The sequence below is a fragment of the Triplophysa rosa genome, linkage group LG7, assembly GCF_024868665.1.
Source record: "Triplophysa rosa linkage group LG7, Trosa_1v2, whole genome shotgun sequence".
In the NCBI taxonomy this organism is placed as follows: Eukaryota; Metazoa; Chordata; class Actinopteri; order Cypriniformes; family Nemacheilidae; genus Triplophysa; species Triplophysa rosa.
Window position 1 is genome coordinate 15,951,027 of NC_079896.1, and position 133,107 is coordinate 16,084,133.

At 44.9% G+C, this 133,107-nt stretch overlaps 1 protein-coding gene across 1 annotated transcript; it reads left to right on the plus strand.

The window, feature by feature from the left end:
• Positions 1–21,564: 21,564 nt before the first annotated feature.
• LOC130556371 (uncharacterized) lies at positions 21,565–108,267 on the plus strand. The gene is made up of 5 exons (XM_057337303.1): positions 21,565–21,809; positions 98,649–98,686; positions 103,304–103,704; positions 103,783–104,184; positions 107,307–108,267. The coding sequence occupies exons 3-4, from the start codon at positions 103,399–103,401 to the stop codon at positions 104,167–104,169; spliced, it is 693 nt and encodes a 230-aa protein (XP_057193286.1). The 5' UTR covers positions 21,565–21,809; positions 98,649–98,686; positions 103,304–103,398; the 3' UTR covers positions 104,170–104,184; positions 107,307–108,267.
• The last annotated feature ends 24,840 nt before the right edge of the window (positions 108,268–133,107 follow it).

Genomic DNA, 133,107 nt, shown 5'->3' on the forward strand with positions numbered 1-133,107 from the left:
AGGCAGCTGATTGGGCAGATAGCTGGTCAACTGATCAAAAAATAGGCACATGCATTTTACTATGGCACAGTAATATAGTATTAATTTTACTATAGTTACTAATAGTTTTACTGTTGATTTCCTCTTTTCCTGATCATTTGGAATGAACAACAACATGTAAATAAGTTCAAAAATCAATTCAATATCTACTATTTCCTGAATATTACTGATGAACTGATCAGAAAGTAGGCTACTGTTCACATGCGTTTTACTACTATAAAGTATAGTAATATAGTAATAATTTAGTACTTTCTCCTGTTTTATAGTTGGTTTCCTCTTTCCTGATCATTTGGAATAAGGATCAAAGAGTAAAAAAAACATGCAAATAAGTCAAACATCAATTCAATTTCTACTATTTCCTGAATATTATGAAATTCAAGTTGTCCGCCCCTGATGACGTCATAATTTGCAAATTAGATGAGTATATTTACACCCCCATCACTGAAAAAAAGGATTCTTGAGGGTTAGTAAATATTACCCATGCAAATCAGTTAAATTTGACTTACATATATTAGGTAGCAAAGTAAACTATATGCAAACTTACTGAATCTACTCAATAAAACTGAGGCAACAATTTCCATTGAATTAGATTGAGTAGATTTTATTCTACGTTTTTAAGTAAAGAGTACCTTCATTTATCAGATATGAGTCATGACACACTGAAAGAAATGAGATAAAGTCTACCTAATATTTCTCAATATTAATTACTTATATAAATTGAGTAATATTAGTTTATATAATTGTCAACTGTTCATCTACTTTTTATGAATGATAAATATTGAATGATTAAACACTAAATATGACTTATGCAGAGAAGCTTGAATTACCTAAAAATGGTGAGAAACAGATGTTTTCTTTTTGAATGTATATAGTAAAGTGTAATTTATTTCTGTGATGCAAGTATGAATTTTCAACATCATTACTCCAGTCTTCAGTGTCTTGAGCAACAAAATTGTCACTTGGATCATGTGACACTGATTTTTGGCGTAATGATGTTGAAAATTCAGTTTACAATAAAGTACGGTTTACAATATATTCATATAATGAGAGAAATGAAAAAGTCTAAACCCTTTGAATGGTAGTGTAAATTATAGTTATGATTGCTTGTTCCTCCCACTTAAATGATACTATTGCATAGGTAGTTTGTTCCATAGAGAGCTTTCCAGTTCTTCAAATTATGATGACAAATTTACTAAGGGACCTAGAAAAAACCTGATGGCTATTAAACCAGATAATTCCAAAAGAAGATAAATCACAAGCTCTGGACTTTTGGTAGTATCCAGGATTTCAGAGTCCATTAAAGGAGCCAGAGCTTTTTCAGATTTAGTTAAGCATTCCCATAACACATCTTGTAACCTTGTTCTTCATAAATGAAATAGTAAAAAGTGAACATGCTCATCTTTTGCTTAAAATAATATTATGAACAGCAGCAGTGCTAATCTTTCTCCTTTTGCTTTCCTGTTTCAATCTGTCAGGGTTTACACTTTAAGATTACGGCAGCTCCAGATTGGATATAGCATCACTTGTGAAGACTTCAGATGATGGCAACTATAGATGGACATACAAAACTTCCAAATATGTAGTAGCTGATAGCCTCATGGGCAGTGCTCCGACACATGGCGTGGTTGTGCTCTGGGCGACCCGAGTTCGATTCGGCTCGTGGTACTTTCCTGACCCCACCCCCTTCTCTCTCCCACTTCGCTTCCTGTCCTCTCTCATAATATACTGTACAAATAAAGGCAAAAAACCTGCCAAATATTGTAATCACTGCCTGATTACACTGCCTATGAAAGTGTAAGTTTGCTGATTGTCAATCCACTTTGTATTGTTACAATAATGGCCGTATATGTAAATGGTCAATGTTTACCCTTATTTTTTTAGTTACTTACTGAGATATTCCCATTTACTTGTCCACCAAAAAATTGCTGGATATGGGTTGAAAATCTGCAAACTTAACCTCTAATAATATTGCCTGTTTAACTGAACATTACTTTAAACACATGACCTTGTATTGTCTTAGAGCTATTGTGATATGAACGTCACTTTGTTGTTTCTCAGTGAGTCACAGCCACCTCTGGCTGATTAAAGGATATATTTTTTTATTGTAACATTGAAACATGCATTTTTAAGCTGCTTTGAAATTATATGCATTGTTAAGCTCTATACCCTTAGAACAGCTATCCTGGGTTTTACTGTAACACTGCAACCATGTAATCATATATATATATTTTTTTCAAATCAAGGTTTTAAAAATGGTTCTGATGATTTTGAAACCATGGTGAAAGTCTGTGTAGGTTTTCTATATGTTGTAGTAATGTCATAGTTATTGTGGTTTTGCTACAACAATCAATCATTGTAGTAGATTTTGTATGGTCTTACTGCAAATGCTGTAAAAAACATCTTCCACAACTTCCACATGGGTACACATACTATATTTGTGTGTTGGTCTGATAAATGTAATGCATTTGTGTATTTAATCTGTTAAAATATAAAATTTTCAGTTGTTATTGAACAGTGTTTTTTGTGTTGAATGACATTTTGGTTAGCGTGATTTAACGATTATAAACCGCGGACCGACCGTGGGCCGCCAGCAAACATGAATGATAAACCAGTGGCTTAGCAGCGGACCACCGGCGGAAATATGGTGGCTGCCACCGGTGGACCGCTGGAAAAACGATGAGCAAAAAGCCGGTGTCCCGCAGGTGGTTCCCGCCGGTGGACTGACAACTTTGCCACCGGTGGCCCGCCAGCCTTATGTTAGCTGGGAAGTTTATATTAATAATACTTTAATTAAATAAAAAGTGCGTGCATGTGTGTGCATATACATGTTTGTATGCCGTGTTTTTTTCATAGCAAAACAAACGTACGTCTCTGTAGACAGTTTTTACAATCTGCATGACTCGATGCCAAAACTTGCTTTTTATAACCATCCTATGTCAAACGTAGATAAAAATAATTGTTTGGGACTCCCCCTCGCTTTGTTTTCTTTGTACGAAACTTTTAGGTAAGTCATAAACGTTTGTGGAAATCGTATCTTAGATATTTGGTGGCGCTTTCGGGATTTAGGACCCAGGGGAAGCATCAGGACTCCAACCGCTGCAGCGCCACTCAGTTAAAGGCACCGGAATTCAAATGACGAGTGTGTTCATTTTATGTCGTTACATTTATTACCTTTATCATACGTTTAAAGCAAATAGCAGAAAATACATTATTTTGGCGTTCATTGACCACAAAACAGGAGGGGGCTTGCCTCAGTGGCCTTTTCGTTTTCGAGACTTGCAGCAATGGCCTTCATTGACAAGCTTACAATATATTTATCTATCTTTTAGAGATTATATGCTAAGGAAATCTTCAGAAGTGGGAGCCTGAAGCCTTAACTGACAAATTTGCAGGTAAGAGATTAATGTCTGAAACTTCCTGTTAGTACAGTCGTGTGAAAAAGGACCAACAATGTTTCATTTTTTATATTTAAACAAATACGTAATGAAAAGTGTACATAATAATAAATTAATATAATCTATCATATGACACATGAAATGAACACCGTGTACTAATTTTTACAATTAAAGTCAATAGGAAAAGTGTGACCCCTACAGGTCATCAGGCTAAGATGTAAAGACCTATGAATTTATGGTATCAACATGTGCTTGTACTTTTTTCCACATGACTGTACATCATTTTTGACAATGCCGTTTTAATGATGAATAATTATCGTAATAATAAAAATAATAATGTGTATGTGTGTATATGTACAAAAGAGAATATCTGTTTATAGGTTGGAACAAACATCATTCAGTATCAGGAGCAATGGAAGACTTTCATGTTCTGCAGCTTGGGGATAAAACCGGTTCCTCTTAAGTCTTCGTTATTGACTTGACACGTCTTCACCACAAAATTTCAAATGCTATTAGATTATTAATGATAATCATAAAACTATAATTTACCTTATTAGTAAGTTTATTTATTTTTATTTAGCCTTGTTGTGCAAGCTCTGTCGAGCTTGTGCAGAGGCAGCAGCTTTTCCCAGAGGGGAACTGGAATCCCCTGGTTGGGCCTGGGTTCTCCTGAGGCTTTTTTTCTTGATTAGAGTTTTGGGTTCCTCGACATCGTTTGCATACAGTTTTTTTTTTGCACTATTTGCCTGGCCGGGGGGGCTGCTTTAGAATTAGAATTAAAGTTTTACTTAATAAAAATTGCATATAGGAATTTATAGTCTGTTATATTTGACCTGTGCTTCTCTCTCCTTTATCTTAAACATGTGCTCTCACTGTGTGTGCAAGTCTGTGTGTCTGTGTGTGTGTGTACTTGTCTGTGTACGTGTGTGTGTGTGTGTGTGTGTGTGTGTGTGTGTGTGTGTGTGTGTGTGTGTGTGTGTGTGTGTGTGTGTGTGTGTGTGTGTGGTGTGTGTGTGTGTGTGCGCGTGGTTGTGTGGTGACTTGTGTGTGTGTGTGCGCATCCGTGTGTGTGTATGTGTCTATGTCTATGTGTGTTAGTACGTGTGCATATTGTGTGTGTGGAGTGTTTTGTATGTGGGTATGTCTGTCTTCTGTGTTTTCACCTTTTTCTTGTTTTTACAGGTACAACTTTAATTGTTTTGCTTATAGTCAATATGTCTCATGTACAGCTGCTTTGTAACAATGAAAATTGTAAAAAGCGCTATATAAATAAAGTTGAGTTGAGTTGAGTATAAGCTAGACTAGCCTCTGTTCTGTTTATTTATTTGATTCTTGTAAATTGATACTTAACTGCTAGTAACATTATGATCAAAGGAAGTACATTAATAAAACAACTGCAACCAATCTTATTGTATTGTAAATAAAGAATTCTGTTGTCTCCCACTCAACATGGTTTACAACAGAACCTGGACCTGCTAGAACAATACTGTCAGACCTGGGCCCTGACAGGTAACCTCAGTAAAACTAAAATGATCAACTATCAAAACACACATTTACATTAAGCACAAACCCCATAACACACACATCACACTACAATTACCTGGGTTTAAAAATCACATCCACAGGAAACTTTAATCCCGCAGTGAATGAACTGAGAGATAAAGATTGCAAGGCCTTCTATGCCATCAAATGGCAATGTCCTATAGAAATCCCAATTAGAATTTGGCTGAAAATATTACAATCAGTAATTGAACTGATTGCTCTCTATGCCAGCGAAGTGTGTGGTCCACTGACAAATCCAAATCAAGATTTTACTAAATGGGAAAAACATCCAATTGAGAGCCTGCATACAGAACTCTGTTAAAATATCTTACAAATGCACCGGCACACAACAAACAATGCATGCAGGGCAGAATTAGGCAAATATCCACTGATCATAAAGATAGAAAAAAGGGCAATCAAATTCTGGAAACATCTCAAACACAGTGACCCTCACTCATATCGTTCTAAAGCCCTGAAACACCACGAGATGAGCAAAGAAATGAATCCTCTCTGTCAGCTGGTCCAGAGATTCAGTCCTGATGTTTCAGTCCTAACATCTACTGATGCTCAAAACCCAACAATACTGACAAAATCACACTCAACACAATTACAACACAAATGAAACAAAACTATATCACTCATTGAGAAACCCAAACAAAACAACAAAGTAAAATGCAATATTATTTGGCCCTTAAAAGAGAATACAGTATCGCAGACTATCTGTACACAGTGACAGTTAAAAAAACTAAGAGCCACGTTGACAAGATACAGACTCAGTGGACATAAACTCACTATAGAGACGGGCAGACACAGACAAACATTGCTACTACAGGACCAGAGACCAGTGTCCACACTGTGATCTCAACAACATTGAGATGGAACTCCACTTCCTAACAGAATGCACAAAATACATGGATATACGGACAATGTTTTATGGAAAAATCAAGTCCATACACCAGAAGTTTGAAAGTCTGTCAAACGATGAGAAACTGGCATATCTGTTAGGAGAACACATGGACTGCTGTGTGTTAGCTGCACGATATGTGTCTGCCTGTCACAACACAAGAGAAAACAATCAATCTGCCCTGACCTGATGTTTCCAATATATGTTCATAACATTATATTATTATATCTCTTTATTCGGGTACTTACATGTATATTTTGATTTTGAAAATCTTTGTTTAAACTATACTCTATTTCTGTTATTATATATTTACATATATTATAAACCACTTTAAGTTGCACTACATACATAAACACTTTATTATTTTATAATTATCTTTCTTTTATTCTACATATTTGCACTATTTGTACGCAGCCCCGCTGCAAATGCTTTGGCAATACGAATGTACATTTTGTCATGCCAATAAAGCACCCTTAAATTGAAAATTTAAATTGAGATAGAGAGAAAGAGATTTGATTTTACATAGCTCTTTATTACAAATGGCCAAAGAAACAAATTCACAAAAAATAAATCACATGGGGTGTCGATTTTATTGTTTAAAAACTTCTTATAAAAAACCACAACACAAGCTTTGTACAAAAAAATTTCCAGTAACTGAAAAGAAATCCAAACACAAAGATTTGCCAGCTTTTAAAAAACATCCCATACAATCATCTAGTTTGGGAGATAAAAACATATTTGGAAAAGAGTCCTCAACATTAGGAGCCTTTACTCCTCTACAAAAATCTGCTAATGCTTGCCTCTCTTCAGTTAATAAAGCAGACCTCCACTTTGTCAGTATTTGAACAACTTTACGGGTCGAACATATTCCGAGATGAGAAGCACCTTGCTCAGTGTTCATAAAATTAGGTCCAGCCACCTTTAGCAAATGACTTAAAGTAATGGTCTTAGATTTGCAAAGCAGATTATTCAGTCCAGGAAAAGTGTGGTCACCAACAGAAATGTCCAAACGGGCTCCATGTATTATAGGTTCGTTTAACAACCAGAAGAGAGAGTTCATAGATGGTGCCCTTTGATGATTAAAAAGACTCCAGACTCTAAAAAGGTTGTGATAAAAAATTGGTACGTTGGCAAAGTCCAATTTTAGGGGGTCCATCAAAAAGAGAGCTTTGTCCAACTGAAGACCTCCCATCCTCCGTAAAATAGCACATGCAGTAGCTGTCATGACAGAACCACAGAGACCCAAGTGCAGGGGGAAAAACAGAGTCTTTATTAGTCACTGACGAAGGCAGAGAAATATACAGGTACAGGTCGCGAGCGTTTCCCTTCGGAGAAGCAGAGAGACAGCACGGAGAGTCGAGGATGGGCTGCCGGTGCTGAGAGATGGGCGGTAGCGCCTGGTGGCCTCACTCGACTCGGAGTCCGCGTTGACTGAGGGGTGAAAAGCTGCGCCTGGAGAAGTAGTTGGTGAGTTCTCCCAAGAAGACAACTTACTGCGATGACCACTGACCGGAGCGCTGATGCTAGCTGCTGGAGGAGACAGAGCAGAAGGAGAAGCGAGGAGAGCAAGGAAGCTAAGCATATATTCCAAGAAGCAAGACAAGACTAGACTATGGTGGAGTCTCTCAGGTGAGAAAACACTAAACAAGAAATAACTTCAACAGGAGAGCCGCAGCATCCCCTGGGGCAGTCTGGGCAGAAAAACTACAACAAACAGACACTGGACAACAAACACAGAGGGAATTATAAAGAGAACATAACGAGGAGATCATAATCAGGTGTGGAGTAATTAAGGAAACGATGATGTCTAATGAGTGAAGTGCCAACAGGCGTGTGAACACGGAGTGGAAAAACACCAGTGCAGGGGAAGTCATATGGAAACACGAGGGTGGGGCGAATGACGCAGACACAAGCACGAGGCCAGCCGAAGCTCGGTGACAGCCATGTGCTCGACAAAAAACAAAACAAACCCCCTGCCAGATGATGACCCGACCCAACCAGACCGTAACAGTAGCGTTCCAGCTGAAATCAGTCGGTCCCAACAGAATTCTTTGTATGAATTGCAGCCGAAAAGCCGCTGTTCTGCTTTACAGGTTTACTAGCCCCTGTCCTGCTTCTTCTTTTGACAAAAACAAAACACTCTGAGTGGCCCAGTGTAATTTATCCCCCAAAAAATCGACCAATAAAGCTTGAACTTCTGTTAACAATTTTGGAGGTGGATCAATACAGGCTAGTTTATGCCAGAGAGATGAAGCAGCTACATTATTAATAATTAAAATACGCACCCTATAAGACATATTTGGGGCTAACCACTTCCATTTAGCTAAACAATCTTTAAGTTTTTCAACAACTCTATCCCAGTTTTTTGTACCGTGATCTCATTTCCTAAAAAAATAAGATAAATATTTATTATCCTAAATATATCCTAAATATTTAAAACCTTCTGTATTCCAACATAAACCTTCAGGAAATCTTAACTTCCCACTCACCCACTTTTCACACACTAAAGCTCCACTTTTGTTCCAATTCACTTTAGCGGCGGATAAGACTTTAAAATCCTCAATTAATTTTAATAAAATCTCTATATCGCTTTGATTATTGACCATTACAATCACGTCATCAGCATAATCTGATAAATGGACGTTATGGACGTTTTGTGCACCATTACATTTTTTTCTTATCTGCTGCAATAGAGGTTCTATTGCTATCGAATAGAGCATTCCAGACAAAGAACACCCTTGTCTGACACCTCTACCAGCTTTGAAAGGAGTGCATAAGCCACCGTTCACTTTCAGCAGACTCTCAACATCAGTTTACAGCACTTTGATCTTACTCACAAACTCTTGGCAAAAGCCAAATGCTTCTAGAGTTTCCCACAGGTAATTATGTTCAACCTGATCAAATGCTTTCTCTTGATCTAGAGAAATCAGAGCACAATCCAAATTAAATAACTTGGAAACATCAATAAAATCTTGCAATAAAGAAATATGATCAAAAATAGACCTACCAAGTATGCAATAGCTCTGGTCCGGGTGAATGACTTGTTCCATTACCTCTGTTAGTCTGTTTGCCAATGTTTTGGAGAGCAGCTTGTAGTCTGTACACAGAAGGGACACAGGGCGCCAGTTTTTGATGTCAGTCAAGTCTCATTTTTTGGGAGGAGTGTAAGAATTGCTCTACGGCAGCCGCCCTTCGGCAAATCTTTCAATAAGCAATGCGAGCAGATCCTCCCCCAACACTGACCAGAACGACTTATAAAAGTCTACTGGGAGACCATCGATGCCTGGAGCCTTCCCCGACTCCATACCATTCAGGGCATTGTGCAACTCATACAGGCTCAAAGCCTTGCATAGTTTCTTAGATTTTTTCCAAAATAAAAGAAAAATTTAGTTGGAGCATCCATTTGGTCAATATTTTGAAAACGGGACCGAACCAAAGCTCCTTGCGCCTTACCCCCACAAGGTCACCAAGTTGAGTCTTTTTCAATGACAGAGCTTTCAAACAACCATTCTCCCCAGTTAATTCAACTAACTCCTGAAGCTTTACTATTGTTTCCTCCAAGGTTTTCATATCTCTTGACATATGTATAGTGATATTTTGAGTGTGCTGTTGACAAAGCTGCTTAATTTGTACTTTTCAAAAATCCCACCACTGTCTCAAAGATTGGAAAGAATTCTTTGTGGCTTTAAATGTTTTCCAAAAAAATTAAAAGTGTCTTCAAAATTCTTATCACACAACAGGGAGGTATTAAAATGCTAATAGGCACTCTTTGGTTTGATGGAATTCAAAACAAAAGAACAACACACCATACTGTGATCAGAGAAAACTACAGGAACAATAAAACACTTACTAAAAATACCACATTGATGTTTAAAAGTATAAAACCTGTCTAATCTTTCTAAATACAAAACATTGTCATGAGCATGAGACCAGGTATATTGCCTTTGATTGCCATTAAATGCCTCCATATACCACTCAGTTCATGTGTTTTAATAACTTGGATAAGTCTCTTACGGGAGGGTTCATGGGGCTCATATTATTTTATCCAGATTTTGTTCTGTACAATTAAAGTCTCCTCCTAGAAATAAAAACTCTTCACTACTACAATTTTGCAAAATTTAATTAAGGTTATTCAAAAACAACATTCTTTCAGCTCCTGAAGTATGAACATAGACAAAGACACGATTTTAAATTAAAACTTTAACCATTGAAATTCTACCTTTTATAATTTCATCAACGTCATAAGAAACTGGTGTGAAACTTTTTGAAAATAAAACAGCAACTCCTCCACTTACAGAGGTATTATGACTTAGCACAGAGATGCCACCCCATTATCTTGTCCACTCAACAGCTTTATTTAAATCATTATGAGTTTCCTGAAGAAAAATAACATCAATTTTTTTCTGTCTGAACACCTCATATAATAATGCTCTTTCCCTTTCTGTCGGTCTCTCGATGTTGTGTCATGCAGATTGTAAAAACTGTCTACAGAGACGTACGTTTGTTTAGTTCTGATGAGCCTGAGACCTCTCACGACTGCTGCAGTGGACAGCACGTGTTGTGGCAAGAGGACACAACGTCTCGTTCCCTCCATCAGGGCACCGAGGTTACAAACGTAACCGAGACGTTCCCTTTCTGTCGGTCTCTCGACGTTGTGTCGAACCGACAGATGGGGTTCCAATGGAAAACGCCATAACACGGTGCCCTGTCACAATCTCAACGAAGCGACGGTGACTGGCCTGGGCGTGTCAGCCGTGAACGCTAACGCGAAATTGTAACCTACCGGTGGGTAGGTAGAGGGTCCCAGAGCTTTCTAGAAAGGTGGGAAGGCCCCTACCTTCGGCCTCACAGGCGGCGGCCTTGTTTCTCTAACAGCGAGAAGCCGCCCGGAACCGTAAGGCCACTGGGTAAGCGCTACTTCCTCAAGTGGGGGATGCGCTACAGAGACCACTTCCTACCGCAGGGAGGAGACTAGTGGAGATACCAACATGGTCTCACCGATGGGGGAGAACTCATGGGAAGAAAGTGCGGACTGAAGGAGTTAACCGCGAGGTGGAGGTCCACCTAAGGAGGTCATGGGTTACCAAGGTGGGAACCAGCATGAGGATACATCAGACGGAACCGCCCTGCTGGGGGGTTGCAACGTCTGGTAGCACTAGGTCCGGTTAGAGCTATGTTGCGAATAACTCAGGTGATACCCGGCCTAAGGGGCAGGGCTGCTCTGCCCAGCCCGCCCACAGGAGGTGCTTGCTAGTGATGGATGGAGTGCCTGTTCTTCACCCAGTGGGGGAAGAAGGGAGGCTAGTAGTACGCTGACCCCCTAGGGTCAGGTACTGTCATAGGCGTACACCCTACCGGTCGCCGGTCTTGCCTGATGCCCGCAAGACTCGCTGACCGGTTTTACGCGAAGGCTGTAGGACCTCGCGAAGGTGATGGGTGTAGCCCAACCCGCAGCTCTGCAGATGTCTGCCAGAGAGGCGCCTCGAGCCAGTGCCCACGAGGAGGCTGTACTCCGTGTGGAGAGAGCTCTCACCCAGTGGGCGTAGGCGAACTAGGACAGGTACGCCATAGTGACGGCGTCCATGATCCAATGCGCCAATCTCTGTTTGAGACAGCCCTCCCTGCTGATCTCCAAAACAGACAAAGAGCTGCTCAGAGCTACTGCGGCTCTGCGTGCGGTCCAAGCAGAGGCGCAATGCGCGTACTGGACACAACACGGATGGGGTTGGGTCTTCCTCCCCGGTGGGGAGCGCCTGTAAGTTCACCACCTGGTGTCTCGGGGGAGTGGTGGGAACTTTGGGCACGTAGCCGGGCCGGGGTCTCAGGATAGCGTGAGAATAACCGGGCCCGAGTTCTAGGCAATCTGTGGACACGGAGAATGCTTGTAGGTCCGCTACCCTCTTGAGCGTCCTCCCGAGAGCCGTCTTCATCGTGAAGTGAGAAAGAGCGGCATCTCCGAGGGGCTCCAGGACCGCATCAAGGTCGTAAGAGGGTACGGAGCGCGGGTGATGTCCTTCCCGCGCCCCTAGGAACCAAATGATCAGGTTGTGCTGTCCTAGAGACTACCAGCAACTGGGTCGTGATGAGCGGCAACAGCGGCTACATACACGTTCAGTGTGGAAGGGGAGAGATTATTCTCGAGTCTCTGGAAGGACCGCATCCACTTGATCAAGCAACTCCGAGGGTCTTCTCTCGAGAAGAGCACCAGGATGAGAAGAGGCACCACTAGGCGTATCGTCACCTAGTGGCCAGGGCCCTAGCCTGAGTAGTGGTCTAAACCGCCGCAGGGGTTAGGCCACTCAGGATCTTCTCGCTCCGTCCAGGGACCAGACATGGAGGTTCCAGAGGTCTAGCCCGTGATGCCATAACGTGCCCTTCCCCTGGGAAAGCAGGTCCTTCGTCAGGGGAATCGGCCAGGGGGGAGCTGTCGTCAAGAGCATTAGCTCCGAGAACCAAGTCCGGTTGGGCCAGTATGGTGCAACTAGTACACTTGATGCTCCTCTTCCCTGACCTTGCACAGGGTCTGTGCAGTGAGGCTCACTGGGGGAAGACGTACTTCCGCTTGTTCCACGGCCAGCTGTGCGCTAGAGCCTCCGTGCTGAGGCAGGGATTTCCTTAGCGGCAATGGGTGGTGTCCAGGGAGGCGAAGCGGTCTACCTGAGCCCGCCCTGACTGTCCCAAATGAGCTGGCTACGCGGGGGTGGAGTCGCCACTCTCCGCGAGGCATAACTGACGAGAGAGCACATCGGCTGTCTGGTTCAGGTCACCTGGGATATGTGTGGCCCTGCGGACTCCACAGGAGGAGGCGTCGGGCGAGTCATGTTAGCTGCCATAAGCGAACGCTACCCTGGCGGTTAAAAACGTTACGGCAATTGTGCAGTCCGACCTGACCAGCACGCGCTCGTTCTGCACAAGAGGTTGTAACCCCTTCAGTGCGGGTAGCACATCCAACAACTCTACGCAATTGAATGCCTGCGCAGGCGGGGGCCCGTCCATCTCCCTTTCACTGCGTGCCCGTTGCACATGGCACCCCAACCCTGCAGGGAGGCGTCTGTCGACCCTGACGCGTCTCGCCTGCCCGAGAGGGACCCCCGTTTGTATAAAAGGTCATTGAAGACCAAGGGGTTAGGGTGCGTCGGCAGAAAAGCGTAATCACCATCCGCCTGCTGCCGGTGTGCCACGCTCTCCAGGGAACTCGACTCTGTAGCCAGTGTTGGAGCGGTCTCATGTGCATCAACCTGAGGGGTATCACCACCATCGAGGATGCCATGTACCCAGGAGCCTCCTCCTGCTGACTGCTTGAAAAATTCCAGGCAGTACAACACTGACTGAGCGCAATCGCGCTGAATGGAGACAGAGTTGTGTTCCATACCAAAAAAGAGTATGCTCAAAATGAGTGTGTCAAATGAGCCAGTTGTAGAGATAGTTTAGTACCCGCACACCTCTCTCCCTGAGGGGAGTGAGGGCGGCTTCCACGATCTTCGTGAAGACTCGTGGGGACAGGGACAGACCGAAGGGGAGGACTCTGTACTAATATGCCTGACCCTCGAAAGCGAACCGTAGGAACTGGCGATGACGAGGGAGAAGAGACATGAGAGTAAGCGTCCTTCAGGTCGATTGCCATGAATCCATCTTGACATCTGACAGATGCCAGGATGCGCTTCTGCGTAAGCATCCTAAACGGCAGCTTGAGTAGGTGCCTGTTCAGGGTACGCAGATCTAGCGACCCCCGCTCTTTTGGGGACGATGAAGTACGGGCTGTAAAACCCGTTGAACATCTCGGCTAGAGGGACGAGCACGATCGCTTCCTCACCAGATGGGTGGCGACCTCGGCCCGAAGCACGGGGCATCCTTGCCTCTGCTGAGGTTAAGAGGATGCCCCGAAACTTGGGCGGGCGTCCGGGGAGTGGATCGCGTAGCCGAGACGGACCGTATTCCGTAGTCACCGTGACGGTTTGGGAAGCTCTTGACAGGCTCCTAGGGACCGACAGGGAGGCTAGGGGTACGTTCTGCTTCATCGACCTCCCGGGGGTGGTTCGATGGCTGGCAGTACGGATCCCTCGCCGTGGGGGGGAACCCCCGGGGAGGAGATCGGCTCTGCAGTTTTACCTCTCTGGCGAAGATGTAGCACAACGCACCATCGAATGAGAGTGCTTGGGCTGATGATTATCCTCGACATTGGGTCTCGCCGCAACGTCGAGTTGCCGAACACCGTCGTGCAGAGGGTGAGAGCGGCTGTGATAATACCCAGACGATATGTGGCACAAAGCACCGTCGATTGAGAGTGCTTAGGCTGCTGATTATCCTCGACATTGGGTCTCGCCGTGACGCAACGTCGAGTTGCCGAACACCGTCGTGTAGAGGGTGAGAGCGGCTGTGATAAACGCCCAGAGAGGGAGAAAACTTTTAGAAAGGTATTCTCGAACTCCCTGGGGTCTTCCCATGAGGGCCGCATTGGCTTTCGCCGCGGCTGCTGATGGGGTGGTGGTCTCCTCTTCGATGTCTCGAAGAGGACCAGGGCTGCTGGGAAGCAGACGGTGCACGGGATCTCGGCGGCCAGAGGGCGGTCGAGTCGCGGCTGGGGAGGACATACGTGATATCCTCTGTCTGCTCCCTAACTGTCGAACTCGACAGTATCACCAAACAGCCCCCCCTTGCGAGATGGGTGCATCGAGAAAGCGGACTTTCTCAGAGTTACTCACCTGTGCAAGGTTCAGCCAGAGGTGTCTCTCCTGGACCATAAGTGTGGACATCGCCCGACCCAGGGCCCGCGCGATCACCTTGTTCGCCCGAGAGCGAGGTCGGTGAAGCCGCGGAGTTCCTGCATAAGCGCTGGGTCGGTCTTACCCTCGTGGAGCTCTCTCCGCGCATTGGCCTGCAGGAAGGCCATAGCATGGAGAGAGGGGACAGCTTGGCCCGCAGCAGAGTAAGCTCTCGACACCTCAGATGCCGAAAAGCCTACGTGCTTTGGACGGGAGTTTAGGTCGACCCCCGGGGGACATCGACGTATCCTCTAGCTGCCCCACCATCGAGGGAAGAAAGGGTGATGGAACTAGTTGACGTGTACGCGCCGAAGGGGGCGTTCCAGGTCGTACTAGGTTCCTCATGCACTTCCGGGGGAACACGGCACTGGGGGCGAGTGCGGCTTGGAGCCGCTCTCAAGCCCGATGTACCGTGTATCCAGCCGCGAGCGTTGGGAGAGGCAGTGCGGTGCACTGCAACCCAATGCCGGCGGCCCGGGAAAGCATGGCTGACATTTCGACATCCGCTTCTTCCTGATCTCGACCCCCCGAGGGAGGGAGCTTCAAGGAATCGTCGGAGTCTGATGCCAGTAAGTCACCCTCCGATGCTGCAACAGACATCTCATCATCACGTACCGTGTCCGATACGTGGTTGAGGAACAAGACGGTGGGACCGTCTCATGGGGAACGGTCAGACGAGCGAGACGAGGTGCGAACGGTCCGCGAGCCAGTGGCTGACGGATTAGCGCTCACAGTAATCCTCATATCACCCTCGCTGCTCGCCGTAGCGGGCGGCAGGGCCGTAGTCCTGCCGTCACGGAACGGGAAGCAGACAAGGTGGTGGCTGAGTCCCGTGGGAACACAACCACCCGTGACGCAACGTCTGAATCGTCAGCCGCCCGCAGTGCGGGCAGGACGTATCCACAATATCTGCCCCAGCGTACTGGAAGCAGATATCGTGTCCGTCCCCCTCCTCGATGAGTGTGTTGCACCCAAGAGAACAGCGGGACATGCCACGCTGGAGAAATTTGCTCTTTTAGAGAAAAAACTCGAACACTTCTGGAACCGCCGAGACGCCCAGGGGAAGTCGCTGCAGGAAGGGACAGTCCGCTGCACCACGTCGTAGAGCCGGCAGTCTTGTAGCGAAGTCTGTTGATCACGAGCGAAGGCTCCGAAGAACAAAAGGTGAATGAATGAGGCATGCCGTCTCCCTTTTATACCCGGATATCCGGGGGCGGAGTCCGGCATGCAAATTTCATTCGCCAATTTTCATTGGCCTTTTCTAGAGAAGTCGGAAGCGATTGGTTCTCAAGGACGAACCCCATCTGTCGGTTCGACACAACGTCTCGTTCCCTCCATCAGGGAACCGAGGTTACAAACGTAACCGAGACGTTTTCTCATGTCTCTTGCACTGTTTATGTTTAACGATGCAATGCTGACTTCACCCATAAAAAATAGGAAAGGAAACAAAAAGAACAAAGCTGCGAGCTTCATTAATTTAGCTTTGTTTTTCAGCACCATCACTCATTCCAGTATTAAGTTTACTCACTATTTTTTTCAAGCAGTAAACTTCCTTATTGGTAAGCAATCCTTCAGTCATCAAAACCCCTGTTTTTTCAACGAATTGTTTGAGGTCAGAAAAGTATTAATTTACTCTTACCCCTCTTTTGTTTTTAGTTGCTTTGAGAAACAGTTTAATGTCTTCCAAATAATAACTGCGAATCGACCCTTCACACTGCGAAAGGGAGACGCTAGAATCCAATCCACTGTCACTTTCTATATCACTGTGACCTTCGCATTCAACAGTGTTCATTTTCTTTACAAATTTTAAGTCACATGTATTAACACTGTTATTTCGCTTGCGAGGTCCTTTGAACAGTGTACACAGTAAAATCGCCAGTGTTAAAAAATGTAAAATTAACACTCACAGTGTACAGTGGCTTGCAAAAGTATTAATCCCCCTTCATTTTATTCACATTTTGTTATGCTGCTGCCTTATCTTAAACTACTTTAAATGATTATTTTTTTACATTAATCTACACTTCATGCACAATAATGACAAAAAACTGATTTTTGACAGCTTTGCAAATTTATTAAAAATAAAAAAACATAAATAAGTACATTGCATAAGTATTCATACCCTCAACTCAGAAAATGGTTATAGCGCCTTTACAGACTCAAATCTTTTTGGGTATGATGTGAAAAGCTTTACACATCTGCATTTGGCAATCTTCTGTCATTCTTCTCATCAGATCCTTTCAAACTCTGTCAGGTTGGATGGAGAACATCAGTAGACAGACATTTTCAGGTTTCTACAGAGATGTTCAGTTGGGTTCAAGCACTAGCTGGGCCACTCAAGGACATAGACAGAGTTGTCCATAAGCCACTCTTGCATTGTTTTAGTTGTGTGCTTAGGATCATTGTCATGTTGTAGAATGAACCTTCTGCCCTGTCCGAGGTTCTGAATGTTCTGGGCTAGGTTTTCATGATCATTATCTTCGTATTTTGTGTACAGTCCCTGAAGCTGAAAAACACCCCCACATCATGATGCTGTTTCCACTACACTTTACTGTTAAGATTTTATTGTACAGGTGTTGAGCAGTGTTTGTTTTTCTCCAGACATGATGCATGAATCTGAGATTCATCAGACCAGAATATCTTGTTTCTGACAGTTTGAAAGATTCGTTGAAGTACGTTTTTGCATATTTCAAGTTTCCATGTGTCTTCACTGAGCAAATGCTTGAGTCTGGCCACTAAGCCATAAAGCCCAGATTGGTGGAGTGTTGCAGTGATGTTTGTCATTCTGTAAGTTTCTCCCATCTCCATATATGATCATGGAGCTCAACCAGAGTAATAATCAGCTTCTTGGTCACCGCTCTAACCAAGACCCTTCTCCATCGATGGCTCAGTTTGGACAGGAGGTCAGCTCAAGTAAGAGATCTGGTGGTTCCAAACCTCTTTCATTGAGGATAAATGGAGGCTACATGCTTCTGTGAACCTTCAATACAGCAGATTTTTTTCAGAAGTCTTCCCCAGATCTGTGCCTTGATACAATCCTACAAGCAGTTCTTTTGACCTCATGTCTTGGTTTTTACTTTGATATGCATTTTCAGCTGTTGCACCCTTTATAGAGAGGTATGTGCCACTCCAAATCATACTTATTCAATTGAATTTGGCACAGGTTATCTCCACTCGAAGTGTTTAAACATCAACAAGCAAAACTAATGCTTCTGAGCTAAATTTCAAGTGTCCCAGAAAAGGGTATGTATACTTATGCAATGTACCTATTTTTGTTTTTTATTTTTAATAAATTTGCAAAGCTGTCAAAAATAAGTTTTTTGTTTTGTCATTATTGAGCATGGAGTGTAGATTAATGTAAAAATAATAATCATTTAAAGTAGTTTAAGATAAGGCAGCAGCATAACAAAATGTGAATAAAATGAAGGGGGATGAATACTTTTGCAAGCCACTGTATATATAATCCACACTCTCAAAGTGTGGATTATATATATACTGTGAGAGTTCATTTGACCTTTTTTAACATTGGTGATTTTGCTGTGTACTCTCTGCCTCTGTATCGATGCCAACATTCTCACACACCATATCCATTACATGCTGCTCGTATCCCTCAATATTGTCCGAATTAGAGACTGTCAGACCTTCCAGGACAATTTTGTCTTCACCAGACTTGTGTACTCTGCATTATTAACAGATTCCCCCCTCCACGATCATCTATGACTGAACTGTTTGCGGCTCAGACTCAGCCGGTTCTGCCACGATCGTCTCTAACTCTTGACTCGGCTCGGTCCACCGCGGGCCGCACCGTCTCGGGTCGACCGTCTGTGTCATTTGTGTTTTGTGCAGCTATTGATACTTCTTTTTTTTCGGGACAATCTCGGATGAAATGTCCCACTTTACTGCACCCAAAACACTTCATTTTCCCCGTTGCCGCATAGACAACATAATCAAAATCATCAATCCGGTATTTAAACGTGAGGTCCAAATCAACGTCATCTTTTACAATTATGTGATTGTAGTGGGACGAACAGCATGGGTTGTCTATTAACTAGTTCCTGCACTTGTCGTAGGGTTCGTCCAATCACACATCCCCCCGGAATGTATAATAGGGGAACGTTTGGGTATTCTTGTGTGCCTGCGTATCACTGTGCACCTTGTCCGAAGGTCGTCCCTTCCGGGCGTAAAGTCCCGCTTCCGTACAGGTTGGTTGCTGTGAGTAGAGAGCTCATTTTAATGCGTGTTTGTGTCTAATGTGTTATTTTTATTATCATATGATCTTGTTACGACAGTAGCTGGCTTGCGGCTGCGTAACTTATCGATCTATGTGTTAGCTGGTCCGTTACAAAGCATTTCTGATCGGCGTTGTTTCAGCTCATTGCTGCTTATTAGTGCCGTGGGATATGCGGCCGTGACTCCAATAAGGTATGTGGTAGCAGTGCAGTCTGTATTGCTAGCACTTGCCTTGTTTTAACGTTCTCCTCCTTCCGTCTTGTGCTATGGCGTGGTGATGCCGTATGTGTGTCACTGCTTTGCTAAAAGTAGCTGCTGTAGCGCTAACGAGATGAAGGAGCATTTGTCGTTGTAACCATAACCTGTGGGGCAACATTTCCAACGCTGCTGCTTACAGGAAACCTTTCCCAACGCTGCGGTTTACATGCAACCTTTCTGACGCTGCTGCTTACAGGAAACCTTTCCCAATGCTGCTGTTTACATGCAATATTTCCCAACGCTGTTGCTTATATGCAAAGTTTCCCGACACCGATGCTTATGTGCTGCTGCTGCTGTTTTTGGCTCCTGTTTTGTTTTGATTGTTTCTGTGTAACTTGTTTGTTTATTATTGATTTGTTCTGTGATGTGTCTGATCCAGCTTCCTGTGGAGCTTATTTAGAAGACTTTAGGCCATTTCTTTGGCCTACTGAGAAGCTGTTAATTTCTCCCTTTGCTGCAAACCAGTGGAGAGTTTTGTTATTTTGCTTATTTACGTTGTTCATTCCTAATTTAGTAATGTTTTTTTTCAGTGTGGTGTGACCTGTGCACTTGGTGATGTAATAAGTGTGACTTGGAAGCTCAGGCTCTGTTGCTAGCATACCTGTCCCTGGTAATCTTTGCTTCTTCCTTGTGTGTGAATGCGAGTGTGCATTATGTGCCCAAGTTGTCCATGCATTGATGTGATGTTTCAAAGAGACTTTTATTGATTGTATATAATAAAGTTTTGTATTTTTGATATCCACGTCTTGTGCCCCTCCTTTCCCATTTCCCTGGTAACAGGGTGGCGTAGTCCGCTACAATTTTCTCTTAAAATCTTTTCCCCATACCGCCCTGTCACATAAGCAAACCGTCTAAATTAAAAAACGTGTTTTAACAATGGAGATGTACTTCCAATGGGGATTTTTTTTTTAATCTGAGAAACCAACTTGCCGTACCGGGAAAGAGACCGTAGTGATAACAACTGGTCGCTAATGAACGGAGGAACATTAGACCGAGTCACTTTTTTAGACTGCATTAAAAGAGAGAACAGGTACAAACAAATTGTCAAAAACAATTCATCACTCATTAGCTTTCTCCACGGTATTTAAAAAGATCACCACAGCATTATTAATTTTTGAAGCTGACAGAATACTTCCATGCCCAACAGCTTCCCCTATAGCAAGACAACAATCCTCTACACACTCACTGCGGACGACACCTCCACTGCATGACGCCACGTGCGTGTATTTAACACCCGCGAATCCGCGGAGCCATCATGCTTCCTCAACAGGTAGCACACAGCCTGGAGCACACACTCACCAAGATTAACTTTAAATGAAAACAAACAAAATAAATATTCAAGAAGGAGAGAAAAATAGCTTAAAACACGCTTAATAATGGCTCAACAAACTCGCACTAACAAAGACACTCAGACTCACCGTACACTCTCCACACACACACACTCCACAAACGCCCACACATGCGCGCGCGCGAGAGAGAGAGAGATGAAAGGATTAGACAAAACAATTTAGCACAGACACACAGTTCTCTTACATTTAGTAACTGATGTTTAGATTAAATTTGTAGAATTATATGAAGAACAGATGATTGAAATAAATTATAAACTCTAAAGACTGCAACTTTTCTCTTTGTAACATCTTGTTCGGTTTGATTTTAATCATAATGTAACATTATTGAAAAACTGACTTTTCAGTACAAAAAAAAGATAAACTTTGACAAAGTAATTTTTATAGATATACTTGTGATTTCATAATGTGTATGAATGATATGAATCCAATCCATAAATTAATCCAAATGAAAAATCTTTCGGTATAATAGCACAGGAAATGCAGAAATCCACTGGTAAAAGTGATGATTTTTTACTTTTTAACAAAGCATTTTCCAAAAGATGGGCAAAAATCTTACACTAAACCATGTCAAATAATCCACGTTATCCCCATGAATGTTGGGTCTTTTATAAATTGAATTTTACATAAAAAACTGTTTTTATATAAAAACCTATTTAAACTATCAAAAATCCTCCAAAAACTGCAAAAATGTGGAGTAAAAACATTTATACAGTTATTATTATAACAGACTAAAATTAAGTTTGTTTAAAAAAACACAATTTTGTTATAAAATTACATTTTGCTGCCTGGGGTCTATAGAGACACCAAAGACCATGTGTACACCACAAACGAAGACAACATAAGGGTTGTCGCAGATTTTATACCCCCAAATAATCCCTTATATGTATAAATTTATTCTACCATTATGTATTTGAGTTATTCTGCATTCACGGACGGTGGGAGAGGTTCTGCTTGCTCACATGTTTATAATCAAATCAGGCTGTAAGAGAACGGGCACATTGTCCCTACATATGTTTATAACCAAATTAGGCTGTGACAGAATGGCCCTTTTGTTCCAATGATAATACATACTAGTGGCATGTGCGTGAGAAGGCGTGTATTTAAGATGGCTGAAGGGAGAGAAGTCGGTTGCTTCGCGAACCAACTTGGCTTTGTTTGTCTCTGACAATAAAGTCTATCTTTTGGCATCAAAACCTGAGACTGAAGAATGTTTATTACACACAAAGTGGGGAGAACCCACAACAATTGGCATCACGAACAGGATAAGAAGAGGGAGCAGAAGACCACGGCGGGCTTGCTCGACGAACAACACAAATCAGTGGCCACGTAAACGGTAAGCAGTTTTTGCTCACATAATTAGTTGTGTTGTTTGCCACTGTTTGCCCATGGATGTGATGATGCCGGATTCTCACTCATCAGCCACGCCCTCTACATTGTCACTCCCTCACAGACTGTCGCACTCCCCGATTACTGATCATACGCACCTGCACCTCATTCACGGACTCTTTATACTGTATACCCTGCCCTATGTTCAGTTAGTTGTCGAGTGTTGTTGTTGTTAGTCCAACTTTGTTCCTCATACCTTGTAACGGCGGGCCAGAGAGTTTAAGCCAACGTACCCGGAATGGAACAGATGGCCATAGCCGAGGAAGAAAGACACGAGTCCATCGGTTAAACATCCCGCACACTTTTATAGTGGTGTAGAAACGGGGAAGGAAACCCTCCAGTTCCGTCACAAAGGAAAAGGTACACACATTAGTCAGCAGTAGAGCGACCATCACACCTGTTCACCTCTCAGCGTACAAGCCCAACTCTCCGCGTGCTAACGCAGGAGCCGCATGCATACACAGCAAGACTTCATCTTAAAGGTACATACACATTAGACATAGGTGGCCGTTACAACCTGTTTGATAGTTCCGCTTATGATATACTCGATACCCGATTTGGATTACCCGTTTTTGTGTGTTTTTATGTGCTTTGGATTTTGCCTGTTTTTGTTCACCTGTCTTCAGTTTTTTCACCTTGGATTGTTCATTAAACCCTGTTCACTGGTACTCTAGTGTGTTCTCCTGCTTGGACCAAAAGCGTGACAGAGGACACATAAAGCTCCTCTGAAAAGAACTATATGTACAAAAAGTTGTTGGTGTTGAGGAGAATAGTGAATTCAGATTGTAATATTTATTTAAGTGTAGAGTTTAAGTCCTGATAAGTCCTATAGGCCAAAGTCCTACGAGAGTTAGGCATTAAATCCTGCAAGGGTTGCCTTTCATTGTGTCGAGGAAGTATGGAGACAGATCAGTCTCAATAATAATACATTTACGAAACACAATTCCTAAATTCACAGCACAATTCACATTCACAAAATCAGATTCATAAATTCAAAACACAATTCATAAATTCACAAACATTTTCCCCAAATGCTCACACAAATATATATAATATATATTATTTGCCTGTATTAAATAAATAATAAGAACAACACCCACCACAACTGAAACTTGAGACTGCATGACTACAGGAAAATCTCTTGCTTAGACTTTTCTATCAGCTCCTATTAAGGAGAGAGAACAATGTGTCAGAGGTTTAAGTTGTGTGGCACAGTTTAAATTCATCAATGTATCCAAGTTTATTGTTAGTATAGTTAACTGCAGTTAGAACATATACATCTAAGTAGCTATTATTTACCAATACACATTAACTAAAGCTTACTACTACTGGATGTGAGAGATGAACTAATATGTTAAAAATACAATAAATGCAGTCATTTCAGCAACAAATGTGGTCAAAAAATACTTAAATAAATGTGCTTTGGTGCTGAAATTCAATATTTGAAACTATCTATCACCACAAGTCATATTCCACGCCATTTCCCATCTTTCATTAACATATCAAAGCTTTAAATATGCTTTGTCTTGCGAATGGCGATGACATCCTGAAGAGGTAAAACATTGCCAGCATTTAAAATATAACAGCAGATGATCCAACGCCCCCGAGCTCCAACTACAATATTTAAAATTACTCTTATTTTATCGCTCAGGCATACGTGTCAACATCTGTTTAAATGTTTTATTACGTGAACCGCAAGAGCAAAGTTTGTGGCGACTGTATTTTAAAGGCTCTGGTAACTGCAACAGTCTTCTTAAAACACCAGTTCAAACATGTTCACCTTCAATTCAACACCGCCAGCTCAGTAACAAAAACAAGCTTTATGAATATTTTATGAGATCTAGAGTGGCATCAGGTATAAAAAGTAAACTTTACTTACTTGTTGAGTGTGGTCTTGCGTCCCTCTCTGTTTTTGAACCAATGCAGGCACACTGCACAGTAATGTGCAACGTTGAGCTTCTCGAGTCACTTCAGTAAGGATTGGTGGATCAAAAGCTCAACGCGATTGGCTGAACAGGCCATCCTTAAAAAAAGTTACACTTGAATCTCACCTTGGAAGGACAGTCTCAAAAATACCACACACAAATTCAAAGCAATCCACACACTTGTGACGATTTGCAAATGCAGATTCACCAATCCATAAATACATGTAACAACATTCACAAATGTTTACTGGAAAGTAATTCAAGAACATGATTTATACATATTTGTGAAAACATTCTGAATTTATTTCTGCAATATATATTTATGTGAGCATTTGGGGAAAATGTTTGTGAATTTATGAATTGTGTTTTGAATTTACGAATCTGATTTTGTGAATGTGAATTGTGCTGTGAATTTATGAATTTCGTTTTGTAAATGTATTATTATGGAGACTGATCTGTCTCCATAAGGAAGTGTGTCAGTGAAGACAGACCGCGGACTTGACAGGTTACTCATTGTGTTGAGGAATAGGGTGACCACCCGTCCCGCTTTGCGTTTTACCACAGCATTTTCACCCCTTGTCCCGCACGTCGCATATTGAGAAAATATCCCGCAATTTCATCAGTCTGTTGGTTTTAGTTTTCACATTAGGAAACATGTTCTTTAACCCGAAACGCACATGAGACGCTTGTTTGCGCCATTGTTTATTTAACTGTTTATTTAACTATTTAACAGCGCTGTGTCAAAAGCAGCAACCCGGTGCAAACCAGTGTCCAACGAGCTCATTCAAACGCGATTTTTTTAAAGCCTTTTATCCAATGTATGAGAAGGCATTGATTTCAGTCATCAAGAGGCTGCGACGTCTATCAGTAGACGAGGTGGCAATCCTCCCATGTCAACTTGTCGAATAAATAGTCACTAAAACATCGTAAACTGTGTGGATTTGAAACGTTATTTTTTCTTTTTTTCTGTTTAGCCTATAGGGTGTGGTTAGCGTATTACAATAAAAAATATTTGCAAATCATGAAATGTATTCATTAACAATAATACATTTTAAAAGATAAACTTTTTTTTATTTGTTTATTCTTCATTCAAAGTGTACAACATGATAACTCCGCATCTGATCTGTGCTCAAAATTTAAAAAGACAGTGATCCTTAAATTGAAATCGCCATTACAATTGTTTTATGTTATATAACATTTTATCTATGCCTTAATTATGTTGTAGTTGGTATGGATTAAATAAATTATTTTTATAAACTAAACAAATATTTAAAATGTTTTCATTCTGTTATTATTTCACAGTTTCGCGCTACCTTTCAATGGTGTCCCACACAAATGGATTATCTATCCAACATTTGGTTTGGTGGGTGGTCGTCACCCAAGTTGTGGAAGTGTATCAATGAAAATAGAAAGCAAGGTTGCTCAGAAGAGTAGAGAAATTCATTATGTTGAGGAAATGTATCAATTAATATTAACTTGTGTATTTAAATTGTATTTGATTTGTTTTGTATGAGAGCTGTGTACGGTCTTTGTGGGCACATCTGAAGTTATGTGTAAGAAGTAAAATAAACTCCATATCTTGTGAGCAATGGGTGCGTATCGGTCCTAGTCACTTAAGTGTGGCTGACAGAAGGGCCGTAGTAAAAGAGTGTATGCACCCTGAAAAAAAGGGATAAGGTATTTATGTGAAAATGAGCCCCATATGAACAAAGGAATATTATCATTATAGGTTATTGTAGCTGAAAGTAGGTTTCTGTGGTGGAGTATGTATCTACATCTAAAATTGTATAATTAAACTAAATTATTGGGAAAAGGATGATTTTTTGAAAATGATGATGGTTGAGAAAGCTTAACTTTACTAAAAATAAAAAGTGGCAAGTGGTTAATATTGTTATTTGACAGTTTGGATATAAAAGAGCTCAAACGTAAATCTCCTTTCAAGAACAATTACAGAATCTGTGGGGGAAGGATGATTTTTTTGAAAAGGATGATGGTTGAGATAGCTTAACTTTACCTAAAAGGAAAAGTGGCAAGTGGTTAATATTGTTGTTTACTATTTGGTAGATTAGAAGAGCTGGGAACATAAGAGCAATGAACTGTAAAGTGTTTGTGGTGAAAAGGAGAGAGTGAGAAAAAAAATAAAAGCAATAACTATTTAAAAAACTAAGGTTCCCTTTCTGTCGGTCTCTCGACGTTGTGTCGAACCGACAGATGGGGTTCGTCCCTGAGAACCAATCATTTCCGACTACTTAGAAAAGGCCAATGAAAATTGGCAAATTAAATTTGCATGCCGGACTCCGCCCCGGAAATCCGGGTATAAAAGGGAGACGGCGTGCATCATTCATTCACCTTTTGTTCTTCGGAGCCTTCGGTTATGAAGATTTTCTCTTGCTACTTAGGAAAAGCTTCACATTGCCGGTTCTACAACGTGGTGCAGCGGACTGTCCCTTCCTGCAGCGACTTCCCCTGGGCGTCTCGGCGGTTCCAGAGGTGTTCGAGTTGCAGACGGTGACTCACCGTCTGCATTCTAAAAGAGCTAATTTCTCCAGCGCGGCATGTCCCGCTGTTCTCGTGGGTGCGGTGTCCTCATCATGGAAGGGGACAAGCATGATGTCTGTGTCAGGTGTTTGGGGGTCCAACACGCTGAGGCAGCCTTCGTGGACTCATCTTGCCCGCACTGCGGGCAGATGGTCATAGAGACGTTGCGGTCACGGGTGGCTGTTTTCTCCCGAGAACCAGCCACCACCTCGCAGGCTTCCCGGGCTGTGACGAGGATGGCTAAGGCCATTCCGTCCGCCAAGGCAAGCGGCGAGGGTGATATGGGGGTTTCTGCGAGCGCTAATCCGTCAGCCAAGTGCTCGCGGACCGCTCGCACCCCGTCTCGCTCGCCTCACCGTTCCCTAGCAGGCGGTGCCACACCGTCAGCGTCCTCCTTCACGTATTCGGACACGATGCGTGATGATGATGAGATGTCTATCGCAGATTTGGAGAGCGAATTGCTGGCATCCGATCCCGACGACTTTCTGCAGCTCCCCCCCAAGGGGGACGAGCTCAGGAGGAAGCGGATGTCGAGATGTCGGCCGTGCTTTCCCGGGCCGCCGTGTGCATTGGGTTAGAGTGCACTCCGGTGCCTCTCCCCCAGCGCTCACGGTTGGATACGTGGTTCTTGGGCTCTGAGCGCGACTCCAAGCCGCGCCCAACCCCGGTTCCGTTTTTCACGGAAGTGCATGAGGAACTGATGAAGACGTGGAACGCCCCTTTCTCGGCGCGTACATGTCAAACCGGTTCCGTTGCTCTCTCTTCCTGGAGAGGTCGACCAAAACTCCCGTCCAAGGCGTGTAGGACTTCGGCATTGCTGGTGTCGAAGGCCTACACTGCCGCGGGCCAAGCTGCCTCCTCTCTCCACGCCATGGCCATCCTGCAGGTCCACCAGGCCAAAGCGTTGAAAGAGATCCACGAGGGTAAGACCGACCCGGGGTTAATGCAGGAACTCCGCACCGCCACCGACCTCGCTCTAAGGGTGACCAAGGTGACCGCGCAGGCCCTGGGTCGGGCGATGTCCACCATGGTGGTCCAGGAGAGGCACCTCTGGCTCAACCTTGTGCAGATGAGCTACGCAGAGAAAGTCCGCTTTCTTGACGCGCCCATTGCGCAGGGTGGGCTGTTTGTTGACACTGTCGAGGACTTCGCTCAGCAGTTCTTGACAGTGAAGAAGCAGACGGAGGCGATTAGCCACATCCTACCTCGCCGGGACTCGGCCGCCCACAGGCCTTCGAGATCCCGTGCGGCCTCTGCTCCCCAGCAGCCCCGGTCCTCTTCGAAGCCAGCTCCGGTTCCAGCGCTCCCTACCCAGGCGGCACCCCGGAAAAGGGCGTCGAAGGGGAGACCACCACCCCATCAGCAACCTTCGAGGAATAAGCGACCCTGACGGGAAGACCCCAGGGAGGTTAACACCATCGGGCCCGATCCCAGCCATATCGTCGCTGGACGGTCAATCCGGGACGGTTCCTGCCCGGTTCCAACATCAGCTAGGCTGATACGGGGGCCTAGCACCCACTTTTTCACAAAAAGAGTTTCCAATCTCCCTGGGTGTTCTTCACAGTCGCTCTCACCCTCTGTCAGATGGTGTTCGGCCACTCGACGTTGCGTCTTGGCAAGGCGCAACATCGAATGTATTTTGCAGCCCTCAGCACTCTCAAATCGACTGTGCGTGGAGCTGCATCGCCAGGCAGGCAAACCAGCAGAGCCAGTCTTCTTCCCGGGGGCCCCCCGGCGAGAGACCCGCACTGCCAGCCATCGAACCACCCCCCGGGGGGTCGATGAAGCAGATCGTTCCCCTAGTCCCCCTGTCGCGGTCCCTGGGAGCTTGGCTCGAGCTTCCCACACCATCACGGTGGCTGAGGAGAACGATTCGTCTTGGCTAAGCGATCCAGTTCGCCAGAAATCCGCCCAAGTTTCGGGGCATCCTCGCCACCTTGGTCAGAGGCCGGGATTCTCCCGTACTACGGGGCGAGGTCGCCACCCTTCTGGCGAAGGGTGCGATCGAGTCCCGTGGCTAACCCCGTGGTCTTCCATGACCTTCCTTCGGGCAGGGGTACCCCTAGGGCAGGTTACGAGGCATGTCGTGGTGACAACGGACGCCTCCCTGCAGGGTTGGGGTGCAGTGTGCAAACGGGCACGCAGTGTCAGGGCTTTGGACGTGCCCCCGCCTGCGCTGGCATATCAATTGCCTAGAGTTGTGGACCGTGCTACTCGCACTGAAGAGGCTGCAGCCTCTCGTGCAGGGCAAGCACGTGCTGGTCCAGTCGGACAGCACTACTGCAGTAGCGTATATCAATCGTCAGGGTGGCGTTCGCTCACTGCAGTTAACACGACTCGCCCGACGCTTCCTCCGGTGGAGTCAGCTGGTGACCCGCTCCCTGCGTGCCACGTATATCCCAGGCGACCTGAACCAGACAGCCGATGTGCTCTCTCGTCAGTCTACGCCTCGCGGAGAGTGGCGACTCCACCCCCACGCAGTTCAGCTCATTTGGGTGCAGTTCGGGCAGGCCCAGGTAGACCTGTTCGCCTCCCTCGAAACCACCCATTGCCCGCTTTGGTACTCTCTGACCGAGGGACCCCTCAGCACAGATGCCCTAGCGCACAGCTGGCCGAGGGACAAGCAGAAGTACGCCTTCCCCCCAGTGAGCCTCATTGCACAGACTCTGTGCAAGGTCAGAGAAGAGGAGCAGCAAGTGTTACTCGTTGCGCCACACTGGCCCAACCGGACTTGGTTCTCGGAGCTAATGCTCTTGACTACAGCTCCCCCCTGGCCGATTCCCCTGACGAAGGACCTGCTTTCCCAGGGTAAGGGCACGTTATGGCATCCCAGGCCAGACCTCTGGAACCTCCATGTCTGGCCTCTGGATGGGACGAGGAGAACCTGAGTCGTCTGCCCCCAGCGGTGGTAGCTACCATTTCTCAGGCTAGGGCACCTGCCACTAGGCGACTGTATGCCTACAAGTGGCGCCTCTTCTCGACCTGGTGTGCTTCTCGAGGAGAAGACCCATGGAGTTGTGCGATCGGGTCCGTGCTGTCCTTCCTACAAGAGAGACTCGAGACTAAACTCTCCCCCTCCACACTGAAGGTGTATGTAGCCGCCATTACTGCTCATCACAACTGAGTTGCTGGGAAGTCTCTAGGGCAGCACGACCTGGTCATTAGGTTCCTAAAGGGCGCGAGGAGGGGTACCCACCTCGTCCGCGCTCCATACCCTCTTGGGACCTGTATGTAGCCCTGACAGGTCTCACCAGGCCCCCCTTCGAGCCCCTAGGGGATGCCTCTTTTCCTCATCTCACGATGAAGACGGTTCTCCTTGTGGCGCTCGCCTCCATCAAGAGGGTAGGGGATCTACAGGCTTTCTCCGTGTCCCCTGACTGCATAGAATTCGGACCCAGGGATTCTCACGTTATCCTGAGACCTCGGCCCGGCTACGTGCCCAAGGTTCCCACCGCTCCCTTTCGGGACCAGGTGGTGAACTTACAGGCGCTCCCCACTGGGGAGGAAGACCCAACCCCATCCGTGTTGTGTCCAGTACGCGCGCTGCGCCTCTACTTAGACCGCAAACAGAGCTTCAGGAGCTCGGATCAGCTCTTTGTCTGTTTCGGAGGTCAGCAGCAGGGGAGAGCTGTCTCCAAGCAGAGGTTGGCCCACTGGACTGTGGACGCTGTCAAGGCAGCTTACCAATCCCTAAATTGCCCATGCCCCCTAGGAGTGAGGTCCCACTCCACCCGGGGTGTAGCCTCCTCTTGGGCTCTGGCACGGGCGGCCTCTCTCGCAGACATTTGCAGAGCTGCGGGTTGGGCTACACCCAACACCTTCGCGAGGTTTTACAACCTCCGCGTAGAGCCGGTGTCAGCCCACGTCCTGCATGGCCACATGTAGGACCGGCAACTGGTAGGGTGTACACCTTTTCGGTTCTTTTCCCCCTCTCTCGAGTGAGTCAGTATACCGATTCAGCCTCCCTTCTTTCCCCACTGGGCGAAGAACAGGCACTCTATCCATCACTAAGCAAGCACCTTCTGGGGCGGGCTGGGCAGAGCAGCCCTGCCCCTTAGGCTGGGTATCTCCAGAGTTATTCGCAACATAGCTCTAACCGGACCTAGTGCTACCAGACGTTGCAACCCCCCAGTAGGGCGGTTCCGTCTGATGTATCTTTATGCTGGTTCCCACTTTGGTAACCCATGACCTCCCCAGGTGGACCTCCACCTCGCGGTTTTCTCTTCAACCACTCTTTCTTCCCATGAGTTCTCCCCCATCGGAGAGACCATGTTGGTATCTCCACTAGACTCTTCCCTGCGTTAAGAAGTGGTCTCTGTAGCGCATCCCCCACTTGAGGAAGTAGCGCTTACCCAGTGGCCTTACGGTTCCGGGCGGCTTCTCGCTGTTAGAGAAACAAGGCCGCCGCCTGTGAGGCTGAAGGTAGGGGCCTTCCCACCTTTCAAGAAAGCTCTGGGACCCCCTACCTACCCACTGGTAGGTTACAATTTTGCGTTAGCTTTCACGGCTGACACGCCCAGGCCAGTCACCGTCGCTTCGTTGAGATTGTGACAGGGCACTGTGTTATGTCGTTTTCCATTGGAACCCCATCTGTCGGTTCGACACAACGTCGAGAGACCGACAGAAAGGGAACTTCTCGGTTACGTTTGTAACCTCGGTTCCCTGATGGAGGGAACGAGACGTTGTGTCCTCTTACCACAACACGTGCTGTCCTCTGCAGCAGCCGTGAGAGGTCTTAGGCTCCTCAGAACTAAGGTGAATGAATGATGCACGCCGTCTCCCTTTTATACCCGGATTTCCGGGGCGGAGTCCGGCATGCAAATTTCATTTGCCAATTTTCATTGGCCTTTTCTAAGTAGTCGGAAACGATTGGGTCTCAGGGACGAACCCCATCTGTTGGTTCGACACAACGTCTCGTTCCCTCCATCAGGGAACCGAGGTTACAAACGTAACCGAGACGTTTGTTGTAATAAAAAATCATGGTGGCCACGCCTGTTGAAATATTAGAATTAAAGTATCCACTGTATAAAGAGCTTAGATAAGCTTTCAAAAAATGGCAAGAGCGAACAAAAGCATGATGGCAAAATGTCCTTGTAATACAGTTCAAAGTAGGGAAGGAAGGAGGCGGGAACCGGCGAACATTTAACAACTTTAATCAAATAAACAAACAATATAACAGAATTACTTATACAGAAGTAAAAGGGCCGACAGCCACCTCACGGTAGACTGCCGGCCACACAAACATAAATAAAACTTAACACATGTCCGGGCCCGGTCCTCTCTCATCAGCAGTCCTGTTGCTCGTCCTCTTATGCTCCCGATCTTCTCCGTGAGACATGCGGACCGGTGTGTGCACAGCTGATTCCCACTATCACTCACGCCACCGGCTCTGCCTCGTTGCCTCACGGCTCTCGTCCCGCCTTCCTCGTTACAGTCCTTAAGAGGGAACGTTTGATGTAATGCTGTGTGAGGAGATGGAAACATTGGTGGAAAAAATATAAATCTAAAGATATGATTAAAAAACAAAAAAGAGAAGAAAAATAGAAAGAAAACAAGAAGTGTTAACACTATTCAAAAAATAAGGAGAGAACTTACTGCAAAACATGCTAGAAAAATTCTGAAGGAGGCAGACAGAGAGACAAATAAAAAGAAAAATGTGTTTGCAGACCCCCCTCCTTATGTGACCTCTGAAGGTACATTTACATAATTGTAGAAGTTTCTGGAGACATTCAGATGGAAGGAAATGTGAAATTAAGAGATCAAAGACAGATGGTGCCAGATGTAAGACGAAAAAGCAGACAGGAAGGATAGAATAGGAAATGGAAGTAAAAGCAAAAGTTATAGGAGACAGAAAAGTTTGTGGATAAAACAGATAAATTATTAAGAAAAAGCAGACTACTAGAAGGCAGAGAGGTAGAAAGGGCGGAGGAGTCATCATTTGATGAAGTAAGGTGGTCACAGGAAACAGTAAATAACCTTTACGAAGGTCGTGGAAGCCGCCCTCCTTCCCAACGGGGACTGTGCGGGTACTAACTATCTCGACGACTGGCTCAAGTTTGGGCACACTCTCGAGATCTGTGGTGTACACACAGGGACCTGGTGCTCTGGCACCTAGATCGGTGGGGCTACAGGTCAACTGAGAAAAGAGCAAGCTCTCCCCGGTGCAGAGCATCCTCTTTCTCAGTATGGAACTCGACTCTGTCCTCACGAGCGGCCCCGCTCACCCCCAGGGGGGGGCGCGAGGACTAGCGCGCCCGGTCAGTGTTGAACTGCCTGAGATCAGACAGTCAGCGGTCCCCCTGTAACAAGAGGCTCCTGGGATTCATGGCATCCTCGGAGGGGGTGGCCCCCCCTCGGGTCGATGCATATACGACCGCTCCAACACTGGCGGCAGAGTCAAGTTCCTTGGAGAGCGTGGCACACCGGCAGCAGGCGTTGGTCACACGCTTTTCTGCCGACACACCCTAACCCCCTGGTCTCCATGACCTTCTTGCGGACAGGGGTCCCCTTTGGGATGCCTCCCTTCAAGGTTGGGGTGCCGTGTGCAACGGGCAAGCAGTGTCGGGGCGGTGGACGGGCCCCCGCCTAGAGTTGTTGCTTGTGCTACTTGCATTGAGGGACTACCTCTCATGCAGGGAAGCAAGTGCTGGTCCGGTCGGACAGCACAGCTGCTGTGGCGTATTCTTTCACTCACAGCAGCTAACATGACTCGCCCGACGCCTCCTCCTCTGGAGTCAGCAGGTGATCAGCTCCATGCGAGCCACACACATCCCAGGCGTCCTGAACCAGACAGCCGATGTGCTCTCTCGTCAGTTGACGCCTCGCGGAGAGTGGCGACTCCCTCCCTGCGCAGCCGGCTCATTTGGGGTCAGTTTGGCCAGGCACAGGTGGTCCTGTTGCCTCCCCGGACTCCTCCCATTGTCCGCTTTGGTACTCCCTGTCCGAGGTACCCTCGGCACGGATGCCCTTGCGCACAGCTGGCCGCGGGACAAGCGGAAGTACGCTTCTCCCCAGTGAGCCTCATTGCACAGGGCCTGTGCAAGGCCAGGGAAGAGGAGCATCAAGTGGTACTAGTTACGCCCCTTCGGCCTAACCAGGACTTGGTTCTCGGAGCTGAGGCTCTGACAACAACTCCCCCCTGGCCGCTCCCCCTGGCGGACAGCTTCCCCAGGGTAAGGGGCACGTTACGGCATCCCAGGCAAAACCTGGTCTCCATGTGTGGACGGGACGAGGAGATCCTGAGTGACCCACCCCCGGTCCAGTTGGGACGTCACTCAGGCTAGGGCTTCGGCCACTGGGCGGCTATACGCCCATAGGTGGCGCCTCTTCTCGTCCTGGTGCTCTTCTCGGCGAGAAGACCCGCGGAGTTGCTCGGTCGGGTACGTGCTGTCCCGTCCTCAAGAGAGACGGGGGAGTAACCTCTCCCCCTCCACACTGGGAATGTATGTAGCCGCTATGGCCGCTCATCATGACCCAAGTGCTGGGTAGCCTCTGGGACAGCACGACCTGGTCATTAGGTTCCTAAGGGGCGCGAGAGGGTGACCACCTTACCCGCGCTCAGTACCCTCTTGCGACCTAGGTGGCGGGCCTCAAGAGGCCCCGCCCCCTTCGAGCCTCTCGGGGTTGCCGCTCTTTCTCAGTCTTGATAAAGACTGCTTTCAGCATGGCGCTCACCTCCAAGAGGGTAGGGGATCTACAAGCACTCTCCGTGTCCACAGATTGCCTAGAACTCGGGGCCGGGATTCTCACGTTATCTTGAGACCCCGCCCCGGCTACGTGCCTAAGGTTCCCACTACTCTCCCGAGAGACCAGGTGGTGAACCTGCAGGCGCTCCCCACCGGGGAGGAAGACCCAACCTATCCGTGTTGTGCCCAGTACGCGCACGGCGCCTCTACTTGGACCGCACGCAGAGCCCATAAGCTCTGAGCAGCTCTTTGTCTGTTTCGGAGGTCAGCAGAAGGGAGGGCTGTCTCCAAACAGAGGCTGGCGCACTGGATCGTGGATGCCCTCGTTAGGGCATACCGATCTCATTTCGCACCTGCCCGTTGGGGGTGAGGACACCCGGCGTTAGGGGGCTTCCCAACTTTTTGTGGAAAGCTCTGGGTCCCCCTTCCTCTCCACTGGAGGGTCATTATTTCGCGTTAGCGTCTTCGTCTGACTCGCCCAGGCCAGTCAACGTCGCTCCGCAGAGATTGTGACGCGGCTCAGTGCTGTGGCGTTTTCCATAGGAACCCCATTCTGTCGGTTCGACACAACGTCGAGAGACCGACAGAAAGGGAACGTCTTGGTTACGGATGTAACCTCGGTTCCCTGATGGAGGGAACGAGACGTTGTGTCCCTCATGCCACAACACTGGCCGCCCACCCCAGCGGTCGGGGGAGGATGCTTTAGGCTCCTCAGACCAAAGGTGAATGAATGAGCACGCCGGCTTCCCTCTTATACCCGGACATCCGGGGAGGAGCCCGGCATGCAAATTTAATTCGCCAATTTTCATTGGCCTTTTCTAAATACTCAGAAGATGATAGGTTCTCAAGACAAACCCCATTCTGTCGGTTCGACACAACGTCGAGAGACCGACAGAAAGGGAACGGACATTTGTACTACAGGGTTATACTACAACCTCAAAGTAGACTCGGGGGTAGCAGCTGATTGTTAGAAGTTAGCACAGAGCGTGCTAGCTACATGGAACATGTGTATTTACCCGAAACACAACACATGGACTTGAATGTGTTTTGTAACCTATAGTACTTTTGTCATGGTCCTGCCTTCTTGTTCATGATTTTCTAGTCTTGTGGCAGGATCGTGACATATGAGAAAGTCATGGTTTGTTTACCATTGACATGCCATGTGTTTTCTCGTGTCTCGTCATTGGCCCCGCCCCTCTCGTTTCCCGTATTGCTTTCCTGCCGTGTCTCATGTTCCTCACCTGCCCCTCATTATCTTCCTTTGTCTGTTTCCCTATAAAATACCCTCGTGTTCATTGTCCTGTGCTCGTTCGTTGTACCTTTGTACCCATGTACTCATGTGCTTACCTGTTTGTAAAGTTTTCCGTGTTTACCCGTGTCCTGCTTCCTTGCCTTGTCTGTGGATTGTAAGTTTTGTTTGTTATCTTGCCCTGCCCTTGTTACCCTTCCGTGTTTTATAAGACGTTGTGTTGTTGTTTTATAGTTAGTTTACAGTTGTTCCTGTCTTTACGTTTTGCATTAGCCTACACTGAACTGTTCAACATTCACGTGGTTTACTGGTCTGAACAAAATAATCTGCTACTTTTTACCACAACACGTTTAGTGTGGTTGTTTAGTCTTTATTTACAAGCACTACACACATTCATGACGAGGCATGACAACATGCTAGCTATCGACACCGGCAACCATATATTATCTCTCAGCTACCTTACGCTTATAAAGTGCAAACTGGTGTTGCGCCAATGACACAGACTAATAAAAAATACATTCAAAAGTACAGGACAGTAACACAAAATGTACAAATAACACTTACATGCCCAGGAGCCGGACTGCTAGCTCTGCATCCTTTTTGCAACCCGTTGCCTCTTGCTGGTCGCACCACCAACTGTAAGCCCGTCCGATATTTATTCGTGACCGGCCTCGTGTCCGATCACTCTCTCGCTTTCTTTTCTTTGCTTCCTCCGACAAAACCCATTTTGTTTTTTTGGCTGGCTCTGCCATGGTGATGTTTTGGTTCGTTTCGTCTTACTGTTAGCTCTGCTGTTGTCTAACTTCTCCCAGGCTATGAGTAAAACGTATGCCGTAAAGAAGTGGATAGGCGGGGCTTGTACCGGCCTGAACACCAAAGTTACAAGTGCAATTTCAGCCGATAGGAGGCTGCTCAGGTAGCAACGGCAGTAAAATTCTTCCAGTTAAAAGTTGACCTACAACTAAAATAATTTTAGAGACATTATTTTAAGGTCAAAAAGTTGCTCGTTGTCGCTTTAACTTATCGTTGCCTTCTATTGCATAACATCACCCTACTTCCTGGCTTATTGTAGCTACTCTCACTTGGGCCTATAGAGGTCTTTCCATATTCAATGTTTATTATCTATGGTATTTTGGGGTATTTCTCCTTATGGCCTATCGTGGCTTTCTCTACATGGCCCATCGTGGCATTCTCTATATAGCCTATTGCGGCCTTTTCTCCATGGCCTATCGTGGCCTTTTCTCCATGGCCTATCGTGGCCTTTTCTCCATGGCCTATCGTGGCCTTTTCTCCGTGGCCTGTCGTGGCCTTTTCTCCGTGGCCTGTCGTGGCCTTTTCTCCGTGGCCTATCGTGGCCTTTTCTCCGTGGCCTATCGTGGCCTTTTCTCCATGGCCTATTGTGGCCTACTCTCCATGGCCTATCGTGGCCTACTCTCCATGGCCTATCGTGGCCTATCACCCCATCACCACCAGGTTGGCCTCATCCATGCACCGGGGGGGGGGGGGGTAGGCTCCGCCCCTGCCTACTTATGCAGGCAGCAATGGCAAGAATCTTCAACCCTTCAGATTCAAGCTACGGATGGGGCCTACGCCAAATTCTTCTATGTTATTGTTTTATCAAGTCTATTGTTCAATAAATTCTATTGATTCACGATATCATCTCCCCGAGTCTTTCTGGTAGAACTGATATGTAACAAATTGTATTTCATGATGTACTTAAACCAGTATTTAAAAAAATCAGATAAATGTGGGTTTTGTCTGTTGTTGATAAAAACAAGCTTGAAAATTCTATCATCATTTACTCACTCTCAAATTACATACCTGTTAAATTTCTTTGTTTGGTTGAACACAAAAAATATATTTGGAATAATGTTAGCAACTGTCATTTCTGGGACATCATTGACTACCATAGTAGAAAAAAATACTGTATCGTTTTTGTTCTGTTGAACACAAAATAAAATATTTTGAAGAACTGTTCTGGGGCACTTTTGACTAGAAACTAGGAAGCTGATTGAGACGCGCCCCATGGGAAATTTTGATCCAGTGATTTAGCTGGGCCCATGCTTGTGCTCGCGCTCACAGCTGTATTGAGTTCCTCTATTTTCTTACATTAACAGCCTAGGTATTATTTATCAAGGTGCTTTACACGATGAGCTGAGGGAAACAAGGAGCGGATCCACGTGCAGTCAATGGTGTTTACTATAAATCCACAAAACGTACATACAAGGGTAATACCAGGCAGGGAGCAACACGAGAGAGAACATTCCATACGACACACATATAAGGGTTATATATACACAGATGAAGGGACAAACAGGCAACGAGACACAGGTGAAACCAATACATGATTGGGAACTGGAGTCCTTACAGAACACAGAGTGGTATGGCGCCCTCAGGTGGCGAACAGAGGTTCTAGCACCAGGGCGTGACATAGCCCCTCCCTTAAGGGCGGATTCCAGACGCCCCCAAAAACAACAAAGTCCTGGGGGGCTGCGGGGAGGAGGCGGAAGACCTCTGGAAGGCCGGACAGGACCGGCTCGAAGACCTCTGGAAGGCGGGACAGGACCGGCTCGAAGACCTCTGGAAGGCGGGACAGGACCGGCTCGAAGACCTCTGAAAGGCGGAACAGGACCGGCTCGAAGACCTCTGGAAGGCCGGACAGGACTGGCTCGAAGACCTCTGGAAAGCCAGACAAGACCGGCTCGAAGACCTCTGGAAGGCCGGACAGGACCGGCTCGAAGACCTCTGGAAGGTCGGACAGGAACGGCTCGAAGACCTCTGGAAGGCTGGACAGGACCGGCTCGAAGACCTCTGGAAAGCCAGACAGGACCGGCTCGAAGACCTCTGGAAGGCCGGACAGGACCGGCTCGAAGACCTCTGGAAGGCTGGACGGGACCGGCTGGAGGCTCGGGCGTGGAAGGCAGGGCTGAAAGCCCGAGCTTGGCAATCATCTTTGCAACGGGCGAAGGTGCGGCAGCACAGTGCACCGCCCAAACACACCCCAACGCCGCAGCCACCACCAGCAGAGCAGACTCCCGGGACAGGACCTCAGGAGCAGGCACCTCTCTGACCACCGGATTTGGGATCACTGGCTTGGCGGCCATGACGGCTGAAGGCTCTGGGTTGGCGGCCATGAAGGCTGGAGACTCTGGGTTGGTAGCCATGATGGCTGGAGACTCTGGGTTGGTGGCCATGAAGGCTGGAGACTCTGGGTTGGTGGCCATGATGAACGGCGTGGCCGCCATTATCGTGGTGCATGCAGGCTGCCGTGCTGGTTCTGGCCCACTGGCCAGTGGAGCCCGAGGCCAACTGCCCCCTCCCAAAAAGTGTTTATGGGTAGTCTCCTTTACCTCGCCAACGGTAAAGGGAGCCCTACACAACAGCAAAGCATAGTCCATGAAATGAGCAAGGGACCCTCGAGGACCATTACGGGGAATGTGTTGTGAATAATGATTATTTAAACTGTCCAAAAATAGTTCTATGAGAATACAGTCCGGGTATTTAGAGAAACGGGCAATGCCCAGAAAGGTTTGTATATGGTCCTCGAGGGAATCTTTACCTTGGTTAAGGCGGGCCAAATTAACTGCTGGATCCATTGTGGTGTATCGTTCTGTCACGATGAGCTGAGGGAAACAAGGAGCGGATCCACGTGCAGTCAATGGTGTTTACTATAAATCCACAAAACGTACATACAAGGGTAATTCCAGGCAGGGAGCAACACGAGAGAGAACACACAGAGGAAGGGACAAACAGAGGAAGGGACAAACAGGCAATGAGACACAGGTGAAATCAATACATGATAACATGACAGAGCATGATGGGAACTGGAGTCCTTACAAAACAGACAGAACACAGAGTGGTATGGCGTCCTCAGGTGGCGAACAGAGGTGCTAGCACCAGGGCATGACAGTGCTGCCTGTTGAGGTAATTGATGAGGCGTGACATCAATTTCCAAGGACCAATCAACATGTTTGGATCATAGCATTGTATGATTAAACGAATCTCATTGGCGGAATAAATACAAATGACATAAGCACAACTCACTTGATGTAAGAAATGTAAGAAAATGACCTGCAAAAATGTAACGAGTACTTTTCAAGTGTAAATAAAATTGTACGGAGTAAAAAATAAAACAATTTCTTTATGAATGTAGTCAAAAAAAGTATTCAATTTAAATTGTACTCGAGTAAAGTACAGATCCACAAAAATAGTACTTAAGTATAGTAATCAAGTACTTTACACCCCTGATGAATCCTGGAAAAAATATCACAGGTTCCAAAATAAGCAGCCCAATTGTTTCACAATCACCATTTACCAGTCATCATGCCTATCTCTTCTACACACTACATTTAATCGGTCGATTTTATGACTTCCGGTTCCTGTCTGCATCGCTGCCGGTGGTTTGTTTGTATCCCTGCACTTGCACTTCATTTTAATATTAATGTATTTTATTATCGTTACATATCAGTGTCGTTGCTAACTTATCCTGATATCTCAATAACCCTGTCCTTGTTATTTACTTGAAGATTCTATACCAAAATTGATAGTTAACTTAACATTGTTAGCATAGCATTAACGTGCCGGCTTGCTTTCTGTTTACACTGTGGAATATCATCTTGCCTTCTAGATTGTCTTGTGTGCTAACTGTTTCTCTTTTAAGTGTATATATTATGATTCATCGAGCAACCTTGGTAAGTCGAAATTACTCTTCAAACCCGGTGAGTTATGGCTTCTATTCCTATTATTGTCATATCCTCATGTCATATGTTTAGCTTAGCCTTCTCTGTCAGCGGCGAGGGTTTTACATGCGATAAATGCAGGGAATAAGTTGAAATGAGATGGTCTCCATCCCTCCTGGGCTAGGGCTTCCCTCCTGTCTAGAAATATGGCACATAGTCTTAATGCTAAAACTTGACTCACTGGGGCCCAGGTCAGGGAGCAGACAGAAGGACTTAATCAACAGTCTGCTTGCCATCTCACTTCGCAGAATACACAAAATGCACAACATGCAATGATCCCTTCTCCCAAACATCATAAAATAGAGACTGTGTCTGTCCACTGGATTAGCAAACATAATTTAAAGAAGATAAAAATTGGCAGCCCAACACCGTGGTATAATGAATACACTCAGGCTATAAAGAAAGCGGCCCGAAAAATGGAGCGCAACTTTAAGAAAACTAAATTAGAGGTATTTCGTACAGCGTGGAAGGATATTATTCAAAAAGACAGGAAAGCCCTAAAAACGTCTAGATCCGCCTACTTTTCATCACTAATAGAAGAAAACCAGCACAACCCTAGGTTTTTATTTAACATAGTGGCTAAAAAATATATCGTCAGTGACTTCTGATTCTGGATATCAGCATAGCAGTGATGAACTTATGAACTACTTCACATATAAAATCCAAGATATTAGAGAAAAAATTATAACAATGCAATCAGAAGTGAAACCCGCTGAACAAACTAACTACAGCGTCCCCTAAGGAGAAATTGCAATATTTTCTACCGTAGATCCATCAGTCCCTGCTTCCCCGGCAACACCGCCAAGTCAGCCATCAGCCCCTGCTCCTCGTCTCCTGATTCCGACGTCACGGCCACGGCGCCGTTTCCTGCTCCTCGCCTCCCAGCTCTGCTGACTGTCTGGCTCCCGGTACGGCCCGCACCTCCGTGGCTGCCCGAGCTGCCGGCACCTCCCTGGACCCCATGAACCCCGGTGCCGGTAGCACCGTCCTGGAGGCTCCCTTTCCCTTGTATCCCGCATGAGCCTCGAGGACGCCCACCCCCCTCCCCGGTTGTTGTTTGTAGGTGCGGGGACGCGCTTTCCGGGAGGGGAGTACTGTAATGGTCCTGTCTGCCCCCTTGTGTTCCCCTGCCAGCTTTCCCAGTGTTTTCACCCCATGGACTCATATTCACCGAACCTTTAACAGTCACGGTCTACACTCCCCATAATCCTTTGCACCAGTTCATCACCATCTTTGATTACACCCGCACCTGAGACTTTTAGCGGTTTTAGCTGCATGTTAAAATAATGAGCTAAGCTCACCAAATATGGTTCTCCACCCGATCTATCAAGATCACATCCATGAAACGAGTTATTTAAAACATCAATTTCAGTTAAGGAATTAGTTTAGCTCAAAGGAAAATACATATAATAATCGTTATTAAAGATATATATTTTACAGTCTCTGATTAGTAATATAAAGCATAACAATACTTCTATGCATTCGTCCAGCGAATGCATCAATGATATTATATACTTTACATTATCTCATGGCCATAAGTAACATGACTTTACCAAACAGGATTTAGAGCAAAGGTAGCATAAATCAAACAGTTTAAGTGACCACGTATATGAGCTGAACACAGAAAACCCTTTACAGGTGAATAGATATGGTTGTTTATTAAACTCTACTCTACATGGTAAACATAATGACGATCATATAAACACAAACAAAACTATGAAACATGAAACACAAACATGCTAGGGAGCGCGGAGAGAGAAATAGTGAGAAGAGAGAGAGAGAGAGAGAGAGAGAGCGAGCATGGCAGCGATTTCTGAACACCAATAAAAATAATCTTTAACAAAGAGGTACAAACTTAACGCAGCTATTCTATATATAGAATTGGATACTTGCGAGCTCTGTGCTGGACCAATATCCATATGTGCGTGTAGATATGGAATTGTTCAAAAGGTTTCAGAAAGCAGTCCAGCTGCCAGTTCCGGGCCTCGTGACGAGCCGCGTGGCTCATCAAGGTGTTGCGAGGCAGCAGAAGTCCATTGTTCCATCTTCCCCCCCAGTGGGGGGAAAAGGGAAGTCTCCGAAGAGATGCCACGAACCAGTTTCTGATGAGGGCAGGTATATAGCAAAAAGGCCAAGCGTTTTCAGAGCAGGCTCGATATTTAACTTCATGAGAGGGCATGCCCACCTGAGTTTGAATCGACCAATCAGAGTTGAGCAGGGAAGAGGTTATTTGTCCACTCAATAGCTAATTTGCAACTTTATGACCTCCTAGCAACTTTACAAAATACCAGTCCAAATTATAACATAATGAAAAGAAAATATTCTATGGTCACACAATATATATAAACAAGGAGGAATTGTAAAGACAAACATTTAGATATCAAATATGCTAAGGTTTGAATTGCATCAAGTCATGATTCATTCGGATGTATGAATACAAACAAAGCCTAAATTAAACTCGCCTATTTAACAGTTATAGATTATTTAAAATGGCAAGAGCGACAACATATAACCTAGATAAGTAGATATATTTATAGAAAAGGACAGTTTAATCACACAAGTTCCTATTTGTCAGAGGAGTTTCTCTGGATAGCCTCAGATGTTAAGTTCCAGGTGAGACAAATCAGAGAGACCTCTCACCTCTGCTTTGAAGCTTAGGAGTCGTAAATATCCCACGGAGAACCAAAAGGATTATAAACACTTTCAGGAGAAGAACCAACCTAAATCCAGGCCCCCTGGAGCCAAGTCTGACTCTGTCCTGGTTTCTTGATATCAACATCAAAAGACCAAAAGAGGGGGTTTATAACTCTTCTTTTAATGATTCCAACCATTTGGCCTATGCCAAGTCTCTACACTCATGTTTGCACCCACACCTGATCTTCATTCCCTGGACACTTTATATTCCTTGTGTTTTGTTCTGTTCAGGGTAGTGCTGTAGTACTCGAGTCCGGTCTCGAGACGTTTTTTTATGGTCTCGGACTTATCTTGGACTCGTTGGTATTTGAACTCGGACTTGTCTCGGACTTGGTCATTGGTCTTGCAAATGTTCTAAACATTCAAAACAAAACATTGATAGAGCAATATTCTTGTGATCCGAAAACTAATGATCCGAAAACTGTTGCCGACTCTCGACTCTAGAACGAGAGCTGTGCGTGCTCATAAATTCTCTTTTCTCACAGCAGTTTAGTTCAGTGTGTGCTGTTGTTGTAATTAAATAACTCCAGTATATTGGTTCAAGTCCGCGGGACTGTCATGCACGCCAGAAAGTGAATAACTGAATTAATTTGTTGATAATATTAAGTGTTTACGGGAGACGCTAAATGGGAACGATTCAGCTGAACTGGTTCGACCGGTTCACTAAAAAGAAAGAACCGGTTCGAATGAATGATTCGTCCGCAGCGCGAACCAGCATCAATCATTCATCAGGCATGATGTCAGCGAGCAGCGGCATAATACAGATTGGTTTTACAAACCATAATAAATGAATTGACAGTGCGCTTAAAAAGAAACTTTTTGCAACAAAACTTTCCCCGAAACATGTGGGACAACATCCAGTTTCGTAAGACACCTGCAAAGGCATCACAAAGAGAGGTAAGTTAATGCCATGTTTCAGAGTTAGCATTGCATTTGAGTATTTTAGAAAGTTTGGAAAGTAGGGCTTAAAGATAAGAATGATCGTATTTTTATTGTAATTGAGATGAACATGTTATTTAAGGATGGGCACCGACGTGCTTATAAATGTGCTCATAAACAGGCCGTGGAGCCTCTGCTCTTTCTAGCGGCTCCTCTATCGAACACGCACGAGGACGGGCAGGCGCGCACACGCACACATGCACAAAAGTGTTCATTGCTGCACAACCTTGCTGTTAGGAGGGCTGATAAAAAAAGTTCCTTAAAAAAGTAATAAACAGTTACACTTCGGCTTTGTGACTTTAGTGCTATACCTATATAGTAAAAATAAAATTACCTTATTTTATCTGCTTTTTGATCATTACAAACAATAATGAAAATGATTATGTTAGAATAGAAGATATGCTGTCTCTTGCATCACATAAATTATCAATAGTTAAGTATGTGGTCTTGTAGTCATGATTTTTTTCTGTCTCTGTCTTGACTGTCTCAATTGGACTCGGTCTTGACTTGGACTCGAACCTCTTTGGACTCGGACTTGACTCGGTCTCGACTAGTCCTGGTCTTGGACTTGTCTTGGACTCGACAATGGTGGACTTGACTACAGCCCTAGTTCAAGGTCAGGTCTAGTTTTACTATGTTTGTTCTAGCTCAGATTACTTTGTATTTCATGGATGTTACCTTTTGTCTCTTGGATCATTTACCTGTGGATATTTGGATTTACTTGCCCGTGGATGTTACCTGTTGTTGTTTCTGGATTTACTCACCAACTTCTGTTCACCTATTCCCTGCAATAAACTATCACCAGTTCCCTGTGTGGCATCGTCCTTCTGTCTGCTTATGTGAAAGTGTTACAAGAATGAGTTTGATCAGCATTTTATTTTTCAAAGCATTTTATTGTTCAAATTTTCCTACCACAGGGCAAAACTTAATATAATCTAAACCACATCGACAAAATAAAGAGGTAGGATGATTTTAGAATGCATAATTCCCTGTAAAATAATCCTACCAGTTTAAAAGAAACACATAAAATAAGTTTACAGCGTAAATACCCTGTCATATTATCCTATCAAATTGTTCTACTAGTATAAAATAAATATGTAGAATGATTGAACAATGAAAATACACTATCAGATTCCTGTAGCAGTATAAAATAAACAGGTAGGATGATTTTATAGTGCAAAAAAATGACGTTACATTGATGTGCGCATGCCTGGTAGGATAATCTGAAGGGTAGGATGAAATTTCAGGACACCGGCACTAAGATCTAACAGCACAAGTAACGAGATGCAGCCATGGTCAGAAGCCAAAAGCAGATCATTTATAACTTTGATCAGAGCAGTCTCTGTACTGTGATGTGCTCTAAATCCTGATTGGAATTCTTCAGACGTGGTGCCGACAACAACAGTTGGCATCTTCCCCAATCAAAAACCGTGGATTAATAGCAATGTTCGAGCAGCCTTATCAGCGCGAACCTCTGCTTATAAATCTGGAAACATGGAAGAACAAAAACAAGCCAACTACGACCTCCGGAAAACCATTAAAGCCACCAAACGACAATACAAAAATGAAATAGAAGGACAATTTAACAAAAACAATGCAAGAAGAATGTAGCAGGGCATTAATACAAATATAACACAGACACATATGTTTGAATGACTGGTGTCCTGTTGCTCTGACACCCATCTTCAGCAAGTGTTTTGAGAAGCTGATCAAAAACCACATCTGCTCTGTTCTGCCTGCCTCTCTCGACCCTCTGCAGTTTGCATACAGGAGCAGAGACGTATAAGTACTAGAGACCAAGACTTGAGTAAAAGTACAAGTGCTCTATCAAAAAAGTGACTTGAGTAGAAGTTTAAGTGCTCTTTAAGCACCACACTTAAGTGGAAGTACTAAAGTATTCAACATTTTTTGTACTCAAGTATTGCAAGTAGTTTATTTAAAAATTTACTACTCAAGTACTGAAAGTAAAAGTACAAGTATTATGTTATGTAGTTAATAAAGAAAGCAGTCAAAAGTTTGAACATCATATTGTTAGGGCTGGGAATTTAACGCGTTAATTAGATTAATTAATCACAGAAAAAAATAACGCGTTAATATTTTTAACGCAATTAACGCGCCCTACCCTGCCCCGCCCCTCTACAGACCTGTACACTTTTTCGAATTGCATCAAGCTAGTAACAAATCGAACAAGATGCAAAACGAAAAGGAAGAAGAACTGCATGGCTTGCTGAATGGCCATTTTAAGTACAAAAGAGATCCCAATGGAGCCATTGACAAAACCAAAGTCATTTGCGTTGTCTGTGGCAAGGAATTTGCCTATCATCGAAGCAGTTCTAGCTTGAAATATCACCTAAACTCAAAGCATGTTTTAGCGAGCACGGCAGTCACCTCACCCCCGGCTGCGACCGTAAGCAATCTCCGCCAAACCACGCTGACTGAGACGAGTCGCCACAAATTAAGTAAGTCTACATCACAGTCATTAACAAATGCGATATCTAAATGGATTGCAATGGACTGTAGGCCTATTAATGTTGTGGAAGACAGGGGGCTTATGGATGCATTTCGAATCGCGTCCTCCGATACAACCTACACACCACCGTCAAGAGGTACTGTACTTTCCAGAATAAATCAACTGTATGACACAGAAAAAAAATCAAAACGGGACACATTAGCTCAAACTAAACACGTGGCCCTAACCGGAGATCACTGGACGTCGATCAGTAATCACAACTATCTAGGAGTTACTGCGCACGTCATCGATTGTGACTGGAAACTTAAGTCCTTCGCGTTAACTGTACTGAAGTCAGTCACACGGCACTATTCTGATGCATGTGCCGAACAGTTTCTAACAGTGGCTGACGACTGGGGCGTCCGCGAAAAGGTGACCACCGTCGGAACTGACAGCGCACGCAACATGGTCGCAGCTGCAAGAAAGCTCCCCTTCCATCACATGCCGTGCGCTGCCCATATAGTTCAGAGGGCCATCACTGTTTGCCTCTCTGACAGTGGATTCGCTGACACATTGACCAAGTGTCGCAAAATTGTTGGACATTTTAAGCACAGCCCTGCTAATACAGAAGAACTTCATCTACAACAAATTGCACAGGGACAACAGAGAGAGCAACTGATACAAGACGTTTCAACGAGGTGGAACTCGTCACTCGATATGATCACCCGTCTCTTACGGAATGAAGAGGCTGTTAAGACTACTCTGGCCCAACAGAAACACAAGTTAGTCATGCTGACTGCATCTGAGTGGGACAAACTGCCCAAGTTACAGAACCTTCTTGAACCATGCAAGTAAGTTACGTTACATTAGCACCATGTTATTATTATTATTGTTATTGTTTGTTGTCATAGACTATGAAATTGAATTTCATGCCTAAATGCTCTTACTGAGAAATACAAACCTAAAGGATTTTTAAGAATAAAAAAAAGCTTCATAAAATGAACAAATGGAATAAAAATGTAAAGGATTTTACAGTAAATCACCCTTTATAATTGATGCTAAATAAATAAACTTCTTTTGCCTAAACTAAATGCACTGAACTTTATTTATGGTTCGTATTTATGTTCTACTTCAGGTATGTCACTGAACTCCTTGGGGGTGAGGCTTATGTCTCCTGCTCTGTAGTGCTTCCTGCATTCTGCCACCTTCACCATGTAATGAGGGTCTCTGATGAGGATCCAGCCTATGTGGCAAGGTTCAAGACTGCCTTCAGCAAAGATCTTGCCGAACGGCAAGCTGACATGAATGGTGAATGGCTAAAACTTGCTTCAGCACTTGACCCACGTTTTAAGGACTTGAAGTGCCTATCAAGAGGAGAGAGAGAACAGGTGTGGTCTAGCCTCGAGAAAATACTACAAGAAGAAGGATTCAGCGCAGACACTCCACAACCCTGTGAGGAACATGAGCCAACTAAGAAGAAGAGAGTCCTCCTGCTGGGTTCAGACTCGGATTCAGAGGAAGAAAATCACCATAGCAATGCTTTACATCGTTACAGAGCTGAGCCCAGTATTGGAATGGATGAGTGTCCTCTAGAGTGGTGGTCAGCTCATGCAGGAGCCCATGTTAAACTGTCTTCCTTAGCTTGCAAATATTTGGCCACCCCTGCAACCACTGTACCATGCGAAAGACTTTTCTCACTGGCTGGCACTGTTGTGCAGAATAAAAGAGCATCTTTAAACTTAGAAAATGTAAACAAGTTAGTATGTCTTAGCAACTGGTTAAAAGAGAAATAAGAATTGAGGTGAGTTTTTGTTACATTTTGACCAGTGTAGCATAAGGGACAGGCTTATGTTCAATAATGTCATGTCCATTGAAATTTAGTTGAAAAGCTTGTGTTCAGTAATAAACAAAATTGTCATGGTCTGGTCATTACCCTTGAGACATTGGTTTGTGTTTAATAATAATTAAAACTGTCATGACCATTGCAACCTATGTCATTGGTTTGTGTTAAATAAGTTACAATTGTCATGTTCACTGTAACCTAATTCATAGGTTTGTGTTCAGTCAGTGATAAAAAAAATCATGACCATTTTAGCCTGAGTTATAGGCTTGTATTCAATAATAAATGGTAATAAAATCTGCTTCTTGTTATGTCTGTATGTATGTGCGATTAAATGCGATTAATTAGATTAATTAATCGCAACACCATGCAATTAATTAGATGAAAATTTTTAATCGCTTGACAGCACTACTATTGTTAATATTATTTCAAATGTTTAGCCTAAAGGACACTCACAATTCCTTTGGCTGTAGCAGCAGTACAAGGACAGGAATGTACAAGAGCACCTTTTAACACTGAGCTTAACTCTTTGTAAACAAAAACAGATAAATTATGCCCCTTCCCTCTTTGAAGCATCCCTCCCCTCTTTTCCCTGCTTGTGCTTTTTTTCTCCACAGTTTATTCCCTTCTTAAACGGGAATACATAAAGCAGTCATATTTAAGAAGTTAGAAATCTATTGTTTATCCTCAAAAGTAGTTGGTTTTCAAAAGTGAATACATTCCGTCTCGCTCTTCTAGGGCTAAAGACTAATCCCAGGTAGCAAAATTTGTGTGGCGTTTTCGTTCTGGCCCAGTATACGCCTGGGTCCTCGGCCCAGATTTGGCCCAAGCACTGTAAACCACAGAACTAATGGATGTGGGCCAGATTTGGCCAAAACACTGTAAACAGACTAGAACTAACAGATGTTGGCCAGAGATGGCCCAGACTACACTGCAAGTATATATATGTATTGAGGCCCGGATTTGGCCCAGAGAACAGTCAATGCATGCATGTCTGTGGCCCAGATGTGTGTCACATAAGTACTTTGTTCTGGCAAAGTACATGCCTGGGTTCTGCGCCCAGGACTGGCGCAACCACTGAAAACGTCTTGGTTACGGATGTAACCTCGGTTCCCTGATGGAGGGAACGAGACGTTGTGTCGAACCGAAAGAATGGGGTTTGTCTTGAGAACCTATCATCTTCTGAGTATTTAGAAAAGGCCAATGAAAATTGGTGAATGAAATTTGCATGCCGGGCTCCTCCCAGGATGTCCGGGTATAAGAGGGAAGCCGGCGTGCTTATTCATTCACCCTTGCTCTGAGGAGCCTAAGCATTCTCCCCCGACCGCTGGGGTGGGCGGCCAGTGTTGTGGCATGAGGGACACAACGTCTCGTTCCCTCCATCAGGGAACCGAGGTTACATCGGTAACCAAGACGTTCCCTTTCTGTCGGTCTGTCGACGTTGTGTCGAACCGACAGAATGGGGTTCCTATGGAAAACGCCACAGCACTGAGCCACATCACAATCTCTGCGGAGCGACGTTGACTGGCCTGTGCAGAGTCAGACGAACACGCTAGCGCGAAATTATGACCTTCCAGTGGAGAGGAAGGGGGCCCCAGAGCTTTCCACAAAAAGTTGGGAAGCCCCCTAACGCCGGCCGTCACGGGCGGAGGCCTGATTCTCTAAATGGCGAGAAGCCGCCCGGCACCGTACGGGCCACTGGGTAAGCATTATTCCCCCCTCGGGGGGAAAAACGCTGCAGAGGCCACTACCTACCGTAGGGAGGAATTAGTGGAGACACCACATGGTCTCACCATCAGGGGAGAACTCATGGGAGGAATGTGCGGACTGCAGGAGTTAACCGCAAGGTGGGAGTCCACCTGGGGAGGTCATGGGTTCCCAAGGTGGGAACCATTCATGAGGATACATCAGACGGAACAGCCCACGGAGGGGGGGTTACCACGTCTGCAGCACTAGGTCCGGTTAGAGCTATGTGGGAGATAACTCAACTGTTCCCCGGCCTAAAGGGGCAGGGCTGCTCTGCCCAGCCTGTCCCCTGGAAGGGTGCTTAGTGATGGATGGAATGCCTGTTCTTTACCCGATGGGAAAGAAGTGAGGCGGGATCGCCACTGCTCCCCCCGGAGGGGGAAGGGCTTCCGCAGGCATACGCCCTACCGGCTGCCGGTCCCACACCTTGCCAGGATGCGGGCTGACACCGCTTCCGCGCGTAGGTATTAGAACCTCACGGTGTTGTTAGGCATAGCCCAACCCGCAGCTCCGCAGATGTCTGCCAGAGAGGCGCCCTGAGCCAGCCACGAGGGGTGTGCCTCACCCCCAACGGGCAGGAAAAAAAGATCGGTATGTCCTAACGAGGGCATCCACGATCCAGTGCGCCAGCCTCTGTTTGGAGACAGCCCTCCTGCTGACCTCCAAAACAGACAAAGAGCTGCTCAGAGCTTCTGGGCTCTGCGTGCGGTCCAAGCAGAGGCGCCGTGCGCGTACTGGACATAGCACGGATAGGTTGGGTCTTCCTCCCCGGTGGGGAGCGCCTGCAGGTTCACCACCTGGTCTCTCGGGAGAGTGGTGGGGAACCTTGGGCACGTAGCCGGGGCGGGGTCTCAAGATAACGTGAGAATCCCGGCCCCGAGTTCTAGGCAATCTGCGGACACGGAGAGTGCTTGTAGATCCCCTATCCTCTTGGAACACCGTCTTTATCAAGACTGAGAAAGAGCGGTAACCCTTTTGAGGCCCGCTACCTAGGTCGCAAGAGGGTATGGAGCGCGGATAAGGTGGTCACCCTCTCGCGCCCCTTAGGAACCTAATGACCAGGTCGTGCTGTCCCAGAGGCTACCCAGCACTCGGGTCATGATGAGCGGCCGTAGCGGCTACATACATTCCCAGTGTGGAGGGGGAGAGGTTACTCCCCCGTCTCTTTTGAGGACGGGACAGCCTGTACCCGACCGAGCAGCTCCGCGGGTCTTCTCGCCGAGAAGAGCACCAGGACGAGAAGAGGCGCCACCTATGGGCGTTTAGCCGCCCAGTGGCCGAAGCCCTAGCCTGAGTGATGTCCCAACCGGACCGGGGGTGGGTCACTCAGGATCTCCTCGTCCCGTCCAGACATGGAGACCAGGTTTTGCCTGGGATGCCGTAACGTGCCCCTTCCCCTGGGGAAGCTGTCCGCCAGGGGAAGCGGCCAGGGGGGAGTTGTTGTCAGAGCCTCAGCTCCGAGAACCAAGTCCTGGTTATGCCGAAGGGGCGTAACTAGTACCACTTGATGCTCCTCTTCCCTGGCCTTGCACAGGCCCTGTGCAATGAGGCTCACTGGGGGGAAGCGTACTTCCGCTTGTCCCGCGGCCAGCTGTGCGCAAGGGCATCCGTGCCGAGGGTACCTCGGACAGGGAGTACCCAAGCGGACAATGGGAGGAGTTCGGGGAGGCAACAGGACCACCTGTGCCTGGCCAAACTGCCCCCAAATGAGCCGGCTGCGCGGGGAGGGAGTCGCCACTCTCCGCAAGGCGTCAACTGACGAGAGAGCACATCGGCTGTCTGGTTCAGGACGCCTGGGATGTGTGTGGCTCGCAAGGAGCTGATCACCTGCTGACTCCAGAGGAGGAGGCGTCGGGCGAGTCATGTTAGCTGCTGTGAGTGAAGAANGGGAGCTGATCACCTGCTGACTCCAGAGGAGGAGGCGTCGGGCGAGTCATGTTAGCTGCTGTGAGTGAAGAAAACGCCACAGCAGCTGTGCTGTCCGACCGGACCAGCACGTGCTTCCCTGCACGAGAGGAAGTCCCTCAATGCAAGTAGCACAACCCACAACTCAGCAGTTGAATGCAGTTGAATGCCAACGCAGGCGGGGGCCCGTCCACCGCCCCGACACTGCTTGCCCGTTGCACACGGCACCCCTTAGGGTGTGTCGGAAGAAAAGCGTGTGACCAACGCCTGCTGCCGGTGTGCCACGCTCTCCAAGGAACTTGACTCTGCCGCCAGTGTTGGAGCGGTCGTATATGCATCGACCCGAGGGGGGCCACCCCCGCCGAGGATGCCATGAATCCCAGGAGCCTCCTGTTACAGGGGGACCGCTGACTGTCTGATCTCAGGCAGTTCAACACTGACCGGGCGCGCTAGTCCTCGCGCCCCCCCTGGGGGTGAGCGGGGCCGCTCGTGAGGACAGAGTCGAGTTCCATACCGAGAAAGAGGATGCTCTGCACCGGGGAGAGCTTGCTCTTATCTCAGTTGACCTGTGGCCCCACCGATCTAGGTGTCGGAGCACCAGGTCCCTGTGTGTACACCACAGATCTCGAGAGTGTGCCCAAACTTGAGCCAGTCGTCGAGATAGTTAGTACCCGTACACCTCCTTCCCAACGGGAAAGGAGGGCGGCTTCCACGACCTTCATAAAGACTCGTGGAGACAGGGACAGACCGAAGGGGAGGACCCTGTACTGATATGCCCGTCCCTCGAGCGCGAACCGTCGGAACGGCCGATGTCGAGGTAGGATCGAGACATGAAGTACTCGTCCTAGGTCGATTGCCACGAACCAGTCCTGACGCCTGACGGACGCCAGGATGCGCTTCTGCGTGACCATCCTGAAAGGCAGCTAGTGTAGGTGCCTGTTCAGAACACGCAGATCTAAGATAGGGCGCAACCCTCCGCCTTTCTTAGGGACAATGAAGTACGGGCTGTAAAACCCGCTGAACACCTCGGCCGGTGGGACGGGCTCGATCGCTTCCTTCACCAGAAGGGAGGCGACCTCCGCCCGAAGTACGGGGGCATCCCTGCCTCTGCCTGAGGTAAAAGGACGTCCCGGAACTTGGGCGGACGTGTAGCGAACTGAATCGCGTAGCCGAGACGGATCGTCTTCCTCAGCCAGCCTGACAGTCTGGGGGCTCCCAGAACTGTGACAGGGGGACTAGAGGTTGATCTGCTTCATCGCCCCCGCGGAGGGTGGTTCGATGGCTAGCAGTACGGATTCCTTGCCGGGGGAGGCCCCCCGGGGAGGAGATCGGCTCTGCCATATTTCCTGCCTGGCGACTGCGCAGCTCAACGCACTGTCTGACTGAGAGTGCTGAGGGCTGGTGTTTATACTCGACATTGCACTTCGCCATGACGCAACGTCGAGTTTACCGTTCACCGTCGAGCAGAGGGTGAGAGCGGCTGTGGTAACCCACAGAGAGAGAGGAAACTCTCCTTTTTTGAGAGTAAGTGGGCGCTAGCCCCCCGGAGGGGGCCAGCAGATGGAGAGACGGGGCAGGATCCGTCCCTATCCGACTTCCCAGCGATGTGGCTGGGGTCGGGCCCAATGGTAGCCTCGATCCCCCTGAGGTCTTCCCATGAGGGCCGCTTCGCCGCGGCTGCTGATGGGGCGATGGTCTCCTCTTCGCTGTCTCCTCCAGGGGGGGCCGCCTGAGTGGGGGGCGCCAGAGCTGGAGGGCGTCGAAGAGGACCAGGGCTGCTGGGAAGCAGACAGTGCACGGGACTCGACGGCCGAGGCGGCCGAGTCGCGGCACGGAGGACTGCTTCTTTACTGTCGAGAACCCTCCGGGGGAGGCAGCGTGCGGGTCTCGCGCCCCCGACGGGCGGGGGGTGAGCGGGGCCGCTGCGACTCGACAGTAACACCAACCAGCCCCCCCTTGCGAGACGGGTGCGTCGAGAAAGCGGACCTTCTCAGCGTTACTCATCTGCGCAAGGATCGGCCAGAGGAGTTTCTCATGGACCACAAGTGTGGACATCGTCCGACCCAGGGCCCGCGTGGTCACCTTGGTCGCCCGTAGAGCGAGGTCGGTGGCGGCGCGGAGTTCCTGCATAAGCGCTGGGTCGGTCTTACCCTCGTGGAGCTCTCTCAACGCCCTGGCCTGGCAGGAGCCATAGCGTGGAGAGAGGAGGCAGCTTGGTCCGCCGCAATGTAAGCTCTCGACACCAGAGATGCCGAGACACCACATGCTTTGGACGGGAGTCTAGGTCGAGCCCCCCCAGGTGGCCGCCACCTACGGGCACGAGTGCACCGCGGCGGCATACTCCACCTGGGGGACATCGACGTATCCTCTAGCTGTCTCAACCTCGAGGGAAGAGAGGGTGACGGAACTTTGTTTGACGTGAAACGTGCCGGAAAGGGGCGTTCCAGGTCTTACTAAGTTCCTCATGCACTTCCGGTAAACACGGCACTGGGGGCGGGCGCGGCTTGGAGCCGCGCTCAAACCCGAGGCGCCATGTAGCCAGCCGCGAGCGCCGGGAGAGGCAGTGCGGGCACTGCAACCCAACACTCACGGCGGCCCGGGAAAGCATGGCTGACATTTCGACGTCCGCTTCTTCCTGGGCTCGACCCCCCGAGGGAGGGAGCCCGAGGAATCGTCGGAGTCGGATGGCAGTACGTCACCCCCCGATGCTGCAAGAGACATCTCATCATCACGCATCGTGTCCGAATACGTGATTGAGGAATAAGACGGCGGACCGTCTCCTGGGGAACGGTCAGACGAGCGAGACGAGGTGTGAACGGTCCGTGAGCCCGTGGCTGGCGGATTATCGCTCACAGTAATCCTCATATCACCCTCGCTGCTTGCCATAGCGGACGGCAGGGCCGTAGTCCTGCCGCCACGGAACGGGGAGCAAACGAGGTGGTGGCTGAGTCCCGTGGGAACACAGCCACCTGTGACGCAACGTCTGAATCGTCACCGCCCGCAGTGCGGGCAGGACGTATCCACAACGTCTGCCCCAGCGTACTGGAAGCAGGCATTGTGTCCGTCCCCCTCCTCGATGAGTGTGTTGCACCCATGAGAACAGCGGGACAAGCCACGCTGGAGAAATTTGCTCTTTTAGAAAAGGAAATTTGCTCGAACACCTCCGGAACTGCCGAGACGCCCAGGGGAGAGTCACTGCAGGAAGGGACCGTCCGCTGTCCACGTCGTAGATTCCAGCAGAAAAATGATCACCCAAGATCGTAGAGAAGCTCATCAGATGCGTAGGCTCTGAAGAACAAAAGGTGAATGAATGAGCACGCCGGCTTCCCTCTTATACCCGGACATCCGGGGAGGAGCCCGGCATGCAAATTTCATTCGCCAATTTTCATTGGCCTTTTCTAAATACTCAGAAGATGATAGGTTCTCAAGACAAACCCCATTCTGTCGGTTCGACACAACGTCGAGAGACCGACAGAAAGGGAACTGATGTTTTGTGCAGGAGTAATTTAATATTGCCATTTTTTATACTATTTGTCTTTTCCATACTTTCCTCTTTTAATGTACGAATGTTTCAGCGTATATGTTTTTGTTAGTGTTATGTTACTTTTATGTTTTTAGTGCACCGTACTTTTTAGATAATACATGTTCATCTGTATTCCCATGTGTTTGATTCTGTGTAACTGCTCGCAAGCAAGTCACTTCTAGTGCTCATCTTGTTACCGGCTCTCAAGTAGTACCGTGCGAAGAGGGTTACTATCCGAGGCCTGGATACTGTCCCTCTTAAGAGTTAGAATATGACTCCACTGATCATTCGCTGGACGAATGTATTGGGGGGGCGTTATTTCTGATTCTGCTGCATTGGGTAAATGCTACTGAATACACATAGGTGATAGCACTCAACTGTGCGTATTCGCCCTTTGAGTTAATATTGATAATTTCCCTGAGATGCACTACAACGGCATCTGCGAGAGAAGGGCTTCAAGAACAAAAAATGTCTTCAAAAGCCTCGTCTCTTTCCACGCTACAAACTTGCCCGTTTGGAATTTGCAAGGGAGCATCAAACATGAGACATTGACATGTGGAAAAAGTTTTATTCTCTGATTAGAAAAATTTTAACCTGGATGGTTTAATTTCGCATCAAGCATGCCGAAACGAGTCTTTGAAGTGATCAACAAGAAGGGTGGGGCTGATGAACAGCATGTTTGAGTTTAAATGAAGTTTTCAATAAATTGCCTACTCTGTGTTTTTTGTCTCTTGCTCCTGTTACTTGTTTTGGCATTTTGAAGCAGTACTTACAACCTAGTTACAATCCACCAGTGAGACATGTGAATACTTGTAATGTTTCCTCCGGTCTTAAGATTTTGTTCAGGAGTGTATTTATTGAGGTATCAGATAGGTTAGCAATGACAGTGGTAAGTAACAAATATAAAATATACTAATATTAAAATGAATTGCAATGCAAGGATACAAACAAACCGCTGAGCTCCAGAGCTCTGCCCTGATCTCTCTCCAGTGTTCCCCGAGCCGTCTCCAGAGCTCTGCCCTGAACTCTATCTAGTGTTTCCTGAGCCATCCCCAGAGCTCCACCCAGAACACTATCTAGTGCCCTTCATCGAGCCCTCTCGGGTATCCTTCATAAAGCCTATTCTTGTGCCCTTCATCGAGCCCTCTCTAGTGCCCTTCATCTTATAGTTTAAGTTAAGTTTTCATTTAAAACCGCAGAATTCACAAAACTTAAGTAGTTTGTATCTCAAAAAGCTTTTCCATTTATAATTTTTATTGTTAAACAGTTAAATGTTTGCATTTGTAATGTTTGCCTTCCCACATCTCACTGATGTTGCGCTTGGTTTCTGTTAATGCCCGCATGCCGAACATCTGTCTTCTTCAATTTGGCTGAAACGTCTGTCTTCTTCAGTTTGATTGGCTTAAGTTCTGCTTGGCCTCTGTAATTTGATTGGCTAGAAAAACTTATTTGAGTGGTCAACCTTTTGACATGTGCCTGCCAATCTTCGCCCCGTGCATACGGGTATAAAGGAAGATGGCGTGCCCATTCATTCAGCTTTTGTTATTCAGAACCTGCGAGGCATTGTATATGCTGAGCGGTTTCTTACCGACTCCTCGATTTACGACTCGAGCAGCGGAGCCGTCCCTTATTCATTTACGGATTTCCCCTGGGCGTTTCGGCAGCGAGTCACAGAGTCTAAAAGAGCAAATGTCCTTTTCTCCCGCAACATGCATGGTCTTCAGACATGTCTCGCCGTTGGGATCCGACACATGCACCGCGTGCTTGGGGCTCAAGCACGCACAAGTTGCATTTGTGGACCTGACATGTTCTCGCAGATAGGTGTTGCGGTCACGGCTGGCTACATTCTTTCTGAGCGCAGCCGCAACTCCGTCTGGAAGCCTGGTTAGAGCTTACCAGCCCATCGTGTTGGCTATAGAGGATAATCCATCTCGGTAATGAGATCCAGTTCACCAGAGACACGCCCATGTGCTTCGGGGCAAGGTCGCCACCTTTATGGTGAAGCATGTGATCGAGCCCACCCCCCCAGCTTTATAGCCCATACTTCATCATCCCCAAGAAAAGTGTGGGGCTGTGCCCCATTCTGGATCTGTGCTCCCTGAAGAAGCACCTTTACAGGATGCCGTTCAGGATGTTGACGCAGAAGCGCATCCTGACATTCATCCGACATCAGGGTTGGTTTGTGGCAATCGACCTGAAAGACGTGTACTTTCACATCTCGATCACGGTCGACCGCAGTGGTCTCCCAAACCAGGATCTTGAGTTCCGTGGTTCTAGATCACTTCAAAGTCCCTTTTTCTTGAAAAAATATTGAACCCCACTTTTGTTCAATTTGCCCATTCAAGAGGATCTGTCTGGCTATGAGAGGAAGAAGCCTGCGTGAGATTTTTGCAAAACACACTAGAGAATTTTCCCTCTACTGTAGAAAGCTGCCCTCTCGGTGTGTTAAACAGGGGCCTACAGACTACCTGAATCTAAAGTTGGGGGCCCAAACGGGAGCCGATGATACTCTTAACCTATCCCATTCATTTTCATAAGCTCCTGTCGGACTCTGGTACAGAAAGTTCCGATCGCCCAAAAATTCATGTATATGCTTCGTCAAGGACCCCTGGGTTATTTTCTAGAGTTCCATGACCCTCGGACCTCATTGACAATTCAGTTTGCCGAAAAAGACACCGGCAGCCTACAAATAGGTTGTGAATATACCCTGTAGAATACAGGGATCAAAAGGTCGCAGGGTCTTGAAATTCGACACAGTCAACCGCAGGGGTCTTCCAAACCGGGATCTCGAGATCTGTAATTCTACATCCTCCCAAAGTCCCATTTTCTTGAAAAAAGATTGAACCCACCTTTTGTTCTGTTTGCCCATTCAAGAGGGTCTGTCTGGCTACGAGAGGAAGAAGCCTGTGTGACAGTGTTTTGCAAAACGCACTAGAAAATGTTCCCTCGGCTCTAGAAAGTCTCCCTCTCGGTGAAACAGGGGCCTACAGACTACCAGAATCTAAAGTTTGGGGCTCCTCTAGCCCCAAGGATAATACGGGAGCCTCTGACACCTGCAACCTATCGCATTATTTTCATAGGTGTTTATTCTAAAAAGACTCCGAAATGGCCCCGGGGACTCCGACTGACCCCGATTCGAAATATCTTGCTCTTCGCGGCCCCCTCATTTGGCTCCCAGAGTTGAAGTTGGTACGACCTCGTTAAGTTTTAAATTGTCCGTTTTGGGGACATTGTGGGCCACGTATTTTCCCGGAATATTTTTTGCGTTTTTTTCTCGAACACTTGGCATACTCCGAAGGGGTACTGGCTTTAAATATGTGGTGCATGAGGGTGTGATGAACCAGCGTTTGAAGCCCCAAGGCTTTTGCACAAAAACAAAGCAGATTTAAGTTGAAAATGCTAAGCTGAGACTTGTTTTTAGAAAAGTGCATTTGTATACAAAGTAAGCATTTTAACAGCCTGAAGTGTACAATATACCAATATGGGGTGCTTATAGGATACATAACTGTATGTTTGGCATACACAAGTTGTTTACAGTCTTAAAAAATGACCTTTTACAGTTTTGTCCAAAAGAAGCCTATGAGACCCCTATCAGATAGGTGGCGAGAGGGACTTCCTGTGACTTTGCTGAGTCACAGGAAGTCCCAGACATATCTTATTTGACGAGGTCCACATAGGTAGCTAATGTACACATCGTTTTTAAGCTTCTGAAGTACATTGATGAGCTTTAATGTACATCATTATGAAGGATTGAGCCTCCTGTGAACCCTACTGTTGGTTTCACCCATATATCTCATTGCCAAGGGAAATAATGGTCATTATTAGGCTTTGTACATTTGCCACCTTTGAGCGCCTTGTAGAAATAAGTAACATATGTCAGATGAAATTTCTCAAAAAATGTCTGTCCAAAAATGCATCCCATTCATAACCTATTCGACAGGGAATACATAGGTAGATATTGAACATATCGTTTTAAGCATAATAAACATGTTACAAAGCTGTAATAAGTGCATAATTGATAAATTAATTAATATAAACACTATACTATTAGCTTGACTCAAATAAACCTATGCAGAGTCACATAAGACCATTTACAGGGATTTTACATTATCTACCTATGAGGGCCGTCAAATAAGTTACAGATGTAAGGAAAACAATCTCAAAAAATGTATAAGTCCAAAAATGCATACCACTCATTGCTTGCTTGACAGGGTCAATATAAGTAGATAATGTATACATCGTATTTACGCATAATAAACATGTTATAAAACAGTGCAAGTTTACTCATTCAGCACGGTCACGTGGTCCGGGTAATGCGGGGGGATTGTTTCTGCTACCCTTGGTTGAGACTATAGCTCCTGGCTTGTGGTGGCCTGCTGGCTGGTGGTGGGCTGGGGCGAGTGCACTTGGCTTGAAAAAATATTTGAAACTTCCTGGCCGGCAGGTGGTTCATTGTCCTCCTCATCAGGCTCCAGGGAGGAAAGGAGTATTTTGGTTACTTGCTTTATCTTTCTCCCACCTTTGTCAATAAGTGACGACCTCTTCTTCAGCTTTCTGTATCGCCTCGTGAGCTCACTGAGGGCTTTGCACAATGTGTCAACCTGCACATTTAGGTCTGCGATTGTTTACCTTTATCGCTTGGCTCTCCTGTTGCAGCGAGGGCTTTTACACCCAACCCCACCTCCTACTTCTCTTCCTCCTCAGGGCTTTCGAGGCACCATGGGATAGTTCAGTTCTTCCTACCACTCATACATTTGAATGTCCTGGGTAGAGACCATGGGAACGACGGGGTTGGATTCCCTGAGGGCGGCTAATTCGTTGAGTATCTTTTTCCTCTTCATCTCTCTCAGAATGTCCTCCTGCGCCACACTTGAGAGCTCAGTTTGGACCTTGATGTGCCGGTCCAACCTTGTGGTGGATTTCCACATGTTGGAACAAGACAAACTCCCACACGAACATTCACCCTTTCGGACTCCAGTGAAAGAAGAAGATTTCTTTCATCCTTGTTTTCCACCTTGTATATTTTTGTTACTCAGCCAGTGTTCGTGGGTCTCGTGGACCCGCTGCAGTTTTGAGATTTTAATTCAACACAATAAACTCTTTATGTTAAAACACTTCACAGATGTGTACTTCATTCCAATTACAAGCAATATAAACAGCATACAGTATATGGTTAATATTTGCCCTGTACCTTTGTTAAATAAAATTTATGAATTGAAGTGCTTCACGTTTATTGCGGGAACAGCAGGGGCAAAAACAGAAAACTCACACTTAAACTCTCTCTCTCTCTCTCTCTCTCTCTCTCTCTCTCTCTCTCTCGCACACGCACACGCACACAAGCCCAGACATGAAGAGGACACAATGAAGGTACACGGAATCTACAGTTTCCACAATTTTATAAGCCCCGGGTCCAGTGGACCCAAACATCCTGTTTAATGTGTAGGGGGGTGTACAGTGTCTGTTCAATGAAAATTTGTCTGGACATGTGTTCTTCACAGAAAATAAGCCAGGGCCAATGAGTCTGAATTTGAAAAAAATAATTATGTGTATCATTATTATTTTTACAAAAAATGAAAACGAATCCCACAGACCCGAAAACCATACACGGGTTAAACAGATCGGGCAGGATTTCACAGGCATTATTCCAAGCTTAGCAATAGCACAAGCAGCGATGTGTCTCCGACTAAGTCATTGAACACTGTGAAGCTGTGAACAGAGGCTTTTGCCATAATATATTATATAACTTGAAGTAATTCACTGTGTAATGCATGCAAACTTTCTTCAATTCAATTAATTTCTATTTTATTTATATAGCGCTTTTCACAATGTGCATTTTTCCAAAGCAGCTTTACAGGAGCAAATAAGAAAAACACAGAAAGGTAAAACACAGCACAGTGCATGGTGTTTATAGACCAAGCAAGATCATTATAATAAATAATATCTAATAAATAAATGAATAAATAAATAAATAAATAAATGCAGTCTCCCGGTGAGCAAGCCAACACTGCACTGCTCTGCTGTGGCGAGGAACCCAAACTCCAATGATGAATAATGGAGAAAAAAAAACCTCGGGAGAAACCAGGCTCAGCCGGGAGGGCCAGATCTCCTCTGACGTGTCATGGCTGCACTCAGTGACCCCGACCAAAGCCACCGAGCAACGTCCACGAAGAACAGGGAGAGCCCACGAGCCGCGACCCAGGAAGCCCCACCCGCCGAAACCGTGCAGGTCCAACCCGGTCTCATTCCGCGATCAACAACAGACAACAGAGGAACAACCAGGGAAAAGTAGTAATGGCATAATTAACTTTATTCCTCTGTTGTCCGACATCGACCACAAAACAAGACCAACCAGACCAGATCCACACAGTCCCAACAAATGAAACGCCCCGAACCACAACCAACAAGCCCCCCCACTCCCCACAACACCCACCCAGCTACCTCCAATCAAAGTCACTGAGTGCAGCCATAACTTCAAACTGCTGTCGTGTGATGTAAGTTTAGCATTAAATACCAAGTATTGTAAATTTAGCATTTATGTGACAGGTAGTCCGTCTTTGCTCTCGGTTGGGGATGGAATTGTCTGAGCTGGGCCGGCCAGATGGTCGCCTTTTTCTTGGGTGGTGATGGAATTGCCTTGGATGGAGCTGGATGGTCAGTCAGTCCGCAGGCTCTCGCAGGAGGATGGCACGGGATTTTCCGATGTAGCTGGCGTAATCTCTAGTTGTGGATGGGCATATGACGTTCATCTGGGCCTGGCGGAATCTCTCCCTACCTCGGGATGGGCATCCCGAGGCGAGGGCAGAAACAGAAAGAGAATAATTAGCGTAGCTGCTGTTCATTAGCTATGTATTAGTGAATGCTTGGCTGAAAAGATGTGTCTTTAATCTAGATTTAAATTGGGAGAGTGTGTCTGACCCTCGAATAGTATCGGGGAGGCTATTCCAGAGTTTAGGTGCTACGTATGAGAAAGCTCTACCCCCTTTGGTGGATTTAGTTATTCTAGGTGTTATCAAAAGTCTGGAGTTTTGAGATCTTAGAGAGCGTGATGGGTTGTAGTGTGGTAGAAGCTCTGTTATGTAGGTAGGGGCTAAACCATTTAAGGCTTTATAAGTAATTAAAAGAACTTTAAAGTCAATACGATACTTAATGGGTAACCAGTGAAGGGTTGATAACATTGGGGTTATGTGATCGTATTTTCTGGACCTGGTTAGAACTCTGGCAGCTGCATTCTGAACTAACTGTAGTTTGTTTATTGATGCTGCAGGACAACCACTAAGCAGTGCATTACAGTAGTCAAGTCTTGAGGTCACAAATGCATGAATAAGCTTCTCTGCATCAGCCACACATAAAATATTTCGCAATTTGGCAACATTTCTAAGGTGGAAGAAGGCTGTTTTTGTGACATTTGAGATGTGATTTTTAAATGACAGGTTGCTGTCTAATATAACGCCAAGGTCTTTAACTGTATTTGTTGGAGTAACAGTGCAGCCTTCAATTTGCAGGTCATAATCCGAAATATTCTGCTCACGTGTCTTTGGTCCGATAAGTAATATTTCTGTTTTATTAGAATTTAAAAGAAGGAAATTACAAGTCATCCAATGCTTTATATCGTCGATGCACTCTGCCAATTTGGATAGTTGGAAGGAATCATCTGGTCTTGATGAGATATATAGCTGAGTATCATCTGCATAACAGTGGAAGCTAATTCCATGTTTTCTAATAATGTTTCCAAGGGGCAGCATGTATATGGAGAATAGCAAGGGTCCTAAAACCGATCCCTGAGGTAATCCATAATTTACTTGCGTTAGATTTGATGATTCCCCATTTAAATGGACAAATTGATGTCGGTCTGATAAGTAAGATCTGAACCATTGTAGTGCCTGTCCCTGAATACCGGTATAATTGTGTAAGCGATCTAGAAGTATTTTATGGTCTACAGTATCGAACGCAGCACTAAGGTCGAGCAGGACTAGGAGTGAGATGTTACCTTTATCTGATGCTATAAGCAGGTCGTTTGTAATTTTAACGAGCGCAGTTTCAGTACTATGATGCGGTCTAAAGCCTGACTGGAATTTTTCGTGTATGTCATTATTTTGTAAGAAAGAGCACAACTGAGTGGACACTACTTTTTCTAGTATTTTAGACAGGTAAGGGAGATTTGAAATCGGTCTATAGTTTCCTAGTTCATTGGGGTCTAAGTTTGGTTTCTTGATAAGAGGCTTAATGACGGCCAGTTTAAAGGCTCCTGGGACATGGCCTAGATTAATTGACGAGTTGATAATGTTATAAATGGGCTCAATTGCAACGGGTAATAACTCTTTTAATAATTTAGTTGGTATGGGGTCTAATAAGCAAGTTGTAGGTTTAGATGTTGCAATAAGTTTAATTAAATCTTCCTGTTTTATAGGTGAAAAACACTGTAGCCTTTCTTTTGGGGCGATGGTTGGTACTAATTTATAGGACAGACTTGGAGGTTGAGTTTTTACTATTTTGTCTCGTATGTTTTCGATTTTCTCTGTAAAAAAATTCATGAAATCATTGCTACCAAGGTGCGGCGGAATACCCAGGTCAGGTGAAGTCTGTTTATTTGTTAGTTTAGCAACTGTACTAAATAAAAACCTTGGATTGTTTTTGTTAGTTTCTATGAGGTTACGGAGGTGCTCAGCCTTTGCTGCTTTTAGTGCCTTTTTATAACAGTTTGCACTCTCTTTCCACGCAATTTTAAAGACCTCTAATTGGGTTTGTTTCCATTTGCGCTCCAGTTTACGTGTTTCTCTTTTAAGGGCGCGAGTGGTGCTATTGTACCATGGTGCTGCGTTTTTCTCATTAATCTTTTTTGACTTCATAGGTGCGACAGCTTCTAATGTATTAGAGAAAATAGTGCCCAATTTGCTGGTCATGTCATCGAGCGATTCTGTATTTATTGGTATGGTTATTAAAGGAGTCAGATCTGGCAAGCTCTTTGCGAAACTATCTTTAGTAGTCGAGGTAATTGTTCTACCCTGTCGATAACGAGTTAAACGGCTGATTTCTGCAGTGCGCAGTGTACATGTTATAAGATAGTGATCAGTGACATCGTCGCTTTGAGGTATAATATCTATATTGGTTAGATCGGCTCCGTGAGATATAATCAAGTCTAGTGTATGATTAAATCGATGAGTGGGTCCATTGATGTGTTGTGTTACTCCAAAAGAGTGTAATAGCTCTGTAAACGCCACTGCTAATGCATCGTTAGCACTATCTACGTGGATATTAAAGTCTCCGACAATTAGTACTTTATCAACGTTAACCAATAGGTCCGATAGGAAGTCCGCAAACTCTTTCAGAAAATCAGTGTAGGGACCAGGGGGTCTATACACTGTAGCCAACGTACAAGAAAGCAATGGTTTTTTACTGTCAATTGGAACAATTATGTTCAACGCAAGCACTTCAAATGATTTAAATTTATGCTCCGTTCTCTGAGTTACAGTAAGAAAGTCTCTAAAGATTGTTGCGACACCGCCACCTCGACCAACCGGACGTGGCTCATGCATATAACAGTAGCTTGGTGGTGTACACTCATTTAGACCGTAATAATCATTTGGTTTAAGCCAGGTTTCGGTAAGGCAAAGTATATCAAAACTGTTGTCTGTGATCATTTCATTTACAATAACTGCTTTTGAATTTAGTGATCTAATATTAAGTAGGCCGAACTTTATGAGTTTGTTTTGGTCGTTTATTACATTGTCCTCAGGTTTAATCACGATTAGATTTTTTCTCTGAGATTTGGCTATTTTGTTATTTTGTAGTATTATTCGGGGGACAGACACAGTCTCTATGCATTTGGAAGCAGTAACATTTATAACAGATGAGTGGGAGGAACACAGACTATGGTTAAAGTTTTGACTTACCGCTGGGAGACGTAGTCAAGCGTTGCGTAGCGTCTTTGAGATGTTGTCAGACAGAAGAACCGCTCCGAAGCTGCTGGGGTGCAGTCCCTCTTCAGGATCTCCGACTGCCTCATCCTGACGTCATTCACCCCCGCGTGCAGCACGACAGCTCTGACGTTAGCATCGTCCTTCAGGATCGCAGGTACCTGCGCAGAGACATCAAGAACATGGGCGCCAGGAAAACAATGAGTGCGCACCTTACCTTTAGTGGAGGAAGCGCGTACGTTCCGGACGATTGAGTCTCCGATGACCACAGCGTTGCATTCCGTCTCGCAGAGGACGGCAAAGCGGTTCCTAGTCGGGATCTCGAAGACCGGTGGCGGTGGTTGGGTCATCGCTCCAGTCCTGGCTCGCGCCTTTCGCCGTGGGTGTGCCAGTGCAGGAGTGAAGTTCAAAGGTACAAACACATCTGAAACATTAGCCATTAGTGATGTAATAATGAGAACAGTGTGTTAAGCAGTGAGCAGGCAGGCTGGGAATGCTAACAGCCTGAGGCTAATAGCGAGTGATCCGATAAAAATAAATTATCGGTGCGTTTAAGGACGATTTTTGGTATGGGATATATGTACTTAAGGATATGTTTTACCCTCGGTGAATAACAATTTAAAACACAAGTCTTAAGATATAACAAGAATAAACGATGTATTAAGAATAAGTTTGAAAGAGCTCCGACTCAAACCACGCGCTCTCAGCAAACAGGAAGTGACGTCCCTCTTTCTTGAAAATTGAATGGGTAACAAAGATTCAAAACTCCTGGTTCATCACACACTGCAAGATAATATTAATATTATCTTACCTGAGAACATGCACATCACGTGATTTCACTCGAAAGCTGATGTAAAAAATGGGTCTCGTTCATGAAACACAAGCAGAACAAATTTTCGTGTAAATCTTCCGTAAAGTCATTCTAATGTAAATTTTCAGATTCATGAAAATGTTTGTATTTTCAAACTGTTAGTTGGTACAAAAGATATGTACACCTGCTCCACATGTAATGTTCTGTAATCTTTTAGACAAACTGATGACACTGCATTTTCATGCACTGTGTATCATAATAATATTTCACGAGTTCTTTTGCCCTGTCTTTTATTATTTTTTACTTTGGGTAAAACGCAGAGCTCGTCACTGTCATTTTTTACACAGCCATCCATTCACAGTGGAGAACAGGCGGGACAAACACTACATTGACCAACCATCATACACAACAATAGAGAAGTATTATTACTGCATTTCCCTTTCTGTTGGTCTCTCGACGTTGTGTCGAGCCGACAGATGGGGTTCGCTCTTGAGAACCTATCAACTTCTGACTAGTTTAGAAAAGGCCAATGAAATTGGCGAATGAAATTTGCATGCCGGACTCCGCCCCCGGATATAAAAGGGAGAGACATCGAAGAGGAGACCATCGCCCCATCAGCAGCCGCGGCGAAAGCAGCCCTTATGGGAAGACCCCAGGGAGATCGAGAATACCATCGGGCCCGACCCCAGCCACTCCATCGCTGGGGGATAGGAGAGGGACGGTTCCTGCCCCGTCTCACCACCTGCTGGCCCCCTCCGGGGGACTAGCGCCCACTTACTCACAAAAAGAGTTTCCTCTCTCTCTGGGTCATTACAGCCGCTCCCACCCTCGGCACGACGGTGGACGGCAATTGACGTTGCGCCATGGCGAAACCCGCTGCGTGGTTGGGGGTCTTCGATGTCTCGAAGAGGACCAGGGCTGCTGGGAAGCAGACGGTGCACGGGATCTCGGCGGCCAAAGGGCAGTCGAGTCGCGGCTGGGGAGGATATACTTGATATCCTCTGTCTGTTCCTTTACTGTCGAGAACTGCAGCTCGACAGTATCACCAAACAGCCCCCCTTGTGAAATGGGTGCATCGAGAAAGCGGACTTTCTCGGTGTTCATCTGTGCAAGGTTCAGCCAGAGGTGTCTCTCCTGGACCACAAGTGTGGACATCGCCTGACCCAGGGCCCTGAAGAGCCTGAAGAGCGAGGTCGGTGACGGCGCGGAGTTCCTGCATAAGTGCTGGGTTGGTCTTACTCTCGTGGAGCTCTCTCTGTGCATTGGCCTGATGGACCTGCAGGATGGCCATAGCGTGGATAGAGGGGACAGCTTGGCCCGCAGCAGAGTAAGCTCTCGACACCTCAGATGTCGAAAAGCCTACGTGCTTTGGACGGGAGTCTAGGTCGAGCCCCTGGGGGACATCGACATATCCTCTAGCTGCCCCACCATCGAGAGAAGAAAGGGCGATGGAACTAGTTGATGTGTACGCGCCGAAGGGGAGCGTTCCAGGTCGTACTAGGTTCCTCATGCACTTCCGGGGGAACACGGCACTGGGGGCGAGTGCGGCTTGAAGCCACTCTCAAGCCCGAGGTACCGTGTATCCAGCCGCGAGCATTGGGAGAGGCAGTGCGGTGCACCGCAACCCAATGCCGGTGGCACGGGAAAGCATGGCTGACATTTCGACGTCCGTTTCTTCCTGAGCTCGACCCCCCGAGGGAGGGAGCTTCAAGGAATCATCGGAGTCTGATGCCAGTATGTCACCCTCCGATGCTGCAACAGACATCTCATCATCACGTACCGTGTCCGATACGTGGTTGAGGAACAAGACGGTGGGACCGTCTCATGGGGAACGGTCAGACGAGCGAGACAGTGGCTGACGGATTAGCGCTCACAGTAATCCTCATATCACCCTCGCTGCTCGCCGTAGCGGGCGGCAGGGCCGTAGTCCAGCCGTCACGGAACGGGAAGCAGACGAGGTGGTGGCTGAGTCCCATGGGAACACAGCCACCCGTGATGCAACGTCTGAATTGTCAACCGCCCGCAGTGCGGACAGGACGTATCCACAACATCTTCCCCAGCGTACTGGAAGCAGACATCGTGTCCGTCCCCCTTCTCGATGAGTGTGTTGCACCCACGAGAACAGCGGGACATGCCACACTGGAGAAATTTGCTCTTTTAGAGAAAAAACTCTAACACTTCTGGAACCGCCGAGACGCCTAGGGGTAGTCGCCGCAGGAAGGGACAGTCCACTGCACCACGTCGTAGAGCCGGCAGTCTTGTAGTTGCTACTTGTAGCGAAGTCTGTTGATCATGAGCGAAGGCTCCGAAGAACAAAAGGTGAATGAATGAGGCACGCCGTCTCCCTTTTATACCCGGATATCCGGGGGCGGAGTCTGGCATGCAAATTTCATTCGCCAATTTCCATTGGCCTTTTCTAAGAAGTCGGAAGCGATTGGTTCTCAGGGACGAACCCCATCTGTCGGCTCGACACAACGTCGAGAGACCGACAGAAAGGGAACTGAGGTTACATCCATAACCATGACATTTTATATACAGTCATATTCCTCAAAATAAGATACTACTAACAAGTAGGATAACGGTTGTGGATATTTCAACCAACACATCGCCGGAATTACATACAGTGCCTCCAATGCGTTCTCAAACGCTACCAGCTGGTCGTTTTCAGAAAACCACCAGGTATTATTTCAGCTGGCTAGAAACACTTTGGTGGACACAGTTTAATTAATTGGTAAACACATAGCATATTAGTCTCTTATGCATTTATGCAATATAATGTAGCCAAACCAGAGAATGAAGTCCAGAGGATTCTGCATTCCGAGATACGTAATTTGCGTAGCTGTAATTCATAGGCGGGGATTATGCTAATTGTGAATGATCATGCATGCGCGCCCTGTTTACAAATTATTGGAATTCATTAACATACACACATTTTACTACAAAATCTGACATTTATGAAGTATTTGTGAATCCGGAGGAAATTATTAGGAATTTACTCATATATTTACAAATGTTTCATGAATGAGGCCCAATGTGTGTATTTGATGTGACATGGGGACATCTAGTGGTAGTATGGCATTATGTCAACTGGTGGTTATGCATGGATGTTTTGTTTCTGGTAGCAATTAAATAAAGTTGTGTGAGGAAGCAGCAGCTCGTAAAAGTAGGTTTAGTGGGACAAGAATTTAAGGACATACTAGAATGTGTCAGAAGTGTTCAAGGTAGAAAATACTTATTCTGGTTTCTAGCTAAAACAGGACTAATAGCAAGAATATGACTTAATAGATAAGTTGACGATCACCAGAAGATGGCAGTAGTGCAAACTGCCGGTAAAAACCAAGAAGAAGCAGCAGCAGCTTGTGTGTGTTCACTGTGTAAAATACAGAACACAATGTACATTGCGAAGCAACAACTTGAAGGAAACATTATAGAGGTATTTGTTCTGTTGCCACATTTCAACGCACTGCACATCACCGGATTTGAAATCCTAAATATCAAACATGTTTGATATGATCGCGGCGGCCCGATTGGATGTGTAAAATTTGATCTGTGAATGTCTCACATTACGCAATAATCTGGACCGAACGTTGGACCTAAGGATAGGTTCTCAAGTTCAAACCACATCTGTCAACACAACGTCTCTTTCCCTCCATCAGTGAACAGAGGTTACAGTCGTAACCGAGACGTTACCTGGTTGCCTTAAAATGTTGTGTCAATTAAACGGGTTTAGTCAACATTTACGAGAAATTCATTGAAACTAATATTCATTGAAACTAATATTTGTAAATTGAATTAAAAAAAAAACAACAAATAATGTTTTACAGTGCAGGTCAACGTGTCCAAAAAATTTGGTCACAAAATGTTATCTATTTTACTGGTAGTCCACTGTATGAAGAATTTTTGGATATAATATGTCACAGTTTATTTTATTTAGCTATCCCCACTTACATAAATGAACAATAGTATCCTGCACCAAAGTAAAAATATATCAAAAATTATATCTGGTGTCTGAATAATTTTTGGTTTGACTGTATCTAGCCTGTCCTGTTTGTTAGTCTCGTCTAAACTATGTGTATGTTGTGATGTGGTCTTGTTTTGACTGTGTCTGGATTACCTGTTGGATTATTAAAAGACTATTTAGGACTATTCGTCTGCAGCGTACATTATGTGACAGCACCTCTGAACATGTTTTACACAAAACAAACAAACATGCTTTAATACTGATAAAGCAACATAATTTTTATGTACAAACCACATCATAAACTGAAGCGAAATGCAGCAAAAACTCATTTGTTTAATCTCTCTTTTTTTCGTAAACTTGTGTAATCATTCAATGCAACTCCGTTACGGAGAACAGTGTAATGGAGTCATTTTTACCACAGGATTGCAGACCCTCATGGTTTCCTAGGTATCACGTCAGGCTCTTTTTTTATCCAGTCTACGCCTATTGAGCGCTACAGAGAGGGTAATTACTGCCTCCATTGAGTGTCTCATTTCATCCGCTATAATCTTTTTCTCTATTAATGTATTATTAGTTGGATTTGGTACAAACAATTAAGCAGGGGGCGAGAAAGGCAAAAGTAATTTGTTAATTGCACAGGCACCTTTTCTTTGGCTTCGTTTCCCACTCAAAGTAAGGCGTAAGGAATTCTGAGTTTGTACTGTAGATTGGGTCATGAGGTTAAGCTAGAGGAAATGAAAGAGAGAGAGAGAGAGAGAGAGAGAGAGAGTCTAGCTGAATGGCACAATATTGCACCAGTCTACCATGTCTTAGTTTCATTGACATTCAGATTTTTAAATAATGAATTAAACCTCAATATACCATCTACTCAGCAAAACAATAAAGCAGTAGTCTGTGGCATTATTATTTCACATGATTTCAAGGTGTACTGGAATTTTTCAAAAGGTATTCAAATATACAGTATATGCAAAAGTACATGCGTGTACTTCATTCGTTATTTAGTTATTTATTGATTGATGGCCTGAAATTGGCTTTAGAAAGATCTTGTCATCCATGTTTATTCCTTTTTTAAATTATTCATTCTCTCTGTTAATCCCTCCTGTTAAGATTGTATGTGTTTATATGTGGACTCTGCATGTCTGGCTATGAATTGAGAGAGCATGAAAATGCAAATTGAAATCCATCAGCGAATGTGTCGCCAGGTAATGAAATAACAATCTGACACCCACTCATATTGAAATGCAAAAGAGGTATACCACTATTGCCACGGCAAAAGAGGTGTCCCACTATTACCCTGGCAATTTATCATAAAAGGCGATGAATTTCTACTTAATATACATGAGCTCTGCGAGTTATTATAGAACTTACGTTTTAACAAACTTCTCAAAGAACAAACAAAAATGGGTCAAGTATATTATTTTCACTTGCATCATACATGAAGGATACTACATGGCTTTCTGGAGAACTGAAAATCGAGTCTAATTTTGAATGTGCTACAATCTATTCTTCGTCCATACAATGCCCTCTGTTTTTTGTGGATGTTTGGAATGAGAAGGAAGACAGATAGATGAGAGTGTGTGCACACATGTGTGCATTTGTGTCAGTATCAGTGGAAGGTGCAAAAGGCTATTTCCTGTGCTCTAATTCATCTCTGCCAACAAAGTCTCCAGGCTTTGCCTCTCTCAGCTTTCCAGCGGTCTCAAATGTGGCTTAGTACTTGTTGTACCCTGTTCACCTTGTTTTTTTCTTTGCTCCGTTGGGTATTGGGTCTTATCCCTGTGCCACTCTACATTTCTCTATATTATGTATTCCTTTTTTGTGTATACTGCTCGTGAAAGTAGAGGAGAAATGCCCGCAAACATTAATGTCAATTGGATAAGTACTGTTAGATAAACGAAAAAAAGCCCTACCAAAAAGTTCTACCATCTATGGACAAAACAGCATTCATAATAACTTTTCATTTTTTTGACAGTATATAAAAGTGAGGCAGAGGTATAAGAAAATGTAGGGTCGTATGTTCCCTTTTGACACATTTATGTGACCCTGTAAAAGTGGGGACATATCGTGAAAACGTTATAATGCGCAACCTTTCAAATTGTTTTATGTATAATAATACTGCTTATTTGTGCAGTTTATTTTATTTGCATACTAACAATGTCCATCAGCATAAATGTCCAGCAGCATAAAAACACAATTTAAACATCTTAAGAATTTAAAAGTTATTTTCTTGATATTGAAAAATGTAATCGTAATTATCAGAAGGGTATTTGCAGTAAATACACACATTTAAAAAATATTTTCAAAATACAGCTTGGTTAGAATGAAATTCAAGGACAGTCATTTTAACACAATAAAGATTAAAAATGTAATTATTAGTATTGTTTACATTTTTAAAATTGAATGTAAGGGTAGAAGAAAAATCCACAAAATTTGAATCTGTAGACCACAGACTAAGAAAATGATTCACATGTTGTATTAAATAATTTATAAACAATTAGGCAGCTTTTCATCCTGTTCCCTCCTTGCTTCTTTAAGAAACATGTTCAAATTAGTCATACAGAAGGGGTCAGACTCAGGGTTTGGTGTCTAAAGAGAAATGGTGGACAAGGCAAATGTAACATAATACAGTCTAAGCTGGTCTTATGTCTTTCTTAGCTTGTTGTGGTAAGGAAGGTTCTTAGTCCTTCATTGTTAACCATCATACAGCCTCTAATGAAAAACCCACTTTAGTATTACTGAAAGCTGCTATACTGCATGTATATATAAAGCACTTTGTGTGTTTGGGGAGGGGCTAATTTTAATAGCATAGACTAAATTTCACCATTGAGAGCTGTCATATCAATCTGTGGGGTGTTCGGTTCTATAGTAATGTATAATTTATATGACACATTTTACTGCAGCTGGCCATAATGCCATTATATTATTTGAGAATGTATTGGGCTTCCCTTGGGATACCCCCATACAAATCAGGCCTGTCTCTGAGCAAGCAGGGCCAAAGATTAATGACAAATGTGGCAAGGACAAATGAGAGCGTTTGACAATATCTTGCAAAGTTTTGCATATGAACTGCCTCAGCAAATATCTTGTAGTCCAGAAACAAAGGCGTATGTTTTAAAATGACCTGGATGACCCCAACTCCAAAAAATTGCAAAGATTCCATTTCTCAGATACTACTATTCTTTGGTGCAATAGTAAAACCTTGATTTTTTTCTATTGTGTGTGAGTGTAAGCAATTGCATATGTCCTTAAAAAACATGTGATGTTAAAATAATATGAAAATAGCAAATGCATTGGTCTCCAAAAATCTGACACCACTAGTGAAATGACTTATATTTGTATTTTTTAACTTAATAAAACAATGTGAAATTATTTAATTAGTTTTACAATTTGAAATTTACAATTTACTGTTTAGTTTTTTCTCACTTTAAGATTTCCAAACCCAAAATGTCTCAAGCGCCTAGCACTTATTGTAGGGTCATAACCAATGTATACGTCATTATCAGACTGTCCAATAGCAACAGCTTATGGCATTTAGTTCTGTCATGACAACTCTCAGAGAGTTGACATGGTAATGTACAGTATATGACAATATTAATGTGTTTGATCTTGGCGGAATAGATTTGCTACACTGCCGCTGCGGCAGAGCAAGTACCACGACTTGCTACTGCCAATACATCCACGACATGCTGCTGTGAGCATGTAAGAATACTGCTGCTTCACATATAACATATATAAAATACCCCCTTAGGATACCTGATACCTCGAGGCAGATCTATACAAGTGGAGCTGGGGAGGGTGGAGGATTTCTGAAGCAAGCTGCATTACTACGGCAATCACTAGCCAGGTATTTGAATGTTAAGGAGCAAGGATATTGGCTACATACAAACCAATCAGCTGCGCCTATGAAAGTCATTGTGTCAGGTAGAGTTACGCCATTTATCAAATCCAAGACCGCAAAGAACGGACTTGTATTCTCCCGGAGACCAGTCTTACGAGGCAGCCTTGGAAGAACGAACTCAGATGGACGTGCTGCAATGACTTCAAGCAGGTTCGGGACAAGCAAGTCTGCATTCAATGCATCCTTGATATTAAGAACTCATCCGGGTACTTTCATGCATTATCTGTTCTTGTGTTCTATTGGAACCGGACTTTGGCGGTTACTGATTACGTAGAGCGAGAACAAGAGGACACAACACCGCTGAAGAGCACATATTGAGAAACGGCCTTAGACTTATCGGATTGCGCTATCTAGAGTTTCATGACAGAACTTTGGACAGAAAATGTGGAAGTGTTACGTTCATGACAGAGACTAGAAGAAGAGAATGATTGTCACACACAGCCAGCGGCTTTTAAGATGGATGCCTGTGCTACTATGCTGATGAGAAGCTGTTCACTCCCATTTTCTTTCTTGTTGAAGAGCCACAGCTGATTAAAACATCCACCACTGCTCCTTCCCATTAACCATACACTCATTTTCTAGCCAACCTCAGTCCTGCTCTATCAGTTAATGGACCCTGCAGAATGACAGCTCACAGAATTGCAAATGCAATTGTTTTCCCTCCTCACTGTCAAGAGCAATTTGTTTCATGTTTACAGGTATAAGCAGAGACCAGAGTCCAGCTGCTTTCAACAACCATTTGTCCACAACAAATCACTTGCGATTTATCACAGTTTTTGTACTCTCTTATCCAAAACCATTATTGTCTATGTGTGTTAGCCACCCTGTGTCATTAGTTTGATATAAAGGACTTCTTGTTCCCTCCTGAATAAACCTGTCCTTGGCAAATGGTATGTATGTACCAACCCAGTTTGTGGCATAGGCACGAAATTTGGAATCTATTGATTCTTGTTGAACGAATTTCCCGATTTTTTGGTGTCAGTCAGCACAACCTTTTATCATGTCACTCAGCATGACTTTTAATACATAGCCTGCGTGTGTATGTACATTTATATATTTATAATCTGATATCAATAGAAGTTGTACATATTTTAGGAGGAGGCTAACCAACACCTTACCCCATCTCAAATCCTAAAATCACAGCCGCAAAGGCAAATTTTGAGTTACTAGAGATGGCGAAGCAAGGATAAATGGCTAACCTAACCCCGCCTCTAAACCCAGCGTCATAGGTGCAAAGTCAAATCATAACAAAACATACGAATGAGATCATAAGAAATAGGAATTAACACGAATGAGCCACCTTGTAAAATAGGTAAATTCCCATCAGATTGCGTTGATATATACATACAGGTATATATATATATATATATATATATATATATATATACTGTGTATATATATGAAAGATCTCGAGAATTAAAATACGTTAGATTGAAAGTCGTACTAGGTGACACGAAAAAAAGTTGTGTTGACTGACATGAAAAAGGGGGAAATTTGTGTCCATGAACACATATTAATAGATTACAGTTCGTGACAATGTCACAAATTCCAGTGAGACTGTGTTGTATGTGGCGGAACTGCTGTCTGTGACAGACCAAACACTGCTGGGTCATGATACAATAACACGCTTTCCTCTATACTGTAAATATAAGAGCTTTTACTTACACAAATGACATTATATTCTCTGCTACAGGCTGGTTATAAACAGAAAACAGCAGGCCCTTCAGAGAGCTGGTGTCATCTTTCACACGCTGTGCTGTGAAGTTGAACTCAGGGACTTTTGCAAGCAAACTCTATGGTGCATTGCATTGTGCTTTGAAAAAGTCCTTTGAAATGCATTTGGATTAGAGACTTAAGAAATACCAAGCATGGATTTGAGACATAGCAAAAAAGCACAAAGAAATAGGACACTGGGAAATGTATGTACATATGTATTAAAAAAAGTAAAAATAAAGATCATCCCAACTCTATTGAAAGCTTTTCTTTATTGTTTGGTAACAGTTAGATAACTCAAAGTTATATCTGTATTTTTCTAGCTCCCAAATCACTTTGTTTCTCTTCTCCTCTCAACCACAACAAATTTGTTTTCAGGCTCCATAAAATAGCCTTTTCTTATTTCTGAGCAGTTTTGTATACAGTGGAAAATCTGTCACATAATGTATCCTTAAAAGCACATTACTTTGACTCATACACCGTTACGAGTTAAGAACGTGGTTAATATTTACAATCATGAAGACAGAGGGAACGAGAAAAGAAAGAAAGAAAGAACGGGAGAGGATTTTGCCATGGAATAAAATTCCCCCACCCACGTATACACACTCCCTGTCTTTGTGCAGAAGTCAAACAATTGCTATTCACAATCCTACCCTTAATGCCTAAGACCCGCATAAAAGCAGAGAGTTTAAGAATATAGGGATAAGCTCTTTCAGCTTTTCTAAGTCTTAAGGCTGGTTTATGCTCTGTGAATACTGAGCATCAGCAGCCACTGCTGTTGCCACTCTAAATAGATATTACAATGATTTGGGAACAATGGATTCTTCCAGACGCAAAAATACATATATGTGTGTATATATACTGAATAGGAGGCAAACATTAGCTGTGATCTGACAATGCGAGCTCGGAGAAGAGGAAAAGATTACTGTCTGTGCGAGAGAAAAGGCGAGATGGCAGTCAGGGTGTTTGTGGGGAAAGCTGGAGCTGGGAGATGCTTTGAGAAGCGAAATCTCACCCAGAGCACAATGCTGCTCCGCTGATACAAGCAGCAGACATGGGGTCATCTCCTCTCCGACAAAGGAGCTGCAGCACATGTAGAAGAGAAATTAGCTCTGGCACATCAAACTTTCGCTTTTTTTGGTCTTATTGTTGTGGTTTATTTCTGCAATCACTGCTGTTGGTAATTACAGGTAATACTGAAGGTGGCATGAGAACTCTCAAACAAGCCAAATGAAATAGACTGTTGTCTTAGTCCAAATGTTATTTTACATAAAAAAACACAACATCATATATGAGATGTGCCAGTGTCTGTAATCTCTCTCTCTCAATTTCAAGGTACTTCATTGGCATGATGGCGTGTTCTTATAATATTGCCAAGCATTGAACATCTAACAAAAGACATACAATAACTACAAACATTAAAGTGAAATTAAAATAAGGTGCTAAGTAAAAGATAAAAAATAGAATGACATATACAATAAATTATATTTAAATAAACAAACGGACTGAAATATAAACAATTTAAATATACAGTATATAAAATTTACATTTTAGGCAAACATGGGAATGGAATGAAAGTGAAACAGTGTATATGTGCGTTGGTTCAAAGAGATCAGTTTGTTTCTGAGGGTGTGCAGCTGATAGATGAATTTAGCAGCAGCTGATACTGTATGTGTCTCTTCTCTTCTAGTAACATGAATTTGCTCTGTTTCTGAAGAGCTAAGAAACTCTGGCATAAGCTTTGACATTTTGTCATAGTTTTTCTCTCTCACATCTTTACTCTCACATCTTTAAATTTATCACAATGAAGAATAAAGCGTGTCTCCGTCTCAACCTCACCAGTGTTACAGTGGGCACAGATTTGTTCTTCCTTTGGACGCCATGTTTGCCTTGTCTGCCTTTCTCTATGGCCAGACTGTGATCACTGAGTCTGTACGTGGTCAGGATCCGTCTCTATTTTACATCTCGAACAGTGTGGAGATAATTTGCCAGATTGTATTTTCTGTTCACATTTTAGTTGACTTTGTTTTTCCCCCAATGGTCTATATGACTTTTTACTTTCATTGGTGATTTGGTTTATTCTGATTTGGGTTTGTTCAGTAGTGCTGGTCTGAAGTTTCAGAGCCAGTTGGCAGATGGGACTGGTTTTAGGTCTCAGCTCTTGGGTTTTAAGTATTTCATATTGTAGTGTGTTAGAGGAACTTGACTTAAATTGTGTCCAGAATTTAAGGGAATGTTTTTAGATACGTATTGTTAGGGGGTAATTTGGGCCTGCATGCATTAGTTGGTGTTCTTCTCTGAACTCTTCAGATATTTCTACAGAATTCAGCATGCAAGGATTCTATGTGGTGTTTATCCCATTTGCATTAATCTGTCAGACACTGTGGACCCCAAACCTCGCAACCATATAGAGCTAGGCATAATAACACTGTCAAAGATTTTACACCAGACTGTAACTGGAATATATGTTTGTGTAAATTTGCCTTTAATGGCGTAGAACGCTCATCCAGCTTTCTCTTTCTGTGCATTCACTGCCAGACATAGGAGTTGTTTAACGTGAGACCGGCTGTTGCAGATTGTTCCAGTAACACTGCTATCTCATTAATACATAGATTAAACAGATTTGGACTCAAGTTTCAATCCACGCCCCTGAATGAAAAATCTGTTCTTTCGTCACTAATTTTAACTGCATTTGTTTTCAGTGTACATGGATTTAATGATGTTGTATATTTTGAAGAATTTGAGCCTGATTGAAGAATTTTGTAATAGAGTCCATCATGCCATATTGAGTCGAAAGTTTTTTTTAAATCAACAAAACATGCATTTTGCCTTTGTTTTTAAGATGGACGTGCTCATTGACTAATGCCTGTAGTGTGTAGATGTGTTCACTGGTGCAGTGGTTTGGTAGATATCCAATCTGACTTTTATTCAAGACATTGTGTTTGGTAAGGAAGGCCTGAACTCTCCCTCTCCTTCTCTCCCTGTCCTTGTCTTAATCCAGTGCAATCACTGCTCTTGGACTTTGCCACCTCTTACAATTACAGCAGCTCATAATCCGAGTGGCTTCCATTTTCCTGTGAGGTTTAAGAAGACCGATCGAGGGTTGACACCCCCACATGCACCCCTCTCCATAGCTCCCCTGTCACCACAAATCATATGGCGATGGCTCTGATAGATTCTAATGCTGCCTTCTGCTCATGGTCAGTGCTTAAATACAGTTTAGTGGCTTAGGGAGGATTTGCTTGTATCAGAGGTGCTGGGTGTTTAGGAGAGGCTTTCTCAAGCGTATTGCGCTTGTTCATATGTGTTATGCTGCCAAGATTGCCGTTAGAAGGGGCTCAAGAATTCACCAAGTTTGAAGTGTGTTCGTTGAGATACTTGACTTAGGGGCAAAGACTCTCTCGGTGGCACTGCTCATGGAGTTTAAGATGTTTTTTTTCTTTTTTAAAATGGAGACATTTCTAATTCAACTCGAACCGATTTGACTACCATGGCCAGTTGGATGGTGATCCAGTTTGTGAAATGACCAGCCATGAATCACAAACAACTGTAATTAATGTCATTTTACTCTCTTTTAGGCTGACTTTTACCATCTGTATAGGGACTGCAGGTGAAAAATAGCCTTTTGGCTAACTCTGGCATATTTACAGTAATGTTTATTAATATGCATTGTCCCTGTTGTAAATAAATAAATAAACAAGACGCACAGTATAATGGAATTTCACTTTAAATTTAGTTACCTACTAACTTACTGCCCGTGATGGCCAAGGCGCATAGGGCAGCAACGAAGTCTCCACTTTTGTCTGTCGTGGACCCCACGTATGGTTGCTATTTTCCAGTGCTTGTTCTACTGTAAGGCACCAGGTTATCTTTGGCCGTCCTCTCTTCCTCTTTCCCTCTGGTGTCCAATGAAGGGCTGTCTTTATGATGGATCCATCCTCGCTTCTTATCACATGACCTATCCATCGCCAACGTCTCTTCATGATCATCGTCGGACAACAGGTCTTCATTGGAGATCTTGTTTGGCCAGAAGATTCTAAGTATTCTTCGTAGGTTCCTAGTATGAAAGGTGGACAGCTTGGCCAAGTCTTGTTGTATCATTCACCAGCACTCTGCTCCATAGAGAAGCACTGGGAGAACACAGCTGTTGTAGAGTTTCAGTTTGGTTTTAACACTGTATTTGTGAAGATTTCCAAATGTTGTTTATGTTGACGATAACATTGTTTGCTTTGTTGAGTCTGTTTTGGATGACTTTGTTACTTCCACAAAGATTCTGTGAAGAGAAGATTGTGGTTATTGGCTTTAACGGGAGTTCGTGCTGTAATGTTCAGGGTCATAATTTCTGATTTCTTCTGGCTGATCTGTCTTGTCCTGCATATGCTGATGGGTGTGAGAAAGTAATAATAAGTCATTGGCAAAGTCTAAATCTTCAAGGGTGGAAAAGATCGTCCATCTGATGTCAGTTTGCCTTGCTTCTGTTGTATGTCTCATCACCCAGCCAAGAACCAGATTGTATAGTAAAGCAGACATCACTCAGCCTTGACATACTGCAGTCTTTACTTCAAACCTGACGTCACTTCCTCCCACACAGCAGCTGTAATTGTTGTAAAAGCTCTTGATCAGCTGCACCATACGATTTGGTATTCCTTATGCCCTCATTATGCATCACATGCTGTCTCTATGAATGCTGTCGAAAGCTTTCTCAAAATCTATGAAGTTTACATACAGTTGCCGTTGCCATTCTGCACTCTGTTCAATGATGTTACGTGAAACGGAATTTGTTCCGTACTGCTTGTTCCTTTTTAAGTGTTTTATAAACAGCTTTAGACAGCCTGCTTATGATCACCATGGCAAGGATTTTGCTTGGAATTGAAAGAAGGGTAATACCTTTCCAGTTAATGCAGTCATTGGGCCTCATTCATGAAACATTTGAAAATATTATGTTTAAATTCCGAGTAATTTGCGCGTAAACTCTCCTCCGGATTCACAAATTCTTCATAAATGTCAGATTTGATAGTAAAATGTGTGTGTGTTAATGAATTCCAATCACTCGCAAACAGGGCGCGCATGCACGCTCATTCACAATTAGCATAATCCCCGCCTATGAATTACAGATACGCAAATTGCGTATCTAGGAATGCTGGAATCCTCTGGAATTCATTCTCTGGTTTGGCTACAATATATTGCATAAATGCATAAGAGACTAATAGGCTACATGCTCACCAATAAATTCATCAATTAAACTGTCCATTTCTGTCGGTCTCTCGACGTTGTGTCGAACCAACATATGGGGTTCGTCCTTGAGAACCAATCGCTTCCGACTACTTAGAAAAGGCCAATGAAAATTGCCGAATGAAATTTGCATGCCGGACTCCGCCCCGGATATCCAGGTATAAAAGCGAGATGGCGTGCCTCATTCATTCACCTTTTGTTCTTCGGAGCCTTCGCTGATGAAGTTCAACTCTTGCTACTACTTAGCAACTACAGTCTGCCGGTTCTATGACGTGGTGCAGCGGACGGTCCCTTCCTGCGGCGACTTCCCCTGGGCGTCTCGGCGGTTCCAGAGGTGTTCGAGCAGCAGACGGTGTCACACCGTCTGCATTCTAAAAGAGCTAATTTCTCCAGCGTGGCATGTCCCGCTGTTCTCGTGGGTGCGGTGTCCTCATCGAGGACGGGGACGGAGACGATGTCTGCCTCAAGTGTTTGGGTCTCCGGCACGCTGAGGCAGCCTTTGTTGACTCATCTTGTCCGCACTGCGGGCAGATGGTCATTGATACATTGCGGTCACGGGTGGCTGTCTTCTCCCGAGAACCAGCCACCACCTCGCATGCATTCCCGGGCCGTGACGAGAATGGCTAATGCCATACCGTCCGCCAAGGCGAGCGGCGAGGGTGATATGGGGGCCACTGCGAGCGTAAATCCGTTAGCCAAGTGCTCGCAGACCGCTCGCACCCCGTCTCGCTCGCCTCACCATTCCCTAGCAGACGGTACCACACCGTCTGCATCCTCATTCACGCATTCGGACACGATGCGTGAAGAAGATGAGATGTCTATCGCAGCATTGGAGAGCGATTTGCTGGCATCTGATCCCGACGATTCCTTGCAGCTCCCTCCCAAGGGGGGTCGAGCTCAGGAAGAGGCGGATTTCGAGATGTCGGCCATGCTTTCCAGAGCCGCCGTGAGCATTGGATTAGAGTGCACTCTGGTGCCTCTCCCTCAGCGCTCGCAGCTGGATACATCATGGTTCTTGGGTTCTGAGTGTGACTCCAAACCGCACCCAACCCCGGTTCCATTCTTCCCGGAGGTGCATGAGGAACTGACGAAGACGTGGAATGCCCCTTTTTCGGCTCGTACACGTCAAACCAGTTCCGGCGCTCTTTCTTCCCTCGATGGTGGGGCAGCTAGGGGTTACGTCGACGTGCCCCAGGTGGAACGTGCAGTCGCGGAGCATCTGTGCCCGCAGCGGCGTCCACCTGGAGAGGTCGACCAAAACTCCCATCCAAAGCATGTAGGACTTCGGCATCATTGGTGTCGAAGGCCTACGCTGCTGCGGGCCAAGCTGCCTCCTCTCTCCACGCCATGGCCATCCTGCAGGTCCACCAGGCCAAGGCGTTGAAAGAGATCCACGAGGGTAAGACCGACCCAGGGTTAACGCAGGAACTCCGCACCGCCACCGACCTCACCCTACGGGTGACCAAGGTGACCACGCGGGCCCTGGGTCGGGCGATGTCCACTCTGGTGGTCCAGGAGAGGCATCTCTGGCTTAACCTTGCGCATATGAGCGATGCTGAGAAAGTCCGCTTTCTTGACTTGCACGTTGCGCAGGGTGGGCTGTTTGGTGACACTGTCGAGGACTTCACTCAGCAGTTCTCGGCAGTGAAGAAGCAGACGGAGGCGATCAGCCACATCCTTCCCCGCAGTGACTCGGCCGCCCACAGCCCTACGAGATCCTGTGCGGCACCTGCTCGCCAGCAGCACCGGCCCTCTTCGACACCAGCTCCGGCGCTCCCGACCCAGGCGGCACCCCGGAAGAGGACGTCGAAGAGACCGCCACCCCGTCAGCAACCTTCTAGGAAGAAGCGACCCTGATGGGAAGACCCCAGGGAGGTTGACACCATCGGGCCCGACCCCAGCCATGCCATTGCTGGTCGGTGGATCTGGAACGGTTCCTGCCCCGTCCCAACACCAGCTAGGCCCCTTTGGGGGCCTAGCGCCCACTTTCTCACAAAAAGAGTTTCCAATCTCCCTGGGTGTTTCTCACAGCCGCTCTCACCCTCTGTCAGACGGTGTTCGGCAACTCGACGTTGCGTCTTGGCGAGGCGCAACATTGAATGTACATTGCAGCCCTTAGCACTCTCAAATCGACGGTGTGTGGAGCTGCATCGCCAGGCAGGCAAACCAGCAGAGCCAGTCATCGAACCACCGCCCGGAGGGGCGATGAAGCAGATTGTACCCTTAGTCACCCTGTCGCGGTCCCTGGGAGCTTGGCTTGAGCTTCCCATACCGTCACGGTGGCTGAGGGAAACGATCCGTCTCGGCTATGCGATCCAATTCGCCAGAAACCCGCCCAAGTTTCGGGGCATCCTCTCTACCTCGGTCAGAGGTCAGGATGCTCCCGTACTACGGGCTGAGGTCGCCACCCTTCTGGCGAAGGGAGCGATCGAGCCCGTCCCCCTAGCCGAGATGTCCAACGGGTTTTACAGCCCGTACTTCATCCTCCCCAAAAAGGGCGGGGGGGGGGGTGCGCCCCATCCTAGATCTGCGTACCCTGAACAGGCACCTGCACAAACTGCCGTTCAGGATGCTCTCGCAGAAGCGCATCCTGACATATGTCAGGATTGGTTCATGGCAATCGACCTGAAGGACGCTTACTTTCATGTCTCAATTCTCCCTCGTCATCGCCCGTTCCTACGGTTCGCTTTTGAGGGTCAGGCATACCAGTGCAGTGTCCTCCCTTTCGGTCTGTCCCTGTCCCCACGAGTCTTTACAAAGATCGTGGAAGCCGCCCTCTCTCCCCTCAGGGAGAGATGTGTGCGGGTACTGAACTATCTCGACGACTGGCTTATCTTGGCACACTTGCGAGATCTGTTGTGTACACAAAGGGACCTGGTGCTCCGGCACCTAGATCGACTGGGACTACAGGTCAACCGAGAGAAGAGCAAGCTCTCCCCTGTGCAGAGAATCCTCTATCTTGGTATGGAACTCAACTCTGTCACCATGACAGCGCGTCTGACTTCAGAACGCGCCCAGTCAGTGTTGAACTGCCTGGAACATTTCAAGCAGTCAGCGGTTCCCCTGAAACAATTTCAGAGGCTCCTGGGACACATGGCATCCTCGGCGGTGGTGATACCCCTTGGGTTGATGCACATGAGACTGCTCCAACACTGGCTACAGAGTCGAGTTCCCTGGAGAGCGTGGCACACCGGCAGCAGGCGGATGGTGGTTACGCCTCTCTGCCGGCGCGCCCTAACCCCTTGGTCTTATATGACCTTCCTTTGAACAGGGGTTCCCCTGGGGCAGGTTATGAGGCATGTCGTGGTAACGACGGACGCCTCCCTGCAGGGCTGGGGTGCAGTGTGCAACGGGCACACAGTGTCAGAGCTATGGACGGGTCCCCGCCTGCGATGGCATATCAATTGCCTAGAGTTGTGGTCCGTGCTACTCGCACTGAAGCGGCGGCAGCCTCTCGTGCAGGGCAAGCACGTGCTGGTCCGGTTGGACAGCATTACCGCAGTAGAGTATATCAACCGCCAGGGTGGCGTTCGCTCACTGCAGTTAACACGACTCGCCCCACGCCTCCTCCTGTGGAGTCAGCAGTTGACCCGCTCCCTGCGTGCCACGTATATCCCAGGCGACCTGAACCAGACAGCCGATGCGCTCTCTCGTCAGTTGACGCCTCGCGGAGAGTGGCGACTCCACCCCCGCGCAGTCCAGCTCATTTGGGTGCAGTTCGGGCAGGCTCAGGTGGACCTGTTCGCATCCCTCTAAACCATCCATTGCCCGCTTTGGTACTCCCTGACCGAGGGAGCCCTCAGCACGGATGCCCTAGCGCACAGCTGGCCGCGGGACAAGCGGAAGTACGCCTTCCCCCTAGTGAGCCTCATTGCACAGACCCTGTGCAAGGTCAGGGAAGAGGAGCAGCAAGTGTCACTCATTGCACCACACTGGCCCAACCGGACTTGGTTCCCAGAGCTAATGCTCTTGATGACAGCTCCCCCTGGCCGATTCCCCTGACGAAGGACCTGCTTTCCCAGGGGAAGGGCACGTTATGGCATCCCAGGCCAGACCTCTGGAACCTCCATGTCTGGCCCCTGGACGGGACGAGGAGATCCTGAGCGGTCTACCCCCGGCGGTGGTAGAGACCATTTCTCAGGCTAGGGCACCAGCCACTAGGCGACTGTACGCCTACAAGTGGCGCCTCTTCTCGTCCTCCATCAGGGAACTGAGGTTACATCCGTAACCAAGACGGTTTCCACCAAAGCGTTTTAGCAAGCTAAAATAATAATACCTGGTGCTCTTTTGAAAATGACCAGCTGGTGGCGCCTGAGAACGCTTTGAAGGCACTGCGCGTTATTTCAGAGATGCGTTGGTTGGTTGGGTGATTTAGAAAACCCACAGCAGTTAGCCTACTTGTTACTAGTATCTTATTTTAAATAATATTACTTAATATGAAAATGCAGTAACCGTTAATATTAACTTATCCATTGTTGTGTATGATGGTTGGTCAATGTAGTGTTTGTCCTGTCTCTTCTCCACTGTTGGACGGCTGTGTTAAAAAGGACAGTGACGAACTCTGGACGTTTTACTATTTACACTATTTACACGTGGTATGGAGCAGGTGTACATTTATTTCGTACCAACTAATGTTTTTAAAATACGAACATTTTCATGAATCCTAAAATTAACGTCAAAACGACTTTACAAACGATTTACACAAAAAATTGTTCTGCTCACGTTTCATGAATGAGGCCCATTGAGTGTGCTTTTTTTTGGAATCTTGACGATCAGCCTTTATGTCCAATCATCTGGTACACAATTTCCAGTCCAAACTGCTCTAAAAAGTGGTTCCAGGATTTCGGCTGTTGTTTCTGGATCTGTCTTGAGTAATTCTGCATTCAAGTTGTCTTCTCTTGGAGATGTATTAATTTTTAGTGACTTGATGGTTCTTATAATTTCACTTTTTGTGGGTGGTTCAATGTTGATGTCGAGGTCTGTCTCTTTTTTCTGAGATATCTGCATCTACTTTTGTTGATTCTCTATTTAGTACTTTTTTTTAAATGTTCAGCCCAACGTGCATTTTGTTCTGCTTCTGTCGTAAGAATTTTGCCTTTCTTGTCTTTAATTGGTGGGTTATTTGTGGAATGGTATTTTCCACAGACATGTTTAGTAATTCTGTACAGCTGGCCTTGTTCACCTTGGGCTGCAGAATTTTCCGCTTCCTGTGCGAGTTTCTCAGCATAAGCACAGTGGTCAGCACGAACCATCGTTCCCTTTCTGTCGGTCTCTCGACGTTGTGTCGAACCGACAGAATGGGTTTGTCTTGACAACCTATCATCTTCTGAGTATTTAGAAAAGGCCAATGAAAATTGGCGAATGAAATTTGCATGCCGGGACCTCCCCAGATGTCCGGGTATAAGAGGGAAGCCGGCGTGCTCATTCATTCACCTTTTGTTCTTAAGAGCCTACGCATCTGATGAGCTTCTCTACGATCTGGTGGTCATTCTTTCTGCTGGAATCTACGACGTGGACAGCGGACGGTCCCTTCCTGCAGTGACTCTCCCCTGGGCATCTCGGCAGTTCCGGAGGTGTTCGAGCAATAATTTCCTTTTCTAAAAGAGCAAATTTCTCCAGCGTGGCTTGTCCCGCTGTTCTCATGGGTGCAACACACTCATCGAGGAGGGGGACGGACACAATGCCTGCTTCCAGTCTGCTGGGGCAGACGTAGTGAATACGTCCTGCCCGCACTGCGGGCGGTGACGATTCAGACGTTGCGTCACAGGTGGCTGTGTTCCGGCAGGACTCAGCCACCACCTCGTTTGCTCCCCGTCCCGTGGCGGCAGGACTACGGCCCTGCCGTCCGCTACGGTAAGCAGCGAGGGTGATATGAGGATTACTGTGAGCGATAATCCGCCAGCCACGGGCTCACGGACCGTTCACACCTCGTCTCGCTCGTCTGACCGTTCCCCAGGAGACGGTCCTCCGTCTTATTCCTCAATCAGGACACTCACCGAGGACGGGGACGGACACAATGCCTGCTTCCAGTACGCTGGGGCAGATGTTGTGGATACGTCCTGCCCGCACTGCGGGTGGTGACGATTCAGACGTTGCGTCACGGATGGCTGTGCTCCTACGGGACTCAGCCACCACCTCGTTTGCTCCCCGTTCCGTGGCGGCAGGACTACGGCCCTGCCTTCCGCTACGGCAAGCAGCTAGGGTGATATGAGGATTGTGAGCGATAATCCGCCAGCCACTGGCTCACGGACCGTTCACACCTCATCTCGCTCGTCTGACCGTTCCCCAGGAGACGGTCCGCCGTCTTATTCCTCAATCACGTATTCAGACACGATGCGTGATGATGAGAGGTCTCTTGCAGCATCGGGGGGTGACGTACTGCCATCCGACTCCGATGATTCCACGGGCTCCCTCCCTCGGGGGGTCGAGCCCAGGAAGAAACGGACGCCGAGATGTCAGCCATGCTTTCCCGGGCCGCCGTGAGCATTGGGTTGCAGTGCCCGCACTGCCTTTCCCAGTGCTCGCGGCTGGTTACATGGCGCCTCGGGTTTGAGCGCGGCTCTGAGCCGCGCCCGCCCCCAGTGCCGTGTTTACCGGAAGTGCATGAGGAACTTGGTAAGACCTGGAACGCCCCTTTCCGGCACGTTTTACGTCAAACAAAGTTCAGTCACCCTCTCTTCCCTCGAGGTTGAGACAGCTGGAGGATACGTTGTTGTCCCCCAGGTGGAGTTGCCGCCGCGGTGCTCGTGCCCGTAGGCGGCGGCCACCTGTGGGGGGGGCGACCTAGACTCCCGTCCAAGGCATGTGGTGTCTCGGCATCTCTGGTGTCGAGAGCTTACATTGTGGCGGACCAAGCTGCCTCCTCTCTCCACGCTATGGCTCCTTCCAGGCCAGGGCGTTGAGAGAGCTCCATGAGGGTAAGACCGACCCAGCGCGTATGCAGGAACTCCGCGCCGCCACCGACCTCGCTCTACGGGCGACCAAGGTGACCACGCGGGCCCTGGGTCGGACGATGTCCACACTTGTGGTCCATGAGAAACTCCTCTGGCCGATCCTTGCGCAGATGAGTAACGCTGAGATGCTCCGCTTTCTCGACGCACCCGTCTCACAAGGGGGGGGGCTGGTTGGTGTTACTGTCGAGTGAGGCCTCCCCGGAGGATTCTCGACAGTAAAGAAGCAGTCCTCCGTGCCGCGACTCGGCCGCCTCGGCCGTCGAGTCCCGTGCAATGTCTGCTTCCCGGCAGCCCTGGTCCTCTTCGACGCCCTCCAGCTCTGGCGCCCCCCCCACTCAGGCGGCCCCCCCTGGAGGCGACAGCGAAGAGGAGACCATCGCCCCATCAGGCCGCGGCGAAGCGGCCCTCATGGGAAGACCTCAGGAGGATCGAGGCTACCATTGGGCCCGACCCCAGCCACATCGCTGGGTAGTCGGATAGGGACGGATCCTGCCCCGTCTCTCCATCTGCTGGCCCCCAACGGGGGGCTAGCACCCACTTATTCTCTAAGGAGAGTTTCCTCTCTCTGGGGGTAATCACAGCCGCCCCCACCCTCTGCACGACGGTGAACGGCAAACTCGACGTTGCATCATGGTGAAGCGCAATTTCGAGTATAAACACCAGCCCTCAGCACTCTCAGTCAGACAGTGCATTGAGCTGCGCAGTCACCAGGCAGGAAAAACAGCAGAGCTGATCTTCTCCCCGGGGGACCTCCCCCGGCAAGGAATCCAAACAGAGGTTGGCGCACTGGATCGTGGATGCCCTCGTTAGGGCATACCGATCTCTTCGCCCCTGCCCGTTGGGGGAGAGGCTCACTCCTCGTGGCTGGCTCAGGGCGCCTCTCTGGCAGACATCTGCGGAGCTGCGGGTTGGGCTATGCCTAACAACTCCGTGAGGTTCTAATACCTACACGCGGAACCGGTGTCAGCCCGCATCCTGGCAAGGTGTGGGACTGGCAGCCGGTAGGGCATACGCCTGCGGAAGCCCTTCCCCCTCCGGGGGGAGCAGTGGCGAGCCGGCCTCACTTCTTTCCCCTCGGGTAAAGAACAGGCATTCCATCGATCACTAAGCACCCTTCCAGGGGACAGTCTGGGCAGAGCAGCCCTGCCCCCTTAGGCCGGGGAACAGTTGAGTTATCTCCCACAGAGCTCTAACCGGACCTAGTGCTCCAGACGTGGTAACACCCCCTCCGTGGGCTGTTCCGTCTGATGTATCCTCATGTATGGTTCCCACCTTGGCAACCCATGACCTCCCCAGGTGGACTCCCACCTTGCGGTTAACTCCTGCAGTCCGCACATTCCTCCCATGAGTTCTCCCCTGTTGGTGAGACCATGTGGTGTCTCCACTAATTCCTCCCTACGGTAGGTAGTGGCCTCTGCAGCGTTTTTCCCCCAGCGGGAATAATGCTTACCCAGTGGCCCATACGGTGCCGGGCGGCTTCTCGCCATTTTAGAGAATTAGGCCTCCGCCCATGACGGCCGGCGTTAGGGGGCTTCCCAACTTTTTGTGGAAAGCTCTGGGTCCCCCTTCCTCTCACTGGAAGGTCATAATTTCGCGTTAGCGTGTTCGTCTGACTCGCCCAGGCCAGTCAACGTCGCTCCGCAGAGATTGTGACGCGGCTCAGTGCTGTGGCGTTTTCCATAGGAACCCCATTCTGTCGGTTCGACACAACATCGAGAGACCGACAGAAAGGGAACGTCTTGGTTACGGATGTAACCTCAGTTCCCTGATGGAGGGAACGAGACGTTGTGTCCCTCATGCCACAACACTGGCCGCCCACCCCAGCGGTCGGGGGAGGATGCTTTAGGCTCCTCAGACCAAAGGTGAATGAATGAGCACGCCGGCTTCCCTCTTATACCCGGACATCCGGGGAGGAGCCCTGCATGCAAATTTCATTCGCCAATTTTCATTGGCCTTTTCTAAATACTCAGAAGATGATAGGTTCTGAAGACAAACTCATTCTGTCGGTTCGACACAACGTCTCGTTCCCTCCATCAGGGAACCGAGGTTACATCCGTAACCAAGAAGTTTTCCTTGTTTTATTACATACTTAAGCAGTGCCTCTGCGCTGGCGTGGTAAGCGTCAGCCCTCGTGTGCAGCCCTCCTCGTGTGAAGACCGACGAGAGTAAAGACCTGCTACTCTACCTGCTCGACTCCACCGAGCAAAGACACCGGCAAGGCACATCAGTATATTTAACATACCTTTGTTTTTATTTAATTGTTTATTTAATTACATCATGTGTTTCCAGTTGATTCCTGTTCTCCACCGCAGACAGTGTTCTCACTCAAGACGCAAGGCATGATGCGCTCCCATTTCATCGCGTCCCATTCACACCTCCCCTTCTACACCTCTGTCTCTCTCTGTGGGTCTCTGGAACTGCCAGTCAGCTGTGAACAAGACTGACTTCATCCATGCGTTTGCCTGACTTCATCCATGAGTTTGCCAGCCAGTCTCACATTCACATTCTAGGTCTTACTGAGACATGGATTCGTCCTGAAGACTCAGCTGCACCCGCTGCTCTGTCCACAAACTACTCCTCTCACTCTCCCCACCAAACTGGAAGAGGAGGAGGCACAGGTTTGCTTATCAACAATAATTGGAAATATTCCACACTATCTTCCCTATGCAACATCTATTCATTTGAATACCATGCTGTTAACATCACTTTTCCCACTCAGCTCAGTGTTGTTGTAGTTTACCGCCCCCCAGGTCCTCTTCACAACTTCATTGAAGAGTTAGATGTGCTGCTTTCATCATTCCCGGAGGATGGCTGCCCTCTTGTAGTCTTTGGGGACTTCAACATCCACCTGGAGAAACCCTATGCTTCTGACTTCCACACCCTCACCGCCTCGTTCGATCTCATATGCCTTGTCACAGCCTCTACTCACAGATCAGGAAACCAGCTTGATCTCATCTACACCCATAACTTCTCCACAGATAACATTAATGTCACACATCTTCACATTTCTGACCACTTCTTCATCACTTTCAACATGCTCCTTACTACATGCACTACACCAACACCACCACCCATTTATTTTAGACGGAACCTTCGCTCTCTCTCCCCTAGCACCCTCTCTGCTAAAGTGACATCCTCTCTTCCCTCCAACTTTGCATCTCTAGATGCTGACACTGCCACCGACACCTTATCCTCAACCCTTACATCCAGTCTAGATAACCTTTGTCCTCTGTCTTCCAGACCAGCTCGCGCCAACCCTCCTGCCCTGGCTGTCTGACATCCTCCGTAAACAACGGAGTACACTCAGGGCTGCTGAAAGGAAATGGCGCAAGACCAAGAATCCTGCTGACCTAAGGGACTTCCAGTCACTACTCTCCTCTTTCTCTGCTAGTGTTACCACAGCTAAAACATCTTTCTATACCACCAAGTTGAGCAATGCACCTAACACTCGGCAGCTTTTCAAAACATTTAACTCTCTTCTTTCCCCCCTCCTCCCCCACCCACTTCATCTTTGACTGCGAAGGACTTTGCTGTATTTTTCACAGAGAAAACATCATCTATCAGCAAACAATTCTCAGCACCTCAGACCTCGGTACACACTACCCTCACTTCAAACATTGAACTCTCCTCTTTCACCCCACTAACCGACACTGAAGTCACCAAACTTCTCTCCAGCCACCCCACCACCTGTCCCCTTGACCCGATCTCCTCCCATCTCCTTCAGGCCATATCCAGCACACTCACACAAATCATCAACACCTCCCTGCTCACCGGCACTTTTCCATCCACATTCAAACAGGACCAGGTCACGCCCCAACTGAAGAAACCCACATTGGACCCCTCTACTACCGACAGTTACAGGCCTGTCTCTCTCCTCCCATTTATTGCAAAAACACTTGAAAGGGCAGCTTTCAACCAGGTGTCTTCCTACCTATCCCAGAACAAACTACTGGATGACAAGCAGTCTGGCTTCAAAACAAACTACTCCACTGAGACTGCACTGCTATCGGTCACAGAAGCACTGCGGCTAGCCAAGGCGGAATCTAAATCCTCGGTCCTGATTCTGCTACACCTATCTGCAGCGTTTGACACTCTCAATCACCAGATACTGCTAGCAACCCTGTCACCTCTAGGAATCTCAGGCTCTCCTCTCCGCTGGTTCAAAACCTACCTCACCGGCAGATCCTCCAGGGTGTCATGGAGGGGTTCGCTTTCCACTGCTCACCAAATGATCACTGGGGTCCCTCAGGGATCGGTGCTTGGACCGCTGCTTTTTTCCATCTACACAACATCCTTGGGACCCATCATACGGGCACATGGCTTCTCGTAGCACTGTTATGCTGACGACACCCAGATCTACATCTCGTTTCACCCAGACAATACCACTTTAGCGGCTCGCATTACAGCCTGCCTATAAGGCATTTCAGCTTGGATGAAAGAGCATCACCTCCAGCTGAACCCTGCCAAGACAAAACTACTCAGGTTTCCGGCACACCCCACGGTGCAACACGATCTCACCATCCAACTTGGCAATACCACAATCACTCCTTCCAAAACAGTAAGGAACCTCGGAGTCATATTTGATGAACAGCTGTCCTTCAATTATCACATTGCAAAGACAACGCTGTCATGCCGACACGCCTTATTCAACATTAGAGAGGTTAGACACTATCTCACTGAACATGCGGCACAACTTTTTGTCTAGGCCCTGGTAATATCAAGGTTGGACTACTGCAATGCTCTCCTTGCTGGTCTTCCTGCCGCTCCAGCTGGTTCAGAACGCAGCAGCACGCCTCGTCTTCCAACAGCTCAAAAGGGCTCATGTGACACCCCTTTTCATCTCCCTCCACTGGCTACCGGTTGAATCCCATATCAGATTCAAGTCACTAATGCTTGCCTACAGGACTATCACTGGATCTGCACCGGCATACTTTCACACCCTCCTACACTCCTACACCCCATCAAGATCCCTGCGTTCAGCAAACCAGCGGCATCTTGTATTGCCTTCCCATACGGGCAGTAAATCGCTTTCGCCCTCATTCTCATTCACAACTCCTTTCTGGTGGAACATTCTTCCTAACTCGGTCCGGTCAACCACATCTCTCACAACATTCAAAAAACTTCTTAAAACCCATATTTTCTGTGAATACTTGACAGACAAATGAAAAAAAAAACCTCTCTAACCCTCTTACACTAACCCTCTCCCTTTCTCTCAACAGGTAGTAGTCTAGCTTTTGTTCAAACCAGTAACTTTGTATTGGCACCTATTGTATTAATGCTCCTGTATGAGATATCGCTTATTGCTGTCTGAACTCTTTGTAAGTCGCTTTGGAGGACTGGACGAGTCATGTGTAAAGTAATAAAGCATTTCATAGTTTAATAAGTAATTCTACAATAAAAATAGGCATTAATACATTTGTTTACAACTTAATTTATTTATACAAATATAAATAGCCAAATTGATAAAGTCATTAATTATTTAACATTTCAATGGGCAATAAAAAGCGTGATTATAAAAATAATTAATAAATGAAATATTAATCAATCAATAAATACTTCATTCATTTCAATTAAAAAGAGAATAAAAAAACAACATAAAACACTCAATAATGACATCGTTTTAAAGGGGCAGTTCTTGAAAATCAGCGGCCACTAGCTTTGTATTATAGTTTTGCAATGAATCTCTGAGTCATTTGCCCACCCCTCCCTTTCGAATTACGACGGAGGCCGCAACAGTAAAAAAGGATGTTGTCTACTGAGACAGCGGATAGTAGTGATACAAGCAGGTAAGGCAATATATTAATGTAATTAATCATTTAACATGTATTCTATTGCGAAAGTTACTGTTACAATTCTATAATTAGATATATTTCTTGCGTGCTATCTAGTACACGCTGAGAGTAGTAAAGTAACTAAAGTTAGCTAATCATAAATAGCAACGCTGTTCAAAGCATTTGATCTGACAGCGACATAGGCAGTTAGGTGTAAATTAGTAGACGTTTGTCTCCCCCTTTGTAAAGTCAGGAACAACCGGAGTACGTACCGCAGGGACGGAAAAACATTATTATTCGGAGGTTATATGGCCATTTGTATAAAATGCTAACGTTACCGTTTCAACAAAACAGTTGTTTGGTAAACATTGAAAAAGTGGAAACATTGAAAATGTTGAATTATCTTACCAGTCTAGCAGAAAACAGGCAACTTCGGCGTCGCCTTGAAAACATTTGTCTTTCAACAGTGCCTTCCATCTGGTAATAGATACACCGATGTTTATCCTGGATTTCTGCCGCCGTTTGTCTCTAATTCGTCTGGCAGCATCACGTTTGCGCTTCTTTGATGACGGAGATTCACGCTCTGTTGGCGCTTGTGCACAATACGCATGGTGCTCCATTTTATCAAAACTTCTAAGACAGAACAATCAATTGCTTCAGCTAGACGACGACTACTCCTCCTCCTCCTCCTCTCCGTACTACGACTTACTACTTTGTGCGTCTTCAACTCAGTGATGATGCAAGCTGCGTCTAAAAACACACACGAAGACCAACATATACGAAACGCGCTCTGTAGAGCTGTTTGTCCGTTAGAGCTTACTGTACAAAACATGGCTGCGCAACATAACAAATTCGATGTAGATAGGTCCGCTCCCTATGTAGATACAACTGGTTTATTCTAAGGTAATAAAAACATAACTTTTCATTACGTAAGGTTTTTATACACATCTAAAGACACAGTTTTGTATGTTATATTGCATTTCTGTTAATAGATCATACAAAACATCCCGCACTGTACCTTTAAAGTGCATTAATGAATTCCTAAATAAATAGTGGAATTTCAAAATGTATTTGAAAATGCGATTTAAAAAGATGAATAAATAATTGGATTCACAAATTAAACTACATTAATCAGTCATTTAAAAGGCGATTTCTTTTACCATTTCCATTTCCACGCTGCCTTTCCTTTTCCGATTTGCTATTCGATTAGCTTAGTCATTTAGCTTTTCCTTTTAGCCTCTCCATTTAGCGTTTCCCTGACACTTTGGGTCCTTGCATTGGTAAAACGAGGTTAAACAATGCAAATTAGCTATGGTGAGAGAGATGTAACAAGCTCTCTGATTGGCTAGTTCCTTGTACGTCATGTTCAGAGATATGTTAGATGAGCAATGGAGAAGAGGATAGATCTGTTGTTCACTGCATGTGTAACCAGCGCGATATCAGCGCCTGCTTTTTCTCTAACAGAAATGATAGAAAAGGAAACATATTGTTAGAACAGGTTAGAGCATTTACACTACACGTGGAAGCAGCAGATGCTACTGTGTACTGTCTATGTGTGAGGGCAGGACTAAAAAGTGACCCTGGACATTTTCTCTCAAGAGAAACGCACCACACACCCCCTCGTGTTCCGGTTCCTCCGGTCTGCTCAGTGCAGTGGCCCACCAGTGCTGAGGGAAACAACTGCATCATGCTGTCAATCGAACTAAGCAAATCCTTGTCTTTCATTGCAACAGATAAAATGTGATGATGACTATAATTCACAATACACGGATAAAAGCAGTTGTATTATCTATATAATCCGGAAAAGATTTAATTCATGTGTTTTAAACAACATCCGAGCACACTGTTCTAGTGGTACAAGCAGTAAACCACAAACAGGTCTACTTCTATTCGCATCATTTCGCACTCAAGTTTTTTTTTATGCAGATGTGCGGCCAGGGAATTCAAGATAGAGTAGTATATAGACACGCCTGAAGAAAAGAAAACTTGTGTGTTCACAGTGAGTGCGAGCAACGGAGGGTGAGCGCTTTGGCAAGTAGAGAAAGCGGCGCATCCTACATTTTCCACGAGTTTTAGACGTTAGTGGCCTGTAAAAAACACAAACCTTCCGCAAGCATTTTTTTCTAAAATGTGGTGGGGACATGTACATGTAAGTCCCACCTATCCCACTCGCAAATTACGACTATGCTCATCTGACATACCTCAGCAGACAACATACAGTACGTTACATGGAAATGTTAGTAAAACACATGATGATGAAGACCGACAACAAGGATTTACTCAGCAGAAGAAAATTATTGATAGCGCAGTGCAATCATTTCCCCCCCAATATAAAGCACATCACTGTCATGGTTCTGCCCCATCTTGTCTTGCTTTTCTTGATCTTGTGGCAGAGACATAGCAGAACCTCTTGTTTCATGTGGAGGGAGGCTTTTTGGCCCTTTCGGCTTGCCATACTCTCTCCAGGTCTCGTCATTGTTCCTGCCCTCTTGTTCCCTCATTAGTGCTAGTTATTAATTCATGCCCTGCACCTGTTACCTCTTGATTTATCCCCTTTATAATGCCTTTGTGTTTTCTGTCCCGTGCTGGTTCATTGTATGTGTGTCACCGGCTGGAAGGTCGGCTGAATCACCGGCAGATTCACCGGCTGGAAGGCCGGCTAAATCACCGGCAGATTCACCGGCTGGAAGGCCGGCTAAGTTACTGGCTGGAAGGCCGGCTGAGTCGCCGGCAGAAAGGCTGGCTGGAAGGCCAACTGGAAGGCCGGCTGGACCGGCAGGGACACCGGAAGCACCGGACTGGACATTGGCTGCTAATTTGCATTGTTTAACCTCGTTTTACCAATGCAAGGACCCAAAGTGTCCATGTATTCCCATTGTACGATCGTTATTGCTGTTATCATCTTCAACGTTTGCATTTAAATCACCAATGATGATCATTAGGTCATGCCTTTGGATTGTCTTGACTTCTGCCTCTAACTGTTCATAGAAAATGTATTTTGCCTCATCGTTGCTGTTATTGGTTGGGCTGTAACATTGAATGATAGTCATATTTACCTGTTTTCCCTTCATTCTGATTTTAATCAATCTACTATTGACAGGCTTCTATTCAATCAGGCTTTTTTCTATACTTTTCTTAAGATGATGGCAACTCCCTCTTCATGTTGGTTATCCTCTCTTCCTGAATACAAGACTGTCTCTCCATTTTAAGTTATCATTTGCCTGATCCTGTCCATCTGCTTTCACTGATGCCCAAAATGTGAAGTCTGTATCGACGCATCTCTGTTGTTACCTGTGCCAGTTTGCGTGTTTGATACATTGTACGGACATTCCAAAAACCTATTCTTGTTTCGGTTTTAGTGCTTATTACCTCTATGATCTATCATCCTGTCAGTGGCTTCCACAGGTTGGCTTTCACCACTGCCATTCATACAAGTTCCTTGTGGTGACTTTAGAGGCTTATCGCACCTACTTTTGGGTATTGACTTCGTTGCTGTTCCCGTAACCAAGAAATATTTTTTAGGACAGGGTGGTTAACCTTGTGCCAAACCCCCAAAGCTGGAGGTCCAGGGACTGCACTTTGTCTGGTTTGAGTTAGTGAGTAGTATAGCTCCTGTTTGAGCTATACTGAAATCTGCCAAGTCACAACGCTCAAAGAAAATCACTAACAGAAAACACTTTTTAAAGACTACAGTGAACAAGCTACTTATTGCAGTAGTTACACAATGACAGCCAAATTTGACATAAACCCTGCCCCCTGGAACACGCATAGGGTAATGGGCGGGACATCTCAACACACACTCTAAGCGGTAGACCGATCACAAAAGACTGGCACAGCTTGACCAGTCAGACTTCATAGAACCAGGAACTCAACAGTCTTGTTTCTGAGAATTGAGATGACAGTGTACAACACAGATGAAATATGTAATATATAAAAGCATTTTTTTGAAAACTGAAACGTGAACACTGATTTAAACAATCATAAGCACATCATAAGCAGAACAAAGACTTTGAAAAATAGGCAAAATAGGATCCCTTTAAGGCTGTGCCACACAAATCTTATAAGATTTTCAAAATGTGAGAGCCAACAAACATGCTTCTGTGCAACATGCTTTCGCTCTTAACAAACAACACCACAGGAAAATTCATGAGTTCACATTGCAGATAATAAGGTGGGATGGATAGTATGCGTATTTGGCATGCTGTCCCGGGGAGACAGCCCCGAGCTCGGTAATTCCTCCCAAACTCGGAGCATTCACCCACCACATCATTTAAATAAGATAATGTGTACAACCACCAAGACATTTGAGACTTTTGTACTTATTTGCTTGTAATGCAGGATAACAAAATCTGATATCACGAAATATATCTTTCCACAGGATGTTGGATTCACTACACTCTTAAAATGGATGTGGTAATTTGAAAACATTATTTTGTGATATTTGTTTAACATATTATGTATTACTTTCAACACACAGTTGTGTTAAGTTAATGACAACACATTAATGTAATTATTCGTCCTTATATTGAGCAAAACATATAGCGCTTAAGGAGACAATAGAAGCTGTTAAATGAATCATCCGGTTGATTTTAACTGAGCTTGGCTGCCTCTATCCTCCAGTGTCTTTAATGTGTTTGTTTGCCTGGAAGGCCATAGCTTTTTTCATGTCTTGTCTGTCTCTTTATCCCTCTCAAAATTGCAAGATACATTTTAAAGATTAATTTAAAAACCCTAAAATTAACTTGAATCAATCAATACCTTTGTGTGTGTCACGAAAGCTGTTCAGGATGAAGAGCCCATTCTGACAGATGTTACAATTCCGATTTGACTTTCATTCTTTTTCAAAAGCACACAATAGCATAATGAAAAGCTTTTCAAAGGCTGGTTTAAATTGATTTAAGGTAGAGCTCTTGTCATAAAAGTGTGTGTTTTCAAGATATCTTGAAGAAGAAGAGAGACAGCAAAAAAAAGAAATCAAGACATTGTACTTTCTTTGCAAAAGTTAAAAATCAAAATTGTGTTACCCACATGAGTAAAAAATTGTGCTCTCGTGAACGTGCACCATTTACCGACAAGCCAGAGGAGAATATATTGATTAAAGTCGTTATTTTGGTTTGTTTTTGGCACATAGAGTATTGTCGTTGCGTCAAACAAATTCAATTGAGCCACTATGAGCGGATGGACCAATTTAACGATGACTTACTTTTCTGGACCTTGACAACAACTATAACTATGGTGTCTATGAGGAGGCCTGGAAATCTCTCGAATGTCACCTAAAATATCTTTATTTGTGTTCCAAAGATGCCGGGAGGTCTTAAAACATGTTGAACATCATGTGGGTGAGTTAAAAATAACAATTTAATTTTGAGATGTACTTTTCCTTTAAGATTATTTTTAAAACTGCGCAGGATTGATATTATTTCTCTCACTATGTGTATATGAAGAGTTTGGTTCCAAAATGAGATGTTTTTTATTGTGCATTACAATTAATATAAATCAAACTGCAGTTGGTTTGTTTTGATTTAAGCCATAATAACTAAAAAAATACAGCTAACAAACACAATAAAACACAATGCAAACATGACAACATAATCCAGTCCAGTGCAAATTGTCAGCAAATACATAAACCTAAATTTATTTGGAATTTTTTCTCACAGAATGAAACAAAATGGTCATGTTTTTTATTTGCATGAAATTGAAATGGTGTATGCAGCATGCACACATTTCTAGAATGCGAAATATAAATGTTTTTTATGCTATTTATTTGCAGAAAGGGGACAAACTGGTTGAAACAGTTTAAATAATAAAAAAAAAGATTCCATGTTTGCAGATCTTGAATACTGCAAAGACAACAAGCATTCAGGAAATATGTGCTTACTCATCAACCTTCTTTTGTTATGTTGATGGATTCACAGCATCCTTCTGGCTAATGGGTTCAATTAAGACTGGACAACCATAATAGCCATGGCCTTGAAATGTGTACCAGCACTACTGTAAATCAAGCTGCTTGGATAAAACAAAGAGGGAGAGGAGAGAGTGCAAACAGAAAGGGTGAGGGTAGAGCCATAATCTCAACTCTGTCAACAAAGCATGTGATTTGTGCAACGTGTTGCACTAAAGTGCTCATTACTAGTACTAATAACTATCCAGGCCCATGTTTAAGCACCTGCTAACAGGGGTTGTCCATCATGGACAAACACAAGTCACAACATAATCCTATCACCTGCGCTGTGCTCTCCTCAACAGGAGGAGCAGCTTTATGGAGCGCTGTTTGGACAACATCAAGGGACACCCAGAGACAGTAGCTTGTTCCATAAGAAGATACTCAATTACTCAGCCAGGCAGTACAATTTAACACACACCCAAAGGCTGAGGAAATTTGATAGACTTACTTTGTTTCTTTTAGCAGGCTGTTTTTTTGCTCCTAACCTCACATAAACTTCTAAACAGATCTTTATTAGACCACAAACAATACCACTTCACTATGTTATTATTGACTATGTCACTTTGGTATATTTATTATTATTATCATCCAAAAAATGTTGCTTGCAAATATGACCAAAACTATACACAGATACATTTTTTTTCTGTATTCTTGGGGACTTTTGACAATTGACACTGATCATCCTGTTCAAAGGATTTAATGATTTAAAGTGTACATACACCTGGCTCTTAATGGATCATTTTGAGCATATGTCAATGTTTTCACCAGTCAATGTTAGAAAGAGGTTAAATATGCAGACAACACTGAAAAAGCAAAGACTTCAACTCAACTCAACTCAACTTTATTTATATAGCGCTTTTACAATTTTCATTGTTACAAAGCAGCTGCACGTGAGACACATTGACTACAAGCAAAACAATCAAAGTTGTACCTGCAAAAACAAGAAAAGGTTGAAAACACAGAAGACAGACACACCCACACACAAAACACTCCACACACACAAGACGCACACGCACCAACACACACAGACACAGAGACACACACACACACACGCATGCGCACGCACACACACACAACACACACACACACGTACGTACACAGACAAGTACGCACACACGCACACACACGCGCACACGCACACACACGCACACACACACACACACACACACACACACACACACACACACACACGCTCAGTGAGAGCACACATTTAGGACTTCAGGACCTGTCAGATTTTTATAAAGACCAGTAAATGATACTGGTCCACACACACACTGGCTATCTTTTACACATATATTTTCAAGCTCGATTTTTTACACAAATATGTTTATACACAGTTATTTGTTATCCACACATACAGAGTATGGATATGGGCACCTCAGAGCATTAAATCATAATCACCACTACAAAATGCATCTGACCTCTGAGTATTTCATACCCCACTTACAGGGGCACAGAATATCTGCAATGTACAGGTAATGAGCACGCTTATATGGAAATAAATCTTTACATTGAGAAAATATGAAGATGTTTGAAGGCAGAACAGTCCAGCTCATCTGGACTCATCTGGATAAACATCTCCATCCACCACTAGAGGGCGCTGCATCCCAGTCCTTGTGCATAGTCAACATATGACTACAAAAAGCAGCCAAACTCTGATAAAGACACAAACCTGATGGTTCTTTTGATAGTGATAAGGGAACTAGATCCATATGGTGCACACATTCCAAAACATGTTTTATCTTATTTGATTCATTCCTGATGAGCAAATATTTTCATCAGCAAATCCTCCCACTGAGGCCACATTTTGTTTCCTTCGGTTTTATTCCACTGTTGCTGAAAAAGCTTGACAGAAGAAGAAAGAAAGCTGGTAACACTTTAAATTAAAGGGGTCATATGGCGCGAATACGTGTTTTTCTGTGTCTTTAGTGTGTTATGAGCTGCCCATGCATGTATTAGACACGTAAAATTGCAAAAATTAAAGTGTCGGAACAAAATATGCATTCTATCTAAGACCGCCCAAATGTATATGCAAGTAAGAAGTAAGGTGGGCGTACCTGTCAGTACAATTGATTTGGAACCTGATGTTCCAAATATGTTAAGAGGCGTTACGATTCCGTCACACGCTTGCAGTATTCAACCTATCACTACGCACTGTTTAACTGGCCAATCATAGCACACCTCGCTTTTCAGCGCGATGAGCTTTGTAAAAAATCTGCGCGAGAGCCGGGACAAAGAGGAGATACAAACATGCACGGTATGTGGAAAATACAGCGTTTTTGAACAATAAATCATGTATACATGTTGCATTACACCTAAAACAAACGATAATATTCGTTTTAGCCGTGTCATATGACCCCTTTAAGATTGTGTTGTCTAACACACATCAAACTAACAAGTAATAAAACTTTTAAAGCGTTATAAATTTTTATTTCTATTAAATTTAAGGCTCACACAGGGAGGTGGTGAGGAGAGGGTTGTCTCACCTATGATGATAAAGGGTTCCAATGTCCCCTATGATATAGCCCACTCACTGAGTTTTGATCAAGCAATCATGCAAAGGAAATTATTTCCATACAGCCAAAATGGTGATGACGCTAATTATTTTAAATGCATTAAAATCTGAATTAACATGTACCAATTTGTTACAAACATAGGCTATAATGCATGAACTCAAGCTAAACTAATTTTACCGTTTTAACGTTTAGTTACCATGTCAGAATGAGATAATAAAACAATACATGTTCAATACAATTCCAAAAGAAATCTTCTGATTAAAAAAGGTAGAATGCTTTATTCGAGAACAATAGCAGGAATAAGCAGAAGAGTGTGGATTTAAACTAGCTTTATCTTTTTTTAATTCACAGGGCAAAGCTCTGGCAGTAACAACTGAATTACGTTTTTCTATGTGTTTTTCGCGGCCTATTGAAAAAGTAAATGTTTCTTTAATCGTGGGAGTGTGAAATTCGATATATGTGGTGAGTTTGACGCAATTTAGTCTTGTCAGTCTGAAAATATGTAACTATATTAAAAATTAAACATTTAATTCTTTAACCAAAGCTCATTTTTCTGTAATGCTAAAACTTAAATTTATTTTAAAAATTACATATGACAACACAACATTGTTATTTTGTATGTTAATGTTTTTTTTTTTGTCATTTGATTTGTTTTTGTAATTTGACAGCTGCGCCAGCCCCTCTGTTTGTGCATCAATGCATGGATTTATATATAAGGACAACAAAATAACAAATTAGGTTTCAATTGTATGTATGTGTGTGTTTCGCCAGGGATGGCTAGGACTAAAAAGTAATCCTGGACTTCTTCACCAGGAGTGACAACAACACTGGGCTCGTAACTTAACACACCAGCTTGTTGATGCACAAACCATTCTATAACACCACAATTTAGAAACAAAAGTTTCTAAGGACCTTTTAAATACACACTGCAAAGCCAATAAAACAACACACAATAAACAGTAAATGCCAGTGCAGTCTAAACAACAAATGGACATCAGAATGACATAAAAGCCAAACGTGTAATGTAGAGTAATGTAAAATGTTTGTGAATGACACTTTACCATAATAATAGATCTGCAATCTATTGAATTATTCAATGTTAATTAAATTGTCCATACAAACACAGTCTTATCCTATTGCTTGAATGCTAAAAACGTTATGCTATCGGTTATGCACTCGTCACTTCCTGTTTGCTGAGAGCGTGTGGTTTGAGTCGGAGCTCTTTCAAATTTATTCTTAATACATCGTTTATTCTTGTTATATCTTAAGACTTGTGTTTTAAATTGTTATTCTCCGAGGGTAAAACATATCCTTAAATATATCCCATACCAAAAATCGTACTTAAACGCACAGAAATTTTATTTTTATCGGATCACTCGCTATTAGCCTCAGGCTGTTAGCATTCCCAGCCTGCCTGCTTACTGCTTAACACACTGTTCTCGTTACTACATCACTAGTGGCTAATGTTTCAGATGTGTTTGTACCTCTGTGTGCAGATGAGGAAACGATCGCACTTCAGTCGGAACTGGAGGCTGTGGAGAAGCAGATCCAGGATCTACTAGAGAAGCAGACACGGCTGCGAGAACGAAAAATGGCGCTGGAAACATCCAGAGCTGACGCTCGCAAATCCGCGGTAAGTTTTCATCGCGATTTTAATACTCCTTCCACTTCTACTCCGCGTGTTTCTCTGCACAGAGCCCAGGCTTCGAGAACACGGTCAGCCCAAATGAACTTCACTCCTGCACCGGCACAACCACGGCGAAAGGCGCGAGCCAGGACTGGAGCGATGACCCAACCGCCGCCACCGGTCTTCGAGATCCCGACCAGGAACCGCTTTGCCGCCCTCTGCGAGACGGAATGCAACGCTGTGGTCATCGGAGACTCAATCGTCCGGAACGTACGCGCTTCCTCCACTAAAGGTAAGGTGCGCACTCATTGTTTTCCTGGCGCCCGTGTTCTTGATGTCTCTGCGCAGGTACCTGCGATCCTGAAGGACGATGCTAACGTCGGAGCTGTCGTGCTGCACGCGGGGGTGAATGACGTCAGGATGAGGCAGTCGGAGATCCTGAAGAGGGACTTCAGGAGTCTGATCGAGACGGTACGCAACGCATCGCCCACGGCGAGGATCATCGTATCAGGGCCGCTTCCTACCTACCGACGAGGGAATGAAAAGTTCAGTAGACTATTTGCTCTAAATAAATGGTTGATGTCATGGTGTATTGAACAGAAGCTGCTCTTTGTTGATAATTTTGATCTGTTCTGGGAGCGACCTAGGCTCTTCCGCCCTGACGGCCTGCACCCCAGCAGCATCGGAGCGGTTCTTCTGTCTGACAACATCTCAAAGACGCTACGCACCGCTTGACTACGTCTCCCAGCGGTAAGTCAAAACTTCAACCATAGTCTGTGTTCCTCCCACTCATCTGTTAGAAATGTTACTGCTTCCAAATGCATAGAGACTGTGTCTGTCCCCCGAATAATACTACAAAATAACAAAATAGCCAAATCTCAGAGAAAAAATCTAATCGTGATTAAACCTGAGGACAATGTAATAAACGACCAAAACAAACTCATAAAGTTCGGCCTACTTAATATTAGATCACTAAATTCAAAAGCAGTTATTGTAAATGAAATGATCACAGACAACAGTTTTGATATGCTTTGCCTTACCGAAACCTGGCTTAAACCAAATGATTATTACGGTCTAAATGAGTGTACACCACCAAGCTACTGTTATATGCATGAGCCACGTCCGGTTGGTCGAGGTGGCGGTGTCGCAACAATCTTTAGAGACTTTCTTACTGTAACTCAGAGAACGGAGCATAAATTTAAATCATTTGAAGTGCTTGCGTTGAACATAATTGTTCCAATTGACAGTAAAAAACCATTGCTTTCTTGTACGTTGGCTACAGTGTATAGACCCCCTGGTCCCTACACTGATTTTCTGAAAGAGTTTGCGGACTTCCTATCGGACCTATTGGTTAACGTTGATAAAGTACTAATTGTCGGAGACTTTAATATCCACGTAGATAGTGCTAACGATGCATTAGCAGTGGCGTTTACAGAGCTATTACACTCTTTTGGAGTAACACAACACATCAATGGACCCACTCATCGATTTAATCATACACTAGACTTGATTATATCTCACGGAGCCGATCTAACCAATATAGATATTATACCTCAAAGCGACGATGTCACTGATCACTATCTTATAACATGTACACTGCGCACTGCAGAAATCAGCCGTTTAACTCGTTATCGACAGGGTAGAACAATTACCTCGACTACTAAAGATAGTTTCACAAAGAGCTTGCCAGATCTGACTCCTTTAATAACCATACCAATAAATATAGAATCGCTCGATGACATGACCAGCAAATTGGGCACTATTTTCTCTAATACATTAGAAGCTGTCGCACCTATGAAGTCAAAAAAGATTAATGAGAAAAACGCAGCACCATGGTACAATAGCACCACTCGCGCCCTTAAAAGAGAAACACGTAAACTGGAGCGCAAATGGAAACAAACCCAATTAGAGGTCTTTAAAATTGCGTGGAAAGAGAGTGCAAACTGTTATAAAAAGGCACTAAAAGCAGCAAAGGCTGAGCACCTCCGTAACCTCATAGAAACTAACAAAAACAATCCAAGGTTTTTATTTAGTACAGTTGCTAAACTAACAAATAAACAGACTTCACCTGACCTGGGTATTCCGCCGCACCTTGGTAGCAATGATTTCATGAATTTTTTTACAGAGAAAATCGAAAACATACGAGACAAAATAGTAAAAACTCAACCTCCAAGTCTGTCCTATAAATTAGTACCAACCATCGCCCCAAAAGAAAGGCTACAGTGTTTTTCACCTATAAAACAGGAAGATTTAATTAAACTTATTGCAACATCTAAACCTACAACTTGCTTATTAGACCCCATACCAACTAAATTATTAAAAGAGTTATTACCCGTTGCAATTGAGCCCATTTATAACATTATCAACTCGTCAATTAATCTAGGCCATGTCCCAGGACCCTTTAAACTGGCCGTCATTAAGCCTCTTATCAAGAAACCAAACTTAGACCCCAATGAACTAGGAAACTATAGACCGATTTCAAATCTCCCTTACCTGTCTAAAATACTAGAAAAAGTAGTGTCCACTCAGTTGTGCTCTTTCTTACAAAATAATGACATACACGAAAAATTCCAGTCAGGCTTTAGACCGCATCATAGTACTGAAACTGCGCTCGTTAAAATTACAAACGACCTGCTTATAGCATCAGATAAAGGTAACATCTCACTCCTAGTCCTGCTCGACCTTAGTGCTGCGTTCGATACTGTAGACCATAAAATACTTCTAGATCGCTTACACAATTATACCGGTATTCAGGGACAGGCACTACAATGGTTCAGATCTTACTTATCAGACAGACATCAATTTGTCCATTTAAATGGGGAATCATCAAATCTAACGCAAGTAAATTATGGATTACCTCAGGGATCGGTTTTAGGACCCTTGCTATTCTCCATATACATGCTGCCCCTTGGAAACATTATTAGAAAACATGGAATTAGCTTCCACTGTTATGCAGATGATACTCAGCTATATATCTCATCAAGACCAGATGATTCCTTCCAACTATCCAAATTGGCAGAGTGCATCGACGATATAAAGCATTGGATGACTTGTAATTTCCTTCTTTTAAATTCTAATAAAACAGAAATATTACTTATCGGACCAAAGACACGTGAGCAGAATATTTCGGATTATGACCTGCAAATTGAAGGCTGCACTGTTACTCCAACAAATACAGTTAAAGACCTTGGCGTTATATTAGACAGCAACCTGTCATTTAAAAATCACATCTCAAATGTCACAAAAACAGCCTTCTTCCACCTTAGAAATGTTGCCAAATTGCGAAATATTTTATGTGTGGCTGATGCAGAGAAGCTTATTCATGCATTTGTGACCTCAAGACTTGACTACTGTAATGCACTGCTTAGTGGTTGTCCTGCAGCATCAATAAACAAACTACAGTTAGTTCAGAATGCAGCTGCCAGAGTTCTAACCAGGTCCAGAAAATACGATCACATAACCCCAATGTTATCAACCCTTCACTGGTTACCCATTAAGTATCGTATTGACTTTAAAGTTCTTTTAATTACTTATAAAGCCTTAAACGGTTTAGCCCCTACCTACATAACAGAGCTTCTACCACACTACAACCCATCACGCTCTCTAAGATCTCAAAACTCCAGACTTTTGATAACACCTAGAATAACTAAATCCACCAAAGGGGGTAGAGCTTTCTCATACGTAGCACCTAAACTCTGGAATAGCCTCCCCGATACTATTCGAGGGTCAGACACACTCTCCCAATTTAAATCTAGATTAAAGACACATCTTTTCAGCCAAGCATTCACTAATACATAGCTAATGAACAGCAGCTACGCTAATTATTCTCTTTCTGTTTCTGCCCTCGCCTCGGGATGCCCATCCCGAGGTAGGGAGAGATTCCGCCAGACCCAGATGAACGTCATATGCCCATCCACAACTAGAGATTACGCCAGCTACATCTGAAAATCCCGTGCCATCCTCCTGCGAGAGCCTGCGGACTGACTGACCATCCAGCTCCATCCAAGGCAATTCCATCACCACCCAAGAAAAAGGCGACCATCTGGCCGGCCCAGCTCAGACAATTCCATCCCCAACCGAGAGCAAAGACGGACTACCTGTCACATAAATGCTAAATTTACAATACTTGGTATTTAATGCTAAACTTACATCACACGACAGCAGTTTGAAGTTATGGCTGCACTCAGTGACTTTGATTGGAGGTAGCTGGGTGGGTGTTGTAGGGAGTGGGGGGGCTTGTTGGTTGTGGTTCGGGGCGTTTCATTTGTTGGGACTGTGTGGGTCTGGTCTGGTTGGTCTTGTTTTGTGGTCGATGTCGGACAACAGAGGAATAAAGTTAATTATGCCATTACTACTTTTCCCTGGTTGTTCCTCTGTTGTCTGTTGTTGATCACGGAATGGGACCGGGTTGGACCTGCACGGTTTCGGCGGGTGGGGCTTCCTGGGTCGCGGCTCGTGGGCTCTCCCTGTTCTTCGTGGACGTTGCTCGGTGGCTTTGGTCGGGGTCACTGAGTGCAGCTATGACACGTCAGAGGAGATCTGGCCCTCCCGGCTGAGCCTGGTTTCTCCCGAGGTTTTTTTTTCTCCATTATTCAGCATTGGAGTTTGGGTTCCTCGCCACAGCAGAGCAGTGCAGTGTTGGCTTGCTCACCGGGAGACTGTATTTATTTATTTATTTATTCATTTATTTATTAGATATTATTTATTATAATGATCTTGCTTGGTCTATAAACACCATGCACTGTGCTGTGTTTTACCTTTCTGTGTTTTTCTTATTTGCTCCTGTAAAGCTGCTTTGGAACAATGCACATTGTAAAAAGCGCTATATAAATAAAATTGAATTGAATTGAATTATGTTTTTAGGCAAGTCGAATTCATATTACACATCTTAAGTTATTTTTCAAACCACTTAAGTTTTCATTTTCATTTCATTGCCTCGGTTTGGAGTGCTCTAGTACTTATGTCTTTTTTGTTTGTCTTTCCTGTTTTAAGATACTCTTCTTTAATCACTTTTACCAGTGACAAATTGCTTAACATTAAGCAATGCCCTTCTATCAATCTTTTCCCTAATTTTGAAAATTCAGACGTCTTACTGGACATTTTACTCGGAGGAGCAGCAGCTCTATACAAACGCTTTAAAAGACGCAAGCGGGGAAATCGAGCGGGTGCGCTCATCAGACTCCGACGACGCGGATTTAGGACCTCGCTGCCGAGTATACACCAGGCGAATGTCCGCTCCCTTACCAACAAAACGGACGAAATACTCTAACTCACCAGGACAAACAAAGATTTTTCCAACTCCGCTGCGCTGTGTTTCACAGAAACATGGCTCATGACACCATACCGGACAGCGCGTTACATCTGCCGGGTTTTCAGCTGTTCAGAGCGGATCGCATTGCCGCGTCAACAGGGAAGACGCGTGGTGGTGGATTATGTTTTTATATAAATGAAGGTTGGTGCAGAGATATAACAACACTGACGAAGATGTGCTTTTCGTACTTAGAAGCGTTCTCTATCAACTGCAAACCTTTTTATTCGCCACGCGAGTTTTCCTCGTTTATTCTCGTGAATGTTTACATTCCTCCACATGCTTGTGCGAGCAGGGCGCTGCAACAGCTGGCGGATTACATCACTGACACGGAGCAGCAACACCCGGATTCTCTTATTGTTATTATTGGGGACTTTAACAGAGCAAACCTCTCCCGTGAGTTGCCAAAATACAGACAGCATATCACATGCCCCACCAGAGACAGCAACATTCTGGATCACTGTTACACCACAATACGGGATGCATACCACTCTGTTCCCAGAGCAGCGCTGGGTCTCTCTGATCATTGCCTGGTTCATCTTCTTCCGACCTACAGACAGAAGCTTAAATCTGCCAAGCCTGTAGCAAGAACAGCAAAGAGATGGAGCAGCGAAACAGAGCGGGCCTTACAAGCCTGTTTCGACTGCACGGATTGGAGTGTCTTTGAAGCTGCAGCCACTGATCTGGATGAGTTAACTGACACAGTGACTTCCTACATCAGCTTCTGTGAGGACATGTGTATTCCCACCAGGACTCACTTAACATACAACAATGACAAACCATGGTTTACAATGAAACTGAGACAGCTTCGTCAGGCCAAAGAAGTTGCTTACAGAAGTGGGGACAAAGTCTTGTATAATCAGGCCAAAAACACACTGACAAAGGAGATAAGAGCAGCTAAGAGAAGCTACTCTGAAAAGCTGAAGAACCAGTTTTCAGCCAACGACCCTGCATCAGTGTGGAAAGGCCTGAAAGACATTACCAACTACAAGCCATCATCCCCTCAGTCTTTGGGTAATCAACGACTGGCTGACGACCTGAACGACTTCTACTGTCGTTTTGAAATGCAGAGTCTCACCCTTCACACCCGCCCTGACCCTATCTCTGCTATACCATTAACACCTCCTCTTGACACTCAACCTGCACTTAAGATCTGCGAAGAGGATGTTTGCCAGCTTTTCCGCAAACAAAAGATCAGAAAAGCACCAGGCCCAGACAATGTCTCACCCTCCTGCCTGAAAGTCTGTTCGGAGCAGCTGTCGCCCATCTTCACAATTTTTTTTAACAGATCTTTGGAGCAGTGTGAAGTCCCTTCATGCTTCAAACGCTCCACCATCATCCCTGTACAGAAGAAACCCAAAATTTCTGGACTTAATGACTACAGGCCTGTTGCTTTAACATCTGTGGTCATGATGTCATTTTAGAGACTTGTACTGGCCCACCTGAAGGACATCACCAGACCACTTCTTGATCCCCTCCAGTTTGCTTACCGAGCAAACAGGTCTGTGGACGATGCAGTAAATATGGGACTGCATTACATCCTACAACACCTAGACAGACCAGGGACTTTCGTCAGGATCCTGTTTGTAGACTTCAGCTCGGCCTTCAACACCATAATCCCAGACCTCCTCCTGCCCAAGCTTACCCAGCTCTCTGTGCCAACCTCCACCTGTCAGTGGATTATTAACTTCCTGTCGAACAGGCAGCAGCTAGTGAGGTTGGGAAAATTTAAATCCAGCACATGTACCATCAGCACCGGAGCTCCTCAAGGATGTGTTCTTTCTCCACTGCTATTTTCACTCTACACAAACGAATGCACCTCTACAGACCCTTCTGTCAAACTCCTGAAGTTTGCAGATGACACCACAGTCATTGGCCTTATTCAAGACGGTGATGAATCTGCTTACAGAAAGGAGTTTGCTCAGCTGGCTGCCTGGTGTAGTCAAAACATCCTAGAGCTGAATGCATTCAAGACAATGGAGATGATAGTGGATTTCAGAAGGAACCCTCCATCACTTCCTCCCCTCACCATCCTGGACAGCACTGTGGATACTGTGGAGTCATTCAGGTTCCTGGGCTCCACCATCTCTCAGGACCTGAAGTGGGAGTCCCACATAGACTCCATTGTAAAGAAGGCCCAGCAGAGGTTATACTTCCTCCGTCAATTGAGGAAGTTCAACCTACCACAGGAGCTACTGACCCAGTTCTACTCAGTGGTCATCGAATCTGTTCTGTGCACTTCAATTACTGTTTGGTATGGCTCGGCCACCAAATCAGACCTACGAAGACTACAACGGACAGTTCGTAGTGCTGAGAAAATTATTGGTGCTCCTCTGCCCACACTTCAGGACCTGTACGATTCCAGAGTGGAAAACAGGGCAAGAAAAATCATCATTGACTCCACACACCCAGCACACAAACTTTTTGATCTGCTGCCCTCTGGCCGGCGCTTTAGAGCACCAAACACCAGGACTTCCAGACACAGAAGCAGCTTCTTCCCCCAGGCAATCTCCCTCCTAAACAGATAACTGCTCCTTAAGAGCAATATTCCACTTCCACTACTCCTATAGTGTGCACTATATTGCCTTATTATATCTACATCTTATGTATACATGTATACAGTGCTGCAACGACGTGCGTGAAATGCGTCGACGCTTCGTATTATTTACGTTTATCTGCTGTAATAGCAGTTTCTGTTCCTGGGCGTGTGTAAATTAATCAGCAGAACAAGAGAAAGTATAATTCACCCGATAAAAAGCGATCGAGAGCCTCGGACGCAGTAAGTTAGTGAATGGACGGAGGAATCCCCCCTAACGTTACCCCCGGAATGCGATCATCACAGCATGGACATGCAATCACAAACGGACGGAGAGGGGAACGTAGATGTAGACTTTCATAATAAATTACTTTTTTGTAATGTAAAACTACGCTTTACATTAATGATTTACATTAACGCTATTGTACTTGTGTAAGTTAGTGTATGTGAACCTTTGCAGATTGTGACCCTGCATAAATTACTCTTAAGCTTCAAAAAGGACTGACTATCATGAAACCACCAATGCACTTTTTATGTCATTCGATAGCTTTATGCGAGGAATAAACCAATATAGCATAATTAAGAAACTCTGACCTCCGCTGGTGCTGTCTGTCAATCTCCAGTCAGCATGCGTGTGTACGGTGACGGTCAGGACGCTACTCTTGTAGCTTCCAATGTTTTCATTATTCTTCATAATGACAAGATGATAGTCTATGGTTTTGTTTAAAATGTGTTTTGCTAGAGACTGTGATTTAACGTTACTAGCTGAGTGTAGCTTAGCTTATTAGAAGCACTTGAAGCGGTCTGAATATGTTGCGTCTTCATACGAAATAACTCTTTTTAAACCTCTGATTTAACTGTATACTGTCGGATTGATGCAACGCACTATGTGTTAAACATGTAACATATCATCTCTTCTCGTTGTGTTCTAACTATTATTTACTTTGGGGAGCAAAATGATCCCCGGGACTTCAGAAGGAGTATTTGCTTTAAGCGCATCATTGTGCGTCCGGTATGCGCATAACTGTAAATAACGAAGCGAATGCATTAAGCGCATCATTCTGAGTTCCTGCTGCGCGGGCTCGCTTTAACGCCACTCTGCATTAGAGTCTTTTATACGGTGATAGTTTTGTACAATAAACAGAGACAGATAGTAGTATTTTACTTTTACTCAATTATATTATGAGACTGAAAATAGAGTCGGATATTACTTGGAGGAAAAAAATACAGAGCATATATCATGCACTAGTATTTCATATACACATTTCTTAATGTTTTTACATTTACATTTAGTCATTTAGCAGACGCTTTTATCCAAAGCGACCTACAGATGAGGGAAACAATGGAAGCAATTGGAACAACATAAGGACAACAAAAAGCATAAGTGCAATAAAACATTTTTTTACCTTTAATACAGTACTTAAGTACATAAAAAATCAGTATTTTTTTACTTTTAAAATTAAAACTACTTGATTAAAAGAAGATGGTGATTTTAATGTAAACACGGATTAAAATGTTAAAACGACAATATTTATTCATAAAATGTAGTGGAGTAAAAAGTATGATTTGCTTTATAATGTAAGAAAATACTAGAACGTATTGTTTATTTGCAAAGTTTGCCAAAAGACTAATAAAAAAAATCTTTATTAGATTAAAAAATAATAATAATCGTTAGATTAGCCGACTAATCGAAAAAATAATCGTTAGATTAGTCGACAATTAAAATAACCGTTAGTGGCAGCCCTACATGTAGGCCTATATAACACTACCTCTACTTACTAAAATATCCATTTGCACAAGTGTACATATAATCTGTTAATATGTATATTTTACTATATACTACCCTGTAAAATGTCGCTTATATGCTATTATCCCCATTTTCTGTAAAATAGTCTTTATTTTATATATGCACAATTTATAATCTTTTAGACTGTAAATTGTATTATATTGTATTGTCATTGTGTTGAATGTCTGTATTAGAAGCTTCCAACACCAAAGAAAATTCCTTGTGTGTGCAAGCACACTTGGCAATAAAGCTCTTCTGATTCTGATTCTGATTTAAAACTGCAGAATTCACAAAAGTTAAGTAGTTTGCATCTCTAAAATTTTACCATTTATCATTTTATTGTTAACAGTTGGCTTTGTTATGTTTGCCTTGCCACATCTCACAACTGAATTTGCACTTGGTTTCTGTTAGTGCCCGCCTGCCAAAGTTCGGTCTTCTTCAATTTAATTGGCTGAAACGTCTGTCTTCTTCAGTTTGATTGGCTTAAATTCTGCTTGGCCTCTGTAATTTGATTGGATAGAATTCTGTAAACCCTGTTTGATTGGTCAACCTTTTGACATTGACGAGCGCTATAACCACTGCGGCTAGGGCACAGAAATCACAACTATAACAAGTGGGCAAAAGAAATTAATAATATTATTTCTTTATATTATAACAGTGGGCCGGCCCACATTGAGCAGCGGAGCACCAGGAAAACTCCCGGTTCTCCAGTTGACAAGTCCACCACTGTGTTTGGACTTAGGCAGATACAAACTGAATTTGATGAGACCACAGAAGAGGATGTTTCTTGTTTTTACTTGTCTTCAATGATCAAAAGGGAGTTGACTAAAGTTTTAACAGCCTACAAGTTTAAAGGACCGTGGAGTACACAAATAACTCTTAAAATGGTTTTCTCACTACAAACCACAACAATTTTATCAAAATATTGTGTAACTTCATAACCTTTTATAAATTAAGCATGTTTCAAGTGACATTGTCAGAACGTAATGACACAGTCCAAGTGAACCAACTAAAATTCTTTTTAAATTTTCCTCATACTAAGTGAGGTACGGAATCTATTTTCTAACAACATTACTAGCTTATCGGAATATCTCCTAAAGTAAATAGTCTTAAAAAGGTCTGCGTTTAATATCTAGACTCATTTTCGCTTGATCTAAGTAACAGTTTATCATGAGAAAAGCTATGGCAGACTCCTGTGCAAGCATGTGACCCCTAAGGGAGCTCACAATGAAGAAAAGAGAAATAAGATAAGCCTGTTTAGAGTATGACATGCTTTCAGGCTTGAAAGAAGACACCCGAGTATACACTTAGGTCTAGACATGTTTGATCAACACCTCTATCGGACAACAATCTTTCCTCATAAAGTCACAGGAAGTAAAGGGCAAAAGTGAAAACTTACAAAAGCACACAAAGACACAAATAAATTAGTTTGCACAATATGAAAAATAATAAGGCTTACATAATTCTAAATATTTTTGTAAATTCTAAATATGCTCCTTAAACAGCGAACTAATTTTGTGGTCTGTATCACAAATAAAGAGCTATATTAAAACATTGGCAATTTCATACATACATACAGATACATGTGGTGTGGAGCAATGACAGATCTAATTCACAAGAAGTGTTGCTCCATTTATTAGGGCCCGAGCACCGAGGTGCAGGCCAGAGGCCTCACCCTGTAGGTGCAGAGCCCTATTTATTGTTTTCCTGGCTTTTATTGTTATTGTTATTATCATTATTATTATTAAGTCCCAAACCATGATTGGCGCATGGCCCTATTGTTGTCTTAAGGATTATTAGGGCTGAAGAACCAAATGGTGCAGGGCATCACCTAGGCACTAAATGTATTCTGATACAATTGGAATACTCGAAAAGTCATGAAAATTGGTACACTTGTTACTGGTTTGGAACATTAAATAAAAAAAGCATTTTTTTGCTACCTTTTTCATACTCCTAGACAGTGCATCATATTTCACTGCAAATTTGCTGGAAGATTGAATTAAAGACATATGTGATGTTAAATTGCAAATGATTAGTGAATAGATAAAATGATAAAGTAATGGCGAACAATTGATATGCATGAGATGCAACTCTCTTTTACAAACTTTTTTTGACTCCTCTTTGGCAGTGCATATCAATTCACTGTAACGTTGTTGTATTAAAGGACAGATATACAGTATGTGATGTTAAATTGCCAAATAATACTAAATAATTGTGAAAGAATAGTCAAATTGCCACTGTTTACTTGGCACATATTCTATTCAGTTATTGCAGTCCTGGTGACACTCCTACACAGGTGCTTTGCCCTGAAATCACTGATATTGTGTATCCAGTTTTTCATTATTCAGTTTACCAGGGTTAACCTGCCATGGTTGTGTGAGTACCCTACGTTCCCCCGGTACAGGGGTACAACTTGTTATTATAGGGCCCAAGCCACTAATGGTGCAGGGCCCTCTTGTTCTCTTAAGGATTATTCTTCTTATTAGGGGTAAAGGCCCTATTGAAATAATTTGTTTTTGCCATGAAACAGGAAGCTACTGTAACTCAGGCATACAATGTCAGACCTGCCCCAAACTTCACATGTTTGATAAGAGTCCTGGCCTTAAGACTTATTCATGTCAGTATTAACTTAGTCATAGCGCCACCAGCTGGCAGCAGGAAATGTTCCACACATAAATAAATGTAATAAATAAATTATTCACTGTTTTCCTAAAGAAAATAGTTGGCAGTGGCACTGATGCATCACCAAAATATCTACAAAAAGTATATTGGAGCCATGCACTAAACCAGGTGTTCCCTTTCTGTCGGTCTCTCGACGTTGTGTCGAACCGACAGAATGGGGTTTGTCTTGAGAACCTATAATCTTCTGAGTATTTAGAAAAGGCAAATGAATATTGGCGAATGAAATTTGCATGCCGGGCTCCTCCACGGATGTCCGGGTATAAGAGGAAAGCCGGCGTGCTCATTCATTCACCTTTTGTTCTTCAGAGCCTAAGCATCTGATGAGCACTTCCAGATCTTCGCTGATCTTCCAGATCTTCGCTGGTCCTATCCTGCTGGAATCTACGACGTGGTGCAGCAGACGGTCCCATCCTGCAGCGACTTTCCCCTGGGCGTCTCGTCAGTTCCAGAAGTGTCTGAGCAATATTTCCTTTTTTCTAAAAGAGCAAATTTCTCCAGCGTGGCATGTCCCGCTGTTCTCTTGGGTGCGACGCGCTCATTGAGGAAGGGGATGGACACGATGTCTGTCTCAGGTGTTTGGGTCTCCGGCACGCTGAGGCAGCCTTCGTGGATACGTCTTGCCCGCACTGCGGGAAGATGCCTATCCAGACGTTGCGGTCACGGGTGGTGGTATTCTTTATGGGTAAAGCCATCACCTCGTCTGTTACCCGATCCGTGACGGCAGTGACTACGGCCCTGCCGCCCGTTTCTGTTAACACCGGGGGTGATATGGGGATCACCGTGAACGTTAGACCGCCAGCCACAGGCTCACGGACCGTTCACGCCCCATCTCGCTCGTCTGACCATTCCTTAAAAGACAGTCCTACCCCGTCTTGTTCCTCCGCCACGTACTCGGAAGTGCGTGACGAAGATGAGATGTCGATCGTAGCATCGGAGGGCGACCTCTTGGCATCCGACCCCGACGATTCCTAGGAGCTCCCTCCCTCCCACCCTCCCTGCTGGGCAGAGCAGCCCTGCCCCCTTAGGCCGGGGAACAGTTGAGTTATCTCCCACATAGCTCTAACCAGACCTAGTGCTCCAGACGTGGTAACACCCCCTCCGTGGGCTGTTCCGTCTAAAGTATCCTCATGAATGGTTCCTACCTTGGCAACCCATGACCTCCCCAGGTGGTCTCCCACCTTGCGGTTACTCCTGTCCGCACTTCTTCCCATGAGTTCTCCCCTGATGGTGAGACCATGTGGTGTCTCCACTAATTCCTCCCTACGGTAGGTAGTGGCCTCTGTAGCGTTTTTCCCCCAGGGGGAATAATGCTTACCCAGTGGCCCGTACGGTGCCGGGCGGCTTCTCGCCATTTAGAGAATTAGGCCTCCGCCCATGACGGCCGGCGTTAGGGGGCTTCCCAACTTTTTGTGGAAAGCTCTGGGTCCCCCTTCCTCTCCACTGGAAGGTCATAATTTCGCGTTAGCGTGTTCGTCTGACTCGCCCAGGCCAGTCAACGTCGCTCCGCAGAGATTGTGACGTGGATCAGTGCTGTGGCGTTTTCCATACGAACCCCATTCTGTCGGTTTGACACAATGTCGAGAGACCGACAGAAAGGGAACGTCTTGGTTACGGATGTAACCTCGGTTCCCTGATGGAGGGAACGAGACGTTGTGTCCCTCATGCCACAACACTGGCCGCCCACCCCAGCGGTCGGGGGAGGATGCTTTAGGCTCCTCAGACCAAAGGTGAATGAATGAGCATGAGCAATGCAAATTTCATTCGCCAATTTTCATTGGCCTTTTCTAAATACTCAGAAGATGATAGGTTCTCAAGACAAACCCCATTCTGTCGGTTCGACACAACGTCTCGTTCCCTCCATCAGGAAACCGAGGTTACATCCGTAACCAAGACGTTTCCAATATCGGTCCTGGAGGGACGCCAACGGGATGGCCAACCAAATGTCGGTGCATTTATGTGACGGAACGTCGATCAACACTGCTAAATGCACCCGCAGCTGATTGGCCATCTACCACCAACTTGCACAAGAAGAAGAAGGCGATCAGGACGTTAGGCAGAAGCTGTAGATTAGTGGTAATATTTTTAAAAATAACATTCAAGTTATTGCAATAACCGATCGATTCTCTTTACAGGACCTCCATATGTCACCAGGAGTCAAGGGGATTACGTTTGTGTTGGCAGCCAATCACATCCATTTTATGAAGCACAGAGGGCTATCGATTTACATACAAATCTCCTTTATTGTCTGCTTAAGAAAAAATGTCACCTACATCTCGGATGGCCTGGGGGTGAGTAAATAAAGTGCACATTTTATTTTTAGGGTGAACTATCGCTTTGATCTTAATGTTGTAGTCTAATGTTGGATGCTGTATTTGTATTGCCTTCAGAAGTATGTGACGTAGCGATCTGTTTTTTAAGCCCGGTTAGCGATCGCTTTCCACAGAACAATACCACAAATACACTAAACATAACCAGTAATACCAGCACTGTCACAGTTGGTGGCGAGGAGAAGAACTTAAATGCAGGCAGCCAATGAAGGGGTTAACAAAACACTTTATTGACAAAAAATGGAAACCAAAACACCCACAATGGGGAAAAACTAAACTGAGTACTACTACCATAAAACAAAAACCCACGATGGGGAAAACAAGACACGATGAACGGGAACCACAGGAACAAAGACTGAATACACTAACTAAATAAACAGACTAATACAACACTGGACAAGATTACAATAGACTAACACTAAACTAGACTTACTTTGACAAGGGCGATACATCCACGAAGACACAAGCACAGAGGAATTACCAACGGGAAGCACGAGCATGAAACACACGAGATACAATACACACACACACACGTAATGACCGACACAGGACAATGAAACATGAGGGTATCATATAGGGAAAGACAAACAAGGGATAATTACACAGGGCAGGTGGGAAACATTAGACACGGGAGGAAGGCAATACATGAGATGAGAGGGGCGGGGCCAATGACAAGACACGAGAAAACACATGAGAGGTAAAAACAAACAACTCATGGTTTTCTCACATAAAACCTAAGGACTCTGCCCCGATCCCGCCACACAACTAGCATTTCATAAACAAGACGGTGGGACCGTGACAGAGCCCCCCCCCCTTAATGAACACCTCCAGGTGTTCACCAAGGGGTGACTAACAAGACCTGACAGACTGGACCAAAGACAAAAACCAGACAAACATTGTGAACAAGACAAGGGGCAGACAGGACAACAAGACCACAGGATTGGGGTGAGATAATAAAAATAACAAACATGGGAGGGGGGGTGGGGTAAAACAAGAGTTCAAGGGGGGTAAAACAAAAGGGTTAGGGGGAATAGTCCCAGTCCCCGGCTGCGCTCGAGGATGCGGAGTCCTGGGGGGGACAGTCTTTGGCCCTGGGAGTTTCCCAGGGGCCGACCTGGCCGCCAGACTGGGGACCGGCTGGAAGGCCGGCTGGACAGGGCTTGATGCCGGCTGCTGTACCGGCTGGGCGGCCGGCTGGGGCGCCGGACTGGACGCCGGCTGGATCGCCGGACCGGACGCCGACTGGATCCCCGGACCGGACGCCGGCTGGATCACCGGACCGGACGCCGGCTGGATCACCGGACCGGACGCCGGCTGCACTGGACTGGACGTTGGCCGCACCGGACTGGACGCTGGCCACACCGGACTGGATGCCGGCTGCACCGGCGTGGACGCTCCTCCGCGGCGCCTCTCCCTCCTTCTCCGCACCATCGGATCCATAGCCGACCTTGGCGAATCCCTGGGGACCGGAGGGAGTTCTGCAGCGGAGGAGTCAGCCGACGTCATACCCGGATCCCCCCTCCCCGCCCACTACCGGCGCCACCAGAGTGAACGGGGACCGTGGAGCACAAGCCGGATGGTACAGAGTCCCCCCGGGCAGCGGCAGTCAGGTCGAGGCCCTCCGGCGTGATCGACAGCGAGGTGGAAGTCCCACGTGGAACCCCACCCACTCACATAAAACCTAAGGACTCTGCCCCGATCCCGCCACACGACTAGCATTTCATAAACAAGACGGTGGGACCGTGACAAGCACTGGTTTAGTAGTCTGAATATTCTTTATCTTTTCGATATATGGACTCAAGCCATCAAATAACATAACAAAATATAACAAATAATCAATTCCGCAGATAATTCACAGTTCATCAATAGTCAATACGTATACTTTTCAACGATATAGGAACTCAACTTCAATATATATATCAAATGTATCACACAGCTCTACATCACACAATCATAATATTTTGCACACATCAAATATAATTAATCAAGCAATATTCAATACACTTTGCACAAAAACCATTTAGGGTTTGTGTTTGTAAATGCAGGATTCCAGAGCGTATTATGTGAATTATCTGAACATGCGTGAGTGTGTGTGTGTCGTGTTTGTAGTGTAAGGTGAATATTCAATGCCCACTGACTTCTTAAAAGAGAGTCAGATGCACTGAAAGGCTTCTTTAGCAAGAATGTCTGAAGCGTAATCAATAAAATGGCAGTCGGGTTAAGCCCCAAAGCGTAACTCACTCAGGATTGTAGTATTCCAGTTTCTCGTGGTGCAAACTTGATGACTATCAAGTAGTATTCTCATTCTCCAGCAGAGCCGTTTCTTGCTATATGCGGACAATGCGGCTGCATAGGGCCCCACAGCCACCAGGGGGCCCCCAAACTGCAAGTTCAGCCTCATATTTTATTTATTATTTTGGAGAATTAAAAGTACCTGTCTTTATTTGCATGTATTGCATGCATTCATTATGCATTCATTTGCAAAGCATGTAAGTGTTCATGGGGTAATCAGGTCAAAATCACCTTTGGGCTGGGCTGTCACGTGGTAAGTGACGTCTGCCGACAGGTCTGACGGAATGATTGACAGCCGCCCACCTTCCACTGAAGTGATGAGAATAACGGTAAACGCTAATTACAATGTTATCGAAACGTACTTATGCGTCTGGTGCAGAGAAACGCAAAAAGAAGAAAACCGATGAAGAAAAACGATCACAGGATAAAGGTAAGGCATTTGATGTGGGTGGAGGGGGACACATAATGCCAACTTTTGAACAAGTTAGTTTGCTACTTTTGTCATGCTGGCTAGCTCAGCTAGCCTCAGATAAATGTGAGCTATCTCAGCTAACAGGCTATGATTGTTTGTTTGTATGTAAATAAAGTCAGCTTTATCCAGAGTTTGCTTTACAAAAAGGCTCAAATAAATGTGTCTCAAGCATAGACCTGCGCTACTATTTTATATATAAAACAAGTTATTATCAGACTGATTATTGTTACTTTTAGTAGTAGTAGTAGCAGTATAGCAGTGGATTATTCATATAGCACTATGAATTTTAAATGATCACTGTGCTATGAAATGTTATCCAATTGTTTGCTCTATTGTATTTTTATTTCCTGTGGTTTGGTTACTGGACAAATCTGCTGACTTAGTTGAATTCCCCTTGCCAAATTTATTAGAATATATATTGTGACAATGTAGTTTACTAATTTGAACAAACCTGTACATTTAAAGTGTCCTGTACTGCATAGGACTGCTAGTTGTCCACTTTGTAATGCACTGCAAGATATATGCAAACATATTCCCTTCATATCATATGGTGCTCATCACTCATTTACATTCATTTTTATTAATTAACTAGTATAATGTGGAGATAAACACAGAAAAAATCTCGTCACAGAATATATGAAAAAGTTATGAATCTCTACCTCAGAGTTTGAAAAAGTAGGGGCCCCCAAATAGTATCTCGCATAGGGCCCCCCAACAGCTAGAAACGGCCCTGCTCTCCAGTCTCCAGTGCGCTCACTCTCAAAGTTCTTAATATTGTCACGAGACAGAATTAATATTTTGACTACAGACTGAGTCATATCCTATTAAGAGAGATCTGATGAAACTTTGAAAAGTGCACAAACCAGTTAACCGGACTCTTATCCTTTGACCTATAGCTTAATTTTAGTCATTACCATAGTTGGATCACAGGGTATTATAGTGCTATATAGATTAGACCTCAGAAAATGTTTTTGAAAATTAACTTTATGGTTTATTTGAACTTTGTGCATTACTTTATGATTACAATTTTTATGTAAAGCTCCTTGCAGGTTTTTCCTAACATTTCCCCCATTCTCTGATCAAAACCATTGAGAATCTTTTGGCACAATCCAGCATTTAAATCATACAACCTACATAGTGTCCCTCTTCCTTTTTGATCTCTCATTAATTATAGATTCTGTCCTCTGAGGTTGCAGGACGGCTATACTTTCGGGGTAACTGACGCAGGGGGACATCTCCAAGTTATACCACAGAGATAGCCGTCTTAAACCGCACCGTTTCTCCATTATTAATCGAAGCCATTCCAGATCCTAACAGAGGGCTAGGAGAGGTCAGCTCACATTAGTGCCAGCGCAGAAACAGGCCTGATATCCTCAGATTGGACATTTCGCGCAACACTGCTCCCACTACTCAAGTCCTGATTTGATATTAATATCCATTTAAGGTTTCTTCTCTCATCTCATTGAGATTATCAGATCTTTTCTTTGCCCTCTGACACTCATTAAAATCTTTTATGTTTTGTTTGAACTGTTGTGAAATGGTTATGCATCTTCAGGCTTAAATTACCCATAATGTTAGATGTGAATCTATCTGTGTGAACCTTTCTTTTTTTTGTTCCTGATTATAATTTGATTCTTAAATACACTGTGTTGATGGAACTGGAAACACACATACATACATTGGCAATCTCGTCTATGACATACTTCATCCAGCAATCATTTTCAGGATGGCGATGAGATCTGATATTGGTGGCATGTTTTATTTGCCGAACAATGTTTGTTGGTTTTTCCAATACGAGGGGAGTACAAACCACTCTAACGTGACAGTTCCAACAAAGATGGTGGTGACATCTTCTTGGCGGTGGAGAATGATTTCTCCACCCACTTCTTCACTTCCAGCAGTTATCTGATGGTATCAGATATTGTTAGTAGCACTTGCAGGAGATTGAGGTTTTGAGAAGGAGGGGGGCAGAAGACACAGTTGAGTGATTTGGATTTACCCAACTAAAGTGATGGGTGGATGGGGTGAGGGGTGGCATCTGTGCCTCAAGGCCTGCAAACAGTCACCTTGTCCTGACCCTGTTGTCCCCCTATTGTCCTGTGTGACAACTGCAGCCCAACAAAACACACATGGGGTCAAATGCCAGGTCAAATGTGTTGCGGTGGACAGCACTTGAAACATTTAAACAAGGTTTCTGGTCATCTAGATCTCCAGACTGTGTAGGTACCAGGCAGTCGGGAACATTGCTCATCATAGGCCCATGCGGAATTTACATTTGCAAAGCTCATCATCAGATTTCTACAGAATCCAAACAACTCCTGAAGGTCTACAAAGTGTCTGCCTATCTTTTTGTTCATTAAATATACAGTCCATAACTTTTGCTTCTTTATTGCCACCTCTGATTAAAACATAAAATGGCAAGTTATTTTATAAACTTTAACATGGGTTAAAATGTGTCAAACCCTTTACTGCTCAAGAGGAGATGATAGCTCATTTTTATAAGCGTACTGTTGCGAATCAAGGGAAGGCAAGAACACAGATCGTTTAGGTACTCGCTCAATCACTGATTTTTGTTTATTTTTAACAAAAAAGTTACGGATTGCAGCAGCTACTGATGACAATGTAGTACTCTAAGTCAGTTAACATTTTCTCAGTTGTTTAAATCCATTACACAGATTTTCCATTTTGAACTGTTCATGATTCTAGGTGATTAATGTTAACACTCCATTGCATTCATTATTTTTGGGGTTTACAGAACCGTGGGCCCACAACTGTGACTGAGGTTCGAAGACTTTGGGAGGGAAAGCTTTATTATTTGGTCTCTTTTCACTCAGTCCTCCTGTCTTCTCGTATTTAACATGCCTAATGGAAGATCCTGTCTAAAGCCTGCAGCCGTTCCTACTCCTACTAGAGCTTTCATCATCAAGCACCAAGAGGGGGGTGGTGGGGCAAGTTGGGTTGCTGGTGGGTTTACTGAAGAAAATTTAGAGACAATTTAACAAGGAGAGAATTAATTAAGTGGAAACCTATTACACGGAGAAGTGGAGTCACTGGAGTGGCATCATTTTAAGGAGCCAAGGACCAAGAGACAAATATTATGTCACAGTCAGAGGTTCCAAATTTAAAGATCCTTCCTTCTCCACCAGTGAGAAACTGTTGGAAGTGTAGTAGAACAGAGGGTGTGTGCATATAGGCACAGTCACATTGAAACCAAACTATGTGCCATTGGCTTCTCCTTTTTCCTGAGCACTGCACTGAGAACTCCTCCAAGCACAAAAAGCTCCTTACTAGGGCTGTCACGATTATGAAATTTGGCTGACGATTAATTGTCTAATAAATCATTGCGATTATGGCGATTAATTGTCTGTTTTAGAGCTTTGACTTTTAATTCTCATACATCTTTTATTCAGCTTTGAAACGAACATATTGTTCTGAATATAAAGACTATGTTATTTTTCTTGGAAATATATAGGAAAAAATTGGGTCATCATACTCAATAATACAACTGCCAAATACTTGTAAATTAAATAAATTGATCAGGAGTGAATTTAAGCCACCATTAAAATGCTATCAGTCATAGAAAAGCTTCTAGTCTGTTTTTTTCTCGCTTGCAAGACTACAATAAAAGTTTACTTCTATGTTAATGAGATTTTGGTAGACTGCTTTTCACACTGAAATAATATTAAATTGTACTGCAGGTTATTTTTATGGTATATGCTTTAGTTTTTTTTTTAAGTGATTGTGTTGTGGTGGTACATTTTACAAGTATTATCATGCTTTAGTTACAATATATATGATAAAATATGCAATATGCAGATGCACTACAGCTCCCCCTAGTGTCTTCTATAGAGATGTGCAATAATTGCGATGATCTGAAACAATCGCGATGAGACGATTATTTAATAATCGTGACAGCCCTACTCCTTATCTGCATAGCTTTCTCTTCCTCCGAGACATTTTCACCATTTAACAGGGATTAGTGAAAGAAACAGAGAAAGAAAGAATAGAGTATAGCATAGTTAAATTCTAAAATGAAAAAGGCAAGATATTTTAAATTTGTTATGAATTATTCTTTCTGTTTTCAAACCGATTATAACCAATTATAATACTATATAGTCTATATATTTGGCACTGCTAATATTATTTGATAAATTTCATATACACACTTGCTTAATATGATTTTATCACACTTGTCTTTGATTTCAGACCTACAGACAATTACTATATTAGTTTCATCAAAGTATCTGTATTGTCCAATTTGCAACAATTCGAAACAGGTTCTACTGGACCAGCATTATGTCTTCCAAAGTGGTCTATATGTAGCAATGGTTCATAAAATAAAACAAACAGCAACTAAAATCTAATTATCTTAATAAAAATATTATTTGCATCCCATTCTGATTGCATTTCTAGTAAGAAATTGATAATATAGTTGTTTAAATATTTGATTGGTTAAACTTTAGCGTACCTTCACTTTTTCTTTCACTTTTTTTATGGCAAATGGTTCCTTTAGTAAAAAAATAAATGTTGTACCAGAATGTCCAAATACTGTTTTACATTGTAGAAATTTCAAATGTGGTAATAATTTCCATATGCCAGTGTGTACAAGAGAGTACTGGAACCAGTTTCCCCACTTCAAGCACTAAATATAATAAAATCTAATAAAAAAATCAGATCATTACCAAGTTATAGGCTTCACGGGTGCTGCATTAACTAGGGTGTGAGGTGGGTAAATATAGATTTTATGCCGTTTTACATGTACTTGGAGAAAGTAAGCAGCTTTCATTAGACTTTGTAAATATGCCTTTTTATATACAACATAGGCATCCAAAATATCTTTTATATTATATATGTGCCCAGACAGTGGTATGATTTGATGCCAATAAATATATTTTCCCAGGTGCAGATACGTTGAAAGAAAAGAATGTCCAGTATGTTCTCAACAGTGGAACTGCTTATAAGGGTAACATTCCTACACAACATACATTTCAATTGGAAGGCAGTGCATTCATGCCAGTGGATCATCCAGACACACGATGGCTCTGTGGGTGGGTAAGGCCATGCCTCCTGTTTCTACACTGGAACAGGCTGCCCTCACACTGGCATCGCTAAAAGCCAAAGCCTCTGACACAGTTGGCAGATGAGCACAGACCTGGTGAATGCCAGGGACAAGACTGTCAGTCCTGCATAATCAATGTTCTCTTGTGATGTGCTTTCAGAGGTTTGTATTTCGACTTTCTTTGTTTGCTTTTTTTAATGCATTGTCTACAGAAATGCTGTGGTTAAACTAGTTAATTGTCTAGCAAGAGTAAAATAATTCACTCTTTTAGTGCCATTTTGTTTCATTCCATGTTAAACAGACGGTTCAGATACTATGGGTGTATAAAGAATTTCCCATACCACAAACAAACTTGAAACACAGTTCCATGAAACATGTTTCTACTGTATTTCCCAGTTTGTTGGATAGACCAGTGTTGACATTCCAGTACATCAATGCACATAACAGAGTTTGACATTCAAATCGGTGAGGGCAAGACAATGTACTCCTATTCTGTTCTCTCATTACCTGTCAAAAAGCAAGTGGATAATAAACTCCCTTCTGTCATCAAAACAGAACAATAAACACACTTCAAATGCAGAAGGCGTCTATTTAATGTGGCTGCACGCTTAAGTGGGTGTCATGTCACAACAAGCTCAGTCGTTTCACTTTTCCAGATTTTTTGTTGCTGTACCTGCCAGTAGTTTGACACAATAATTGCATCCCAGCATAGGGACCACAGATTTTCATCGCATTGCTTTTAAAGCTGTCTTTTGCAGGTTGCTCTACAAGCACCAAGGGTTTGCTGGGTGGGCTTAAGGAGTGTGGGAGTCAGCCTGTGTTATTAAAACTCAAGCAAGGTAGTCCAAATGTTTGGGTTACTACTCCTCACCGAAACATATACCAGGTTTTGCCAGCTGGGTCACACTCATGTGGAGAAGAAAGGTATTGGCCCAGCAGATAAAAGGAAGTTTTTGTGCAATAACAAAGACGCTGGGTTAACCTGATGATTTTTTGACTCAATTTTTATACACGCCCAGAGCAAAAGAGAGTGTTTGAGAGAGATTTCCCACTGTTCGTGCTCCGGCAATACGGTTACATACTGTAAAGTTGTAAAAATACACACACGGCTCATGGTTCAACTCATAGCTCACCCTCATTTCAATGGAATTATACCAACAGATCATCTTTAAGACACCCTTAGAAATACTGAATTCCAAAAAAGTATTTTAGACAGCAGAGTATGTTTTTGTGTGCTTGGCGGCATGTAACCACATTGCTGTACCTCTCCTTTACCTCATCTGTCTTTTGTACAGGAAAACACATGGAGGCAGAATAGTCAGCGGTATGACCTAAAAGGTGTGGGAGCACATACCGAAACACAAAAATAAACAAATAAATAAATAATTCACAATGAAATAGTCACTGAATAGGTTTTGTTCTCTGCTGAAATATGAATGCAGTGCACTTTTCTCACTCAGAGGTCTTTTGTTAAAAATCAAAGCACACAGACAGTCACTAAAGAGAGCCATGACACTGTTTTGCTCTCAATTATTTTTCTCCCTTTCATCTAAACATGCACCTTACTAAATATAAAAAAATGCATCTTTCGTTTAAAAAGAAGCAAATAGTCCCGTGTGCAATGGGCAAGCAGTGTCGGGGAGGTGGACGCCCCCCCCTGCGGTGGCATATCAACTGCCTAGAGTTGTTGGCTGTGCTACTTGCACTGAAGAGGTGGCAACCTCTCATGCAGGGCAAGCACATGCTGGTCCGGTCAGGACAGCACAGCTGCCGTGGCGTTATTAATCGTCAGGGTGGCATTCGCTCACGGCAGCTAACACGACTCGGCCAACGCCTTCTCCTCTGGAGTCAGCAGGTGATCAGCTCCCTGCGAGCCACACACATCCCAGGTGACCTGAACCAGACAGCCGGCGCGCTCTCTCGTCAGTCAACGCCTCACGGAGAGTGGCGACTCCATCCCCGCGCAGTCCAGCTCATATGGGAGCAGTTCGGCCTGGCGCAGGTGGACCTGTTGCCTCCCTGGACTCCTCCCATTTTTGCTTTGGTACTCCCTGACCGAGGGACCCCTCGGCACGGATACCCTAGCGCACAGCTGGTCGCAGAGTAAGCGGAAGTACGCCTTCCCCCCAGTGAGCCTCATTGCACAGGTCTTGTGCAAGGCCAGGGAAGAGGAGCATCAAGTGGTATTAGTTACACCCTAATGGCCTAACCGGACTTGGTTCTCGGAGCTAAGGCTCTTGACAACAACTCCCCCTGGTCGCTCCCCCTGGCGAAGGACCTGCTTTCTCAGGGGAAGGGGCACGTTACGGCATCCCAGGCAGACCCCTGGAACCTCCATGTCTGGACGGGACGAGGAGATCGTGAGTGGCCCACCCCCTGCGGTAGTTGGGGGCGCTCCCCACCGGGGAGGAAGACCCAACCCCATCCGTGTTGTGTCCAGTACGTGCACTGCGCCTCTACTTGGACCGCACACAGAGCTTCAGAATCTCTGAGCAGCTCTTTGTCTGTTTTGGAGATCAGCAGAAGGGGAGGGCTGTCTCCAAACAGAGGCTGGCGCACTGGACCGTGGATGCCGTCGCTACGGCATACCGATCTCAAGATTGCCCCTGCCCGTTAGGAGTGAGGGCACACTTCTCATGGGCACTGGCTCAGGGCGCCTCTCTTGCAGGCATCTGCAGAGCTGGGGGTTGGGCTACGCCCAACACCTTCGCGAGGTTCTAATATCTACGCGTGGAACGCTTGTGTCAGCTTGTGTCCTGCAGGGCAACATGTAGGACCGGCAGCCGGTAGGGCGTACGCCTGCGAAAGCCCTTCCCCCTTCCTCTAGGCTATATTACCTCCCCTCTTTCCCCACTGGGTAAAGAACAGGCATTCCATCCATCACTAAGCACCTTCCTGGGGGAAGGCTGGGCAGAGCAGCCCTGCCCCCTTAGGCCGGGGAACAGTTGAGTTATCTACCACATAGCTCTAACTGGACCTAGTGCTCCAGACGTGGTAACCCCCCCCCATGGGCGGTTCCGTCTGATGTATCCTCATGAATGGTTCCCACCTCGGCAACTCATGACCTCCCTAGGTGGACTTCCACCTTACGGTTAACTCCTTCAGTCCGCACATTTTCCCATGGGTTCTCCTCTGATGGTGAGACCATGTGGTGTCTCCACTAATTCCTCCCTACGGTAGGTAGTGGTCTCTGCAGCGTTTTTCCCCCTGGGGGGAATAATGCTTACCCAGTGGCCCTTACGGTGCCGGGCGGCTTCTCGCTGTAAGAGAATCAAGGCCCGTGTCCGTGACGGCCGGTGGCAGAGGCTTCCCACCTTTTCTTCAAAAGCTCTGGGACCCCCTACCTCTCCACTGGACGGTTACAATTTCGCGCTAGCGCTCACTTCTGACTCTCCCAGGCCAGTCAGCATCGCTCCGCTAGAGATTGTGACACGGCACAGCGCTGTGGCGTTTTCCATAGGAACCCCATCTGTCGGCTCGACACAACGTCGAGAGACCGACAGAAAGGGAACGTCTTGGTTACGGATGTAACCTCAGTTCCCTGATGGAGGGAACGAGACGTTGTGTCCTTCTTGCCACAACGCTAGCCGCAGGCCGCAGCGGTCGAGGGATGCTCAGGCTCCTCAGACCAAAAGGTGAATGAATGCAGCATGCGATCTCCCTTTTATACCCTGATATCTGGGGGCGGAGTCCGGCATGCAAATTTCATTTGCCAATTTCATTGGCCTTTTCTAAACTAGTCAGAAGTTGATAGGTTCTCAAGAGCGAACCCCATCTGTCGGCTCGACACAATGTCTCGTTCCCTCCATCAGGGAACTGAGTTTACATCCGTAACCAAGACGATTTCTCACTGCTTATAAATGGTCAATTTAGTTATTTTACTACTTTCCAAAATTATAAACGCAACACTTTTGTTTTTGCCCCCATTTTTTCAAGAGCTGAACTCAAAGATATAAGACTTTTTCTATGTATTCAAAAGGCCTATTTCTCTCAAATATTGTTCACAAATCTGTCTAAATCTGTGTTAGTGAGCACTTCTCCTTTGCCGAGATAATCCATCCACCTCACAAGTGTGGCATATCAAGATGCTGATTAGACAGCATGATTATTGCACAGGTGTGACTTAGGCTGGCCACAATAAAAGGCCACTCCAAAATGTGCTGTTTCACTGCATTGGGGGGTCCGGGCGTCCGAAAACAAGTCAGTATCTGGTGTGACCACTATTTGCCTCATGCAGTGCAACACATCTCCTTCGCAAAGAGTTGTTTAGGTTGTTGAATGTGGCCTGTGGAATGTTGGTTGACCCCTCTTCAATGGCTGTGCGAAGTTGCTGGATGTTGGCAGGAACTGGAACACGTTGTCATATACGCCAATCCAGAGCATCCCAAACATGCTCAATGGATGACATGTCCGGTGAGTATGCTGGCTATGCAAGAACTGGGATGTTTTCAGCTTCCAGGAATTGTGTACAGATCCTTGCAACATGGGGCCGTGCATTATCATGCTGCAATATGAGGTGATGGTCGTGGATGAATGGCACAACAATGGGCCTCAGGATCTCGTCACGTTTTCTCTGTGCATTCAAAATGCCATCAATAAAACGTACCTGTGTTCATTGTCTATAACATACGCCTGCCCATACCATAACCCCACCGCCACCATGGGCCACTCGATCCACAACAACGGCGCCCACTCAAGTCGGTTACGACGATGAACTGCAGTTAGGTCTAGACCCCGATGAGGACGACGAGCATGCAGATGAGATTCCCTGAGACTGTTTCTGACAGTTTGTGGAGAAATTCTTTGGTTTGCAAACCGATTGTTGTTGCAGCAGCTGTCCGGGTGGCTGGTCTCAGACAATCTTGGAAGTGACGATGCTGGATGTCTAGGTCCTGGGCTCGTGTGGTTACTTGTGGTCTGCGGTTGTGAGGCCGGATGGATGTACTGTCAAATTCTTTGAAATGCCTTTGGAGACGGCTTATGGTAGAGAAATGAACAACAAATTCACGGTCAACAGCTCTGGTGGACATTCCTGCAGTCAGCATGCCAATTACACGCTCCATCAAAACTTGCGACATCTGTGGCATTGTGCTGTATGATAAAACTGAAAACAATTTTAGAGTGGCCTTTTGTTGTGGCCAGCCTAAGGCACACCTGTGCAATAATCATGCTGTCTAATCAGCATCTTGATATGACACACCTGTGAGGTGGATGGATTATCTCTGCAGAGAAGTGCTCACTAAAACAGATTTAGACAGATTTGTGAACAATATTTGAGAGAAATAGGCCTTTTGTGTACATAGAAAAGGTCTTTGATCTTTGAGTTCAGCTCATGAAAAATGGGGGCAAAAACAAAAGTGTTGCGTTTATAATTTTGGTCAGTGTAGTTCTATTCATTCAATTGAATTGCATTTGGGCATGTGGGTACTTGGATGAGCACAGAACAAAACCATCCAATCATATTTCTTCTCTGAGCTGCATCAAACACACACAGAGATAAAAAGGTCTTATTTGGACTCGTAACCAGAAGGTTGCCGGTTCGATTCCCAGGGCCGGCGGGTAACAACTGAGGTGCCCTTGAGCAAGGCACCTTACCCCTACTTGCTCCCCGGGCGCTGCAGTGATGCTGCCCACTGCTCCGGGGGTACGTGTGTTCACTACTCTCTGGATGGGTTAAATGCAGAGGTCACATTTCGTTGCCTTGTACCTTCGTACATGTGCAATGACAATAAATTGAATCTAAATCTAAATCTAAAAATCTAAATCTTTAATAGTCCCTTTTACACATTCAGTCTTTACTGGTAAATTGACAGAAAATTGCAGTTAAAAGATCATGTGTTAACAGAGCCTTTCCGGTAAATCAGTACTCCCAATTTGCCAGTAATTGGAGTTGTAAGATTACCAGCCAATTACCAGTATGAGTCGCTGTGTGCATGTAGAATGAGGATTACCAGTAAGAGCACGTACAATGCATGATGCGCTGACTGCTTTGGGCCAATCACAACACTCTAACACGGCTGACACACACACTCTCCGCTGTGTATCTCTTCACATTTCTGCACTGAAGTTGTTCAAAACAGTGCCAAACACTTTCTTGTGTATTCACCAAACTGCTCGCGGCACCTTCTGTGTATCTGAATGTATGAACATTACTGTTTCTGGCAACAGTACATATGGGGGCAGGTTGATTCTGCAGGGCAAATAGGGCACCCCTCTGTTATAAATCATTTTAAATCTTTTAATTACTTTATGCTGTATCTAACATAACATCATTTTCATGTCAAATTCTTAAATGTAAATCTAAGTTTAATGCAGCTCACAGGGCCATGAATCCATGAATGAAACTGTATATCTGCAAGGTATCATCTTAAAGGAGCCATTGTTTTGTTGTTTTTGAAGATTTGATTATGTATTTTGGGTGTTTAACAATGGATGTTCATGTTTCTAGTTTCAAAAAACACTTTATATTTCACATATGTCAAGTCTATTGTTCACCGTTGTCTCTCTTCTAACAAAACGACTGGATTTCTTCCAGTCTATATAAAATCCCTCCTTCCAAAACTCTCTGATTGGTAAAGCTGACCAGGTCTGTCGTGATTGGTTCCCCGCTTAGAGCGTGTGTCTGAAGATGTCCCACCCATACCATATCAGCGAGCTTTCCCTTCTCAGGCTGTTGCGATTGGTCGGTACCCCTCTCAGTGCACGTGTATTCATAAGCTTTGGCTTTAAACAATAAACGGTAACAATGGCATTAACTTCTCTTCATCAGTTAAACACATGCTGATCAATCAAAGTGTAATGGAGGTCTGCTAGTGCATGTGCAAACGTCAATCTTTGTTAGAGATCGCAATTTTTTTCCTACTATGGCGAGGGAAATGACGCCGGATAACAGAAGCGTTAGTTTTGCCTTTTTATATTGGACCTAAATTGGATAATAAAACAAGCAGATTGACTAGGAGACATTTGCAAGCAGGACATGAAATAACTTGCATCTGTAACAGGTATCCACGTATGGAGGACTAAACCTGCAAAAATTATAAATAAATGAATGTATAAATAAATAAATATATAAACGAATAAATGTAATAATATGAAAATAAATACAGGAATGAATGGTTTGATAAAACAAAATAATTCGTTTTAGCTATTATTGATCTTAGCTTTAACTTTTCTTTTCATTTTTTAAATTGATTTATTATTTTTTGTGTCCA

Excerpts from the sequence above, each read along its gene's own strand:
- LOC130556371 (XM_057337303.1), top strand. The coding sequence starts at position 103,399 with ATGGCGCTGGAAACATCCAGAGCTGACGCTCGCAAATCCGCGGTAAGT. Across the intron at positions 103,705-103,782 it reads GAGACTCAATCGTCCGGAAC|GTACCTGCGATCCTGAAGGA; the intron begins GTACGCGCTTCC and ends GTCTCTGCGCAG.